This window comes from Sparus aurata, chromosome 18 (assembly GCF_900880675.1).
Source record: "Sparus aurata chromosome 18, fSpaAur1.1, whole genome shotgun sequence".
NCBI classification, from domain to species: domain Eukaryota; kingdom Metazoa; phylum Chordata; class Actinopteri; order Spariformes; family Sparidae; genus Sparus; species Sparus aurata.
In genome coordinates this window covers 4,510,053-4,654,231 of record NC_044204.1, presented here as the reverse complement: position 1 = coordinate 4,654,231, position 144,179 = coordinate 4,510,053, and the positions used below count along the sequence as shown (strand labels likewise).

Genomic DNA, 144,179 nt, shown 5'->3' with positions numbered 1-144,179 from the left:
TTTCAACTGTGAAATAGGTTGGCAAAATAAGTTTTGCGTGGTAAAATCAGAGGTTGCCATGATAGTTTATCTAATTTATTTGTATCTTTATCTCTGAAAACAGGAGAGAAACAAATAGTTTTGCAACCATTTTTTTCATCTGTGACAGCAAGGAAAAAATAGTTTCAGCAGTTTTGGCTGTTGGTTAAAAACAAATCTCATCGAAAAAGGAAAAAAGTTTTTTTTATAATTTCTGTTTCAAATTATTCTCCTCTAAAAGTTGGACAAAAAAAAAATATTGTATTCTATGCTGTTTCCCTTCTGTCTGTTGTTGTTGGTTGTATTGTGTAATTTTTGGATCCTGGGTATTAAAATAATTTCATTTTTCTTATACACTTTTCACATGATACTCTTTTTGTAAGAAAAACTTTGAGCTTCATATGATTTGAATCATTTTTACACTTTATTTTTACATTTTACTACATAAAGATAATAGAAACAATCTGTAATTTGGTTGAGTTGGACGAGAGTTTAACTTCTCATTTTATGTCTTTGAAAACATGCAGTAAATATGTTAATATTTCTTCCGTCGAGTTAATGAGCAGCTGGAGAACAGTTGACTGAGAACTCACTGACTGAGGTTGATCATCTACTACAAAATAAAGAGAACAAAAAACTGTGATGAGGTGCTTCGACGGTCGGCCTTAAGTTGACTTTGAATATATAAAAATACCAGCCTGTCTGTTGGCTCCACTGCCATCAGAAACACACACCGTTATCACACCTAAATTCATCTGAACAAGGGCTGTAACTGCATACAGAAACCTGCATGTGCATATATTTTTTTTTTTTATAGAATGCCAATTAATTCACCTAATAGTCTTTAAGGCCTTTATCTCACCTGGTTTCAGTCCCTCGACCACAATCATTACAGCCAAACACAGATGTAGCCGCAGATGTGACCCATAGGGAGCAGCATTTCTTTCACGTGGCATTTGTGTCCTTCAGCTGTTATTTAAGAGAGAAAATTAAACAAGACAGTTTGAACAACGTATAAATATATTTCCATGTGTTTATTCATTTCTTCACAGCCCTGGAGAAAATCATCAGTAGCCATGGCAAGTGCTCCGTTACAACTAAACAACAAGATAACCCACAATGCCTTTCTGCGCACAAAAAAATTAAAGTCACATTGTATGTATGACTTACGAATTAGGTGGATAAAATAAATTGGTCGTAAATAATATAATATGAGACCATATTCTTCAAACAAATGAGATAATACAACTTAAACTATAAGATGAGAAAAGATAATTTAACACAAGTCCTGCGTGCATTCCTCCAGCAATGCGCAAATGATGAAAAATTGATATTGTTCCTACCCAGGAATCAGTAAAAATGTATCTAATTAATACAAATAGGAAGTCATTTGAGTAATTGAATATACAGCACGTGTGTTGCAGCAGTTTGAGTGCACCCGTGGTTCTCAGTTAAGCGGAAATGTGCAGACGAGGCTGATAATAAATATTTGTAGTCAGACAGTTGTGAGATTGTAGCAGAATGCTCACACATATATATCATTATTAAGCTATGACACACATGGCGGAGAATCACTACATGTTTAAATGTATTTGTGTTTATCACAGAGCGAGACACGTGTCGTTGTTTATCAGCGTGCAGCAGGTTGGCAGATAATCAACTCTGGCCTTTGGAGCGTAGACAAACAACGTCATAAAATGTAATATACAGCCAGAAACCCAGATAAACATGAACAGTAAACATATAAGGTTACTATGAGCCAATGACTGACTATATATTATTCAGGAGTCACAAGAGGACTGCTGTTGCTTAAAAGCCACCGACCGGAGATTTACCAAAGACACCAATTCTACAGTGTTTTGCATTTCTGTGGTACCACTTCTGCTGGCTCAGATTCAGATTAATAATACAAAACATAATCAACAAATTAATTATGTTAGGGGAGGATCAGATTTTATTGATCTCTGTGTGGAAATTCACAAACTATGCACCAGTATATGTAGTCATTCAAGGTCTCATTGCTCAAATATGACTAGAGTTCAAAGGTAGCTCCAAAAGCACAGGGGGCAGCATATCACTAGAGTAGCCAACAACTGCTTTTTTTTGCTAGCTGTCCTTAGCTGTATCTAGCTACCGTTAGCTAATTAGCTAATGGCTCAATTAACCATGGAGCCAGTGACCCTAGAGTTCACCTGGACCACGACCTTGGCTCGCAGGGGAAGTCACCAAAGGCGATGGGGCTCAGCTCAACTGGGTTTAGAGGCCAAGTGAACACCAACTATAGGACTGCAGCCTCTGCCAGTGACAGAGGTCTGTTTGAAGACGGGATAGAGTACAGAGGTGATTTACAGCAGCTCTGACCGGGATTATGACTTCAGGTAAGAGAAGACACGGAACAGGGGGTTAAAGCAAAGAAAAATTCTGAGCCTGAACTTTTAGCATTTGTGTTTGTGTGGCGGAGTGGGGGGATTATTGAACATTTATTATTAAAAATATCTAAAATTATCAATAATTTTTGATCAGACTGGAGGACATTGCAGGACATCCAAAGGTCTCAAACTCACAAAGGTAGCTGTACAAGCACACGCACACACACACACATAAACACACATACTTACTTGACTGTAATCTCGTCTCTAAACAGTCGTGCAGTCTGTCGGGGGGGGGGGGGGGGTGAATCAGTGGTGTAGTGGGGATTATTAAAATTATTTTATTATAAATATCTAAAATTATCAATATTTTTTAGATCATACTGGAAGACATGGACATCTTTCAATTCCCGCACTATAATCACTTTCCTGTGTTAAGTTTTTATCCAACTGAGTGAGTGAGTGAGTGACACTTTCAACACAGTACGTGAACGAGAATCACGTCCTCAGCGACAGTTCTCTGTGTGCAGTAGGTTCGCGAATCATGAACGAATCACAGTGCGAACGTGAATCACAACTGAACTGAGAAAGGAACAGATCAGTTCATGAAGTGATTCCGTTCACTTCGTTCACTCAAAAGATTCGTTTGAACGAATGACACATTCGCGACCACTGATGGGCAGTAACGCATTAGAAGTAACGCGTTACTGCCCACTGCGCAGAGTGACGTCCAAACAACGTCTTTTCCAAGTCATTTTTGCACGTCTAATTTTGGTCACCTCAAGGTGCAGACTGTTACTCCAGACGACGTCTTTTTTTTAACATACACTTAACGTCCATTTATGACATCCACAGTACCTCTGTACAGGAGCTATTTCTAGTCCAAATATGGTCTTTGTGGACGTCATTTCAACGTCAAATTAGAACTCATATTAGACATTGTTTTTATACTGTACTGCTTCTAGTTTCTATGCATAAATGTAGTCCCATTTCAGAAGGTGGCATGCTGTTAAAAATAATAAATCACAATCCAATCTCCAGGATTCAGTTGAGAAATACTAGTTACTAGGCTACTACTTCTTAACAGCAGGCAGCATAACCCTCAATTAAGTTTGAAAAAAACAAAGTGGTAAAATACAATAAATAAAATTACACCTCTTTGGTCTGTACTACAAAAATAGGGTTAATCCTGAGTGACTATGTACAAACACAAGAAAAATTAAAATATAAAACAATTAAACACATATACATATATATATTTTTTTTTTATTTTTTTTTTTTTAAGTGTGAACACTGGGTTAAAAATCAAACTGAACACAAAAAAAATAAAGGGCTTACCAGATTCATCTTGTGAAAATAAACAAAAATCTGGCTTTTTTTTCCCACACAAAAATGGTTAATTTTCAAACACACATTCCCTTTGTCTGTAGCACACTGACTCAGGTCATCTTCAAGGCTGCTGGATCACTTCGGCTTCATCATCATTTGGTTCATATTCAGAGTCAGTGGACAAACAGTCCACATCAGTGTCAAAATCAAAACCATGTGATGTCTCAGGAACGCTGTCACTTGTTAAACTGCGTGGGGTCCCAGGAACACTGCTACAACTACACTGCTACAACTCCCAGCCACAACATCAATATTAATGTCAATGCTCTGATGTCCATCTTCGCTGTCATAACGTAGAAGTTCATCCATGTCTCTTAGGTGTTATCGCCATTCTCTCATTTCCATAGCCATCTGTAGACACAGATGCAGTATAAGTCAGTTTAGTCTTACAATTTATTTGACTGGGAGTGTGCAAAGGAGCATGAGGTCACAATCTGTACCTTGTTTAGGTGGCTTCCAAAGGGCTGGAAACCCCACTCCACTTTCAAAAGAGGACCAAACACCACCTGACAAAAGGATAAGACTGATTTAGAAACACCCACCTAAAGCTTTACAATACTGAATTCAGAACTCCATTGCACTAAATTGTTATGCATTTGGCTGCGAACCCCCACGTGGTTGTGTCTGAAGCTCCCCCTCCTCCCGCCTGTATATTAGTATTTTGCTTTGTTTTGTTTTACTGTGCTGCTAGCCCCATTAGCTGTCCCGGATGTTAGCAAGTGCAGGCAAGAAAAATAACTACAGTTTGAGTGAAGCGCTGGAGCCACGGACCCATACACAGCCGTCACCGACAAAAAAGCCTTGACCGGTAACTTAACAAGTATGATGGCCGTTGTGATGAGGTAGCTTTATGCTAACTTCGACGAGCGGTAGCGGTTAACATCCGCTGCTAATACCCGCTTCCCAGCTCACCACAATGGCCCTCCTGCTCGTTAACACTGGAGGCTCCTGTTGCCGACGATGGTTGGGTAACAGCCCACGGCTCAAGCGTGTCACTCTATGTATTGATTTTTCGCCGGCTTCGTTGTAAACAAAGTTGGTTGTGTTCAAAAGCTAACGTTAGCAGATGTAATGCTAATTATAGCAACAACAGATTTGAAGTAGATTAACACAACAAAGCTAAAACGGCAAACGCTATAAATGCATAAATGAACCTAAAATTAACTTACGGGTCTATGAGCTGACCGAACTTACCTGCAATTTAGTGGACGCTAATTTTCGGACTGCTGTAAGTTGTTGTATAGGTCAATGGTGCACAGAGCCGAGCGGCCAATTGCTTCAAAGGAAGACAAACACCTTGGCCAATGGGAATGGCTATTAGGATGTACGTTCTAATGACGCACTGCCTCAGCCAATCAAAATGGCGTTGACTGTATGTATATATATATATACATATATATATATATATATATATATATATATATATATATACTTTTGTATTAAACAGAATTACACTGTTTTAGAAAAGAAAAACAGGAAAATGTAAACAAACAAAAACATTACTTTTATTCAAAAATAATGTTTAATCACAAAATAATCATGTCCATAAATAAATGACTTACATCATGTCAATTCCCTGCACCTGTCTTAGACGTCCAAAAAAGTGACCTAGCCCGACGTTCAAATGTTCAACTGCATATTGACGTCCAAGTGGGGTCATGATTAGACGTCCAAATTGTGGACCGAGTTTGCACGTCGTGAAGAGGTCCAGAATTGGTCTTGGACTGACGGACGCAATATAGACATGATCTGCACGTCCATAAGTTGCTAATGTTTAGTGGGTGTAATCTGATTACTTTTTTCAAGTAACGAGTAAAGTAAGGGATTACAATAGCAAAAACAGTAATTAGATTACTGTTACTTTCCCGCAAGCAGGCTGCGTTACTGCGTTACTTAACTGTGATTTTTTTGAGACTGTCTCGTGAGTGACAATGACGTATGCAGGGCTGATTGCAGCGGCTGTCCGTCGCCGGACGCCTCTCGGTCCCCGCCTCCAGCAGCTGGAAGCGCCTCGCCCGCGATCTCGCTTGAGGGTCGGAGGGTGATGCGCCGCGGAAAGACCGTCAGTTATTTCTCTTTATGTCAGACAAAAATGTACCATGCAATCCCAGAAACAATGGCACTTTCTCAGCTTAACTATGGTTGCACTATTTTATAACTTAACACATCGTGTGCCTTTGTTTACATTTCAACTAGAGCTTCCTAGAGGAAAGATTTATAATTTAAGATTACTTTTTTGAATTTGAAAATTACCAACAGGTACTCTAATTAATTATTTGTCTATTACTGCTTATTACTGAATCCATATCGAAGCATTTAAATCAGTATTGAATCGAAACGATATTGAATCGAATTGCAACCTAAAGAATCAAAATCGAATCATGAGGTTCTTAACAACACCCAGCCCTACTAGAAGAGGTGGGTAGTGATGCAAAGCCCTTTGGGAGCTGGTGCTACTGTAATATTGTTTATCTCATGTCTGGCTGTTGTCCATTTATTTCCTGCTGCCACGAAAGGTCTATTGCTTTATAGCGTATTCAGGTTGTGCATCTTGTTTTTGAAAAGTAACTTAGTAAAGTAACTAGTAAAGTAACTAATTACTTTTGAAAATAAGTTATCAGTAAAGTAACTGGATTACTTTCTTGGAGAAGTAATCAGTAATCAGTAACTAATTACTATTTCCAAGTAACTTGACCAACACTGTTCGCGACCAACACAACACTACCTTGCACGAGCTACCAAAAGGCTTACCGTCTTTCCCTATTTTATCTATCCACGCCCAGCGCCATTTATTTGTTAATCAGTTATCAATTAGGTGGGCGTCTCAGCCAGGCTTTCTGAATTTACTCTCCATCCTAATATCCTACGTGACGTCTCTGCATGGGTATCAATTCAGCATGAGACTCAGTTGAAGCACATGTCCAAGACCCGCCCCATTTTACTTCTGATTGGCTAATAATGTTAGTTTGAGAGAGGGAGAGTTGTGTTCCCATCACATCATTGGCAGACGCACTCATGAACTCTCAAGTGATATCAATACTTTAAGCCCTGTACGGCAAATTAGCAAAAATAGCGTGTAGAGCCAGAATATTTTCATATCTTACTCTGTGAAGTGAGGATTTATTTGGACAAAACCAGATGTGATTTTGGAAAGACAAACAGGGTAAATTTGATTTAGTTTATTTCCAGTTTAGTTGATGTTTGTTTGGCAATGAGTTTGAGCTGATCTTAGTTTGATAAAAACATAGAAACTGTAGTTCAGAAGGTGTACGGTTGTATTTTTCTGTTTCGTAAGGAGAATAGAAGGTAAGCTGCGTTCCAGGCAACTTCAGAGGTCAGAATTTCTGACTTCAAAGAGTTTCAGGTGTAAGAGGTCAAAAGTTAATCCAAATCTTGACTGATTGTGACCAAATGACATCCATTTCGCAAGAGTCCACATGAGGAACCCTTGGCAGTGCAACCAAATGAAACAGAGGAGAAAGCAACATGAGGTAACAGACTCCATTATATATTTTATCTTACGGCACTTAAATACTAGGAAACATTTTCAACATTTCATTCACCATTTCATTCATGAGGTACAAAGTGGCGTTAGGAGACAAGTTGGGGCTAGCTGGATAGCATGCTAACTCAGGGCTTAAAGTCCACATGGGATTCATATTTGATGTGGTTTAACCAATCACGTAAGCGAAAGACAGGGTAGTTCTTACCTACCAAGCGTATGAGGCCGAGCAATGTGTGAGCAGAGCGGGTCTTGCCAAGAAACACAGTGTGGTCGCTCTGCAACTCAGCTCACATGGAAGCAACGTTTATTAAACCTGGCAAAGATACAGCCTTACTTGAGAGAGGAGTGAAGAACATAGGGCGCTGGCACGCACTCACTTGTCATGAATTAAATACTAGTCACAAAGCTTCGGTCATACGAGTACGTTACTGGAAACAGTGGCTACATTTGCCACTGCGCCTTCAATGACCAACTGTGTTTGCGACCAAAAAAAACATGTAGGAAGCACTTCATACCTTTCAAATTGTCAACTTGTCACATTAAAGTTACTGCAGTATTATTCATAGCTTCCATTCACATGCATACTGCAAGGCACATACCTCTATAGAGAAATAAATTATGCAAAGCACACACTGAGACATTAAACTGTGCAATTCTTGGTGCCATGCAACGCCGTGCAATTTCTTCACACTCTGTTGATAATGTCTTATCATTGTTTGATTGTTAAAATTCTGGCCTTATCTTACAAATTGCCCTATTAAAAACTGAAATATCTACATGGTGCAGGACAGGTGAGAAAGCAGCGGCCCGTCTTTCAGGAGAACATTCTTCTCAAGTTACTTTCAGACGAACAACCCGGAAAGACTTTAACACGAGAGTCTTTGTGTGAGACTAAACAGAATATTAGATTCATGAGGATGTTTCTAATGCAGTATATTTTAACATAATTATGTTCACGCAAATATTACATAAGTGTGATCTCATTAAACTACAGAGAGAGTCAAGAGGTCAGGACACTGTGGAAAAGATGTCCATCACTATAATTTGGTCTAAAAACACACACGCAATGATCACACTGACAAATGAATGGAATCAGTTGCATACATGGATAAATGATGAGGATGGTCTTTGTCTGCTCTGTGACTTAATGGAAATTGAAAATGAGTCTCATTTCATGTTCTATTGTCCTCTATGTGACGAGCTCAAAGAGGTGCCTCGCACAATAATTGCCTCAATTTCTGCTAATTTCTCCTCAATGGATGATAATGAAAGAGTTCAGAGAGGATTCTGTGGGCTAAATTTGGAATGTCTTGGAAATTATGGCAATGTGCTCGATTCTGCGGACGTGAAAATCTGTGAGTGTATCACAACCACCTTTAGTTTTGGCACAAATATATAGCCCAAAATCAAAAATCAATACATTTCCTCTTAGCTGTAGTGCCACTTATTCATTTAGATTGTTTTGGTGTGAGTTGTCAAAATGTCTGGCGTGTTTCCGATTTAATGCAACTAGGTGGCACTCAGCTTGCTCCGAAAGCACCAAAAAATATTTATATTTGAAAAGGTCGACAACAGTGTATTTTTTCAGAAATCGTGACACAGTTTCTTAAGGTAATCCACAGACCTTGCTGTGAGCAGTTTCATTTGGAAACTACTTCCTTGCTAGCGAACCACACAGAGCAGGAGGAAGTGTGCATCGATGGACAAGGGGCTAGCTAGCAAACAGTGTTGAGGGTCAAAGTAATAATTTGAGTCATAAAACACATTACTAATAAAAGTTATGTCACGTAATATGTTACAATCTGCATTACTGACCAATGTGAAGTGTTCATTGGTGTTTTTTTTAAGAACCCATCCACACCAACATGACCATATTAAAATAGGCTTTCAGTGTTTGATACAGCCGAGCCTATAAGTTTGTATTTCGTAAGTAAGAATTTATTCTCTGTGCGCCTGATTCTCTGTGAGCACTTTAATTTACATTCTTGGATCCTATATGTCCATGCATTCCTTCTGTGGACTAAAATAAACAGAAGAAGAGATGTTAGTCTTGTCATGACATTATAGGCTACATTATAGAAGCTACAGGTCTGAGCCTATGACTCAGAGCCTGTGACTGAGCCTACAATGAAGAATATTTATTCCTATCTCATAATATATCAGACTTTTATCTTTTGTCTACCTGCTCCTGTTTAAAGTAACTAAAAAGTAGTACAAATAGGAATGTATTACTCTGCACCAATAGTAATATTGTAACATTACATATTACTTTATATTGCATTTTGAAATGAACATGCCCAACACTGCTCACTAAGCTAACTAAGTGAGCTACAACCAGGACCATAAATGCATTTATCAAGAGAAACATTGAAACTAAACCATGAAGAAATGTAGAGTAGAAATCAGAACTGGTCATTTGATGTTGACACAGAAAAAGGAATCAGCAGCTCTCTCTGATTTATACCCTTAACCCTTCCCTCACTCTTTGACCTTTGACCTCAGTCTGAGACCCTTTGGGTGACCCAGTTTGGCCCTGCAGCATCCCTTATCCCTCCCTCCCTCATTTGGTTACAGGTCACAGGGGTCACTGCTCTCTTTATAACGGACCATTAGTTCGACTGGTCGGTTGCTTCCTTTTTCAGGGTTGGTTATGCAACTGATCTGATGGTTGGTGACTCAGACAGTTCAGAAACTGAAGCTGCATTCATTGACCTCCAGTGGGGAAGAGAATAGATGTATATGTTGCAGAATTAAAGATGTTTAAACTGGACACAAGTAAAAACTATAAACCTATCAATATTTTAAGATACATTTACCACTTCACAGAAACAGGAGACAGACTCTTTCAAACAAATAACCCAGTTATGGGTGTTTCGGACACAAATACAAAATTACATCCTCTAATAAGCATAGGTTTAATTTAATTCTTTACATTTTATTGGACTGTGAATATTCATGGTCCTCAGAGACTGAATCCTAATATTTTAGCGACCCTCTGGCCTTTCCTTTAGGACAATTATCAGGCCAAAACTTACAATTGTGCGCATGTAATACCCACATTTATTGGATAATAACTGGATTGATTGAATTTTACTGACTATTATCATGCCTCCCAGAAGATGAACTCATTCTCTTTAATTAGCTTTACTCTAGCACCACCCAAACATTGTACAAAAGATATCATAGAACTAAAGAGGTTAGCTTGCCGTTAAACGGCTTTGAATATTCATGGTCACCAGAGGATGATCCATGTTGTTTGGTGACCTTTTCTCTAGTGCCAGCATGAGGCTAAACTTTAAAAAATGTTGCTACAAAAATTGTCAGGGACCACCAATAGCAAACTGGTCAGTGTGTAATGAACCCTGCAGCCTTTAGAGGGCAGAATTACTGAGCTTTTACATTTGATTATGTTGCTAACAGCTGAAGGTTTTTCTTTTCTTTTTCTCTGGCCCATTTGCATTTTTCCACGTCCTCTGTATTCTAAGAAGATTTTACCTCATTTCTATGCAAAAGTCTCACAGCCTTGGCCCTCAAATAAAAAATTTACCCTGTCGCCTCGGGACACCGGCTCATTAAAACATATTTCTATCCTTGTCATGTAGGGGCCTCGCAGCAATGAGCCTGCACCTCATTCTAGTTTCTGTTCTGCAGAGTCGAAGAAACTACATGTTAATAGAATTCATAAAAGGAGCCTTTTCCTGTTTCTGCTGGACGATTAGCCAGACTGGTCTGAGACGTGGGTCCACAGAAGAGTCCGGACTGAATTTATTCAGGATCCATCTGTGAGTAAAATTCAATTTGTTTTTGGACTGTTGCCACACATTTTAACATTTTTGTACAGAGGAAGTGAGTTTGGTATCAGTCTGCATTACAGTCACATCATTTATTTAATTAACATAGGCTCCGTTCCATGAAGAAGCACTGCATTACAATGAACTTCAATACTGCACGTATAGAATATATCAACGGAGTGAAGGACAAGGAATAATTAAGCCTCAAGCCACCCAGGCCCTGTAAGAGTCTGACTTTTCATTTTGAGACCAACCTAACACATCTTCCTACCTAAACTACTGAATAGGTCGATGAGCAGAGACTCCCGCATCATTCAAATCAACATGACTATTGCAGCGTACCACCGCCAGGTGCACCAGAGCTTTATCGGACCATCACAGTTTGGTTATAAAAACATTGTGGTTTTGGGTTAATTACTCGGTTATTTCTGTAACTTCAGGTACAAATGAGTCGACGTTACATATACGTGTACGTGAAAATAACTTTTGGTTTCACACGGGACATGCAAGGCGGCACCCTGGTTGAAAATCCTGAGCAAATTTACCCCAACCGTCCACCCCAACCTCCTCCTTATGAGGACTTTGTCACTGTATATTCTACTTCAACTCACTTCCTCCTTTGCTGCCGTGATAAGTACTACGGCCACTAGAGGCTGCTGCCCATAAGCTGCTTTCACATGTGTTGACCTACACTTTTCTGATGAGGACGTCCTCGATGCTAGTATTGATCAATGAGGTAGAAAAATGTTGCCGATTATCTGTTAGTAAACAGCTTTAAGTGCGGTCTGTACTGCAAGCTGGTGACTTTAAAACATCCCTTTTCACATGAATTGTTTTTTTGTGTTAAAATTTGAGTAATATTTCTCTTAACTATTACAATGTAGAATTTTGTCACTGTTGTTTGCATTCTTGACATCAGTGAATGTTGCCACAGTGTGTTGAAGATGCAAGTACTAGGTGTGTGTTGAGTAAATTTGCAGAGATATCCTGGTTTGAAAACTGACAGTTATCGTCCAGTGTTCTATTGTTTATCTACACAGGATTAAATGCTACCACATTACTGTTACAACAATTTAAGTTCACATCAAGTTTCATGTCTGTCAGGACATAAAGAGGTGTCTGTTCAACCCAAACCCTGTTGTCATTCCTTTAAGGGTTGTTGTAACTTGCACATATATGAAAAATTGTGTAACACCGTAACCTGTGATACAGTGAAACCGTCATATTTTTTTAGATGGTTATCGTATGGTAAAAATTTCATCTTGTTCTAACCCTAGTGCTGAGTTGAGGAGGACGATAACCAGGAAGTAAACCTGGAAGTTTCAACAGACACCATTTGTTCTTGTTTTTCTTATAAATCTATGGACAATTTCCAGGCAGGCAGGTGAAAGCAGCCAGATTCTAAGTATTTGTAGAACAGGGAGCATTTATTGGTTCCCGAAAAAGTTATTTTTGTTCATTTGAGAACACATTTGTAGTAAGATCAGTCTGAGTTGATTAAGATGCTTCACATTGTTCTAAACAAAGACTCCACTGAGCTCACAATGCCATCAAAAATACTTATTAATTTACAAGTGCCTCTTCTTCATTACATAAACATCTGTACTTTTTCCCATATCAGCTAATATACAGTGGATGAATATAAACATCACCCCCGACTTCAATTTGTTTTTCATCCATTTCCTTCCCATAATCCCTTGTGATTTTGGCTTGTTTCCTGTTGGTGGAGGGATTACATTCTCACTCCTAATTACCCTCAACACAGTTTTCTTGTTAATGGGGTTGCAACACACTTTTTGTGAAAGCACCTTAACATGAAGTGTAGCGGCGACTCAAATCAAAACAAACTTGACTTGCGGACACGTGGTTTGAATCCTGTTTGTTTGGGGTTTCTGAGAACAAGATAATGAATCCCACTGATCCTGAAACATTCACTACTGTACTGTACACAGTGCTGTTATTCCGCATGCCCCAGCGTCCAGTCAGAAAAACCTTACTTTAAAAAGATCTAACTGTTTCTTAATATACAGAACAAAATGTTCTATTAATTTATTTAAAGTTGATACTCAATACATTCCTTTTATTTAATTCTGTATACATATGTGAATGCAATACAATACATATTCTACACTGGACTAGTTTTCAGGCAGTATGAATGAAGCTTCAACCACAGAGGCAGCCGAGACCTTTGAATCCATCGAGCCCGTTTTTCCGGTACTCCAGCTTCAGCGTATTGTTTCATGGCGTGTATCTGGACTGAGGTCAGATATATTTACTGGACTGCTTTTGGAATTCCATCAGAATCACATGTTCCGTGACATGAATGCTGCAACGTGAGGCGAAAAGGTCGTCCGTAATTGAAACTATGACATTGAAAAGGCAGCACAGAGGCTGAATTAATGGTCCCATCCCAATGTTCAAACATTAACTTGTTCTGCCCCCTAGTGTCTGAAGACGAGTCATGTTCTGGGTGTTTTCTTGTTTGTTTGTTTTTTATTCAATCCCTTGCTATTGATTGCTTTATTCTTCATTTACAATAAAGATATTAAAACATCCTCTCACTTGCACAGGGATAACCTTTGCAGTCTTTACCCCCCCCCCCCCCCCCACTGTAATTTTTCAAGACCCAGGAATAACAGATTGTGGTATAACTGTATGTAATATAGGCTGCCCTGGAGAAGACCATCTATTGGCGGTTTCTATATTGCTATTTGAAAAACACAAGCTGTAGATTTCCCACGGCAGCAAAAGCCAAATGACCTAAATAGTTAGTTTTATGACCAGAAGAGGTTTATTGTCAGGTCATCACTGCAGTGTCAGCGGCGGGATGTTTCACCACTCAGTTATAGTTTTTAAAGAAAAGCTCATTTTAAGCATCAGTGAATAAGTTCTCTGAAATCTTTGTCATCAAAAAGTTTCAAAAGTGCAATGTAGCATTTTCACTTTGAACATTTTCAGACTCACTTTTTATTCCATACATTCTTCCTCCCTCCATCCATCTTTGAAAACAAAATGCAAATCAAATTTTTGGTCACTTTTACCAGCCATGTTAAGCAGTAATGTATGTCAGTAACTGCAATACCTCCGGACTCCCTTAGCAAATCACGTGATTTTAGAAATTGTTGAGTGAGGAGAAACAGACTTACTGAAAGGGCTACGACAAATTCTAAATCATTGGTGCCTTCTTGTTAATTAGGCTTTAAAACAAAACATTCTGTTTTTTGTCTCCTTGTAAAAAGTGTCAGTTTGTGGCAGCATGTCTCTACCAGCCTGTCTGCTTCTGTGTCTAAAGTGCTAAAGTCTTGCCTGCCAACATTTAGCAGCTGTTTGAACACACTGTTCACACTGAATTCACCATTTACACTCCATTTATGATAGAAGACAACATTTTATTCACGCTCGACGTGTCAAATTTCACAAAGACACCAAACAGTAACTAGTAGGCTATTCCTTGAAAAAGTTCCCACACTCCATTTAAAAAACAGGTCATTTTAGTGAGTTGCTGAGTTTGGAGAAAATCTATAAAAATTGTGAAATGCTGTCTCTGAGAAATTCTACATTAGTTGGGCTGCCTTTAAATTTGGAAAATGTTATTCAGGAAGTTATTCATCTGTCGTGTAGAAAACTTTGTCTCCGTTTGTCCTAGAGAAGTGCATGTTTATCCTGAAGTTGTGGGGAAGTTAGATCTGATCACAAGGGGTCCCTTTAGACACATGTTGATGCCAGATCTGAAGTGAAAGACTTAGAGCTGTCCACTTATGAGGTGTGAACAAGCTCTCAGAGATTCGTCAGCAGCTAATGTAGCCTGCTGGGGAGATGAGGAGCAGCGACAGAGGTCTGCTCAGCTCACTTCGTGTTTCATTTTCAAAGTTGAATCATAAAAGCAAAAGTTTAGTCTTATCATTATGAATGACCAACTTAAATGTGCCATTACATAATGTAAAATGTTTTGACCGGAACCCAACTTAGTGGTCATGTGCAAATACAGACGGTCGATGATCCTTCACAAACAGATCCATTTGTACTCATCAGAGGTCACAGTACTTTGCACAGGCCAAGAAAAACATTACAAATGTGCTGTTGCTGGACATGACATCAAATCAGAACAAATTTTAAAAGCAGACTTTAAGTTGGCTCAGTATCAAAGGTCAAACTTCTCTCAGCTGTGGCAAGTAACAGGGCAACGCTAGATAACACAGAATATTGAAAATATCAAATCTAAACGGACAGATGTCCTACAGGTAGGACAAGCAGGCAGGAGAAAATCATTAAAAGTCAAGCGTTTCAGTGTCTATAATCAATGTGCCCGTGAGCAAAGCACTGACACCAAGGTTTCTATTGATGGTATTTGTATTGAGCAGCTCCTGTAAACAATGTGTGTTTATTTACATGAGAGATGGTTTAGAAGCACAGCATTTTACATTCAGAGAACTGTTATTACATATTCATCTCAGTGATTGTTTTTAAAGCAGCTACAAGGAGCTTTAGCTTTCTGTTGATTCTGGCGCCCCCTGTGGACAAAAGCCATGTGAGCACAACCACTTCCTGTTGAACTTGATCTGTTAGCACAAGCATTTGTTAAAACAGCTATGTGTAGTTGTGACGTAATGTATGTATTTGTGGCTATGTAAGATACATAACAGTGACATGTTAGTATACATACTATGGATGTGGCTGCTCTGTAATATTAGTTTTGCTGAGAAAGCTAAAGTTAAGAGAATCCGACCTGATGACAGGCATTAAGAACTTTAAAGAAATAGCCAATCGTTCTCGTTTACGCTCTTCTTTGTTTATGTAGGTCACATAGAGGCAGAGGGGTTAAATTCAGACTGTTAGTAGAATTCGTCCTCATGTGTCTTTCTTTCTGCTGTGACTTTCCATGTCCTGCCTTTGTCTCTTCCCTGCCTTTTTTTCTGTGTACACATGTGTTTAATTTATTAATCAGTCCCTGTGTATTTGAGCCTGTGTTTTTCCCTTCTTCTTTGTCAGTTCATCTGTTTCCCCACATGAGTCCTGTTTCTCCTGTTTTCTCTGTTCTCCTGTTCTCTTCCATGTGTTCCCACCTGTGTTCCCGGGGCGTCTTTGGTTTACTTTTAGTTTTAGTATTTTTGTTCCCTTGCCTTCTAATTTGAATTTGTGCCATTTGCTGAGTCTCTCATGGAGGTTTATTGAGGTCTGCTCCATTTTTGAAAGAATTGCTCTCTGTGATCAGAGGCTCTCTGGACTGCAAGTGCAGGCTGTTCGTTTATAATCTCATGGAAAAGACTGAAAATATAACATGACCTTCTTAACTTACTTTCACATTTGTCCTTTTTTCGACATTATTCATTGTATTTTATCACAGTCGTAATTCTCATCTTTCATGATTTGTTGCAGCAAAAATAAAGTTTGTTGTGTTTGTTACCTGTGGAGTGCAGCTGTGTGCAGACATCACGAGTGTTTTCGTTCTCTTAAAGTATGACGTTGTTCTGCCTTTGTACATGAAAACACACAGGCCGCTGTTTGTCACTTTGTTTCTTCAGTGAGAGCACCATCAGTGTCAGCCACACCTGTCCTCACTGACCAATCACAGGCCAGAATGAAGATCCACCACAGACAGACAGAGTTCAAGGAGACACACAGAACATACGCGGTTGTTTTACAGAGAGTGTGACCTCGTCTGTGTTTACATGTACGTCTGTGTTTACATGTACGTCAGTGCTCATGTTCGTAGTAACATGTGGACTTCATGCACAGCTGAGAAAAACTGGGTGTCACATTTTATAAATTATTATTTGTATGACAAAAAAATGGAAAATAAATGGTTTCAATACAATCAGAACACTTAAGTGCAGTAGATTTCTATATCTGTCTTGTGTCAGAGGGCACAGCATGTAATTCTATAATAAAAAAGTGATCCTTGAGGATCAAATTCAGAAGGATTCTCTGACTCACTTAATTGAACAGCAAAGTTAAAGGTGTTTGAGATTCATAGAAAACTTGTTGCCAGACATATAAATGGGCCCCTGTTCTTTAAGCAGAAAACACAAGCAAATTTAAAGCAGTTTTCATTGTTAATAAATGAATTAAACTGAGTGACTCTCTGTTCTTTGTTTTACTTTCACTTTAACTGAGCAGAGAGTTAAAAACATTAGCTTCACGTTCGTTCTCTTCTAGTCGGCTGAACCTTGAAAACACATGTCACTGAGCATTTTCATACCTGACCTCAAATCTTTAGATTCAGCTCTGAGCTCAGCTGTGTTACTCTGACTGATCCGAGTGAGGGCGACAGCAGGTGCCCTCAGTAACTGAAGTCAGCAGTCTGGGTGAAGTGCTGCAGTCTCTGAAATGTGATACAGATGCATATGAGATCAGCAGCAAAGGCACCCAGTGATTCACAACATCTACATTTAGATGTGTGCGTTATCTGTCAGTGCTTTTTATTTTGTAATAAACACTTTTGTCACATTTTTTTCTCTCAAATTGGTAAAACGGGTCGTGAGTCACTGCCATCAAACACAAACAAGCACTCCAGTAGTTTGGATGGAAGGATATCAGGTTTGTCAGTGAGTTTGAGTCCAGGTTGTGTTTAGCCTACATAAGCACACAGACCGGAAACTGTTGGCCTAATATCCATCAAAGTGAACCCTCCTAACCCTTCTAATTTTACACCTTTTTTAATGACTGTGTAGAAATAAAATGTAACAAGTAATCACCATAGTTCAATCCTAACCCACAGTATCTCTGCACTGCTAACAAAGAGACAAGAGGAGATCCCAAAATGTTGGGCAGATGATTTTCCATCACAATAAGGTCACACACACTCAAGGTCTTTCAGTTTCTCCCAAATTATTCACTTGTTTTTGTCATTTTTGCTTTTCTCAAGCTCTCAGTGCCTTTTTTAAAAATGTTTTCCTGTCTTATCACTTTGAGGAGAAGGATTACCTTTTTTTTGGTATAACCGTGTCATCATGTCAGGGGAGAGCCTGACATTTCTGTGTGAAGCAAGCCTGACCAGCTGTAGTGTAGATATCCTCTTCAGGATAAGGAAACCCCATTAAACGTGTGGTTTGAGATTTCAGAATATTTATGGTTGTGTGACAGCTTCCCCAAAGGAACTACAAATACTAACCTCTAAGCCTACAATTAACCATTTAACAGCCACCAACCTGGAGGCAAATTTCTGAGGTTTACTTAGAATAACGTATATATTTTTTCTTCTTTTTTTTTTTTTGTGACCACAAAGAGAGAAGATATAAAAGTTTAATCTAAGAGCAAACAATGTTGGAGAAAATAGCCGCTTGTTGAAACTAAAATGAGACAAACAGTCATCTCGTATACTTTTAGTCAAACTTCATATTTTTGATGACAAAGTACACAGAAAGTATTTATTCTATAAATCTTTTTTAAAAAAATAAAATAAAATGATCTTAAATTCTGTTTTAAAAGGGTCCAGAAAGCTCTTTCCAGACCAAAAAAAAGACAGAAGAGGAACTGAACAACGTATGTTGCAGAAGCACAGACAGAATGACAGAGAAGTGACGAGGATAGAAGAAGGATGTGCCCACGGTTTTTTTTGTTTTTTTTTATCTTGCTGCCTGCTGCAGATCAAATTCAGCCCACTTCTCTGTGTCATTACTCTGGTAATTTTCCACAAAGTGTGAAAAAATGATGTTGCGTCTGTTATCAGAGTCTTATCACAGGGTGGAGCTGGGTTTCTCTGGAGTTGGAGGAGTGGGAGGCATCTGTGAAGCATTAACTTCTAGCATTTTATAGAGGCTATAGCATTTGCTTATAGACAATAAACCCTTTTATTTCCCTTTGTGTCACCTTCAGTTTGCAAAATCATCTATATTCTACATGATCTGACTGTATACTCTCTGTATGAACTTTCTTTCTACATTGAGGCTACAGTATAGAAGGTTTACACTGAGTGGAATTTTTGAAAGAATATTCTGGAACTTTATGATCTCTACTAAAACTGAAAGTAAAGTTTAGATTGCACAGCATGAGTTTGATGTTTAAGAGGTTAGTAGACAATATCCATTTTATAAGGTAACATTTACAAGTTTCTGAATTTATTTTTACATGTCATATCATGTAGCATTTAGCTGATACTCCACAGTGCTGCACAGAGGTGCGACCTAAAGTAATTTCTTGGCTTTTTTCATCTGTTAATTTTAAGAAAAATGCATGTCTCTACAACACTTCCCTATCCAGAGAGAGACATGTTTCAATTCTCGTCATACTGTTGCAATTCAAAAAGCGATCAGACAATATATCTGACATCAAGGCAGACAAATCCAGTTTTAAAAAGGTGCAGAACTGTCTCCAAAGTAAGTCAGTAAAAAAAAACACAGGTGACCTCTTTAGTTACTTTGTAGATTAAGAGATTCAATATTCCTTCCTTTGCTTTGCTTTCATTGTAACTCTACTCTCAGCACCTGCTCTCCTCCTGTTTTTGCTCATTTCTCTCAGGGTTTCTGGTTTAGGTATTAGATGTTAAATATTATGTGATCTATCAGGAATCCTCGAGTCTGCGTCCTTGACCACATCGCTGACTTCAGAAGTCGAGTTAGTTACTCCGTCTGATCTGAAGTCAAATCAGAGGAAACAATGTTCATTGTGTGCTTTGGAGAAAACATTAAACTCTTTTTAGTAGCCGGTCTGGACTTTTTAGTAGCTGGTCTGGACTTTTAATTATCACATAATCTTCCTCAGTTTAACCAGCTCGCAGGAGATTGCAGATGCTCAAATTCAACACGTCTTCATACCTAAATGTCGTATAGCTTGATTGCCAGTGACTCCTAAAACAATCAATCAGTCAGTGGGGGGAGACCAGGTCAGTTGTCTCGGCTCTGGGTGATGAGAGAGACAAAAATGTCCCAAAAAGTCACTTTAACCTTTAAAATAAGAAGGTGGTGGACTGTTGACAGCCCTGAAGAAAACTACTTGGTTAGGTTTAGGAGATCATTGTGGTTTAGGTTAAAATAACTTCCCTCTTTTGCTGCTGTAATAATTACCCCAAACAATAAACATGAATATGGGTCATAATGAGCTGCTTTCACAGTCAGCCTGTATGGTAGTTTTTTCAAATTTCCATTTTTGCGTTTGTGTGATGGATTAATTGTTTTTTCTATAAAATATCGAGCAACTGCAGAGCCCCCCTCATCATAATAAAAAAAAAAGTGACATCTTTGAATTCTTTCTCCTGTCCAACTAACGTTGCCAAAACCAGAAAGACTCGAGGAAAAGCAGCATAATCTCACATTTAAGAAGCTGAAAGCGGCAAATGTCTGACATTTTTGCTTCAACCAATTATAATAAATTGTTAAATGGTCGCAGCGCCACTGTTCTTCGGCCCTGTGTCTCATACTGTCTTACAGTTTAATGACCTTGCTAATATTTACACTCTGCTGCACCCAACTCCCCTCAGGATAAATAAAGTTTTATCTTATCTAAAATACTTTTAATCACCTCAACACCATTATGGAAATGAATGTCAACAACAAGGGAGCTTGGGCAGTTGATTTAGCTGCAGGTTTAGGGAATGAGCGGTGGGAAAAGGTTTTAAGTAGAGATTTAACTTTATTTGAACATTTTTAAGCAGAGTCCAGTCGTCCTCCTCACAGTCTCATCAGCTAATGTTTTAGATTTGTGCTCGGAAAAACTTCAGTTTTAGTTTACATGTTGTTTACATTGCACTCCTGCAACACATTATCTCTGGATAAATACAGCACTATGTACGATCTTATCTAAAACATGCTTTTAATCACACTTTATATTTGTGACATGTTTGTGTTGTGCTTTGACAAATGAAATAAGTTAAATTGTTTGGTTTAAGATAGAAATGTTATTAATGTTATTTATTTATTATTGTTTTAAAATGGAATGTTTTTATTGTGAAACTATCTTTTTTTTAATTAAATATTAAAAAGTGAATTCAGCTGCATTAGATATGTGTACCATGAGAGCTCACTGTGATATTTATACCATTAAACTACAATATTGTTAAAGCTGCGTCAGCGTGCTCAGCGTCAGTGTGTTTACTGTGTACTGTACACTCTGTATTGAATTCCTCCTCATGGCTCATTTCCATGACACTGTCTCTATAGGCTGTCTGGCTTTGGAGACCTCGCCTCTGATTGGCCACGAGGTCTGTCCCGCACATTCAAGCGTTCCTCTGATTGGCCGCCTGTCCCAACCTGCTGCGAGGCTTCTCTTATCTCAGCACACACTCTATAAGATCTCTTTTCTTTTCTCAGAAACGCATAGGAGCGCTACTTTATCAATAAAAACCGAAGCCCGGCTGTTTTTTTCTCATCGCTGCCACTGAGGATAATCACAGAGCTTTTATTGGCTGACGGATGAGAGGCCGGAAACTCAGGCTTGGACGCACACTAACAGCGGCAGCAGCAGCACTGAGGTGAAGATGCAGAAGGCACAAAGTTTTCAGTTGGATGATTTCCTCGCAGGATGGATCGGCGGTGAGTGACCGAGTGAGAGGGGGCTTCCTGTTACTGAGTGGGGTCAGTATGGGGGTTGGGTGGTGGGTTTATGGGGGGAGGTGTTTCATGCACTCAGTGCCTTCTTATAGCTGCATGTTTGTGTGTGTGAAAACAGCTCTGCGTGGAGTCAGAAACACACTCAGGCGTGTGTTTTCAGACGCTTTGATGGGAATGTGCTGCAGCCTCCCCAAGCATCAACATCCAGTGCAAACAATGGAGGGTCTGCAGAGCCCCCCCCCCCCTCCTCCTCCTCTGTATCCCACACAAACTCTCAACCCTCCTGTGTTTTATCTTTAACTTTAAAGCCAGTAGTAGGATGTGTTATCACTTCCAGTCATGCTGTATTCATTGTTGAATGAGTCTGTGGAAAACTGTAATTCTACTTTCAAAAGGGATTTTGAAGTGCTCCCTGTGACCGCTAGGGGCGCTGCTGCTGCATCATGTTTACCAGCACAAACAAGAAAGTAGGCCTCTGACTCCCTGACACTGAGAATATGCTGCTGCTCTGTTTTTTTTCTGTTTTTTTTGTATTTCACACAAGGTGCTTCTGAGACATCTGCAGCTCTTTAAAAACGTCATGTCCACACTTAAAAAGGATATATGGGTAGAAAAATACACACATGTGAAGTGTAGCATGTTGAAATCGAACAAAGAAAGGATTGGTTAAAAGTTGAGAATGTGTACATTAAATTTGAGGTCCCAATTTAAGAAAAATTCGAAAAGTAAATAGAAAATTGTTGTTGAAAGACAGAAGCTGCTGCTGATTGTCGTCGATGAATGTTTTAAACTTTAGGACACAAAGAAAGAAATGGAAAGGAAAAGTAAAACAGAAAGCACTGAATCCATGTAGCTAAACTGACAGAAAACCTGGACCCTGGTCAAAAAATAATTGTACTCTACTTGAGTATTTCCATTTTCTTTCTGTTGTAAGTACAGTTTTTACTGTGAAAAAAATAAGGCTCGAACTTAAAACAGCTGTTTTTAGAATGGAGTTTGGTTTACCAGTCCGCCCACTCTACAGGATGCCAGGAGAGGAGGCTGTTCTAATGTATATATTACACATAAACTGAGCTGACCTGCCTTCTAATAATAAACCTTGTAAACATGCTGTTTAGAAATATATTTTCTCACTGTCGTTTAATGCTAGAGATTAAAATAACTATGGTATAGTAGAGCTTAACAATATACAAAAAAAAAAAAAAAAAAAAAAATCATATTGTGATGTTGGGATTGCGATACCAGTCAGGATTTTAGTACTAATCATAATTTTTGCATTTCACTTTACTTAGAACTTATAGGGACGCTACGTAGTTTGGGGGACGAAATTACATTTTTTTCATGTTTACATAATAATGAGGTCATAACGTGTCAGTAATCTGTGTCTTTCCCAAAAGTGTATAAACAAGCTGTTTTCAGAGGAAATTAAGGGCCACGAGCACTGTTTGATGCTAGAAAGGTGGCAGGGTCCGCCACATAAGATAAGATAAGATGTTCCTTTATTGATCCCGACATGGGAGAAATTCACAGGAAACACAGCAGTACAAAGAGTAAGTCTCAAAAAATAGAGACCGTAATAAGGAGATATTGGAAACAATTAAAGTATAAACAAAGTAAAACAGTATAAAATGTGTTTTCCTTTAAGGTCAGTTTGTTTGTTCAGTGCTTTCAGCCATGATAACAAAGAGAGTTTGTTTATTTAGTTTGTTCAGCCAATGAAGATCTTCCTCTTCTGATTCACATTCCCTCCCCAAAACTACAGAGTGCCCCTTTAATGAACTTGGACTTGGGCTGTCCTGGTTGTTAACTGGGTTTCTAGGCAAGAGGGCTGTGTTGCCATGCGATAACATGTGTTGTGTTCTGTGTGTACTGTGATGGTTATGTGCGGTGAGCAACACGCAGACAATGGACGGACAGCAGAGGGAACATGGGGTTAACAAGGGCACCGTGGGGCCTCATGGTGGAAGCCCAGTTTGACCAGTCGCTCTGCTTCATCCATCGTCCCCTGACAGACCGTCTGCTCTGTCTCAACAGGGACATAAGAACACATGTTGAATGTTATTCTGCCTTTAACATTTGTCTTTTTAAATTTGCTGTTGGATGTTGCAGTACCCTTTCCCCACACACAAACCAAAAGCCCATGGCCTTTTACTTCTGATGTCACTCACTCTAAGTTAGCGGTGCAATCTGATCTACAGTGTTTGGGTGTATTCACTTTTAGCATAGTACTGTTATCTGTAAAATGAATGAGTAATTCTGCTCAGTTTACAGGAAATACTGTAATTTCCTCTGCCAACAGTTTGATGGTGACATCTCTTCTTTTTTCCTCTTCTTCTGTGTTCCCCTCTGGCTGCAGGAGCATGCAGTGTCGTCGTGGGTCACCCGCTAGACACAGTGAAGGTACTTGAAACCCACGTCATGATGTTACCACGCCGTCCCTAAACTTTTATCACTGTCTTGTCCTGTTTATAGTTGTTATATAATAGAACAGTCATCTGCATTTTTATTGTGTTGCATTCTCTTTTATTTCTTGTTATGCAAGAATAATTACACTTAATGTGCAATGGTAAACCCATTCTCCTACTAAACTATACAGGCTGGGCAGATGTTGCCTCAGACTAAACGGCACCTTGTCTCCAGATGTGAGAATTCTGATCCACATGTGGGAAAAACAAAGCAAATTGTGCAAAAAACATGTGTATATCACATGTCAAAAAGCCAGTCACTTGTGAAAAAGGATCAGCTCACATGGTCACATTACACATTATTTTCTATTTTCTTTGTTAATGATGCAGTCTGATGCGAAAGACGCCAGTGATTTTCGTGAGGTGTGATGTGCAGCCACATGGTTCTCCATGGGAAACTGCATGTCTTTGAAACAGAACAGAAGACAAAGTCCACATTAGTTACCATGAATATGTTGGCTGAATCAGTTTAAGCTGTATTTGGTCGTTTTGTGCAGAATTAGAATTTTTATTTAAAAACATCTTCTATTCCTTTCTGAGGCCCAACTTTGCTTCTGCACTGCCAGCTGAGATCTCAGTGTAATTTCTTGACTTTGTAGCCCAAAGCTGACAGAATAAAAAATATTTTTTAAGCTACGTGGACAATTTTTTTTTACTGTCCAGTACAATGGTATATGTGGTAGCTGTTTGGACAGGAATGTTTCAGTCTTTTGCTCTTGTAGAAAACTCCAATCTCTAATGTATGAGAAAATACTTTCTGTCTGTCTGATTATAACAGAACAGGGGCAGCCAAACAAGATACTTTGTTTTTTCTTATTCTCCATTTTACGGTATTATAATTACTGTTCACTGTCTATTCCAGACGCGGCTCCAGGCGGGGAAAGGCTACAAGAACACTCTTCACTGTGTTCTTACCATCTACAGGAAGGAAACGGTAAACAGACAAACATACTGAATTCCTTTAAGAAGTCACCGCTACCCCTTCTGTTGTACCGTACTGGTCTAGATTTGTTGGTAACTTGAACCGGCGAAATATTTGGAACCTTCTACACAAATATCTCCTTACTAATGAAGGAAGGGAGTTTGTTTCTAAATCATACGTAGACATTATCCTGCTAGCCTTCTTAAGTTTCAGACAGATATCTGTGTTGAGCTTTTGTCAATAAACAATGGGAAACCAACATTCTACTCTGCTGTATGATTCCAAAGACAGAAAGATAAGAAATAAAAGGTTAAAAGAACTGCTATGCTATCAAGAGTTATGTATAATGAGTGTGTTGATGATTTTAGGCTAGTACCATGTCCATAAAGACAAATTTAGCCACTCTAAACCTCCATTTGCTACGAACAATGATAGCAGCAACAACATCAGCACGTTAAACAACTTTCATCGGTTGTAAAGTCAGAGTTAGAATAGTTTGTAACTAAAGTGCGCCTGACAAGACAGATTAGTGAGTAGACGAGTCTCCATGTTTGCTGCGATGCCGTTTAACGTCCCCGACAACCTCTGTGGTCACATTTGGACACTTTAGGAACTCTATAATTGACAAGTAGGCTGGTGACTTATCACAGCGTGGAGCAAACATCTGAAGCTTGTGTTGAAGTCAGGATGATGTGTGACTGCCAGCAACAAATACTGTAAGATTAAAGAGGCATCACGTAAAATAAACTGTTGACCAGTCTGTGTCAGAGTTCTGAGAGCAGTTTGAGGATTCATGCGTGTACTAAACACGTCCAGCTTCCACAAATACAAGCGGTAGGTGTGAAGTGGTCAGTCCCAGAGAACAACCGCGCCTTTTCAGCTGCAGGCAGGCAGGCACAGATGGACAGACGGTGTTTCACACGGCAGTGAAAACTTCTTCACACAAATTACACACACATTAAGTTTTAATCACTGACACATCCCTGGGCTGAAGCAAACATAAAGACCTGCATTCTGTTCTTAAAAGAATGAAAAATGGCACGTACACAAGTTAGACATTTTAGTCACAGACACAAAACATTACTGATAGCTATCGTCATTCATTGTGTAAAAGTCCCAGTAATCTTATTTAAAGCTGCTGTCTTTTCAGATTTCCCTTTGTTGAAGTCAACAAGGTTACTGTCAGTTTGCGCTCATTTCTGTGCTTAACTCATACTGCATCTATTCTACTTTCTGTTTTGTTACTCCAGTGACCTACTTTCTCACAGGGCTGACTGTTGTTTTTTCTTCCTTGTGGTTATTCTACAGAAGAATGTGGTCACATGCATTTTATTCACTGCTGCTCCCAACATATCTTTCAGCCGTACGGTCTGTCAGAAACCTCAGTGGTCAGATGAGCTGTCCCAGCAGTGGACAGCTGTGCTTAAGTTTCAACATGTGTCTACCAGACACCGGCCTCCTACTGATAGGAAGGAAATCTCCCCACGGAGAAAAGATTCAAAATATTTGGCAGCGACGTCCACCTCATTTTTCATCCTGTTCACTGTTGGCAATGGGTTTATTCTTGAGTTTAAATCTGCACTATAGGTTTTACTTCCTTTTACTACTAATAGATGTGTTATTTGTGTTTTTGAATCATTAATCATTTACAGTATCTCCCTGTCTGTTTTCTCAGGCCATGGGCTTCTTTAAAGGCATGTCTTTCCCACTGGCCAGCATCACCGTCTACAACTCAGTTGTGTTTGGCTTCTTCAGTAACACACAGAGACTTATAAGCAAGTATCGCTATGGCGATGGGCGCCATCCCTGCGGCATGCTGGACCTGACCGTGGCCAGCATGTTGACTGGACTGATGTCGGTGAGCCTGGGAGCTCCGGTGGATCTAGTCAAGATCCGACTGCAAATGCAGACGCAGACGGTTCTAGCAGGTAAATCAAGTTTAATGTTTGACTTGGGATTTTTGTTTTCCCTGTGGGCAGAAGAAAGAACAAGAATTTACGGCTTGTTGTTGTTGTTTTTGAACTTTTTCTCTGGTTTTCTGGCACATAGTCAACATAGTCGCAGTGCCAGCCTGTCCCATTCTGCCGCAGATGGTTTTATTCAGTCCACTTTTGTTTTCTAAAACTAAGCAGAAGTCGGTCTAAAAGAGAAAGAAGTACAAACATCATACATCACCGACTGTCAAAGACTGTTCCAGTAAGTGATCTGGAGACAATTTAAACTTCATTTAGTTAGTAGCAGACCTGAAAGCAATGCTCCATTCAAAATAAAAGTAGTATCAAAGACTCCCCCCCCCTCCTGTCTCTAAATGTAGCTGTTAAAGGTTAGCACCATCCTCCTGTTGGGATACATGTCAGCGGTGACCATTGTTCAGTACTGAGAAAGGCTTGCAAAAGAAAGTATCAAACCTTCCACAGAAATGTATCAGATCACTGCTGCGAGAATACATGTGAGAAACAGTAAAAGAAAACGCGAACATGCACTTTATTTTGATGCATTTGAGAATGAAACATCTCAAATTACTTAAATGTCTTACAGGGTCTCTGAGGCGTTCATTTGTATTTATTTGTGTTTTGCGGATCTCTGCTGCAGTCAGGTTGATTAACAGGAGTGTAATCCCATTATTTAAAAGATTAATCTCTCCTTCCTGTGGTCAAGCGCTCATGATCAGAGCAGGAATCCAGGATTAGTCTACCTCAAATTACTTTAGTTCTTTATTGATCCAACTGAGCGTATAGAAAGACATTTGTGAAGTGAACGCTGCGGATTGGTTTGATAACTTCTCCAGACACCTTCCCAACCTACAGCACAAGGGTTTATGATGCTAGAGGGTGAAGTTGCTGTCTGGGTCATATCTCTCTGTTACACATTAAACCAATAAAAATGAGGTCAGAGGAGTTTAATTATAAGTTGGCACGTGAAACTTTTATGGCCTTTTATTTACTTACAGTGTCTGTGGGTCTCACCCCCTTCACACCTGTCGTCATGCAATGACTCATTTGTTTTATTGACTTCCTCAAAGACACGTCTTAAGATTGAGCAAAGTCTCAATGTGTGATGTGCTAAACCTGATACGCACATGATTGCGTACAGAGAGATATGCCTCAATGGCAGCAATATATATGAAGGCCCTGAAGGGCAAGTGAAGACTTTATTTCTTGTGTTACATTTTCTGTAAAGGATCCATATGTAAAAAAAAAAACATGTGTTTTTTAGGAGAATTTCATTCATTCATTCATTCATTCATTCATTTATTTATTTATTTATTTATTTTCACTACCTAATGTTCAAAATAGAGCTAAAAGCATTATTTTTTTTCCTCCAGGAGAGATTTAATAAGGAACTCAGAAGGATCATCTGGCCAAACTTGTTTCTTCACCAGTTCTCAACTGTCAACCCAGCAGAGAAAACAAAAATGTGAAATGGGTCACTAGAGAAAAACATTCTTAATTTGCCCCCCAAGGCTTTCATACATCCCGGTACCCGGTGCCTTTGTTGCTGCACCACGTCTGTAACTTATCTGTGTTTGGCCTCAGAAGCTTTATACACTCAGCAGGCTAGCTAAGAACGGTATCAGTGAACTGCAGAAAAGAAACATGGCTGCCACATTAACAAGTGATTTGGGTTCACCTAGCTGAGCCGGTTATACTTTACCGCTTGGCAGAGGCGAACAGTTGCAAGCTGATAATTCTGGTTTGTCACAACAATAAAACCTAATTTAACTATAACTGCCAACCACAGCGGAGCTGTCCTGATAATGCCCAGAATTATCAACAATGTCCTGTCTTTGTTACTTAGTAAAGTTTTGCATGAACACAGACAGGGTTGGTGGTTCCACTTGCAGGTCAACAGATACAGAAATGATGTTAAGGGTCAGACGTGGTCACAATGTTACAGACACAAACTTAGAAAACAGTGGTGAAGTTTTCTTTTGCGCATTGGAAAAAGTATCATCTAAGTACCAAACCTAGTTGCTCAAATCAACACAGACAGAGCTGTTCCAAGTTCACCTTAATGCATGTTCCTTTAAGGGTTTGATGACAGAATATGTTTCAGCATTTTACAACAAAAGAACTGAAAATCTAAGCAATTCTTCCAGAAATCTACAGGCAGAAATCCATGAGCGAAGAGGAAACAGACCAGTTTCTACACCAACAGTTGTTTATTGTGACACTTAAACACAGTGTTTAATTCTTTCCCTACAGAGAACCTGCAGCTCGCTGGTAACGTATCAAACGGCACCAGAATCCCTCTGCGCTCTGTCAACATCCCCGGCCAGAGGCTGTACCGAGGGCCCATCCACTGCGTCAGCAGCATCCTGCAGACCGAGGGCCTGCAGGGCCTCTACAGGGGGGCCGGTGCCATGATCCTGAGGGACGTTCCTGGATACGTGCTCTACTTCATCCCTTACACCATGTTCTGCAACCTGCTGAAGCCCGACGCCAAGTCGAGCCCTCATCCATGTTCCATCTGGCTGGCTGGAGGACTGGCAGGTAGATGTCACACACTATGTCCAGTATTACATTTGATTGTTTTATGTGTGATTAGTTCAGGTTCAGTTTTCTAAAATGGTCCAGTGACTGATGTTGGACAGATCCTTAATGGAGGCTAGTAGCCACGGAATAGTGAAGCTAAACATTCAGGATCAATAACATCTGTGAGAGTTAAGCAGTTACTGGGGACTAAAGCTTATATCTCATTGTGTCAGCCGACAGGTCATGCAGAGTTGAACGTTGAGTTCAGTCCTCACTGTTTGCCAGGAGGCTGAAAAGTTGCGTTGCTTGCTTTGGGTTGGAACTGAAGCCATATGCAGTTTTAGCTGAGTCCTATTTAATGATTTTGCAACAGAGGTTTTGGCTTTGACATCACTTAAAAAAAACACCTACTGCAGCATGTTTGAAAGGTTGAACTCACAAAGAGTGAGTCAGTGATGATACGCATTCGAATGTGTTGGAGGAGTTTCTGTGTGTTTGTGATGCAATTATATCAGTGATCAGACTACACAACACCACCACCACAGCGCCCAGCACCTCCTCTCTCCTCTGCTAAAGCACTCAACCATACACTTCACTGTCACTCAAAGACTGTTACTTCTATGCTAATGAATCATCCAAAAGTCATTTTAGCATAAATACAGAGTACGTTTGGAGCTAAGTCAGTCACATATCAGTGATATTATCTGTTGTGTTTTGTCACATGCAGATGGAGAAGCCATCAGACTAGAAGAATGAATGTGAATGTTGAGGGTTTATAAGAAAATATCTGTACTGAGAGCTCTCATACAGGGTCTCTGTTCTTTGTTCAAGATAATTCCCTCTTTAGAACATTGCAAGTGACCGTTAGTAGGTCCCCACAGGAAGCAGCACAGCTGTAGATTCTATAGTAACTGAAGCCAGCAGCGCTCTCTAAACGACATTGAACTTGGCATGAACTCAACTCAAACTGCTTCTGGATGAACACCAAAGATAAGAGCAGGGCTGCAACTCACAAGTCTTTCTGTTTTTAATTAATGGTAGAAGTTTTTTTAACTTTTGCGGCAAAATAAAAAATGACGCAAAAATTCTCATCACAATTTCCCAGAGCTGAAAGTAACACGTATATGCCTCTTTTGTCCAACAACAGTCCAAAAACCCAAAACCCAGCCAATATTTAACATTTTGGCTAGAAAATTTTTCTAAATCGCTGCCAGTTATTCACTTCATATTGACAGATTTTTGCAGTGAAGGTCCTCTCTACTATAAAATGTATCAGCTGAGGTACAACTTGAATGATACTGCTGGAGAGGCTTCCTCTTACTTCCGCTCTACAGCTGGTACTTTTCCCATTAGTCACCGGACGAATGGATTTATGACCTAACAGGTTTTCTGAGAAGCACTTGAACGCTTCATTGCATCATGTCTGTTACAGTTCTTAATGTTGCTGAATAATGGCCATGAGTAGCTGGAAGTTTCACAGGTCCACTTCCTACACATGCCGACAGCAGGAACTGAAGTTTGTTCTGCTCTCCTTCAGGGTCTATTTCCTGGGTCACGGCCACGCCGGCCGATGTGGTGAAGAGCCGAATGCAGGCGGACGCTCAGCTGCAGAGGAAGTACAGGGGGATCTTACACTGCATCATCCACAGCTACAAGACGGAGGGAGCGCAGGTGAGCGTTTACTTCGTCCTGAAACATTGATATTAGCCAAACATGTTAATTACAAACACAGGGATGGAAGGCATTTTCAAAAAGTGAAACTTTAACCAAATAAAACATTCGTCTTTCAGGAAAAATGAGCAAAGGCGGCATTTAACACAGGGAATGCAATTTTTAATATGTGTGCCTTACAGAACATTTGACAGGAATTCATTATTGCATTCGGTAAATAACAGAACTAATACAAACCATGACAAGACTCATGTCCTCATGTGTCCTCAGGTGTTTTCATACTGCTAAGTTGCAGTTTGATAAATTGGCTATAAAACCTACTCCAAATAACAATTTCTCTAAAAATCAACAATTAACCAAGTTTATGTCTCTTAGAGACCTTAACACAAATTAAACACATTTAAAATAAATAAAACACACGCTTACTGTCCCAGCTGCTGTAAATGAAACAGATGGTTTAATTGCTCAGAGGTGAAACATTAGAAGATGACCGCCATGCTTGCTGCGCAGAACTCGAGTCCCCTCAAGTGTGCCAGGCCACATGGTTCTGTCGATGAATGAAAGCTCAGCGATCAGACGCGCCTCTTCCGGTCAATATCACGTTACATTAGCTTTCAGGGAATCACATCTACACATGCAGGATGAAAACACGTGTCCAAGTACCAATAGTGAGAGTAACTGACGGTCAGATTGTGGGGTCACGTTAGGTGAGCGGTTGCAACATGGCCATGTGACGGCAGGAGCAGCGTCCAGGTTTCCTAATGTTCTGAACATCATAGACAAACTGAAGACTGCCAACATGGACGCGCTTCATTAACTCTTGATTTTGCAAACAGTCGTGTGATTATTTAATAACTGAAGGTCACTTGTGTTGTACAAAGTCAACTGACTGGTCACAGATCAATGAGTCGGGTTACTACAGGACACTGCCAGCCCTGTGCTCTGTGGATTCGGTCTGTTTCTAGCAGTGAGGGTGTTCTATGTCAGTGCTCTCTGCTCAGTGTGGTCATTCAGACCTGGAGCAAAGATAACATTCTAACAATGGAAGAACTGCTGAAGGTGAAATTCAAAAACATACAACCAGTGAACAAAACAATCAAGATAATGAACATAACACACTGAAGTAACAAGACGAGGCTGCTGAACATTGAAGAGCAACAGCAAGATAAGCAGAAAATCTCTAAATTGATATTGGTCAGGTAGCCAAATATTGAATTACTATATAATGTGATAAGATACTGTTTTTAGATTGCTCAGAATGCTGTCATGTTCCAACCTGTCATCCGAACTCTGGGTTATTTTTTACTTGTGAAAAACCGAGGTTGAAGATGTCTGTCACTAAAGCCGTTTGTTCTTGTGCGCAGGTTTTCTTCCGGGGAGCGTCTGTCAACGCCATCCGAGGCTTCCCGATGAGCGCCACCATGTTCCTGACGTATGAGCTCTCCCTGCAGTTCTTCAGGAATCTGTAGGACAAAGGACACATGGATGTCAACATGTCAGGGGTTAAAGGAAGAACACTCAGTTTCTTGGCAAATGGGCACAGTTTGTTTGAGTAGCAGTTTATAATAAGGCAGCTGCGTTTGAGCTAAAGCAAACTTGCACTTAACACACGCCAGAGCCTTTTAACACTTTCAATCAGGCCTGAGGTAGAAAGATCAACAATGTTTTTAACTGGTTCTTTTTTTTTTTCGGGGTTGTCCCGTCATAAGAAGAACTCGGACACTGAAGTCACCCATGTGTTCCAGTGCTTATATAACATACGGAGCCAACAGGCTACATGCTAAAACTTTAGCTAGCTGACAGCAGAAACACCAGAACATATGATGACGCCATGAGTCCATGATAATGAAGAATATAAAACAAATGCATCGGTATTCATGCAGATATAATGGCAGTAATGCAATTACTGTATATTTGTACAACAAAGCTAACGGGACACGTGGATAACTTTAGTGTCACCATTCTCATTTTTTAGTCAATGAGATGGGTAATTTAATGCTATTTTACCAAAGAACTCTGTGTGTCCCTCGTACACTAATAATGAATCCAAAAAAATGAAAATTCAGTCATCATCTCCTCCCCCCATGCTGATGGAAAGTCAGGTGAAGTTTCATAGTCCACAAAACATTTCTGGAACTTCTGGAGCAAAATCACGTTGCAGCATTTTTTTCAACAACTGACGTATCAGAGGATTTGTTTTAAAACATTAGAAAACAACCAGAAAAAGAATGTTGAAATCCCGAGACCCCAGATTGATTTTCAGAAATGTTCACACCCTTTTTAAGCCGAAATCCGCTCTGTGGGTTCACAAGCTTCGCCACACATGAAGGCTGTAAAAAACTTTTAAAATCAATTTGGTTTCTGGGACACTTGACAGAGCTGTAGGGGGACATTTTATGTTTTTAATTATTTTAGGTTTAGGAAAAGAAAGAGACTTGAGTAAATCATGACTGAATTTTCATCCTCCTTTCAGGTAGTTTTGAGGAAATGAGAAGATGTTGTCAGTGTGGGATCGGTCCGCCCTGTTACAGAACTTTGCGAGCAGAGTTTTGTTGTCAACGCACATTTATCTGAGCAAGATGAAGACGTATGAATTCACGCTGAGAACAGATTTCATGAAGGAGGCGTTACTTTCAACACCGCTGTGAGGCTACTTTTAACATGTGTGTTGCTTTTTTGCAGTCTCCGTTTCAGTTAGCATTTAGTCTTGATTTGTTTCATTAACTTAGTCCAGTTTTTGTTTGTTTGCACATGATATAAAAAATATATAACTTTCATTATTCCACATATTTAATCAGTGACATTTAATCTCAGTTTTAGAACTTCTTTAAAAACTTTGAATCAAATTCAAATATAAGTTAGTTTGCACTTAATTAAATGAGCTCTGCTGTCTGCTGAAAGCGTTGTAGAGGCTTGAAATGACTTGTTGCCTTCCAGTGCACATGGACTGTTACCGTCCATTGTACATATTATCTCTGTGTGTTTCTTATATTAAGAAAAGTCAGTTTTACAGTTACTTCTTTGCTTTAAACATGAAGTCTGTAGCACGAATGTAGAGTCACTAACATATCAACAGTTACGTAGCATTTGCAGTTAACAACGCACACAAGAAGGTCCATTCTAAAATGAGATACTCGCCATTTTGTGTTTCGACAAGGTCATGTGGAGACTTTCCTTCACCAGGAGATCATTGGTTCTAGAGTTAGTCATTGACATGAACATAACATTTTCTTCACAAAATGACTATGTCTCACTTTGGAGTGAATTCCTTCATCTGCCTAACAGTTTTATTTTAGGTATCTTTTATTCTCTTGTAAATAATTGTAAATATGTTGGCTGCCACTCCAGGTGATGGAGAGCCAGACCTGCCTTATTGTAAATAAACACATATTTTAAACACATCAGTGGGTCCTGCTTCTTCTTCTCTGAATCGGCTCTTCTAAGAATAATGTGCAACTCATGTGACGGCTCGTCATTACTGTGTAAAGATAAACACTTGACACATGTTAAAGTTGTTTTCATGTTGTAACCGAGCCTGGTGTGCAGCCCAGGCATCAGGCAGACGTTGGCCCTCTGCCTGCAGACGGCTGATAAGAGTCTCTGAGGTCACTGTCACGACTACAGTGCACTGTCTGCTCTCTGTTACCTCTCTACTTTCACCTGAAGCTGCATGTGATGTTACACAATGTCCACTAGATGGCAGCATTTCACAATGCACAGTCAAGAGGCAGCCTTCCTTACGGCGCGGGTGGTCCAATGAGATCCGTCTCCGAGGAAATCTGCAATTAAACATCAATAATAATATCAGTAATGTGATTTTTTTTTATAATGTACTGTGTAAAAAGAAGTCACTTAGTTTCATATATGAATTTTCACTGTAAATAGCAAGTGAAGATTGTTTTTTCTGGGGTTTCTTTTTGGAGTTTGATTGTTTTCTCACCTGTGTTGTCATGACTACTGGAAGAACAAGTTCCTTAAATTTTGTTTCCATCCATTAAAAACATGTGTATTACATTTTTATGGAAGGCTCATATTTCAGGTGAGAGGTGAATAAAACCAATTTTTGTGTGAAACATAAAGAAACAAAAATCGTGAGAATTGTATTTTTCCATGTGTGAAAAGAAGCGCGAAACTGATTATTTTCTTTTCTTGTCCTGTCGTCTTATGAAAGTGATTTTTTTTCATGTGACAGCAAACAATTGCGAGAAACAAAATGGAAACAAAAGCAAGTCATTTTTTTGTAAGGTTCATTTTTCAGGAGACAAAGAAAAAAACAAATCAACATGTGAAACTGAGTGAAAAGAAAGAGCGGCAGCTGCAGTTCAGCCACTTTAACAGCCAACTTCAATACAGTTGTCCATCTCCGTCTTCTTCTGTCTCATCTTTGGGCCGTTTCCTTTTTTCTTTGCAAAGCAGCTCTTTGAAGACATTTGTTTTCCACTAAACTCAGCTAGCTTGATTTTTTTAGGGTATACCGGTCCGTGACTGAAACAGGTACGTGTCAAGCGCGCCAAGAGGAAGAGACGGATGTTGTTAAAAGAGAATCCGTTTTTCAAAATAAAACAACTTTCCGAGTATGATCGTCAATATAACGGAAATAAAATAACGTATTTATTCTTTCTCTGCGGCCCGGTACCAAACGACCCACGGACCGGTACCGGTCCGCGGCCCGGTGTTTGGGGACCACTGCTTTATATGACCCCATTTAAAAAAACACGAACTATCCCTTTAAGGTGAATTTTCTTTTTCATGTGTGAAACTAATTTTTTGTACTCAGGAGAGAAAAAACTTCTTGAGTGTGAAACTGGGTGACATTCTTTTTATGTGACAAAATAAAACTTTAAAAAATGTGTGAGACAGAGTGGGAAAAAGACGTTTTAATAAGATTTTTTTCTCAGGAAACAAACTAACAACACGTGAAACCAAGTGAAAAAAAATCTGAAGATTCAAAGAAAAGAAAAATCTGCATAATTTTCCACATTCTAAGAAAAGTTCAGAAGATTAGAAATTTAGAAATATTATCCTGTCAAAACCTTTTGTCCCCATTTGTACCCAAGTCATAAAGACAGGAGAGAAAACAATTTAGACTCGGAAAAAGAAGAAACAATCCTTCACTTGACCCTTGGGGCTTCCATACTGAACCCATACTTGAATAATTTTGAGAATAAATCGTAATATTGATTCCAAGCTCCTAAATGTTAATACTTTCTGGTAAACTGAACATCTCTGGGCTAAGGACAAAATAAGATATTTGAGGACATCATGTTGAGCTCTGGTTATCAACATCTTCCACCATTTTCAGACACTTCATAGACCAACTAATCAAATAATTGAGAAAATAAACAACATACTAATCAAGAATGAAAATAATTGTTGTTTACAGTCATTGGTATTACCTCTCTCCTGGCCCCAACGCCATAAAAAGAGTGACCGAGCTGCAACAGCTCCTCACATACAGTAGGTGGCACAGATGTAGTAACATTGAAATATTTGAAAAACACTAATTTTAGTTATGGTAGAATAGTGTTGTCCCACCACAATCTAAATTCTATCATATCACTTGACTCTAAAAGTCTCATTAAGTGACATCGTATCACCTTTTTTTTCAGAACAAATACATTCTTTAATGCCTAAAAGAATCAAATTATCTTTTTTTATGATTTCAGCCTCAAGCTTCTGACATAATACAGTGTGAAGAGGGTGTTTTTTTAAGATTCATAGGCATTAGGTTGAGGAGGAAGTAAATAACTGGTCCTTTCTGCTTCCCGTAGCTAATATACCAGGTGAGGAAATGAGACATGTCCTCTGTCCTCATGCATCTCGCAGCTGTAATTTCCATGTCAAACCCTCGCCTTGACTTGCCTTCCCTCCTCTGTCATCAGTCAATGTCCACTGTTCCCCCTCTGTCACCCTGCTCCATCCACTTCAGTTTCTCTCCTCCCTTTCCTTCTTTCTGCCTTCATTTTGGTTCAAATGTCTATGATTTTCCCTCCTGGCTGTGCCCCAGTGCAGCTGAAGGTCCCACCCCTGCACGCAAAAAAACACAGGGACCCACACAGAAACACACACAGTCAGACCCAAAGCCACATCTGCCTTCATCCCACACAACAACGGCTCCACGTGATGACTGATGGCTTTGGTTCAATGAACTGTTGGATGAACTGTTAGGAAGACTTATGTTTGTCTAAGTATGATGATGATGAAATCCACACACTACATTTGATCCCAGAGGATGAACCTTTTCCATTTTGGACACTCCGTAGCCTTTGTATTCTTTGCTTCCAACCACAATCCATCTAAAACTAGGGCACTGATGTCCATGATGAGCTGTGGATATTCATGGTCACAAGAGGATATATCTCACCCGTTGATATTTAATTTTGCATCAATCCAACTGTACTACTAGAAAACTACAATGCACAAACAACTGCGAAACTACCTGAACACATTCATGATCCTCAGAGGATCATCATATGATAAGTCTGTTGACATCACCCTCCCTCCAGTGCCACCATCTGGACAAAAGATCAATCCTGAAAATAAGTCACAGTATTTCATCATCTAACAGACGGGTTTCAATGACATTTAAACAGACATTCATGCTCCCAGAGGATGTCCTCTTTCAATTTTAAAAACCTCATAGCTTTTTGCCCAAAATCTGGGTCTGCGAAAAAGGTCTCTGTTACGTCTTTGAATCAACCACATTTTTCCTCACTCTTGTCTCTGTCTCAAAGATAATTCTTGATTTTATTTAGACTTTAGACTTTTATTTTATTCACCCCACATCATGGAAATTCACTTGTTACAGTAGCAGTTGGACAAACGTACAATAAGTACAAGACTTGAAAAATACTAAAAAAAAAAGATTTAGATAGGAGAGAAAGATGAATATAGAAAGGACTATATACTATGTGCATTATATACAGGAGGCAATGTGCATTATATATAGGAGGTTAGTGTGCATTGTATAAACTAGTGCAGTGCCCGTAAGAAAAGTGTATTCCTATAAAAAAGTGGGAGGTTAATGAGCTTTTTCATGGATGGCCAAATGAGGCTGTGTTTGAAGGTGGGACGTCAGGGATATTTGGGTTTGTTGTGAAATCCGATTTTCCAGGGTATAATTGGCTGTTTTTGACTATTTTTGATTTTGCCATTATATTTCATCTTAAAAGCTATTTACCTGGTGTAATTATTTTCGGCACAACCTCACATGTGTGACTGTACAGTTATTTTTTTTATTTTGACATACTGTATTAACACAATGGACCTAAAATCACAAAAAAACATAAAATTCGAGTAGAAAAAGTTAGATTTTTTTACTGTGAAAACCACAAATATGTTTAACAAACCATTTTTTTTGTTTGTTTTTTTTACATATAATGCAAATATAAATTGTTGTTTATCTAAATTTGTGCATACATTTAAAACATTTACAAAGTTATATGTAACTATTTACATTTAAATGCAGGCAATGCTCAGGTCTGCCTGTGCTCCTTCCAGCTGAATAAATAGCTGGACTGCCTGCTCCACATTCAGCTTCTCCTCATTATTCTGACTCATTAAACAAAAAAAACGACTCCACTTCACACTAAACACACTACACCAAACACTACATAACACACTAACTACACACTCCAAACACGCTAAATGTCACAAATCTCTCAACTCTCACACACACCGACCGTCGTTGCATGTCAATCATCCGCCTAGGTCCCCCCCCCCACAACTTCCTGTTCCTCAACAACCAAACTTGCTGCTTGGACACTTTCGTGACAAAAGCCCGTTTATACCGTTTCTTCCAGCACCAGACACAAAGCAAACATGATGGCAATGTTCGCGAAAAAGAGTGGCGGACATTATTTACCCTAAGTCCGGTTTTGGACGTGCCGATGCTTCCGGTCCGTCGCCTCGGGAGGTGGGCCGTGCAGCTAGCGGCTAGCGGCTAGCTGCTAGCTAGCGACTAGCTACACACCACCATCCACAGATTCCGATTCCACTTTGTTGTCCGCGCCTCTCCGGATCTCCTCAGACCCGAACAGACTCGGTCCGGACTCGTTTAATCTCATGAATCCACAGTTTAGATGCACAGAACAGAACAGAACGGGACCGAACCACCGGCAAAATCCCGGTCCAGCTCGCGCCGCTGCAGGTCTAAATCTGCGTGTTTCTTAAGGTGGGGGGTCGCGGTGGGCTCTGCAGGGATTGGCTCTGGTGCGCGCGTGATGAAGGCTGGATGCATAAATAAATAAATACAGTGTTTGAAATAAACAGACTCAGTGAAGAATATGAATATGTAAGAAAAAAAAAATAACATAAAAAACAGTTTTATTGCACAGGATAATTGCAAGAGATTGCGGAGGTAGAAGTGTAAGTAGTGCAAGATAAGTAGGTGCTTATGGTGCTACATTCAGGGTTATTGGTGTTGGTTTCGAGACCAGTCAAGACCATGATTGCAGGGATTCCACTGAACTGTTGATTCACACTTAAAATTCACCTCTGCAATGCTGCTGTGTGTCATGGTGTACTTACACTTACGCCTAAGTGAGAGGTGAATGAAGGAGAAATGTCATTCGTCTTTTGTGGATCTTTGTGATCTATTTGACTGTGGTTTGGATGTGTCACAGTAACTGTTAGTGTGTCATGGAGTGTTGGACTTACATTGGTCTCTGTCATGACTCGGTTAAGGTGGACTCAACTACAACACTAGATTTTAAGCTCTCAATAACAGAGAGGAAATATTTTCCACACCACCAGGTGGAAGTGGTCTAATTTGTCTTTCAAAAAGAGAAGCCAGAAGTTTGAGGATTGCTGGCAATAATATACAGTCTGCCATTTTCTTTCTACTACCGACCTTCTCAATGAAAATTTCTGTTCCACATTTCAGATGAAATGTATTCATTCACATTGTTGTTGTCTTGTTGATAAAAGGCAGTGTTTGGCCTGATGTGAGAATGAGCCCAGTGAGTACATAAATTTTGCTGTGACAGCTACTGATGCCTTCAGTTTCAAGTTGGTCCATTTAAATACACGAGCTTTCAAGGAAACCTTAAATGTTGCTGTGCACAGGCTCAGCTGCATGTCCAATGAGAAACAATTTCAGTTCACACTTCACAATTTCAGTCTGTGCTAAGCCATGTAGTGACCGCAGGAACAGCTTCTTATTCAGCTTACCTTGCATTTTACATTTTATAGAAAAAAAAAAGATGATTCTCTCTCATCACTGTTTGTTTTGTTACGTTGTGCAGAAACAGTGGAAACACACACAAACACACTATTACACAACCTCTGTTCTTGGCATTTCCAGCGTCCCCATTAAATGTGAGCGTTAGCTGAAATAAACAGCTAATCTCTCTCCCTCTCTCTAAATGTAAATGCCTCGTGTTGACTTTTCCTCAGGAGACAGAAATACACTAAACCACTTCTCTGCCGCCTGTCATTCAAAGCCCCTTAACGAGAAAAGTCTATTGGTCTCCGGAAAATTACAAACAGCCCACACGCACTAATCTGTCTTTCATTCAGGATTAAAAAGACTGTAAAAGAGCAAATCACCGGCGGTAATTCATCAGTTACAGTACACTGAGTAAGGCTGCGACGGCCGGGAGAAGCAGGGTGGAAATTCTGGATGAAAGGACGCGACTGTTTTTACTGGACGGTGTCAATGTGTCCAAATGTAGTGAGTGTGAAGCAGGATGTCACAAAAGACAAACCAGGGCTCATCTGAAAAATTTGCTTGTCTTCTTCTATCAGATATTACTGCACACAGGCTCTGTCAAACTGAATTTCTTTGTCTGTATTTTAGGGCTGCAACTAATGATTCTTCTCATTGTCAGTTAATGTTAATTGTTCTCTACATTTATTGATTAGTTGCTTGTCGATCAGTGTTGCGAAAAGAACAATATTTGCAAAAAATATTCACGCTTGGCCCGCAGACTCTGGGGCCTTGTGAGGGGATTTTGTCAGAATTCACTGATATTACAAAAATAAATCAAATGATTAACAAATTAAACAACAATTGGCGATTCATCTACAGTAAAATACTGAAACTGTTAGTTGCAGCACTGCTGGGAAGGGTGAAGCATCTTTGTGATGTATTCTGGATACTTCATGTTAATGCTAACAGGGGAAACCTTGTTGAAGTTGGTAAATTCTTGTGTAGTACTTAAATATCATTTAAAACCACGTATTAATTTTTGTCCATATCTGCACAATATGATCTGCCAAACTGTTCAAGTGGATATTTCTTTCTTTCAGTGTGTCAGGGAAATATAGTGAACAAATAAAACAAAATGTTAATATTAGCTTGTATTATGAATGAAGATATGGCAGCTATAGTTGTAAATAATCTTGTTTGTCTGTGAATATACTGTGTACTGATGATATGTCTTATTCTGTTCGGTATTATAAAAGCTAGATTGGCCATGGTTGAGCCTCTTCACACTCTGAATGGACACTGTTCCGCTTGTCTCCATGCACTGAGATCAACAGAAGCTCATTAATTATCACACTTTGTTTGTTCTGGGCAGTAGCTGATTCAAATGAACAACAGGTTTCCGCAACAACACTGCAATCACAATCACAGTGAAGAAGAAGAAGTAAACAGTTACAGATTTCAGTTTCAAACAATACAAGCCTCCCTCCTGCAGACTTTTAGCAGGGAAACTTGCATTATTTGTATTCTGTTCAAAGTGGATTTTTTTAGCAGTAAAAATAGTGTATGCTTGTGAAGTGATTATGCCACTAAATGTCTAAAATGTGATCATAATATCAGTTTGTGTCAAATGTCTGTTTGTATTTTTTTAAATGACAAATTACGTGTATCTTAATTAAACACATTATCCCATACTACTTTGTATTGTTTTATTGGGATGTACTTGAAAAGCCAGTTTCTGTAATCTGATGTATTTGTGCCCGTCTCTGATTCATTAATAACACCCAAAACTTAAATCATGGGTTTTTGGTGAAATATTTCTTTTTAGTGAGTGCTCACACTGGTACAGAGCAGTGAGTAGAGACAAAACAACAACTACACGCAACTTTAAATTGTATTGTTAATTTGAGTATTGTAATTACAAAGTGATTATACACTATCAACTGCAAACATATGGACACTCTTTTTTGAGGGATTAGTAAACGTTTGTTGCTGAAGCCTTTGGCTTTACTAATAACCTAAATCATGCAGTAAACTAATTATGGAGTTAGAGCTCTTCAATTAAAAAAGGTCACTCACTGAGAGAGTTTCCATTTTCCTTGGCCATATTCAAGAATCAGTTGTATTTAAGTAATTTTCCACAATAAACTAAGGTACACTTTTATATACTGTCATCTTGTGGAGATGACTGGATTATTGATGTAAACATTGGCTATTAACACATTGATATGCAAACTAAAGGAGTTATTGCAACATTTGTTTAAAATGACATATGAATATTTCCATTTTACTGAGATGTTTTCCTGTGCAGTATAGAAAACGTTTGTTAAAATACCTCTTAAGTAATGGCAAGCCACACAACAAAAGCACAGGAAGCTTTTTATAAACTTTTTTTATTAGTGTTATGCATTTAGTTTCCAAAAAGAATGATTCAATTCCATCGATGAGACAGTTTTACAGTGATTGGGCTTCACACAGGGTATATGACATGCAATCAAGGAAAAATAGCATAAGAACTCATATTTTACATTCTTAACCTCTGAACCCTGAAATTATTTTCACCCTGAATTAAAAAGAAAGACCCTCTGGATTGAATTGTAGGAATCCATTCCCTTTGTTTTTTTTCCCTTTTTAATCCTTTTTGTCTGTAATTATGTCCCCTTTTTCATCCATACTTAGTTGTCACCAATCTTGGCTGCTTCCCATGTCAATTCAAGCCACTTCCACATGGGGGTCTCCAGCTGCCTCATGGGACAGAGAAGAGAGCTAGTGCAAGACAAGGTCACATCATCAGCAAACCTGTGAACATTGCCAAATTTGTTGGTTGGCCAAAATAACCGTACTAAAGGGATTGCTGCCAGGTATTGAACTTCAGTGACTATGGAGGCAGTTACATATTTTACCTTTCCACTTTACCGTTTAGAGGACAGAAAGAAAAAAAAATACAGGTAGTTACGAGAGTTGATTCTTAAAGATGCCATAACCGTTGTTAGTGTAACATTTCGACGTATTCTAGTGCAAATGCCAAAAAGACTGGAATGTTTTCAGAGAGTTTTTCTTCACAGTAACTTGTGCTCACAACTAACGAGAGCTCACCAAAACTTGGACCTCCACTGGAGAGAAAGTAAACATGATAAGACGAGCTTTTCTGTAAGATTCACCCAGCGAATCACCAGAATAAATGTTGGTAATGCACATTTCTGCAAACCACAGATATGTTGCAACTTTACATTTCTTCAGGTTAATCTTTTTAATTTTTATGTTGACAAAACTATGCTTATGGTCTGGTTAGGTTTAGGCACAAGAAAAGACTTGGTTAGAGTTAGGAAAAGATCATGATTTGGTTTGAAGTACCTTTTTTTTGTCACCACAAATGCATCTGGAAATTGTTAGAGATCGCCCTAAAAGCACACAGTGATCTCTTACAACTATTGAAACATCGATGCCAATCTCCAACATCATTCAGGTCATAAACATGTAATGTGACTATGATATGACACATTTTGTTGAAATGGCAATATGGTAGCCTACATATAATTCATGGAAATGTGAACTTATCCTTGGTGAGCTGACAACATTTAATTCTGGCAACTGGGGTGAGCAAGACACTTTCTCCTCTTGATTTATTGGCAGGGATCAGCAGGGCAGTTACAATAATATTTGTAAGTGTACGTAAAAATGTTACAAAAAAAGTTATGACATCATTATAGTGTTCAGAAAAGTCCAGCCTTGTTTGGAGCTGAACGATAAAGTTTAAAGGAAAGTTTTTAAATCTCCATTTCAGTCTCTCTTTGCATTTCTAACAGTTATATTCAAGAAGTAAACATTGATGGCACGTCTTTTGACACTGCCAGTATAAATGAGAAATATCACCAAACCTAATGGAGAATCTTTGCTATTTTAGGCGGAAGGTGTACTGTGGTTTTGAATGGCAGCTCCAAGCAAAGCCTGTTTAAAGAGTGTTTCTGGGCTCCTGACAACAGAAGATGCTTTGATAATCCAGGTTTTCAGTTGCTGTCTCTTCAGACTCTGTCTCCCCTAAAACCATCTCATTAATGGTAACATTAAGATGTTTTAGAGTAACACCAGCCAGGATTTGATGTAGTTGTTTAATGTCTTTGAGGCTTTTCATGTCAAAATCTACACTTCATCTCTCTCATTCACCCACATCTTATTCTGTGTTGGCAAAATATACAGTTTATTCATTACATCTAATATAATATTCATTGTTTATAACCCCTGCTTTTACACTATTGTCTATCAACTCAAGGATTTATCTCAACTGTAAAGCCACAGTGGCTTCACAAACACAATTTTCCACACTGAACTATGTCATGCAACCAGAATGAATTAAAACAACCACACTTCACAGATGCGACAGATGAGTTAGCACTAACCTCACATATAGATGACATGGTAATAGCCCTTTTGAAAGGCAGTTCACATGCTGTGACGCCTCGAGACGAGTCCCGCTGAGAGACTATTTTACATACAGAGGATGTATGGCTGTAGTTTCCATGAAGGGCCCGTGAATAAAGCCTAGTCCAGGATTTATGTCCCACCTCTTCCTATCCGCTCTGGATATCAAGAATGAATAAACTTAATCCACGCGCTGTAGGTGAAACTGGCCTGGCACCAAGCAGGAGGAACTGTGGAAATCCCTGTGTTAAAGTCATCAATAAAATAAATCAAGGTGATTCTTTTTAGACAACTCAAACAAAGCACACTGCACCAAAATCTGTCTGAATTTCTTCACATCAACAATTGCAATCTATGTGGCTGACACTCATGCATTATTCTAACATGGGTGGTTAGTTTATGATAATGAGAGAAGTGACAGCATTAAAATAAATCTCTCTGTAGGTTGGTCTCTCATATAGAGACAATTTACATGACGTATTTTACATTGAAATGAAAAATGTGTGTTTAGTACTACACATAGTTTAGCAAAAGCTAATAATTAGTTACAGTATCTATACCTTTGTTTTTCTCAAATTGCACGTTCCCCTTTTCTTTTCCAAAGCCTTCCATGATTCTCAGAGTTGATGTCTTAAGGCCATGATCACTTCAAGCCAAATCATGTGTTTTAATCAAATTAATTAGAACCAACATGTGAATGGCAAAGTCTCCTGCATTTTTCAGTCATTAAGTGCACCACTGTGAAAGCAGCTTATAACGATCTATATTTATGGTCCTTGTTTGGCAGAGACCTCTCGGGGTTGTGGTAGTTATTACAGCAGGAACGGAAGAAGTCAGGTGAAGTAGATGAACAGGACTCACATCCACGAGACCATAAAACCAAAAGTCAAGTCACGACTGAAGTTATTGAAGATAGTTATTTAACGCAAACCTAACCAAGTAGTTTTCTTGCCTGAACCTAACCAAGCATATGATGAAGCCTGTCTCTGGTATGCTGCAACAGTCATGTTGTTTTGGGAATGTGTCAGGAATGTGACTCAAGCAATCCAGTGTAGATAGACCAACTGGCAGCACTTGCGAGGCTTATGAAGTGATACCCAGCTGGGCTAACTAATGACAATAACTGCAGTAGTATCCCCTCGATAAAGTCACCTAGGTAGATTTTCCAGTAAAGAATAATGCGCCGCATCACTCGCTCTAAAAATAAGTATAAGCGTACTGTTACTGTAGCGAATTCTGGTTCCAGTTAAGTGAAACGATATGCTACTAGTCACACTCATAATTCGCACACGGTATCATAATAGCTAGGAACAAGGTGGATAATGTAGAACGGAGACACAGCTTAGGTTTTTTTTGTGTCCAAGCTGAATAACACTGTGATCACAGCCTTAAGCTTCACCAAACCTCAGACAACAAAAAACATCGAACACTCAACAACTCCATCGCCCAGCCGATCTTTCTGGATCCAATGCACGTATTCTGTTGCCTGGAGACTCCTACAGAAACAGGAAATTGTCTATTTTTTTGTCTTTTGACATTTGGTGTATTCTCATCTCTACCAAACATTTGCATGCTCAACATTTGAAAGGAATGTGTTAAGTATTTTTTTTTTTAGACATGGCACAACTGGGGAGCTGCCCCAGCTTCTGCCTGTGCACAAAATAGTTCAAAGACACATTTACATAGTATAAACCAAGACTATATGAATCAACGGCGACATGGTCCCACATCACAGACATAGACACACACATATAAACACACACACTCACAGTACACATGTAGTACACGGAGACAGAACAATGGCTTTTTTTTTTCTACATTTGTGTATACATTAGTATACAACTTTAAAGATACAAGAATGGTGAGGATTTACAAACAGATATGCAAATATCTTTTTCTAATTTTACAGAAAACAAACAACAGAAAACTTGACTTTCAATGCTGAATTATTCTCTTTTTATCATTTTTAGTAATTATTGCAATCTAAACAATATGGCTTTGTCTAGTGAAAAGTCCTATCTGAGCTAGAAAAGGAAAAAATAAAAATAACAATGCTTTTATAGTGCTTATGACAACTTCATCATTATTAATCCGAAATGTTATGTTAAGTTACAAACTCATGGAACAATGTATTCACTGTACATCGTCGCATAACTAACCACTGAAAAGCCACCGGCTCATTTAGGAACATGCTTTGTTTTACCAATAAATGTCCATATATTTAAGGTAGTTTCACTAAATATAGATTGTGTCCATTTACACTACATCTACTTAAAGTCTATATGACAAATCACTATGATATTTCATTGGATTAAGAGATGCAGGATGCAGATTATACTCGGCTCTAAGGGAGCTCTTCAGGCAGTGAGATGCAACGACTCACACCAGTTTTCTCAGGCTCAGTCTACAGTTTAATTATCTAGTTTTATTAGTCATGGAATACTTTTGGAAAACAGGGGGATATAGGAGGGTATCGATTTAGTGGTGGTCTTTGGGATGCATGCACACGCTGAACAGGCTGCTGTGTTTCTCCTGCAGGCTTACAGGTTTGGCATGCAAGTCTTCGTCTCGGTGGTGACAAAAGAAATAGTAAGGTCTCGCCAGTATTTCTTTGGTCTCAATGTGGATGAACTTCGATCAAGGTGAACATATGCATTCAAAGATGAGATGCAAAAGGTTAACTCAGCTGGAATGTGAATTAAATCACTATTTCAGTTGCATTAAAATAAACTGGCAGCACATTCACGAAAAGTAATAATTCAATTAAGTATACAAGAAAACAGCCAGACATTGCCTGGCATTTGCATTCATGTGTGAAGAAGAAAAAAAGAAAAGAACATTTAAATAAATAAGTTTAAATAACACATAATAGCAATCAAGAACCCACTTTTAACCAATCATAGATGGTATGACAGGAAATGACAACGTGTACAGTACCGGCTACTCCCACTGATCCAAGTCGTCAATGTTTTGATTGTCTATGGGGACCACACTACTTTTTTTAAAATCTGGACAAAACAGCAGTGATAGAAACAAGATCAAATTAGTCTTGTTTGCTTGCCTGGATGATACCTTGAGCTAATAAAATCTGTTCCAATATCCTTGACATTGAAAATTCCGTATTGACATGAATTTGTGACACGTTCAAAGCCTAAAATTTTACTTTTCCAGCATGATGGCAGTCTAACTAGCTATCAAGCTTAGAATGACTTTAGCTTTTGTAAAGGTAACACTGGATTAAGTTTTTTAATAGATTTGTGGACTGTGAAGGCTCTTGGTCTTGGATTCTAGAAGTACTTAGTTTGATCTGTTGTTTCTGGAAAGCCCCAAATATCCCAACTAACCAATTTATATCAAATGCATTATTCCAAAAGCATCCAGTGTTGTACCCTGGAACCCGTGCCAACATACTACCAACAACTCTGCACCTATTCGACTGAAAATGAAACCCTCATTTACAATTCCTCTGCTGGAGGAGATGATATGAAGGCACATGTCCTAAAAACTCAAACTCTGATTTTTTTTGATTTTTTTTAATATAAAGACCTACACCAGGTTCATAAAAGTAGAAAACACCCACTTAAGTAAACACAACATGCTCCATCTACTGGAAAACATGGTGGCAGTGCCATTTGAAAAACCACAGAAGCGAGAGGACAGAAGCGTCCGCTGCCCTTCTTTAAGGGAATACTGGTCTCCGTTGCTCATCATTGCGTGGCAACAGATGATGGCCAACCCATCAAAATGTCTGACCTCAGTCTGTGTAAAAATAACAACAGGAAAAGGACAAAAAACATACGAATTGTAAGAAATGTGCTAAGTGGCAGTTGAAAGGTTGTACAGCAACTGTGGCAAATAAAAAGGGAAAGAATGACGCAATCGTCGAGTAGTAGAAAAGAACAAAGTAAAATATTTCTAGAAAGGCAGTGTGTAGCCTCTAACAGTTTGGCAAGAACCCCCCTCCCCAATCCACCTGATCTACACTCACACCTGTAAAACATACCCGAACCAAACCCCCCCCCCATTCACTCATTTCCCCAAACCTGCAACATTTTACTTCACCCAAAGTCCCCGACGCAAAGATCCCCGCCTCCCTTTGCCCCACAGCCTGGCTCAGGCCAGACTGGACCCTGAAATTAGGGTTCGTTTGATTTGTTTTGTTTGTTTTTTACTTCTTGAACATGTCCTGTAGAGGTCCGGGCAGAAATTTGAGGACAGTGTCAAGGATGCTCTCCTCATCCTCCTCATCATCGTCTCCACAGCCCCGCGGAATTGCCTTCTTCGGGCGTGTCAGCGACCCCTCACAGGCCTGCTCCATGGCCGCTTTCTCCTCCGCCTCTTTCTCCTCCTTCTTCTTCAGCCCGTACTGAACAGAGACAGGACAGGAGGTGATATGCGGAGAAAGAAAATCAGGGTGAATGACATGTTAAAGAAAACTATGAAGTGTCAGTCGACAGCGGTAAAAACTGTGCACATACGTTCTCAATCCAGACTCAACAGCTGGTCAGTGGCCTTAAGCTTCAAACCATGATGCTCTACTTTAAGAGCTCCACTGTCAAGTGGACTGTTATTAACATTGTGACACAGTCATGGTTTGGTTAGGTTTAGGAAATGTGGTCATGTCACTTACACAACTCGTGTTAAGGTCCTAGGAAACTCCAGGGTACAGTTGTTTCCACACTGGAAAATTGTTCATTGAGCATTAGTTAACTGAAAGACAGTCTCTACCTTGTCCCTGATGGTCTGCCGTACTTTTTCCCTCTCTGCCTCCATGCGGGCATGTTTGGCCTTCCTCTCCTCCTCTTGCTGCCTCAGGGCCTCCTGCCGCTCTTCCTCCTTCTTGGCTGCATCCGGGTCCTTCTCCTCCTCCCCACCCAGCATCTTACCCATGTCTTTGGTGGCCCCTGGACAGAAAAGAGACGCAGAAATCGGAGGTAAACACAGGAAAAAAGTAAATATCTGTACATTTAAAAACAGACAGTTGCATTTGTGGAAGAGAAACGAGATGAAAAAAAGAGCATTTTTTAACCTCGGCAGTGCCGGTCTTTGGCAATGTCTAGACAATATGTTGCATACGGTGTCACCAACGTCCGTCTGTCATATTCAACTTAAAAACTATATGTTAGCAGTTCTGAGGATTATGTGCCGACGGGGTTCCCTGTCGCTCCTTGAGGCATCTTGGAAAACAAGACAGAAGGCGAAGAGCCAGCTGGAAACGCTTCAAAGACCAACAGAGACAGAGGAAGACATTTTCTTCCCTCTGCTGCCGGCCATCTGTCAGCACTACCTGTGCCTCCTCATCCTCCCAGGTAGACACCCTTTGTGTGGATGTATCTGTTGCATTTCTATATGCAGTAGAAACTGCACTGAGTTTAACATTATGAGGATACGATGTGGATTTGAAAGAAAATCTCTTTACGTCACCTAAAAGACAGAGGGCGCTGTTGTTCGACAAACAATGAGGTTAGGCTGTCAGAGTTTCTGGTGGATTCATGAAAACACGGAAGGAAAAGTCATTTCAGCAAGAAGTAAATGAGGAGAGCACTATCACAATACTGGGGTGCAGATTTGAAATGTGTAGAGATTCTACAAGTATTAAGATTCAATCAGGTCACAAAGCTGATTTCCTTCCAATATATTTTTCACCCCTCTGGTTATGTGGACGAGTGTTGAAATAATTAGACAATTGATTGTTTGGTTGATTGACTGAAAATTTACCACTAGCAATTTTTGTAAGCCATAAACACAAATAACACATAACACACACACACACACGCACACACACACACATTTAACTGATTACATTGGTTTTGGTCTTAATGACATTCTCTGCTATTTTCTGACATTTTGTTTTTAATTGATCAACAGATATGTGACAAAACAATCGAGTTGCCACCTAAATCATTCACGGTTTTGTGTCATAAATTATAGGAAAGGAAAAAAAAACATTTTCCTATGCCCTCTTTCAAAAGATACATTATGTGTATCTGCTTGGGTTGAGATCATGTACTTATCATCCGAGTACTCCAGTGTGTCAATAATCGTGCTTGTGATGAAGGAAAATCATTGACTCTGATCAACCCATATCCATTACAGGCTCAAATTAACAACTTCCAGTTAAACCTCACTTCCCATTAGCATGGTACAGATACAGATAATGGTGCACTACTCATCCCTTGTATTTACTATGTGTATCATGATGAAAGTAATAAACAGAGCAGGCCCACCAGATGTTACAATGCCTTGCACAAAGGTACCTCCAGTTCCCTCTGCACTTTCTCTGCCTCTGCTCCTAAAACGTCTCACCTCTTTATCTATGACGGAAGCTGCTCTCTAGATGTGAAAGCGACTCCCTCAGGCCTATCGATACTGCTGCTGTTACCTCTGTCTGATCGATAGTAAATACAGGACCACCTTAGCGTGTATGAATTATGGATTCTCCAGCAGAGAGAAAACTTCATCTGAGTATTGATCTGCCTCTGAGGCACTGGTGATAGGAGCACCTGGATGACGGTATGGTTTACCATCCAGCATCTTTCTTTAGCCAGAGCCAGAATAATGGCTAAATATGTTTCACCCTGGAGGAAATTTTATGAGGAAAGACGACAGTATGAACAATGGAGAGCTTTGGCCATTCAGAACTGGATCCAAAATAAATACATCTTGGAAAATATAATTATGTCTTTGCTTGTGTAGTTACTTGACAGCATTTACATTCTTTGTCATCAGTGATTCAATGGCTCACTGAATGTGACTGACTGCAAACAAGCTTGAGTCTATAAGCTAAATCAATGAGAGGCTAAAGGCAGACTTATCAAAGCAAATTCCACTGTTTTAAGTGCTTCACCTATTCCACAAAGTGTGGACAGTTCTGTTGTTCATTCTTTATTGATCACATTTAGTGCCAACAGAGATTTTATCAAAATGTCTTTATAGACTGCTGCAGCGATGACAAATGTCATTGCTGCAGTATGGGCAGTGGTTTTGTATTGGCTAACTGGGAAGTTAGCATCATCCTGGTAATATTTAGGGCCCGAGCAGGTCTCGACCTGCAAGGTCCCTATTGTTTTTGTAGCGACAATTGTTGTCCCAAATGAACACATTTTTCACTGCTGAAACATACCCCAAAACTAACCAAACTTGGAATATAAATCACACCTGCCGAAAAATTTCATAATCTATTATCGTCCTCGATTTCCACCACTAGGTGGCGCTATAATCCAGGAAAGTGCGTTTTGTCTTATAACTCACATATACTTTGTCGCACATTCAAAAACCTTATATCCACGCATTCACTGATCACTGATATAGGCCACGCCCATTTCGCCCTTTTCCGCAAATTCGCGAAATGTCGCAAACCTAAATTTAAATTGAAGTATTTTATATCTCCACATCGGTTGGCCGGATTATGACGAAATGTGGTAGAATTATGGTCAGTGCCCTCCTGAGGATATCTGACGAAGGACTTACCGATCCACCACTAGGTGGCACTCTGGTGGCTGTCTAATTTTATATTTTCCACTGTGCTCACACCATAACACCTATGGAAATGAAATTCATAGGGGTGCTATAGAATGGCTCCTGTAGCTCACACACCAAAAATAACCAGCAGTTAGCACTATTTTCGATGCAAAAGCGTATTTGGCCGTTTTCAAACCTTATATCTATGTGTTCCCTGAATTCACCTGAATTGTGTGATGTAGGCCAGGCCCACTTTTGCGGCAACTTTCCATTCGCAAAATCGTGAACAATGGAAAACCTACTTTTACGAACTCCTCCTTGGCGAATGGACCGAAATTTGGTGCAAATTGGCTTACAGATGGATTGCTAAATGACAAAGGAACAGCTAGAATGTGTTCACTTTTGAGTGGACAGGCTTTCTCCACCAGAGGGCAGTGCTGCCTTGCTGAGGGATACAAACCTCTGTTTAGGAGTCTGTAGGGTCACACAGTGTACTCCTCTCATTATTTGTTATTTATGTAGATTGCAGGGAGTTCTCCTGACTTCAGCGTACATTATTTAATACCAGCGGGAGCAGGCCACCAAATTACCGTATTGACCCGAATATAGGACGAGGTTTTTTCCGATGAAAATTATGTGAAAAAGTGGGGTCGTCTTATAATTGGGGTCTAACCGTTGACACATGCTGATAGTTGTCTGGGTTGCTACACGACCGCAACGGCAGAGGGCGCCAGCTTATTGTAGAGACGTCACTGACACTGTGTGCTGGAGTTATCTGTCAATCACAGCGGAGAAGAAGTGAAGTGGAGAGCTTCAAAATGGAGAGACGCGGTGATTTTACGGAGCAAAGTGGATCAAAAGTGGGGCAATTTAACAGACATCTGAGGCGGAGCTATGATGCTATGGAGTTACAGAGTGTAATGTCCGAAGATGGCGGGTCCAAAAAGACCGTCTGAAAACCCTAACAGTAAGAGAAAAGCTTATCGTGGTCCTCTAAGCATCCGCTTCCAAGAGATTGACAGAAGGGTATGTGAGTTTGTTATTGAGAAACGAATTTTGGTCATCAGAGTCTTTTTCTTAAGATTAGTCTTGAAAAGAGGGGTCGTCTTATAATCAGGGTCGTCCTATATTCAGGTCAATATGGTATAAAGGAACGACTTCCTCAATGGAAGGTGTTGCATGAACAAGTCCCGACGTGCTTGGATTGCGAGGGCCCATTCATTGCTGCTTGCAGCTTTAATTTCATTTGGATTTTGGATTATTGTCCCACTGTAGAAACAGACTAGTGAGTAGATGAGTCTTCTTAATGTTCCCCATTACCTCTGTTTAGATAATTTAGCCACTTGTTAGAAAACACCTTTTTTAGACACATAAACATTTAAAATTCAATTTAGGTACGTTATGTTGTAACAGAAAACGTAGCTTCACAGCTTCTTGCATTAACCACATACCTTAAATTTAACCAAAAGCCTATCAAAAAAAAGAAAGAAAAGAAAACAATTGACTTTGATACAAGGGAACCAGGTTTTGGGGCTCATTCAAGCGGCACTATGTGTTTTTATCTTGCAAAAATTAAGATCTTTTTAGCCAAGCCGTAAGCGATGAAAATGTCTGTTGTTACCTTGCTGCTTTTGGGTAAATTACAATAAATAAATGAATCCATTACCAGGTAGAAGGTTCTCCTTGCATTCTACAATGTTTTATTTAACAAGACACCCCTAAAACTCAAATTGATGCCTTTCATTGGAGCATACAAGCTTTAGCAGTTCAATGTTGATTTTTTAGTCTAGCCAGAAAAGCCTCACTAAGATTAAAGACATACAAGCATTTACCACTAAGGTTCCAAATGTTTGTATACACGTTACTTTGCTGATGTTGATGTGATGTCCATCACATCAGTAAGACAACTATTTACAGAACAACTTTTTTTTACCAAATGAGGATTTTCCTCGATCACGAGTATGTATTTTGACACATTTGATTTAGATGATACTCATGTTCGTAAAAAGTACATTTACCCACTCAACCCCTAATCAAATTAGTGTTGAGTGTTGTTTTCAAGCTACTTCAGCCTGGAGGTTTTAGTTTGTGAACATTACAGGACTGAAAGTAACTTTTGGAAGCCAGAATGGTCATTAAACATTAATGGTTGAAACATTACTGCTGATTACCAACCCTATCAACCCTCTCAGATATATTGTGGTCGTTTAGTGTTATGTGGCAATAAAAACCTGAATTACTGCCTCTTCAAGGAGCCAAAAGAGAACATTTCTGAAGGACTGAAGTCAATTACTCAGAAGAAATGTGGCTCTAAGGACCGTGTGGTCCCCCCTGGTGTTTGTGAACCCAGGGGTGGCGGGTCCTGTTGCTCTGCAGCAGGCTCATACTGTGGTCCTAATTGCCCTACGGCGCTGTGTGGTGGCAGCAAACCTCAGGATGACAAATTAGCACTCAGCTGGTGGGTGGAGGAGGGCGGTGAAATGTTCCCCATGACTCGCCAGGGAGCCGGGTTAAGGTCAGCGTCATTGTGTTAAAACGCTCCAACACACACCATATGTACCAAGCTGCTGTGGTGTATGTGTACACATACATATAGAGTATGTGTTATCATACACAATCAATAATCCATCATAAATCATCAATAATAAATAATGATAATCCATCACTGGGTTATTTTTCAGGAAGTCCATGAACCTGAGATCTAGTCCACATCCTTAAATTTCCTCTTCTTGACAGCTTAAAAGAAAATGATAGGATGTTACATGGATAATATAAAATATTGTGAGGTTACCAAGGAAGAGCGGTTTGGGGAAAAAAATATATAACATATGTAGGGTCTGTATCCAGAGGGGCTCAACTGATTTTGGTACCGGGCACTTTTCTCCTTTTATTTTTCCACCGTGGTATAAATGGTGGATTGAACTCCTACCTAAAGCGACAGAGTTTAAGTATGTCAGGGTTTTGTTCACGAGTGACAGGAAGATGGATCAAGAGGAGCCAGCTGAAATGGGTCAGGCCTCACTATTGCCCTTTATGATTCTTTGCTGATTATGCTGTGTCATCATCCTGCTTGCTGACAGACAGTTAATAAACTCTGACTTTTGGACTGTTGCTAATGTTGTGGAAATGTTGCGGTTTGGTTAGGCTTAGTAAAAGTTTGTACCTTGGACTAAAATAACTACATTCAGACACATTTATGCACAATAACTAATTTATGTAACATAATCAAAGTTTACGTAACTCTTGGTCACACTCCGGATGCAAACTCAGTCTCTGGAGGGAAAGTCCTGTGTATGAACCATCCAACCAGCCTGACTCAAACTTTTCTCACTCTTTATACTCCTGCACTGGAGGGGTGCTTCAAGATGTGATGCTTGGGCGCGCAGGTGGTCGAGTGGTTAGAGCGCCGGCCGGAGATCCTTTGCTGCATGTCACATCCCCCTCTCTCTCCCATATTTCCAATCTGTCTACTGCTTAATAAAGGTGTCTATGCCGAAAAAAATCTTAAAAAAAAGAAGTGATGCTGAAGGGTTAACTGTAACTACAGCGCCAACTTCAGAAGTGCAGGGCCACTAAAGTGACCATGCTAAACCAGAGGATGAAATGAAAAAAACATTTTCTCTTTGTCCCATCAGAGTCTTTACCCTTCACATGTTCTCTTCATCCCACTCCTTTGTCCCTCTCATATTTCCCCTACTGCCCCCCCCCCCAGTCTGTTTTTATTTCAGTTTTCATCCAGTAAAATTAGATTTCTAGACAAAATCAGATTTTTTGTTGATCCACTCTTCTTCTTTTCATGCAGATTTTCTTTCCAGAATTTCATTCTGTCACAGCACAACCATCACTTTACAAGCATTACTGTAGTTATGACCCGTCGACCCTTCCTGTCCATCTCCACCTCCACCTCCTCCGCCAGTCCATTAGAGGCCAGCTCACAGATTTCCACTGCAGATAAAGATGGGCAATTCAAGGCAAAGTGCTCAAACGGCCTCAGTGCTCTTATCGTGCATCCAGACACGTATTACTTCACTCAGTTGTGCTACGGGGGTTTTGATGCACAAAGGCTTTAAATTTAAAGCACTGGAGATACAACACAGCTCTTTGGACGCTTTAACAGGCACCCAAACAAACAGTCGAACAGTGATCAGAGCAGAAACTACAAGTACAGTGACATTTAGATGTTCTGTATTTGTGTTCTGTCTTTTATATTTTACATTCTCTCATCGTATGATGTAGGTTTCAGTGACGGACTGTAGGAAAGGAGAAGGAGGATATTCGTGAGCGGGTCATGTCAGCCTGGCTGGAACACAGAGTGCACAGACAGCGAATCCACCTCCGCTTCCAAAGGGTTAAATAAACTGCATCATCTCGAGCTGAGGCCACAGAGTGCAGATGGCGTCTCCCTCAACCCAAAGATGTCCTATCATATTCATCTGAAAGTGAAAACTGGGCTCCCTGCTGGAGGGCTGATTTCTACTGTCTGGTGAGCCGGAAGGGCAGTGAGGGTGAGGAAGTAAGAGCAAGAATATACAGGATGAAATACAAGAAAAGGATTGGCGATGAGAATTATGATGGATTACAAAAGGCAAACTACATATTTGCAAATTGCAAAACAAATTTAGCTTGAGGACAAGTTTCAGGCTGAAGGAAACCCAGAGAGAAATTGTGACAGAAACTAATTTGTCAAATACATGAAATTATGCCGTGACATTTGCAGCTGGAGACAATCTGTCGTCCACAGCCTCCAAGATATGTCTCCATGTGTAAGATGCTGCCTCACAAAAAAGCCATATTCTCCTTCTTCTGATAAATTATGTCAGACGTGGTTAGGCCTCACTCTTAGAAGAACTTTTCAAAATTACAGAGTTTGATATGGCTGACTTCATTGTTCGGTTCAAACAATCACCTTACTTCACACTTCACATTTCCACATTAAAACATGTAAAAATGGTCAAATCTGTAAGTTTGCTGAAGAGGCAGTGTTTTTCATTTGCTCACCTCCTCTTGGGAAACATTAGAGAAAGGAAGTCAGCAAACGTGACCAAACGGAGTAAAACATAAAACATTCCCTCATCTATCAACATTTCTGCATGACTCTCATCAATTAGATGACCATCAGCAGTACGTATTGGTGCTTTGGTTTGTGTATGATTGGTTGTCAGTGTTCAGCTCAAACAGCTCGCATACTGACAACCAATCACTGAGTCTCATTCCCAGGTTGTCAAATATTTGACAAAAACAAAAGCCAGCTTTCGTTCTTGGGTTGTTTCCTCAGTTTCTGGATGAGCACAGCACTGTCAAAACTTCAACTTATCACTGAGTTTGTGTTATACGTTCATGTTAGACACTATACGTCATGACATTATCACCAACATTCAATAATCGTCCTCACTGGTGTATACCACTTTATTACCATAACACCCGAGAGTGGCGGGGACAAAAGTCTGGTCTTTCCAATTCTGGCATCCATGATTCATATTTTACTTTTCTGCAGTATTCATTAAAATCTTTATAAAGTGTCTACAAAGAGTGAGTGTGAAGAAGGGAAGAAGGAATAGAAAAATGACAGAGAACATGAGGATGGTTAGTAGGAGAACACAAGACTGAGGAAATCAGAGAGACAAAGCATGGATCATTGACTACCCCTCCAGCTGGTCAGATGGATGGCGGTGCTGCTGGGTAATTTGTTTGGGGTGGAGGGGTTTGAAAAATGGAGCTCATTTAAATAATGGACGACCTCCATCGCCAAATTACGCCCTCATAAGTCACATGGGTGCCTGGACTGGTGGAACAATCGGCAACATCGATCAGGTGTTTGGGAGGCATTTCGGGGCGGATTACATCACCAGATTTTAATTTGTTCAAGCCCCAAATCATGTACCAACATGTTCTGCCGAAGTACTCTTGAGCACTTTAAAGTGTTTCTCTGTCGAGTCTTTGGTGCACTAATCAACCCGCCCGTGGCTTCCTGTTTATACACCATCCTTGTCTGCACGTTATCAACCCGCCTGCACAGGAAATGAAAAGGTCCCTGGTCAGCGTCAGTTCATGCTGATCTTTCAGAGATCATCTGAACATTATCTTTTATATGAGCTGCTTTATGAGAAAAGTTTCACGTGTTTGATATCCTGGTGAAGGCAGGACAGACAGGAAGTACATATTGGGACCAAATTAAATGTTTTGATGGCACCTGTGTGGAGACAAGCTGTAGACAGAGTCAATATCTCCATGACAAACATATTTCACCTTATATTAGCTCACTCAGATACGGTGCGGGAGGCTTGCGATGGACTAAATTAATTATCTCTGGAAGGTCCCAGAGTCTCAGTTCAAATTAACTTTGATCTTTGCTCATTTAAGATGTAGCTTTGTGCAAGAGTACACATGAGAGACAATATCTTCGAATATATTTAACATGTAAAGAGTCTCCAGACAGTGGCTCAATGGTCTCCTCATTTTGTCTGCTAGAATGTCTGTCCTGCTCTTTATGATTATTTTGTCTGAACAACAGGTTGGTCATGGTGAGAAAGATGTCGTTAAAACTGGTGGCACTGAGTATAGATACAAAAAATGTAGATATAACTGATCCGTTTTTCACAAGCTTACACAGTCGAATTACCTTCCAAGTGTTTGATTTTCTTAGTGATTTAGATACATCTGGTGTTAGTCTGCTTCACGATAGCTTTGGCCGGTCAAAGGAACATTGGACTAATCAAAGCTTGTGAGCAGACTGGAGAATGGGTCATTTTCTTGAATAGCTAGCTCATTACATTTGCAAAAATTGTGTTGCTTAAGATGCGCACAGCTGCACAGGTTGTTTTAAGTAAACTTGCATAACAACTTGTCATTTTACCGTTCATATCAAATATTTGGAATAATATAGATAGATATGTACATAGAAACATGTCTGTAACATGGACACACATCGGTAACCTTGGAAACATGTCGGTAACCATGGAAATGTGTATGTAGCTATGGAAACACAAAGGCAACCATGGAAAGTTCAATAACCATGGAAACACTTCTGTAACCATGGAAATGTTGGTTACCATGGAAATGTGTCTGTAAACATGGAAACATGCCTGTATCCAGGCTATGTTTGCTAGCTAAAATTGAATTAATCAAGTAATCATTACAGATCTGGAGGAATGTCAGGGCCTGACGTGTTTAACAAATAACCATGAATGTTTGCACTGAATTCTCTGACAATCCATGTTATAGCTTTTAGTTATTTGACACAAGTGTTGGACTGACAAATACAGAAACATTCCTGAAGTTACTATAATTATATATGGCTCATTTTAGTTGATTGTAAAGTGACTTTTTGAACTAAAGTTGTTTTCTACGGAGTGAGGTTGACAGTCTGCTCCATGGATCCAGCTTGCTGTCCTGGACTGATTAATCCAACGTAACGTGGAAACTCTAATTAATCCGATTGCTAATTAAACAACCAGTAACTACAATCTGTGGCCCGCAGCTGAAATCCATACCTCAGTCTGGACCAATGAAATGTTCAAGAGGTGTCTGACATCTAATGACATTACTGAGGCCTCGCCTGTGTGTGTGTGTGTGTGTGTGTGTGTGTGTGTGTGTGTCTGTTTGTGTGAGGCTAAATTAGATAAAACTCTGTGCAGCTAAATTGGACAGAGTGGATGGGTGTGTGTGTGCTTGTGTGCGATTCATCCTGATATACCAGAATGTGTTGTGTTCCTGTTTGTTTGCTTGTGTTCAGGTAAGATTATGTGTATGTTCTGATAAAAAAAAAAAACACGACTTATTATTTTCAAAGGTGCAGTTTTTTGTCAAGTCTCTGTTCCAGGTTGTCAAATACAGAAGCTTGGGTTGGTATTTGGCCTGAGACTCCAGGACAGTGTGTGACACAAAGTGCTATTTTATGACTTGTGAATGAGACTCAACAATCTGCTTATCTTTCTCTATAATTGTCTCAGTCACATACCAAATACTACAAGATATCTCAAACAAACAACACCAGTAAATTCTAGTTTATTTAGCGAAAGTTCCCATTTCCTCTTTAATTTAAATTACAGACCAGCAAAATTATTTTTAGCTAGGACAAAATCAAACTGGTCGGTCCACACAAGTCATGTCTATGCATGAGGAACACTGCAGGGTTGTTGATTGATTGATGTCCTGACACACCCACCTAAACCCAGCCCTCCCATTGGCCGGAGTACACTTCATCTCGAAAATGGCCTTGTGCCCCCCGGGACTAAAAACACAAGTGAAACCTCATCTGTGTGTGTGCATGTGTGTATTCATTGACGTCCAGCTGCGCCTCAATGAAATAAATGCCAGCCTGCTCCAGGAGAAAAGGTCACGGCACTAGACAGCACCACTACAGGAGGTAAATTACAACACTTGGATCTGGGATGGATAGAGAGAGGTTGGATGAAGAGGTGAACTGCTATACGGCCTACAAGATGCAGAGGAGGGGGCAGGGTGGAGGAGAAAGAGGGGAAGGAAAAGGTAGTTTGTTTGGCTGAAAATGAATGGAAGTGAATGAAGAATAAACAGATACTTGTGTGTTAAGAGAAGAAGAATGCAAACGACCTAATCTGCACGGCTCACAGCAGGAAGGACAAAAGGATAGATGAGAGGAGTGGGAATTGAATGGAGACATAGAGGAGAGTAAATTGCAAAAAGCCTGTGGGAGAGAATGGACGAGTGAATTGGAAAAGAAAGAAGGATCAAGCAATGGGGAGCAGGGAAATTGTTCCTTCGCAGGCCGACAGAGAGCTCAGAGGAAGGGAAAGATGAATGGATGGATGGGTGAAGACACGGATGGAGGAAGCGATGGAGCCTAATAATGTTCAGATTGAATGTGATACAAATTTCAGGTCCTTTATTTGTCTAAATTTAAAGGCTTACGTCCAGGTCAGAATTCAGATAGGGGTCTCTTGCAGGTTTGGACGTGAGATTTTTCAAATGTAATTTATTAGAAAATGTCTCCCTCTCTGTGGGCCATCATCGGCATCCATGTGCGATAGGGGTTGCAAGTGGATAAAAATGCCCCGCGGCAAAAGAGATACACCATAGCCAATGTGGATAGCAAGGTAGCGATCAACAAAGGATGAAATAAAGCAAAACTGTTGCTTCTTGGTTCAGGCTTGAGTCTCAAAGCTGAAAGGACCAGTTAGTTTTATTAATATTGAGTTTTAAAGATGCATGTACTAAACTAGTTTTAGTAATGTGCAGAACTCCGTGTTAATATAAGATAAGAGCAACGTCATTGTCCATCACAATATTTTGCGGTGGACATGCCAACTCAGTAGACGTTGGCCCAACCCTGCTTTGCTGCTCTTTATACTTCTTGAGCTGACTTTCTCCTTTGCTTCCATACTAAATACTTCGGCCACTAGAGGTCACCGCCTAACAACAAACGAGGAGGACAGGCTGAAAATGTAGTTTATCAGTTCAGGCCTGAGTCTTATTGTTGGTAGTACTAGTTAGTTTTATTCATACTGGGTTTATAAGTAATATAATAATATCAATAATAATGGACCTTTCAAAAGTTACTAGAACAGTAGCATTATTTTTTTCTTGCCCTTCCTAATTTCCTCCCATTGTTGTACATTCACAGTCCAATTGTGAAGACAGTTTTCACCTATTTTTACTGCACTGATAGCCCCTTTCCACCACCGATGAGCCAAATCCTGATTTCTAATCTTACATAGCATTTCAACCAAAACTAAATTTGTCCAGAACATGAAAAGTCTGTTCCCTGCTGGAACCAAAATTGAGCAGGTTTTCTTTGACTTCAAGTGCCAACCGAAGTGGGTGTGTCATATTTTCAAGGTGTTTGTGCATTGTAAACTCTCTATTGATGATGAATTATTGACATTAATGGTTCTGCTCAAAACTGGTTTGATCGTGGACTGGTTCCATTGATAGCTCTAAGGTTCCAAGAATATTGAATGGAACCGGTTCAAGAAGACCCAGAGGGTATCTAATCATGTCTGTTTGAGCCACTGTACTTTGATATGTGAATAAAGAAGCAGCACCCCCTAGTGGCTAGATAGTAACCTCAACCACAAATCCCTAAAATACAGGATGTAGATTCTTTGTAGAGATTTTAATGTGTTAAAAGAGGCATACAGTAAATTGAATTGAAAATAAAAGATCAGATCCAAAGGGACCAAAGGATAGTCAAAATCCAGGACCAATTAATCTGAATATAATTTGGCCCAACTTGGGTTTTTTTTTCACATTATAGTACCACAGTTCCAAAAGGAAAGTGATTGAGAAGTAATAATAGCATGCTGTCTTGAAGGAAAAGACGAAGAAATGAGGTAGGGTGGAAGGAGATTTAAGAGAGAGAGATTTAGGTGAGTAAAGAGAGCAAGGGAATAAAGCATGTAGGAATCGATGGAATAAAAACTGAGCAGAAGAAATGAGAAAGGGGAGATGTGAGAAGACCGAAGGGACGGGAGGAGACGAAATAAAAGAGTGATGGGGATGAGGGAGAGAGAGCAGGCTGAGCTATAGAGGAATAAATCTCATTTCATCAGGCTGGTGTTCACCGAGCTGATGAAGCTAGATGAGAGGGTTGATTTAAGGAGACAGTGACCTCTGGCCCCTGGGGGCCCCTCACTTACAAGAACATTCACATAGCCTTTTTAATGTTATGTTATCTTACTGAATGAGCAGGCACCTGGGGTGGAAATGAAAGCCAGGGGCAATGCTACAAACTTATAAGAAATACAATTGTGTTAAGTCACGACTGATACAATTTTTTTCCCTTCATTGCATTTTTTACCCAGTTTGAAAGAAAAGTTCTTCTTTCAGCTGCTCCCCATTAGGGATTTCCACAGCGGATCATCTGTTGGATGCCACTGGATGGCCTTCCTGACGTAACGCTTCTATTTCAGAAGGGTTGCATCAGGACAGGCATCTATCCTGCTGAACAAGCCAGTTGAGCCACAACCCACATACTGTACCTCTGCCGAGGCAGAAAGAGCTTTTAAATGAGGTATTTCTGCATCGAAATGATTTAATGAAAACATGACATTATAGATCTTGACTATAGACCATCCGGGATAGCCCTTAAAACCAGATGTCTCAAACATCTGTTTACAGTGAGTGTTGGAGTCCTAAATCAACATGTAAACTTTTGCTGTTCTTTGTTCTTTATTTTGCACTTAAAGTAAGGGGTTTGAAGTGCACCCAGCCCTATATCAGAACATTACAAAATCATTCACAAAATTTCTGAATCCACACGAAATTCTAATCACTTCTTTCCAGGCCCAGGGGTCATTCCACCAAATTAGATCTCAGTCTTAAATCTAGTTTTTGAGATATCTTGTCATCAGCAAATCTACTCCAGAGAGGTTTTGTGTTTGGGATCTGGACTTGTTTAGCACTTGGGGAGGCAAGCTCTGGTAAGGTATATGATCAAAAACCAAAGCTTTGACCCGATTGTGGGGAGGGATGAAAAATCAGAGGATCACAAAAAGTTATAACAATCCACGGGATATCTGGACCAAATTTCATCCATTCAAGTGTGGCTGAGACATGTTATCTAAAACCACAAATGTGACCAACATGGTGGTGCTGCAGGAAAAGTCAGAAGATCTTCAAGTCATCAGGAGTCTTTCCGTGCGGACCATCAATGTCTCCAAGAAATATGTTGCTGAAATGTTGATTTTTCAGGCTCAACTGCCAACACTTAACTTGACAAAAATTTCAAATGATCCCAGATGAAAATTTTACTGCTCAAAGCTTGCTCCCTTATGGCTATGGAGCCGTAAAGGAGATCAATGAGAGTTCTCATTTCAGTCTCGTTTTAGTCTTTTTTGGTCTCAAACATTTCTCAAAATTCCTTAGGAGCAATAGGTGAGACTTGAGACTTTACCGCTTAAACCTCGCTCCTTTCCAGCACTGGGGAGACATTCTGAAACTTCATTGAGAGCTTGATGAGATCTCCTTTGAAACTTGCAGGGAGCCCAAGTTGAGATTTTCTGCACCTGTTTCTCAGGAGAAACAATTGAGAAACAGGAGAAATCAGCCACAGCTTCACTTTGGTCTCACAGAGATCTCATAGTTGTCTAGGAAAAATGAATGAGACACTACTGAGATCTCTTTTCCATTTTTCATTTCCTCTGGGATGCTTCATATCTGCTGCTGATTTTTCCCAACAGAAGGACACAGCGTTCCTCGGCTCTCAGCCAACTTGTCAATAACTACATCTCGTTCTCACATCACAGGGCAACAGGAAACAGCTGTACTTACCACCTAAAGCTTGTTTCATTACAAAATCCATGATTCCTGCTGATTCGTATAGATGTTTGTCTCAAAACCAAAGAGAACTGAGCATGTAGCCACCAAGAGATCTCTGGGTGTCTTGATCCTTCTCGATTTCCCCTTCAGTCTTCAGTGACTCTCTTATGGACCTTGGAGAGAAGAAACGAGAAACGATTAAGAAGCAACCCGTGGAAAACCCATATTAAGACATATTCATGCAGATTAAGTAAGAACACTACACTTCCATCCCGATTATGTCAATAGAGACACTAAATGCAACAACGGATCTCCAATAAAGCTGGTATTGAGACAGCCGATCAACGTAATGTTAAAACAGCAGATAATCAGATCTTCTTAACACTCTCCAGCTCTGTGACAGGAATCCCATTCTGGGAAGCACTTCAATCAATACTGAGGCCATTTGCTCCAAATCACTCATCCGTCTGTAACTCAGTACCAACGGATCAGTCGTCTTCTATCAGTGACTGGTCATAAATATTTCACAGTAAATGAAACGATGTGGTTGTGTTCTGCTTAAATCCATCACTCTTATCTGACCACATCCAACATACATGCAGGAGGTTAAGGCAATCAGCTTATATCCAGACACAAAAAACACACACCTGTACTGTATGTAAAGGAAAAAACAACATATAATCACAGCTATTTTTTTCTCATTAAAATTAATGAAATTGTTTCAAACCACTGTCTCAGTTTCAGAAGCTACTGCGCTGTGAATGTCATTCTGTTGGCCCGAAGATAAAACACTGAATTTGAAATGTATCAGTGGTATGTAGAGTCTTCTAGCAACCTTTGAGAAATTAAATCTAATTTAAAAACCCATGGTATTCGAGGTCAGTGAGGTTGCCTGTCCGTCCTAAGCCATATTATCAACACCAACACAGACCACAAAAAAAATCAAATAATTTTTTTTTTAATGTTGTTTATCTGGTTATGTTGCATCCCATGTGAAAAGACCATCTTTCCAATGGTAAAATACTCCATCATTAAAAAGCTTGAAGAACTATTTCACCAAAGGAACAATGGTCTTTTTCTAACATTTGGACGAAGGCAGCATGGAGGGAAATTAACCACCGTTCACTTCCATTCATTTCGCTACCCATGTTTGTCATGATTCAAATAGGGTTAAAAACTGACAAAGACTTCCTTTATTGTCTCTGAATTTTAGGTTTGGGCTTTTCATACAGTTAGGGGAATTGCAGCTGCCTTCATCATTTTGCCGTGGTTGAGCCTCGCTGCTCATTGGCTCATGTTGAATATGATTGTCCCTGTTTTGTGTCCCTGTATATATTTGATAAACTGCTCTCCTGCGCCAGTGTCAACCGAGATGAAATCCTCCACATTTATTGCACCTGGCGAACCAGAACACCATTTCCATTTTGAAGCAGATCCCTCCTGCTCCCCTCGCCCAGCGCCCGGTGTCATTTCGCTACGCCAATATTTGCTGGAGCTGAATAGAGCCGGGATGAGATGGGATGGGACGGCAGATTGAGCTGCACAGCTTATTCTGGGAGGCGGCGGGGGAGACTAGGCCGAGCGGGACGACAATCCATTTGTAACTGTGACCGAGCGCTTCAGGGGGTGAAGAGCCTCATTTCCATACACACACACAAACACACACACACACACACACATACTCACAAGATTTCATTAACAGAAATGCAAATGTACTCAATACAAAAGAAAACTAAAATGCAAGGAGAGGAGAGTAAGCTGTGTCAGCATATGTTAATTGACACAAAGTGTTTGTGTGTATGCATATAAAAAATAGGTGTATATCTAAATGTGTGTGTCGGTATGAGTGCACACAGGTGCTCCTAATCTGTGTTTATGTACAGTATTGCATTTTAAAGATTAAATTATTAATGTTAATATTAACAAAGCCGTATACACACACTCAGGTCTGTTGAAGAGCCTTGGGTAAAACGTCTTTGCTGAAGCATCAATACTGTATGAAAGAATGAAGGGAATAACTTTAGAAATTGAATCATTAATAACAAAACAAGAACAGCAGAAAATGAACAGATGAAAGATGAAATATGTTGTACATGTCTGTCAATCCATTTAGACGTAACTGCAGCTTCTGCTGGGTGGGGAAATCTTTGCAGCCAGCAGTCAGCTGGTCGAACCTTAAAACTTCAAGAGTGAAGAGAACACAAATCATCCCATTTTTCTGCTGGGAAAAATTGGATGTTTGCCAATGAATTCGACAGATACATTACCAGAAGTTCTTTCATGTTGGTCAAAATGAGCAGATCAATGAATGGGCACATTAGCTTTCCTAACTTATTTTTCAGATTATTGGTTGTCTTAGTTTTTTAACGAATGTGATGTGCAAACAACATGTTTAAAGGCCCCAGATTGGACGCGAATATACATACGTCTCATTCCCAGGGAGTCGAATGAAGGGGAAAGACTGTGGCTTTTTTACCTTTTAAGTTGGAAAAAAAGAAGACAAAACTGAAAGAAATACAAAAAGAGGAGTGTGCTAATTAAACTCAACTTCTTTCTTGTCATCATGTGGCTTTTGATTTTGTTCTGTCTTACATCAATACATCACTGTACAGTAGAACGAAGGGAAGCATTTATTATACTGTGTGTGTGTGTGTGTGTGTGTGTGTGTGTGTGGCCTCTGGTCTTTGCGGTCTGGCAGCAGAGCATTTCTCTTATCATTACAGAAACAGACTCAAGGACACACTAATGGAATAAAGGAAAGATGCTGCTGTCAGACAAGGACATCCGGAAGAAAAGGACACACACACACATACTCGTGTATGGAGGGCATTCACTTTGTAACCTTGACATAAAAGTCATAATACGTAAAAATAAATGATCTTCAATCAGTGTGTCCCGGCAGTGATGCAGCCTCTATGGAGGCCCTCTGCTGCTGTAAATCTTCATTTTGTGTTTTCTGAAGTGACGTCTTTTATGTTTAGACAAAATAAAAAAGGTCACTCGTTTTTGCTGTTTTTTCCACCATCTGTTCACTTTGCTCTCACCCTGATTTCTACCTTTCTGCCTCACTTCTCTTTATCACTGGTTACTTTCTCTGTGTTATCTCTCGATCCTCTCTCTGTCACTAATTGCCTTGTTTGTCCTCTTCCTTTCTCATTTATTGCTCATTTCTCTGCCTCTTTGTTGCCTTTCCTCTCTCCAATTCCAACAATGTACACACCAAACATCCATCCACATCTGCATCTCTTTATGACTTCACTGATGCCTTTATTTCTGTTGCACACGCGCACCATAAACTACACACCCATGGATGCACAGACAATTAAAGATGTTATGGGGTAAATAAAGTTAAACTGTCAAATTGAATACACTGCCAGTGTTGACCCTAGTTTCCGGTCACATTTCCATTAGCCAGACGGACCTCCCAACACGTTCTCACTCCCAGCTGGTCAAATACGGCAGCTTGGTCCGTGGCCTTAAGTTTCAAACTTCAATGGTCGACCCACCCCTCTAAAGTGACATTTTAACCAGTTGACATCACAGATTTTGTTTACAAGGGAGACCTAACAAAGAAAGGTGACAACACAGAGATAGAACAGTAAATTAACAGAAAAAAAACACTAAAATAATCAGATAAAACACTCGTCCTCAATAACTGCCTGGACTCAAAGGATTTCCCTATAGCTTTAAAGCTGTTCAGTGGCATGGTATTCTAGTTCAGGCTGTAGATTGTTGCAGCAGGCGCCAACAACCTAAAAGCTTTCTTTACCAATTCAGTTTCGACTTTAGGAAAAGCAAATATCAATAAACAAAGACTGTGATTTATATATTTTTAGTTTTAAAGAGAAAATAAGTAAATAGGGAGTCTGAAGAATGACTGAGGAATCGTGCACCTAAAGTGACAGTTACCGCCAGATACGTACGTCACTCTTGATCACATTTTGGGACATGAACCCCCGGTCTCCAGGACCAAAGTCTGTGTATGACCTATCTAACCACCCTGAGGGGCACTTCAAGAAATGCTGTTACTATGAGTTACTTCAGTATCAAACTAAAAGTATAGGAGATGCAATTTAATTTTTTTCTGTTATGTTTTGTGTTTAACTCGGTGGGGGCCGGGGTGCACTACATTTTAAAGCATTAGCGGGTGCTGTTGCCCTGTAGGGAAACTGGAGAGAGGCAAGGCACAAAACCAGTCCTTTAAAATCAGTCAACAGGTTGTCAGAGGCAAAAGAGAAACTGTACATTGGCAATGCAAAGTGATTAATACAGGTGAACTGATTCACATAACACCTTTATCATTATTATTATTATTATTATTTATCTTTATGACTTTATTGCTATTTATTTATTGTATTAAGCACATTTTAAAAATGCAAAATACCAGTTACAAATTGGAAACTACTTCTGAACTAACATATGCACCGGAAACATATTTGAAATAACTTCAAGGGACTCGCAAGTCAGCAGCTCTTCTGTATTTCCTCCTCCACATCTCCTACGAGAAGAGTTCTTTAAGCTAACATAAAGCTGCTTATTGAATGAATTGTCAGTTTTTGATTCATAGTTCACTGTGAGCTACCAGGGACATTTCCGCTTTCTGCTGTGATACTTTCTGTTTTTTCGACAGCCTCATAAGAAGTGCGTGTGACATATTTAAATTGGTGCATTATAATAATCTCTCTGCTCTTTTTGTGTTTTTCCATCAGCCTCTACCTACAAACCTCTCCAACACGATAGAAGCAGGATGACACAATCTTAGAAAATCCCTCATCAGAGACAGACTGGAACAATTCATCACGGTGTTATCGTGTGGAACGGAGAAGCGTCACTCTACCTGCCTCCATTTACATCCTCATCAGAAACCAGAGGCCTGAGCGCTGCCTCATTATGTAAGAGCTTATCAGTGGGCGGTTAGCGTTGGACTGGAAGCTGAAGCAGCTCTCCAGCATACTGAACTTCTCCATTCTGGTGATAGTGGAGCGGCTTTAAAACCTTACATAACCCTCCCTTTCACACAGGGCCAAATATACCATACAATCACTGAAGACAGCACCCAAGGGCATCCCCACCACCTCCTCCACTCATCTACCATCCCCCAGCACCCAACCATTTTCTTTCCATCCTCCACCACCCTTTATTCTTCTTCTGGCCCCTTTTTTTTAATTTCATAATCCAGGCGCTGGCAGCGTTGCGTGACGTGGGATAATGTTATCAGGGCCGGGCAGGATGGCGCGCTGATCCTATCCAGTTAATTGGAAGTTGTTTCCGAGTTTCACGGCCGGAGAAGGAGATGGGAGCGGCTCAGGGAAGACGAACATGAGTCTGACGACGTAACATGTTTATGACAGGCGAAAGGAAATGTGTTGGCGGGAGAGAAAAATGGAAGGAATGAGCGCAAGGCTTTAAATGTGTGTGATTTCAGTTCAAAGATGACAGCTCCATTATAGGAGTTACAACCAGCATGGAGACACACACACACACACACACACACACACACACTGGATCCCTTTGTATTTATTTAAACAATGGAAAAAAAAAAACAAAAAAACATATTGCTGTCATGCAAAAGCTCATTGCTCCAGTTTTGCTGAATTTCATTTCAAGATATAAAGGAAAAGGCTGACCATTTTCAATATATCTTATTGTTAATTACTCAAAATAATTAATTACTCAAAATACTCAAAAGAGGTATACTGTATTTGTGTGAGACTATTGTCTATAGTGGATTATCAAATACAGTAAACAGCAACCAATTTCTTCACCTGTGGAAAAGTACCCCAGACTCCCTTTGAAAATCGGCCGATTTTCAGAGTTATTGAGTATAAAAAATGTATGAACTTTGATAAATGCCGTCTGTGACAAATTCGTAATACTTTGGGCCTTCTTATGAATTTGGCTATATTTTAAGTTGTAAGATATTTATTTCATTGTGTAAAAGAATGCAATTGTCTCTGCGTGTTGGCTGCTACTGTTAGGCGGATGGTTGAAAAAACACATTTCTGACAGACTAAAGGCTCATTTATGCTCCCTTTTCATACAAAAGTCGATATGTCTCGCAAGGACCTCCACTTTTCCTCCGACACTATCCAATCACCTCCCAGATGTTTTGTGGCACCTGTTTGTGTATGTGCCGGGGCAAAATAAGATCATTCAGATATGTTAAACTTCTCACCAACTCACATAACCTCTCCTCAAAAACGTATTGGTGATTTTAAAACTTCTTCATCTTGTCCTGTGGTCGTGGCTTGAATCAGCTACCCTGCTACCAGAGGTACTGCTCCACTGGTCCATCTTAAAAAGCTCTTAGAAAAACATGCAGAAATAGGGACAAAATCAACACAGAAGGCTCCCTCCATATCTAGCTTTGAGCATAATGGGCCTTTAGCTGTAAATCTGTAATAATAATATTACTAATAATAATAATATTTTGTTCTCTAGGAATCTAAAACTGCCCAGTGTATATCAAAAGATGATCAGGTTCGACAGGGTTGGACAGCAAAATGTACACTGTATTTCCTTTATGCGACACAAGAACTATTTGCCATGCTGGAGTATTGAGGATGAAAAGCTACTCTGTAGTTTGGCGGCAGGGTGGACAGACTGTCTGGGATGGGTGTTGTCTTTTAGTATGAAGATGTCCTCTTCAACTTAACAAACTGTTTCATGAGCTCATAACTGCAGACGTCATTAACCATAAAGATTTAATCCGTCATGTCCCAAACCCCTCAAAGTGTTTGTTCATGTTGCATTAACAGCCGTGGTGGTTGCATCAGTGCCACATACTCACTGCATTAGTGGTGTAATGCAATGTTCTCATAATTGTTTAACAACCACCCACAGTGTTCAGCAATGATCTGACACAAATTACAGTCAACATGTTAGTCTGAGTTCTCCAGACTGACATAAAGATTTTACCTCCATGTAGGACAGCCCCTCAGAAACCTGGTCCAGGATTTGGTTCCTGCCCCCCGACAGAGATCATCATGAATGTTTGCAAACAGAAACCCAATCTAACGAGCTCTTCGAGGGAGGATTCATGGAGAATAAGTAAGACAAAAAAAATCACAGGTCTAACCCTGCTGTCCCCTATAACCAGTTTCAAGGACAGATGTTTAAAAGCCAAAAGTTATTTATAGTGGTCTCACACACACACACACACACACACACACACACACACACACCGGCCCTCAGCTAGCCTTTCAACCTGTGTTTGATGAGTTGAGCCTAGGGACACTCGACTGGACCTGAATGGGAAAATCAATAGGGAGATCTGGATGAATGGGCTGAGATGGATCCCTGACAGGAGCTGCTCTCACACAAGGTTAACACGACTCCACCAGGACGCTGTGTCTTCATCTGTCAGCAGACACTCTTCTGTGGTTCACAGGATTATACAGGACTACACACATTACAAGATCCTTGCCCAACTAATGACTAGATGCTGAATGAACAACAAAGGCAACCAATCAGAGGTAGAAAGCACAACAAAAAGTGTGAGAAATAAAAAATAAAAAACATCTAAAGAACAGAGAACTAAAGACATGTCCAGCCTACAAATGAGTACGTTAGTGATTTAACTGAAGTATGAACAGCTGTTCAGACTCATATTCAGGACCCGAAGCAGAAATAGAACCGCGCCTGAAGATATGACGTAATATGTAATCTGTCATTATGTCAAACTCGCAGAAAATGTGAGCTATAATAAACCATGTTAAGTATTATTAAAATATAAAATATGCAAGTTAGAATTAGTTTCATCAGTGTAACCTAATTTCACATCCGAGGCGGTTTGGTCACTTTTAAAGAAGAAAGATTAAATGTAGTCATGTATCCCTCCTCTGCCTTGCAGTCTGTGCTGAGGGAATAATTTATCACCACGAAGTCACATGAATAAATAATGAGGGTTGGGCGGTGAAGTCGCCGCCTGGCAGGTCTGAGGGCGAGGGCGACACCGTTAGCATTTCATCATTAATTCATGTCTCAACGTCTCGAGAAATGTGATTTCTGCCTTTTTGCAACATTTTGTGCCTTGGACAGCGTTCAGAAAACAGAAGTTGATGAACAAAGTGAAAAATGTTTGTCCACCTTGTTTGCTGTGAGAGTAAGAGTTTACTGACCCGGAGAAAGAAAAAAAAAAGTAACGATGACGGAGTTCTGCTGGACTTCATCTGCTTTACACTGTACAAGATAAGAACAAAATAAATGTCACAGCTTGTTCACTTGTCCAATTTTTTTTTTTTTTACAGATTTTGATTTAAAAGTAGTTTTCATGGGGATACATATCTAATCACATACATCTCAGTCAAATTACTCCCACTGTATGACTGGCTGGTTTTGTAGAGGAATTGTTACTTATATACACTGAAATAAAGTCAAATGTTTAAAGTCTTCTTTAAAAAGATGTGTTGTATAAGATGTGGTGTATTTTACAACAACAGCTTGACTTTATCCAACTGGCTTCTTGCAGGTTTGGGTTAGACAAGTTCAAATAAGTGTCTCTGGACAGATAAGAACAGACTGGGAAAAATCCTGCTTTTCATTTCGATGATCGAAATTAAAATCTTATTTAATACAGGTTTGAGTTAAAATCGGGACACCTCTAATGTCAATGTAATCTTATCTTGTCTATATGGTCATGCTTTTACATGGCCGCAGTATTAAGCATGCATTCAGGCTGTCTCCAGATCAGCAACACCCTCAGTCGGTCGCTCTTCCTTCAGTACAAAACTATACAAGCAGAGCACATACGGCTAACAGCTGAGCAGCCTTGTCTTCACAGCAGCGATCAGATCAGGATTGTTTCTGTGGTTTTCGCTGTCTCTTAATAAGCCTTTAATGATAAAGTAATGTGCTATGAATCCCAGCTGAGAAGACAACAGCTGTCTTAGTGAAAGTTGAGGAGATTTAGTCAATGATAGCGTCGATTATCCAGCATAGACAGTTCAGTTTGAAGACATTTGTATATGGTTGTTAACAACAACAGCGAACACAGTATTGGAGTACTGAAACTATTTCAAATATTCAATATTGATGTACCAACATTTTGATACTTTTGACAGCAGTTAAGCTCAAGGTAGTTCAGTAAAAGAGAGAAACTTGGATTCAGACAGTGTATGGTTGTATTTTCCTGTGCCATAAGGAATAAAGGTTTTAAACATATTACCTGGGTTGAGTCTTGAGTCTCTTGATTTTATTTGTATCACTTCACTTGAAAATGCCGCGATTAATTTCCACAGTAAAGGCAGGAAATAAAAGCCTCTCTATAGTCATAATGTCAAAGCACGAAACTGTCATGAAACATGAAATGCCTTGAATGTAGCGTAGGGTTGGACTGGAAACTCTCTCTGGCGTGTAATAACGCCTGAGACGAGATCGCCAACATGTCAGTCGACATTAAATCTTAACGGACCACCTCAGCCTCTGTCCTGTTGCCACCCAGTCAATAATAATAATGATGATGACGTAAATCTACCAGGTGTGAAGAAGAATTTCCCCTTTGGCTGCAGGTTTGATTATTGACCTGTCTCTGCAGCATTGTACTGCAGGGCGAATGTTGATTCACTGTTGTATTCCTCTCTGCATCTGTTTCCATCCCTCTTCCTCCGCTTTGTTTCACGCTGACAACATCTTCTTCCTCTTCTATTGTTTTACTCTCACAATGTCCTTTCAGTCAATCATCCTTCTCTTTCCTTCAGCTTTGTTTCCTATAGAAAAAAACATTCTCTCGTTTTTGCTAGAATGAGGTTGAAATGACTTGTATTTAGAAAAGAATACTTTCAGGACTCAATAACGAACAAAGTGAAGTTGATTTGATGGCAGATGATGATTCTGGAGGAGGTAGGGTGAATCATACAAAGGGAGAACATGAGGCAGGTTTTCTGTTTGCAGCTGAAGCTGACTGGAAGCAGCGTGTTGGATATTATGTAATTAATGGAGCAATTAGCTGCTACAGTACAGCGCGCTCGCTCAGCCATCTGTTCAGATGACAAACAACGAAATCGATACGGCGCCGAGTCCCCGACACACAGCCGCTGTTCTGCCTGTCAACCATTAAACAAACCATTCAGAGTCAATCTGAGGAGGTCCAGGAAAATAACCGAGCGGTTCATTTACACAAGCCAAACCTTTTTTTGGTTTTTATCAGGTGTTTTCTCCTGATCGCTTTCATTTGATCCTGTGTGCTGATTGTTGGATTATAACCGTTTTAGTTTAACAAGTTTAATCTGGCTGTTAAAGTCAAGTTAAGGCTCATGTCGGCGTAAACAGAATCTGATGAACAGAGCTGACTATTTGTCTTATAAAATACCGGGACTTTAATCTGATTTTCCTGGTCAGACTCTGAGCTGCAAAAAGGTCACAGACTGTAGTTAAGTGCTGATTTAATAAGTAAACAGGTCTGCAGCATATTTTTAGGGCAGAGCACCTCATGTAACATTTAAAATTGCAACTAACAGAAGTGAATGTCTTATTTCCTGGCAGCAACGCTGTTTCTGTTCGACAAAAACACGACAAACTTACCGACAAATCATCCAGAGTTAATAGAAATGGAATCACTTCATGTGAACCTGATTAAGGTCATTGCTGGACTGAGCAAAATGCATAAATATTTCAATTTCCGTCACATTATTGGAGGCTGTCTTAGTGTGTCATTTAGTGAGATTTATCTGTATCTGCTCCTGTATAGCTAGGAAAAGAGAAATCTCGAAGCATGTGAAAAACATCTCAAGTTATTTGTTCAAATGCTAAAAAGGACATGTTCACATGTACTTCATAGGTGACAGCTTGTGGCTGTGTTCAAGGAATCTGTCTGCTTCCACTGAAGCAATATGCTGCGTGACATTCTTAGACGGACTTTAAAGCTCCCGTGACTTACAGTAGCTCCTTTAGTGATATTCTCTACGTCACAGTTACCGTATTTTCCGGAATATAAGTCGCACTTTTTTTCATAGTTTGGCTGGTCCTGCGACTTATAGTCAGGTGCGACTTATAAAATATATATAATTCAACATTTTTTTTAAATGTGAATTCATACTGACTGACATGAACCACGGAGTAAACATTACCGTCGACAGCCACGAGAGGAGAGGGCGCTCTAGGCTTGTGACAACTATATGCTGCTGCTCCTGTATCACTGAAAAAATTAATTGAAACATTAACTTAACACCAACACCAACAAAATGCCCCTAAAAAGAAAATCCTATTCTGCAGATTACTGCGCTTCATCTTCCTCGGGAGCTGGCGGAGTTGTTCAGAAGCGACACCGCGGATGAAGAATTCAATGGATTCAGTGATGTGGACAGAGATCGAGAGCTTGGTGAACTTGCTTACTGGTAACTTGCTCGTTGGACTCGCTTGTTATGTTAATTTAGCCTATTCAGCCTCCCAGGTATGTTCTTTATGCGATTGTGTAGCTGGATAACTGTTAATGTGTACTGGACACCTATTAAGCCTGTTGTTCCGTGTGTTACAGAACCCCCCCAAAAAACTCTGATATGATCTGGAAAAGAGGGCAGCATCGTCATAACAAAGACAAAACAGGTAACTTCCAAGACTTGTATAACCCTGTCTCTGAGTATTACAAACTGTTGTGCAGTGACCCATTACTGAAACTGGACTTCCTGGATCATATTTCATGTCTCACTATTTGTACTTGAGGCAACTCAACCCGACAAACAGCCGCCCAACACGGCTGTTTTCTGTATGAATGCCCTCACATACTACACAACCTCCGAGGCATGATGGCTGGGCAAACACAGCCGCCGCTTCGACACTGGAGACGGCAGTTTACACTGGTTTAATGTAACTTTGAACATAATCGTTCTTAACTTAAATTGTTTCTGTTACACTGCGATCATTTGACAAGGAGGAGGAGCCACGATGGCACCATGGAGCCAGCATGATAGGAAGATGATGTGGTTGACATTTTTGTAGTGTAATGTGGAGGACGGCGCCTGTAGTCATCAATCAGGGTATAATCTCTTCAGCATTCAGCAGCAATATAAATCAGATGTTTCCATGATATACAATCAGTGTTATCAGCTTCAAATTCATCATGCTTTAAACACAATTCTTAATGATGTCGGTACTTTGCACCACGTGTATGTTTCATGTTATAATGGTAGCAGCAAAGTAAAACCATCAATCTAAACAACAGGTTTTGGTCTCAAAATGTAAAAGTCAGCTGTCTTTTTCCTTTGTACAAAGAAACCACAGCTGGCAGGAACACGCTGAAGCACATTCTTCCTCGAAAGGCAGTTTTGGAAAATATAAGAATATCGCTGACTGAAGTTAAGATGACGGAGCTCATACAGAGAGAGTAAAACAAACACCAACACTCCATCCCAAAATGACTGACGTGGTGTTTGGAGTGTGATTTGCATGAAACATGTAAAAGCAAAAGAGACGAACAAACAATAAAAAACAAACAGACGTGGAGCGAACAAAAACAAGGCAGAGAAAAGGCGACCGGTGATGAAGTGGAATCAAACAGCTGCTGACATTTTGAGAATGAACTCATTCAGCCCGAAGACAAAAGAATCAAAAAGACAAAAGATCCTCTGACGCCGTCGACACGTTCACCTCTGACAAGACGAACGCAGATGCCGCTCGTTTGTTGACGTTTAATTTATCTGCTGATATTTCACTACTCGCATCAATCCAGAATGTCATTCATCCATCTCTCCATCCATCAGTCTGCTCATCCATGTGTTCACTCGCAGATCACTGGTGATTTATTTTGCCCTTTTCTGCACACTTCATCCACCACTCCATCAACTTTATGAATCCATCCATCCTTCCAGTGGTGGAGGAAGTTTTCAGACCCTTTACTTAAGTAAAACTACTAATACCACACTGTAAAAATACTCCTATAGAGGTAGGAGTGCTGCTTTAAAAATGTTAAATGTAAAAATGTTACTTCAGTAAAAATAAGTACAAGTACAATTAGGAAAATTGACTTGAAGTATTAAAATGACGATCTATCCATCAACCCACGTTTCCTCCCATTTAGTTTCCCTCTCCATTCATTAATTCTTCATTCATTAGGTCTCTCCATCATTTATCCACTTCTCCTCGTCCATCCATCTATGTTTGCCTCTGATGTGTTGGCCAGTTCTCCACCTACTCCTTCATCTTCAAAACCCTGCCAATGAATCAGCCCATTCACTTTAACTACTATTTGTTGTAAATCAGTGCTGAGTTTATGCTATTTTAAGCTATCAGTCATTGCTGGCTCAACATAGTTTTGGCATCAGTTATTTACACAGTGTGTTTGAATCTGTCCGTGAGGATGCATTCGCTCTGTAGAAACGCTTCAACAGATTTTCAATTAAAGCTACAGTTGATCACTTATTCTAGGATTATTTCTGTCATATTAGTAGAAATCTCATACTGACAGCAATCAAGCAATAAAATGCTAATAAAAGACTAAATTAAATCCTGTAGCAGGCCTGTAATAAGCCCATCCAGTTGTTTGATTCGGCCTGACTCCGAGTCTTCTGCAGGACGAAGCAGATGTACTGCTAAAGCTATTAGCGAGTTGTGACACTAGAATGGCAGAGAAAAAGCAAAATTTCCTACTACTAACATGTTAGCGTGACAGCGGTGGGTACTTACTAGAGATGCACCGATCAGGATTTTTGGGGCCGATCACCGATCACCAAAAGCAGTATCTGCCGATCCCGATATTGCCGATCACCGATCACAGCGTCAAATCCATAAATTCTTCTATATTGTTGTCTTGTGTAACTTTCATATATTTAATTAATGATTCTTCTTACACAACATTGACATTGTATTATTAAGTATAAAATGAGGAGATGAGAAAGTATCATGAATTGACCACCGTTTTATTGCAGGCTGAGGCAATGTGCAATATTTCACACTCTAGAGACTCTCTTAGAGACAACTTGGACTCAGCTTACATAGAGTAACTGTAGATTACTAGTGGGAATGCATGCAGTCAGGGTGGGAATTTCATCATTTTAGGGGCAAGTCCATTTGGCCTTCACTTTTTTTTTAGGGGCACCAAGGCCACACGACAGGGCACAAAGGCCACTGAGTAAAATGTGTTGATTTACCTTTCAGACTGATACCATAACATCCTAATTCATAATAAGACATGGATTGTGTATTAAAACATTTTTTAATACCAAAATCAAGTTTAAGTTACATTAGAAAGTCGTTTAGGGTTAGGGAGAGGTGAGTTTTGTGACACCACACTGAATATTAGTGTTATTAAATATTTCTCCCCATAGAAATTCCCCAAAATTATGGCAAAGCACATTTTTTCCAAACTAAAAAATTGTAGAATAACCAGCAGGAGACCACTGATGTGTGGAGTGATTTTGGTGGCACTACACTCTGAATAATAGTGAAGTTATTGAATTTTTTTTGTAGTTTCTCTTTTCGGTGTCGCACTTTGTAGACGGTCCCTGCGCCCTCGTCTCACAGACGGCTGACCATACAGACCAGAGTTAATGTCCAGACCGCTGGTTTTGATTATCAATACGGTTGTAGCTCGTTGTCTTCCTTACTACGGTAGGAAAGACCCGTCGTTTGTGTTTTAACAAGGTTTCACTTATGAGTTGTTGATCCGGGAAGTTCGAATCTGTGAATATATTTCCAACTTTACCGGACTGAATCCTACCACATAAGTCAGTTACGTATCATATCAAAACCGTAAGTTTCATTCTTCTGCTTTGAGACGCTGCTGCTGTTTGAGAGGCTTTCACGTGAGATCATCGTGATGATGAGACTCCACCTGCGCGAACCGCGGACTCACTGAAGTTACTGTGAGTGACTACTGTGCACTCAGGTGGCTGTAATTCAAGGCAAGCTCGCTACACTGACCGGGCCAGGGGCACAGAGGCCACTGTGGCCGGTACGATGAGGTTTTTTTTCCACGCTGCATCAAGGCCAAAGTGGGGGTCAAAAATTCCCACCCTGCATGCAGTCAGTGCACTGTCTCTACATTGAAACATCATCTAATCGGCCTGATGTGATCTATTTTGAGAACTCCGATCAAAACCGATAGGGGCATTATCGGCCGATTGTGATCGGTTGCAGATCGATCGGTGCATCTCTAGTACTTACAAAAGCCATGCTGGCTGTTTAAAAACTGATGACACTTGTTATTTTCATTCAACAGTCATCCAAAAAAATTACAGGTTTGTCTTTGCTTCCTTCGGTGTAAAATCACAGATCCATTATAATAACTCGGAATTAAATCTCTGAATCACTAAGAATTTGGAGTGATGTAATAAATGATTTATTGGAAGATAGTAAATCCAGAGAAAACAGCAACAAAAGCAGAATCTGTTGTCAATGAAAATCACATCACTGATATACGGAAACGGAGCAAATGATGCCACACAACGATACTCCATTGACTCTGGCTACTTTTCCGGCATTATGTATGTGGCTCCATACCTCCCCCCTCCTCCTCCCCTCAGGCTGTGGAGGATGGAGGGGGAGGAAGAAGGCTATATATCACCAACGAGGCATCCGTCCATTTGTCTTGCGGTTGGGTGGCTGAAGAGAAAGAGGAAAAGAATGAAAAGAAGGGAGGGGGTGGATATAAAGAGGGAGAGAGGAAGGATAACGAAGAGAAATGAGGACAGAGGAAGGGAGCGGGAAGGGGGGAAGGTAGGAAGAAAGGATGGAGGGGGAGAGGAGGAAGATGATTGGGCTGAGAAAGATGAAGGGCAAAAACACTGAGGGCTGCAGTGAATGTAGAGAGGAGAAGATGTTGAAGAAAGGGGACGAAGGTGTTGGAGAAAAAGGGAAGCAGTGAGCAAATGGGTGACAAAAGTAGGTGAGGGAAACATAAGGAGACAATGACAGATTGATTGAGAGAGAGTGACAAAGGAAGGAAAAGGAGGACTGAGGGAGGCTTCAGGTGGACGACACAAAGGAGATGATGAAGGTGGAAAAGAGACAAAGTTGAGAGGAAAAATAAGGGCGACTGAGGGGGAGAAAGGGTGGCGAATAAAGGAAGTGGAATGGGTCAGCAGCAGAGGGTGACACAAGTAAAAAGAGAGAAGAATGAGCATCATGCCAAGACATGCTCTGCTGCGATTGAAGAAAAATCGGCTAAACCTGAATAACAAATGTGGTGTAACACTGACACATTCTTTTCAAATTTGGAGAAAGGTAAGTGATGTCACGCCATATGTCACATCATACAAGTGACAATATTTACACTTGTTACCTTACTTTCATACCATAACTTAAAAAATAACCACTCTTGAATCAGACCTTACTTGCTCTTTCTATTGCACTTGACATAACCCCTCTACCACTGACTACATCGTCAAAACGTACCATCACGGACCAGCCTGCGGTGGAGATGGATCTTTTCAAAATTTGGATGAACTAACCCTTTAATTAACCGACTGTAGTTTGTAATTCTGCCGTGGAGCACATATATCTCTCTGACAGAGTCGACACGAGGGATGTCGGACCACGTGGCAAACAGCCGATGTGTTTTTCCTGCTACACTCTGGAGACTCGTTCGAGGGCATTTTGACAGTTCGACGGTGCCGCAGGTGCTCGTTCTAGCTGTAGCCACAAGTCACCTGCTAACAGCTGCAAAAAGCACCTCCACCCCTCTGGTCAGCGTGTAAAAAAAAAAAAACCTGAGGCCAAACATCTGTTCTCAGCTGCACAGATTGCCTCTGGAGGATGGTGGAGTTCAGGCTGTAATGCTCAACGAATGGAAAACTGATTTATATGTCACAGCTGAAGTATTAGTAAAGGTGGCGCTCTGAAAGCTACTCCTGTCAATATCACATGTTAACATGGACTCAGGAGACTGTAATCTCAAACATGCAGCTCTGCTGAGCATGTCGGCCTCCTTTGGCTCATAGTTTTGGTTTGAACGAATGTCTATTAATTCAGCTTCAGTATCATCAAACAGAGAACAGTGAAGGTACGAATCTTCAGTAAGTGAAGACATGTGACATTTACCTTTACTGCCTCTTCTCTGAACAAAATGTAAGTTCTGTGATTGTTTGTGCTATCGTTCCTAACGATAAAGTCTGCACAAGGATGAAAGCACAGGACTTTCATCTGGGAGATCGCTATTTGTGCCCCATGTCAAACCAGAAGTCAACTGTAAGTTACTTTGATTTACTAACGTACTTAAGTAAATACAAAATAAAAGCAGAACAGAAGGCTCTGTCCTTATCCCCATGCATATCTGACGTCAGGCATAAATGAGTCTTTCAGCTGATAAACTGACAGAGGCTAATTCAAAAATACCTTAAACATTTCCTTAGACCAAGTTGTCACATATTCACATGTTATTCTTTTTGCCGGAGAAAATCTGGTTTAAATTAAAATGTATATATATATCTGAATATAAGATCTACAGCAGTGAAGAGAACAAGGTGAGCAGGACAATAAAATTCAGATAAAGCAAACACAGATGCAGTATACAGAACTGGGCACAGGAGACGAAGAGTCAGTTGTGGAGGTTGGACTGCTTGAGGACAAAAAACCAACTATGAACTCTTATTCTGCCAATTTCCACCTCTGAGAATCAGTTTTGTTCTTTATATAAATGTTAAGAGTCACAGTGCCAGATTTTTCGCAACATGGAAATGAAAATTGTGTTTTTTTCACAATAAAATACAAATCAACTCTAACCTTTACACCGTGTACAGTGTTTTGGATAAACGTGTCCACCGACTGAAGGAGAAACAAGACGAAACACTGAATTAGTAATGCCAAGCTGTGTAGCTCAGTGTTTGCATCTGACAGAAGTCCACAGAGACACAAACGCTACATAATGCATTGAGAGCTGAGTGGTTTGTCCTCAGCTGGGCTAAAACTTCATGGAGTCACAACCGACATGTTGGGCTCCTGCAGCACCGACGAGGTCAGGTCACCTTCAGTCCACACAGGTCAGACATGATGAATATTAAGATGACTCTAATCCATCCACCATCTATACGTCATACACGTTGATATTTTGCTTCTGTTTTGTTGGTCAGTTATTCACCTAATCATTTCATCTATCATCCACTCCTCCTTTTCATTCGTTCGCAGCTGTTTTGTTAGCGAACTTAATCATCCGATCCCTCCATCTATCATCTACTGTTCGGCACACGTATCTATCGACCAGCTCATCAATCTAGTTCACGGTTTTTCAGCACATTTCTCCAACCAACACTAGTTATATTCATCAATCATCTATCACTTTACATGCCTACCTAACCCTTTATCGGACTATCTATGAGAACCTAGTCCGTGAACATCTGACCCAAATTGGTCAGTAATCCGTAGAATGGCTGTCAAGATATTTACTCTGAATCACAATTGGCTCTCGAAAGTTAGATCGTCACCAAAGTCAGGGGTACCAACGTACTAGACTAATCCACAATGAGAGAGACTCACATCATGTCCTAAAGCCTGAACGTAACTAAGCATTTACCCACTTCCTTTTCCCTCGTCTTGAAGTCAGTGGGTTTTTTGAATGGTCTGTGCCTAACAAAGCTTTAGAGAGTGTCCTGTTCTGTTCTAATACATAAATAACATAACATTAATGCCCTACCTTTGAATTTTAGTGTGTTTGCGTGCCTTTAAAAAGGTGATTGCTAGCAAGTGTCTGAATTAAACTACTTAGGATGTCTGGGAAATTAAACATGATCACGTCGAACACGGACTCAACTACTCACTATTTCGTCTTTACAGGCAGACTTTAGTTCTTTTTCAGCTTGTAGTTAATCAATCTGCTGTAAAGTCTGTAAAGTTGAGTGTAGTTGGAATTGTATACATTGTTACATCTAAGTCATGTGACTGCATGTTCTAATAATTACAGTCAAGCTTCAAAAATCAAGTGGTGGTGTTCATCTGTGAAGATTATCTTGCTGAACAAAACGTGTAAATCTCATAAACTCAATTAAACTTGTGCTGACCTAGGTTACCAGGTTAACCTACAAAAACACATCAGCCCCCGCAGCAGTCTGTTAACACCCGTGGAGCCATACAGTTAGCATCGCACAAAAACTATTCAACACATGTCCTGAGATAATTTGTAATGTTCAGGAAAACTGCAAAATAAAAGACATTAAAAGCAAGGATGAATGCAAAATCATTTTCAAATCCATTGGTTTGTTCCTACTTAATAAATGTTTTTCCTGACACTGGATGCAAGAAGGTACTTTAATTTTCATACGCAACAAATTCCTGACGTATCACTTGTGTGGTTGTCAGTTTTACATAAGAATAAGTGTTGCTACTTCCTTTGTATATTCATCTTTGATTTTTCAGTTGATTCCAACTGCAACAAACAAAACTCTGCAATAAAACCCTGTGAGTAAAAAAACAGAACAGATTAAGGCAGCGGTCCAAGAACAAAACATGGCCGCCTGTGTCGGTTTCCCTCCTGCTGACAGCTTGTGATGATGTGTACGAGACGTGTTGTTTTATACCTCTAAACATCAGCGGCTGCACCTGTCTTTACTCACAGCAGTGCCGAAAACACTCAGTGTCAGCAGTGTAAAAAACAAACATTAAAAAAATATCATCCAGCTTTCGCGCATGCAGAAATGACCCTGTTTTGAGATCAGGAGTCTCTTATTTAAAAGAACGTAATAATCCAGAGACACAGAGCAGTAACATTCACTGCTATGTAAATTGGTGAATATAAAAAGCTGTTTGTCTCTTCCTTCAGCTATTTTTTTCTGTGGATACTCGCTCGCTGAGCCACACCCCTTCACTCCATCAGGGTTAAGAGGGCTGTGGTAAGTGGCCAGCAGCATGCTGTGAGGGTGGGCGGCGATGCTGTGTGGGCGGGAGGTTTGCTACGCCTGCCAACTGCTCGAGTACAGTGATGAATGTTGCTGGGAGATGGAGAGCTGCACCGCAAAAAAAACCAAAAAACACTGCAAACACAAACATAACAGCTCGGACAAAAGAGGAGAGAGCTCTCATTGTCAACTGCATCTATTGATTGTTTTTACTGCCATCCTATCCATCTGAAATATCTGAGCAACCCCTGCATGGATTGCAATGAGATTCAGTAGAAAAAATGGTGTTGAGTGATCCAATACCATTGAACTGCCGCAGAATTTGGTAAACGCAATCCTTAAGATTAAATGTAATGTGATCCTTTTTTTTTGTTTGAACAGTGCAATTGCTGTAGAAAAAATACAACACCCACATATAGATTAGTTCCCTATAAACCTCACTTTCACTATGTTATTCAGTCTGCCACTGTTGAAGAGGCACTGTTTTCCCCGGTCACTATCCCGAGGTAACGGTGAAACAACTGGAATAACTGTGGAAACTCTCTGCTGTAAAAGAAAAAAAGAAGCCCGCTGATGGAGGAGGCAAAGAAGGTGAAGAGGGAAAGGGATAGAAAACAAGGTGAAACAAGAGTGAACAAATTGAGGCTTGGAAAATTCTTTAATTAAGTAAGTGTCAAAATTATTATTTATTTACTCTTGTCTTAGAATAAAAGTCAGATTTCTTCTTTCAGACTGTGATTAAAAAACCTCAAACTTTGACCTTCTCTACTCGTAGTTGCTTTTAATGTTTGACTGGAGCTGAAACCAATGTAACTTGTGTGCAACATTTAAGATGGGAGCATTATCTGAATACTGAACATCTACTTGTGTTGGGGTGTGTGGGCCTCAGGGTGGAGAAGCAGTGGGGTTTTCCATTGGTGGGGCGACTATATAATCAAGTTAGGCTCAATATAGCTCTTCTTCCTTGTGGACAAAGTGGATGTGACAGCAGGAACAATGGATGATTAGCATTAAACACAGAGCTGTGGCGCTCACAGTTGGTCGCTAACTGAGAGGTTAAAAATATTGAGAGGAGCCCACATACAACCACTTTATCCAAAAAGAGGATATTAGCCAATTGTACACTGCTGAAATACTGAGAAGATGTAGTGGATCTGATTCTGAAGTAGTTTATGTTTTTTTATTTTCTGTTTATTTGCACAAAGGCGGCACTAGGTTTTTATACCTGCTATGTTTAGTCAGACAATATGTTCATATCTACATCCACAGAATTATATAGAAAATATAGCACACAGGTACTCATATAAGTCATGAATACATAAAGTGACAAAGCCAGCTGGGAAATGTCCGAAGTCGCTTTAAAAATATGTTTTTGTTGCCTTGAACACAGTTGGAAATGTTCCGTTTCGTTAAAACCACTCTTCTTAAACTGTTGGACCTGAAGTGGTATGCTGAGGAATCCTAAAAAATGCTTGCTAATAATAAGTACATTTAAAAACATAGAAACTGCAGAATTTTTTTTCTCACACTGCTATGTAGTCACATTCTTGCATGTCGCGTGTGCACTCATCATCCATTATTAAATACAAGCAAAACTCAAATTGTAACATAGTAAATCGAGGTAAAATAAGAAGTTCCAAAACATTATGTGTCTCCAAATGGGAACTATCGGAAAGAGAATTGTGGAGCAGGAGGACAGTATTTCAAGCAGCAAACAGCACCAAAACAGTGAGCTGAATACAGCAGGCCCGCACAATGGTATTTCAGCATCAGTCATAACAGTGGTACTTAAAGAGCCTAATATTAAATGAGATACTGAGAGACACTATACAGTAGGAAAGTTTGGCCACGCCTGGTCTTATGAGTAGAGGAAGAACTACAGCGAATGTTGACATTTTCATGTCACACACTTTTTGATAGTTCTATGACTGACTTTACAGACCCTCCAACACGTGGCAGCAGCAGTACAGCTTTCAGTAAAAATGGGGATTCTTCCATTGTCTGCTCCATATATAGCTTCTATCTAATACTAATTCATGACCTGCTTCTGTTTTCAGCCTCGTACAGTGAAATGAGACACTGCTGTCGCACTGCCAACATTGTGCTGAACAGTGTTTCAGGGCCAAGGTTTGCTCCATTTCCTGTCACTGACTGACAGTGTGAGGAGCTCCATGATAAACGCAGCGACAGCGGCGTGTTAAACAGGACATCGGAGGCCTCGCTCCACTGGCAGCTCGCCAAACCAGCGCAATGCACAAACACACGACGACTCACGTCCCCATGCAACATACAGAAAGAGCTGCAAGCCTCAAAGTGTTGACGATTTAAAACTGTGAATGGAAAACTCAGCACACCATACCAGCTGTAAGTCTCTTTCTTCTGAATACATTGAAGTTGTTTAGTTTGATTTAAGTGAATTGGCTCTGCTTCGAGGCGGCCACTGTGTGGGCCAGCCATAAGTTATTGAACTTAGCGGAGGAACCTGCTGTGCAGTTAATTAGCTGGGGATTCTGGATGGTGGGATTCATTTCATGGCTGATTGAGCAATAAATCTGCGTGTTTTCTGAAGGGTGACGAGAGGGGCTCAGTGAAGCTAAGGTCAAAGCTCAGAGACAGAGCTTTGTCCGAGGAGACCTGGAGACTAAAAAACTATGGTCAGATGGTAGCGTCTCCACACTCGTCTGTCTCTGTCCACTATAGGTAACACTTAATTGCACTTATTATTCATTTTCAAGCCTGTTTAATGTCACAATTATGCAGAAAAATAATTTATTTTAAATTGTAGTCTATATTTTTATTTTTTTTCAAAAAGGAATCTGCTTGTATACCTCCACCAAAGCCCAACACTCCACTTTTAACTATTTTGAATATGTATTGAAAATGCATCCAACTGTATTAATGCATAGATACCAGCCACCTAAAAACATCTGCTGTTTTTTATCATTAAAAATAAAATATCTGTTTGTTTTCTCTCTGCTCTGTTCATTCATTTCTATGTAAACCTGCTGACAGACCAACAAACAAATGGACGGGTGGGGGGACACTTAATCCTAGAAGCACTGTGATTCTATCTTGAAATATAAAGTCACAATGCGGAAAAAAAACATCAATAAGCAAAGATTTAAAACCCAATTTTTCAACATTACCACCACCTGTAACAATTTTGTGGGATCAGGCTTTATGTTTCTTAGAGCTGAACTAATTGGATGGTTGAATGTAAACGTGTGAGTCGTGTTTACATCCTAAGCTAGACTTGAGTTTGGAAAAGTTTTATCATTTTATAATCAAATCGTTGTACTCTGAATCAAATTGTGGGATGTGGAGAGATTCCTACCCATAATGTAAATCATATCATAAAACTAACCAACTCCAGACTTTATCAACATGATATTTCATAAAGACGAATTAATTATTAACGACTGAAACAATTTCATGATTCAATAATGCCTTTTGGGTTAGCATAATCACATGCAGCTAGACCCTCTCTTGTAAAGATAATACTACCTATATAGTAATAGGCTACATTGTATTTACCATGGACAGACAGGTATGTTTTAACATCACGCCACACACCATTGTATGCTTTTGACTGGACTGCACTACAGATTAGTGTTGCACGGTAAACCGATACTAGATACTAACCGATACCGCGGTACCCAGTCGTTGAGAACAATACTTTTTCACGTTTTATTAGTATCGGTACTTTATGAACTGTCTGGGCAGCGTGTCTGTGAGCAGCTTCTCTCTGCTTCCTCACTGCCTGCAGACAGAGTGGGCGGGGTTTCTCGGTGACAGACAGTCACAGAGCAGAGAGAGACAGACGTGTTGTCTCTCTTGGTCATTACGGATTTCAAGCATTGTTTACAGACGGGCGTTGTGATGTCCGTGGGCTTGCCCTCACTGTCAGCAACGTTAGCGAGATATTTCCATATTTCGCTCAGTGCGTCTGCTTTTTCAACAAGCCTAGGACAGTCAGCAGGAGCACTCATGCCACTTTCAGCTGACAGACATGCGGACTTGTTCAAAGAGTTCAAAGAGATGCAGGTTAGCGATAGATAACGTTAAATCTCTCCCGGATGTAAGTCAAGCGAACTGTTTTCACCATCAGATTTGCAGGAGGCAGTCAGGGGTAAAGCTAGCTGTTTAACAGTCCGATGTGGTTCCACACATCTCTGTATGTAAACACAACATTCACACTGGTAACATGAACTTAACCAGAACATGCGCTGGTGTTCACAAGTATGCTGATCAACAACACCACTTAAATTATCTGTTTTAAGTCAATCAGTACTAGTAATATAATCATAGCATGTACATTTTTGTCAATTATTTATAATATATATAGTAATTTATATACTATATACTAGTGCAGTGCCCGTAGGAAATATGTATTCCTATAGAAAAGTGGGAGGTTAAGTAGATTTTTCATGGATGGCCAAATGAGGCTGTGTTTGAAGGTGGGACGTCAGGGATATTTAGGTTTGTATTGTAGGTTTGGTTTCCGATATTACAGGGTATAATTGGCCGTTTTTTACTATTTTTGATTTTGCCATTATATTTCACTATTTACTTGGTGTCATTATTTTCAGCACAACCTCACATGTGTGACTGTACAGTTATTTTTTTATTTTGACATACTGTATTAACAAAATGGACCTAAAATCACAAAAAAAACATAAAATCCAAGTAGAAATAGTTAGACTTTTTTACTGTGAAAACCACAAATATGTTTAACAAAACCATTTTTTATTACTTATAATGCAAATATAAATTGTTGTTTGCTAAATATGTGCATACATTTTAAAAATTTACAAAGTTATGTGTAACTATTTACATTTAAATGCAGGCAATGCTCAGGTCTGCCTGTGCTCCTTCCAGCTGAATGAAGAGCTGCACTGCCTGCTCCACATTCAGCCGTCTCCTCATTGTTTTGACTCATTAAACAAAAAACCGACTCCACTACACACTAAACACACTACACTAAACACTACATAACACACTAACTACACACTCCAAACACGCTAAATGTCACAAATCTCTCAACTCTCAATATTGCTGTCTATACACTAACCGTCGTTGCCTGTCATTCATACGCCTCCGTCCCTCCCACAACTTCCTGTTCCTCAACAACCAAACTTGCTGCTTGGACACTTTCGTAACAAAAGCCAGTTTTTACCGTGTTTTCCTGCACCAGACACAAAGCAAACATGACGGCAATGTTCGCGAAAAAGCGTGGCGGGCATTATTTACCCTAAGTCCAGTTTTGGACGTGCCGGTGCGTCCGGTCCGTCAACTCGGGAGGTGGGCTAGCGGCTAGCAGCTAGCTACACACGAACATCCACAGATTCCGATTCCACTTTGTTGTCTACGCGTCTCCGGATCTCCTCAGACCCGAACAGACTCGGTCCGGACTCGTTTAGTCTTATTAATCCACAACAGTCAGTTTTGATGCACAGAACAGAACGGGACCGAACCGCCGGCAAAATCCCGGTCCAGCTCACGCCGCTGCAGGTATAAATCCGCTTGTTTCTTAAGGTATGTCGTGGGTTTGAGCTCTGCAGTGATTGGCTATGGTGCGCACGTGACTATGGTGGTTCCGGTGGACAATGCTCACGGAGTTCGTGAAGCATTTATGAAATAATTTATTAGCGGTATCATTGCACTCCAAACAAATGCGACATTGTACACCCTTGAACCACGCAGCAGCCATGTTGAAACACATACACACACACACACACACACACAGAGAGATTAGAAAATGGTCTGATTAGAGTACAGACCTCCACCAGGGGTCCGTTTCACAAAGCAGGTTCAACAAACTCTGAGTCTAACCCTGAACTTTGAGTTGATCTACTCTGAGATAGGAAACTCTGAGTTTTCGGTTCCAGAACAGCTGATTTGAGTTAGTTTGATCAACTCGGAGTAGTTTAACCTGGAGTTAAGCACGTGCACCACAAGTATAAAAAGACAGCATCAATGGAGCCCCGATTCGACGAGTCACCATGGCAACGGGGAAGAGGAGGGCTATGTTTCTCACCCCACTGGAATTGGAAATATTAATGCGCTCATACGGTGAGTTTGAGCACGTTTTTAGAAGGAAGTGTAACACCGCTGCAGCAGCAAAAGAGAGGGAGACGGCGTTGGAGAACATTAGTGCTCGGGTCAATGCGTAAGTTTAAATGTAGTCCTTTGCAATCACAATAATATTACAGGGGGAAACTGCTTGAGTGGTAGCCTATTAATTTATTTCATTTAGGTACAAACCTGAGGGGGAGAAGTGCACTTGGCTGCAGCTTAAGATGAAACATAAAAACATTAGACCTCGGCATAATCTCATGGGGGTACCTCATTTTGATCATATTTTACATTGTAAAGTAAATATTAAGTGGCTGTTTGACTATACAGCTGTTTTATCCCCAACATAATGCTGTTTTCACACACATAAATGTCTTCTGATCTATATCATGTTCTGTTAAAAATTCAAGCCTATTTAAACTAACAGACTTATACTCAGCCAACAGAAAGAAAGCAGATGCCCGTAAAACGGGCGGTGGTCCCGACCAGGTTAGGTTCAGAGAGTATGTTACCATGGTAACTGACCGAGAGCTTAAGTTACCTCTCTCTGTGAAACAGGCTAGAGTTACCCCTCTTTCTCTGGTTTGAGTTACCTCCCTTTGTGAAACAGAAAACTCAGAGTTTCCCTCATTTCAGGGTTAACAGACTCAGAGTTTTCACTAAACCTGCTTTGTGAAACGGACCCCAGGTCTGGGTCATTTGTGTTGTACTTAAGTGCACTAATGTAGTTTGCAGGCTAATAATCCAGGGTTTGAATTTTATCAACATGAAATGCAAATAGCAAAGTTCCCCTTTGTGGGACGAATAAAGTATTGTCTTATTTTATGAATTGCCAGACTTACAATTAATGTCACTTATGTTCATTATTTTTATGCCGAATAAAATTGTAGTTAATATGCTGTTAATTTTTTTCTACTACTGGCACTGAGCTTTTGATGGAAAATCAGGTTATTTAATAATCTCTGAGAGCAAACAAGACAAATGAACAAAACAAGAAGACACTTGTCTTCTTGGATACAGATACAGAAGCTATAAAGCTCAGCAGCTTTTACAAAAATATATATATCATAAAAATAAATAAATTATTTTAAGTTCAACATTCTGTCATCTAAAATGTATGCCATTACTTTTGATGATATTTAGTTTTCCGCCGTGATCTCGTTTCAGTATCGGTATATTATATAGATATTATATAGATAATAGATAGATAATATATATCATTTAGATCCTTTAGGCAGGTATCGTACCGCAGTCATAATTTTGGTATCGTGACAACACTACTACAGATGTTTCCTCACAACTGATTCACACATCACCAACATCTAAACTAGACCTTACTCTTTACTATAATAAAGACCTTTCACAGGTTCTGATGGAGCAACCCAACTTAGTAAATCACTGGTTTGAAACTAGTAGTTACTCAGAACTGAGGAAGAACTGTACGCACAAGCCGAGCAGTTTCTTTGTAAATAGCAGGTGCAGCACAGTCCTGGAGTACATGTCTACGTCTCTGCAACTGGAGGTCAAAATCTGTTTTTTATAGATGTTATTAGTCAGATACAACTGGGATTATTCTATGCATTCATTGTATATGATTCTAACCTATTATTATTATTATTATCATCATTTTTAAACCACAGGAAAAGAAGGCCGAGCTCTCTGAAAGGTTTTCAGGAAAATTTCTCATACAAAACACCAAAACAAGGCCAGAATATCGCCAGCCTATAGTAAGGTAACCCTGCACTCTCACAGCGACAAAAATAAATCAAGCTAAACGTCCCAACACAGAGCCTCTGTCTCTGTGTCCTCCCTGCTGCTGCACAAGCTGCCTTCTCTCCCGGGTCAGCCACAACGTCACTGATTGGCAAGCACTAACACAGTGATCCAGGTGCCAAAGGGTCGCTACTTGGGGAACAGTGGCACTTTGCATCAGCTACAGGACTGCCTCTAAGAGGGGACGAGTTAGCAGAAACGATGAATAAACACTGAGGGGGGATGTAAACCTGATGCTTCAGCTTAAGAATATCAACACTCTCCTCGACATCAATAAGGCCACAATGCTTCTCCAGTGGTTTAGGAGATTGCTGCAACTTTGTTGGACTGTAAACTTTCACTGACTTTCCATCAGCATGAAGGTGAGGTAATGACTGAATGTTTTGGGAACTGTTTAATTGTTGAGCTGAACAGGACTCAGTGTTAATAACTGATTTGTCAGTAAGAAGAAGAAAAGGCAGCAGCACTGTGTTCACATTTATTTTAGCAGGAAGTGAGGGGGTCAAAGTGATGTCCCGTTATTCTGACTTTTAGCTCTCAGAAGTCCATTAAACTTCTGAGTGGTCATTAAAAAGCAATAAATGTCCAAATATTTTACGATGAGTCATCTAATGGGAAACAAAAGTGAAATCTATCACAGATGAGAGACACATAATGAGCTGGAGAGGCGTCTGTGACTCAGACAGTTTTTTAGGATGAGTCATCAGTTCAGAGCTGAAACGGAAACAGGAAGAGACAGACAGGTAGACAGAAGTAATATCAGAGGAAGCAGCAGACAGATAGAGAAAGGTGGATACCAACAAAGGACCAGGACATGGTAGCATCAAATCTTTTTTCCTAGTTTGAGTAGTATTTGGCTTCATATTCTCTGGGTTCAACTTTCATTTAATTTTTTCTGCACCTGTGAGTACCACATCTGTATGTTTCCAGTGTAGTTCGAAGAAGGAAGCAGAGGAATGAAATTATATTTCAATAAGCTGATTTAAAAAAAGAAAATCACAAACAAGACTGCCAAGTTTGCAATGTAAATGGACCGTTTGGGGACAAAAAGGAGAAAAAACACAGAATGTTCTGTTTCTAAGGCAATTCCTCAGTTTCTAGCATCAAGAAAGAATAAATGCTGGGGAGATAGAGTAATTATTTGCAATCTATTTCAATGTAAAGTCAAATAAATTATCTTCTGAAAACATAACCAGGCTGCAGACCCCTGAATCATGACTCAAAGGAAACAAAATGGCCGTTCAGTCTGATTATCAAGCAGCCGAAAAGGTCTCGAGGACAGAAGGTCAGCTCTGATCTGAACTTCTAACCTCGCCTGGATGTACATTTATTCTCCTTTTGTTGACGGATCATGTGACTGCATCCCTGCATGTGACCATGGTCCTCTCCTGGTGGTTCAAGCTTGCTCCAGGCCGAGCTGAGCTGCAGCAGGAAGATAAGGCAGCTGAGCCTCCTCAGAGTGCAGCGTGAAGTTCACACCACTTTATCTGCATAACATTTCAACAAGATTAAACACTCCATCCGGCCACTATCAGCCAGCTATAACCCTCTGACAACACCGTCGCTGGATTAAGTAATAGCCTCAGCAGTCATTCAACAGCTCAGTTAAGGTTTTCGGATCTGTCAGGTTGGGTGTCTGTGTGACCAAGTTAAACTGGGGACCCGTGGTGGTGAAGTCAATGTAAGAGATAAATTAGGTTCATTGAGCTGAAATGGCGGCCAGCAATTGTGAAACTTTGTCAATGACTCACAGGGTTAACCCTTCAAATCTGAGTGGGTGAACACGCTATAAATAAACGATGGACTCCTTTTCATTGCCAGGAGACGAGGTTACATTTCTGTTTTTTATCCCTGTGTGTGATGTTCAATGTCATAAACACGCTAGGAAACAGTTAACTGGTTGGTTACTTTTCTATATCTCCTTACTGTTTCAAACACAAGGCTAACTGAATGATGTCTCGTAGGACTGGAAAGTATTGGCATGCCAACGTCTGGCGCAATGTTCATCAAAGCATCGCACCAGTGAAGGGCTGAAAAAAAAACATCTCCCCCCTAATGTCATGTTGCCATCACAGCCAATTAGAGCTGGAGCTGACAAACACCTGTGACTACTGCAGACTCAGTCGACTCATGAACTAATGCTGATAGAATTCTTTCTCAAAATACGTGTTTTTTGGCCAGTGTTTTAACTTCACTGTCTCTTTTCACAAACTTGGTTGTGGCAACAAAAGCAGGTATTTTTTAAAGAGACGTTGGGACATTTTGCTGCATCATTTATGGTGAAAAAACCAGTATGATCTTTTCGTAATTGTAAACAAGTGTTTTTTGAGCATGCACACAGCACTCTGTAGTGTTTCCCACACATAGACTTTTATTTAGGCACCCATTTTTGCATGTTATACTTTTATAAATGTATCCGGCCAAAAGAACAACGCCATGATCAACTAGTGGAAAACTGCCCTCGCTCTCCTCCTCCTGTCTACTGTCAATCACACATGCTATACATGTAGGTTCACCTGGCTGTTGCAATGCTGTGCGGTGCACATGGTGTTGATCCTCTAGATAATTAACAACAAGCTTCCTCACCTGCTGTTCTGACGACAGAATTGTGGATGATTTTGGACAACTTTATTAAATACACTGCTGACACAGAAAGCAGAAACAAATCAGATCCTTTACATGTGCCTGTGAGTCGAGAGGAATCTCATTGAAGCTTCCGGACAGCTTCATTACCCTCAGTGATCTTCCTCATCGAAGACAAATCAACCAAAAACTTCCAGAGAAACGCTCGGAAGCCTGTCGTCTCTGATTCTAAGACTTATTCTCCCATGAGGCTTTGCATTTCCTGAGCGACTCCCCTCCTCCTGGTTGGTCCTCTTGTCATCGTTTCTTGATAATGAATGAGATTTTGAATTTTTTATATCGTCATGCGCAGACTGAAAGGCGATAAATAATAAAACAGTAAATCTGTCCTCACAGGCAGACACAATCATTTTTACAGACTGAACCTTTACAGTAAGTCACTAAAGTAAATGAGTCAGAGTATAGTGAGCGAGAGATCTCACAGTGTGAAGACTGTGAGATTTGTTGGAGATAAATAGCTCAATCGAAGGTATTTCATTGCACAGCAGGTTATTAATAAACCATCTTTTATGAATTCCCTCTGACGTACAGTCGCTGCTGTAGTGAGGCTCAACATGACGAAATACTCATAACACACAGGCACGTACACACACTTATTACCAGCATGCAAATATTCAACTTCAGAGCGTTGTGGATGTGTTCAGAGTGGAAACATTTTGTATCAGGAATCAGTTTTAGCTCAAAAGACAAAAAAAGAAAAAAAAAAAATACTGTTCATTGTTCAAGTACACCATGAAGCATAGTCTGCTAACTAAATATTTTTTCATGATTCTAATTAGAGTATTTTATTTTTTTTTACATCCAGATACCCTGGAGGCAATAAATAAGATCACTATAGTCCTCTGTTAAGCTTAAATTAGGCAGATTGATGCAGTAAAGTTTGCACAACATATCTGTCATTATATAGGGTTACCATTAGGATTGGGTATTTTCGACATTTGAAATGGTACCCAACAGTTCCTTTTTTTAGAACTGTAGTCTCTATGTAATAAATCAATTTCAGTTGTAAAAAAAAAAAAAAGAATTAAAAGTCACCAAATATGGTGTATTAGTAAGCTGTTTAAAGATCTGGACCAGGATGGAGAATCGTGCACTTCTCTCAACCCGTATACCTGGACTAAAATGTAGTAACTGATGGAATATTAGCACAAAAATGATAAATAACCGTCAAAAGGAGCATTAATTAGAAATAGTAAAGGGCAGCAATTCACCAACCAGCATCAAGTCAGCACTGACCTGATTCCAAGAGGAGGAATCACCGAGATGGCTTTTCAACATTTGTTTGGGCAGCAAAACCTGATCTCCTCCCAATCCTAATCAAGTTGTTTCTGTGCCTAAACCTAACCATACAACAAACACAGCACTGTCACGAACATAATATTGAAAATTGAGCTACGAGAAATTTTCCACATGTCCATGGTTTGCAGAAACTAGAACTGCCAACATTTGTTCTGGTGGCTGGGTTGTAAAATCCAGAATTTATAAGTTATGATAATAATGTAGGAAGACATTTTTATTTTTTGGTTACATTTCAAGGATATTATGAGGAGAAATTGGGCAGTCACATAATGAAAAACCTGCCGTCACTCTCAAACTGATTTATTTATCGATACATCTGATCTGTCAAAACAATAGTCAGAACCAACACTGGCTGGGCCTTTAAGGCTATTTTGGGGTTGCTTCAATTTGATTGACAGGTGTCTGAGCCTATTATATTCAACCACAGTGGTTGCCACTTTCTTATCCTACCTCACCTCTTTCCCCTTTTTAACCAAAGTGGGAATTTCTGACAACGATTTAAAACCACACCTCAGATTTTACTGAGCATTTCAACAGTCTGCCTTCAACACTGAACATGATGACTATTCTGCCCTACTAAGGCAAAGACCTTAACTCTCCAGAGTGTAAAACTGAGAAAAATATCTTTAAAGTTATCTTAATGTCCTGACAGTTGGGTTATAGGTATAATATTGTAATTTTCACAGTTTGTAGTGTATACCTGTATTAATCTATTTACACATTTTTTTTTTACTCAAATTTGACCTTTGACCCTTTTTCGGAAGTTACTGTATTCTGCCTTTGCATTGCCCATAAAATGACAATTGGTTATACCAAGGCAAAAGACCTTAACTTCTATTTTATAGCACAATGTTATGATAACAATGACAACTTTCACTTAAAATGTAAGCAATATTGACCCTATTGAACTCACTATGATAAAATGGCTTTATATGTATCAACATCATATGAAAATGATAGATTAATACGTTTTTTTCTATATTTCATACTCATAGTACCACACAGGCAGTCGCATGATTTTCTGCACACTCTCTCTGACAGACATCAGTATTAACAATGAGAGTGTTTTGATGTTTTAATTCATATAAAACATGTACTTCTATTTGGATATGAGGCACTAATATAGACTCATTGTTTATGTGGATAACCAGCAGCCTAGAACAGCAAAGATATTTCATAATCATCCCATTGTAGCATCTTAATGTTGAAAGCCAGTCTGCTGAAAACATAGTAGGAATTAATATTTCTTGGGATTTTACTTGCAGTATTTGCATTATTATCATAAATACAGGAATAAACTTTGATGATGTGTGTAGGTCTTTTTAAAAATTATGAATAAACACTGTATTGATATATTTTCCTGTCTTTACAACGTGTCACCTGTGACATCAATGAGTCACATGGTGGATTCGTCCAATGATCAATTTTATTTTCTTTCTTGGCAAATCAAGACGTGACATCGAGCTGAGGAAACTGCCTGCTTTGCGACTAGCTTTAATTTCTCCATCAACCCACGGCTACACCAAACTGTAGGATTGCATAGATAGAATTGACAGCCTGTTGCTGACAACCTGGGAGTTTTGACTAGCCAGCAGCAAGTTTAAAAAACTCGTGGTGGATTTAATGGATTTGCTTTTTCGTCGGATGTTTGGCATGGATTTTAACCAGGGTTCAGCAAAAGGTAGGCTGTAAATGACTACATTCCTGCTGCTGGTGTGTGTGTGTGTGCGTGTGTGGAAGTTGTGTCGTTTCAGCTCCAACCAACTCGCGCAGTTTTCAGTCAGTGGACCGTCATTTGCAGGCGAGAGCTAGCCTATGAGAAGCACATTTTATTTCAGTTGTACATGTAGCCTTGTATTAATTACGGGTTGTGAATGAAGATATCCTACAAGCAATGCTCTAAAGCACCGCTTGTTACTGGATAAGTTGTTGATTATGGCTTGCAAAGTGTTTGTGTCTAGTTTGTGAAGTAGGTTAGCCTACTAGTTTGCATCGCTAGCTTAAGGCTACCGCTAACTATTACTGGACTGTAACTTCTTTCATGTGTTCAGGAGCAGCGTGAAACGAAGGCAGAAAGCGGTATCTGACGTTACGATCTTCTACCACAGTTTCTCATTGGCTTTTTGAAGTTATGGCAAAAGTATAATCTTATTTTTCCCCCCAAAACTACTGAATTGAAACTTGATGTTTGTCTACATGATAAAACTTATGTTTATTGTCCCAAAAATTACAATAATTCATTTTCACCCAAAATCGAAGTTACGACCTTTTGTCTTAGTGCGGCAGTATGGGGGGTCACCTGTCAGCATAAACTGTAGTTCATACTGTACAGTGAGTGTGATGGAGCTGATGGTGTATCACTGCAGTGATAGCTCCCATGTATAGAAGTTTGTTTATGGCAGCAGCAGGGTGACAGACAGGCCGAGAAAGCCAACATGCTTGGCAAATCTTTTCTGTGCAGCTGTCACTCAAAGCTCTCACAGCTCAGGAGCACGAAGCCAGAGATCCAACCATTGAGAACAGAGAAATGATGCAGCAACGATAATGGAAACCCCTTACGGTGAGCCTGAAGTCATTGTAGGAACAACAGTAGATAATACTTATAATATGCTGTGGTTGCTGGGATAGTGCAGTGGGATTCCTTATAAAGACACGTGCATTTTGCTGTGTTGCCATGAGAAAGAGAATCAGTAGAACAGCAGTTACACAAAAGCAAAAGGCCGTGACTAAGAGGTTTAGATTAAAGGTCAACAGAAATTACACCTGTACATGCCTCCAGCAGCTGCTGCTCTCTGACTCTTAGGGCTGACTTTGCTGGATGCAAGCCGACATGATGACTTACTGTTCGGATCTTCTACAAAGCACAGGAAACCTTTCCAGAGGGTCAAAAGTTAACAAATTCAAAGCTACAGGGAGGAGAATGGATAAAAAGCAGATAGAGAGATCACAGTGGCTTTGGAGATATAATCAGTGGCTGATCTATGGGTTGTTGTGGCTTCAGAGGAAGACGATAGTTCAATCCCAGGCTCTGCCAATATCCAAAATGCTGACCCCCGATCAGTCCTGATTAGGGATGTATATCGTTAGGATTTTATTGATACCGATACTCCTTATTGGTACCGATACTTATTAATACTCTTATCGATACCTCAACATGTAATTTTGTGTAAAAAAAAAAATACACAAAAATATACTTTACAAGATGTCAAAAGATTCAACCTTTTATTACCACAAGGTAATGATAAAGCTTCAACAGAACAGAAGTTATGCAATAACAAATACTCCGGAACAGATAACCAGGACTTCTATTTCTGGCGGATGCCGGAGCACGACGCAGCAATTCAGCTGAATTTAGCTCCGAGCAGACAGGAAGTCAAGTACCGAAATATCAATATGACATCCGGTTACTTTTCAAAATAAAACAGTCCGTGTTGACACCAGCACACAAATCTAAAAAAAGAGACAAACACAAGCTCTTCTACTAATCCTTCTGTCGGGAACACTTCCTGTTGTTGTTTTTATGACACATACCTATAACTGCGGTCGCGAGTGATTATGTGATTATCGCGGAAACTTCTTGGCCTCGCAACACCAGCTGTCTACCGTACTGATTCCGTGCCTGACTCAAAACACAACCGGGGGGGTTACCAGACGGCAGACGGCGGAGCAAAACCGATCGGAGCCGTAACGCAACCGATAGTATGCAGGGGAAATTCGGGGTAAGCAACATCACCAAACACTTGGAGTATAGTATGAAGCTAAAGGAGTGAGGCATGTTTGATTGCTTTAACAAAGCAAATAAAGTGAGCAGCCCCGCTGGCAGCCTTGGCTAACGCTAAAGACTGCAGCGCCGTGACAGCGGCGCCCGGTTTCGTTTCTGCGACGTCAAGTCACGGAGTTTGTTGTTAAGTTTCTAGTCATTATGGCTGGGTAGACGTTCAGAAACCATCCATGTCAAAAACCGATAAAAAAAATCATCAAAAAAAAGTTGTTGTTTTTTAAAAAAGTACCAATAACAGTACTGTTTGTCCAGAATCTTAATGGTACCCTGGTACCAACCCAATTAGGAGCCAGTACCAAAAAGTACCGATCCACGGAATACATCCCGACTCCTGATGGTGTATATGCATTTTCCGTGGTGGCGAGAAGAGTAAACAGAGTTGACTGACTACATGATGGCAGAGGATTTGTTGTCAAAGTGAAAAGCAACATTGCCTATTTGACAGTATTTTGGATCAAACCACAGCAAACAGAAAACCTGATGATGTTAATGAAGGAAAATTATCAACATCTCAGTTCAACACTGCGGCAACCATAGTAGTGGCTCCATTCCATTTATATAGTTACAATTGGATTGACGCAATGCGGACAAGGGCCACACATGTTGTCGCTGGAGTGGACGTTTTATTACAAGAAGAACACAACACAAGAACAAAAGTCTTATCACAGCTCTCGAAAATCAAAAGAAACATCATTGCTCCCTACGTCTCAGTCGTTCTCACACTCGGCTGTGCATGAAAGAGCTTAAAAATGTTGGTTTCTATTATCGGTTATTTTATCAGTTTCGGCCATTACAGGGAATTATCCGTAAAAAAAATCTTATCGTGCACCCCCAGTTGGCATTTTACATTACTGTAAACCACACATACGTATGTTCAAATTTGTATGTGTACACCCAAAAAAACAGGCCATATTCATTCAGACAACATATGTATGAACTGATATTTCAGGTCGGGAGGCAGAGGAGAGAAGTTGGTGGAGTTAAAGCTGAGTTTCAACATTTGTAAGCAGGAAACCACCGGATCATTTGAAGGAGATCTTGGGACAACAGGTATTTAGAGCCAAAATATGATCTTTTCCTGACCCTGACCAAGTGGTTTAGTGGACCCTGACCAAGTGGTTTTCGTAGCTAAAAAAACAAAGACTAAAGCACAACAGTGTGTACAGTGATATGTAAAGTTGCAGTATATCAGTGGTTTGCAAAAATGTACAATGTAGGTATCTTCTGTTTCTTCTTCTCTCACTTCTAAATAACAGACTTCTCTCAAGTAAGCACTTTGTGTATCAAAGCGATGGAGACGACGGTCTGTGAGAGTTGGCTCGCGTAAGACTGCTGAACCTTTCTCCTGTTTCTGAAACGCTGTCTTCATCAGGCAAGACACGACAGAAGCAGATCACAGTTCTTTAAAATACTCTCCTAACCTACAAATTCAAATAAGGCTTGAGGAAAGAAATCGCTGTTTTTCATGAAAACACGGCTTGCAGAGAAACCTCCACCGCAAAGCTTCCGGTCAGCGCCGTCACTGCTGTGAATAAACGTGAATGAAAGAAAGGAAACGGCGACTGTAGTTGTCCCAACATGCTGTTTAACTCAATGTTGGAAACTCGTTTAGAAATGCTTGGATCTGTACCAAAAGCTCATCGCTTGTGACTTGGCTTGTGCTCTGACTCTCTAGATTTGATCCAAATCCATTACGATTTTTTGAGATGACAAACAAACGAACACAAAGAAAACGACCACCTCCATGTGCTGCATATGATTAACTGAGCACACTGATCACACACTGATTTCCTTCTCTAACAGACTGGAGGAACAACACAGAACACTGTCCTGGACGCTCTCATCATTCTTACTGGTACTGTGATGTGTCTCTGGGTACTGTCCTGATAGTCATACTATATTTGGGGATCACTCACTGTTGTGAGTTTACATGTCTCTGTCTGATGCCGGCAAATTTTGTTTTTTTAACAAGAACTTCTGCTTCTTTGATCACAAGAGACAGACACTAAAGCATGACATTTATCATTAAAGGATATGTTTGCAACTGCAGGCAACAGACAACTGAAGCAGCTGAAGACTTAAAAGAGACGTAAAAAAAAAGAACACAGCTCATCCGATCTATTCAAGCGGCCCAAATTAATTTGAAAAGCACCCTTTGTTACTGCAAAGCTCCAGAAATGTTTTGTGGACGACAAAACTGGAAACCTGAGGTTCCATCAGCTTTAAGGTGAGGCAATGATGATGATGAAGTGATCCTCAAATGTTAAAAAGCGCTAAAACTGAAGCTGCTGGAGATATCTCCACATGATGCCACGTTGAAAAATGCAGCTCCACCAAACTCCATACAAAAAGTATCTGATTTTGGGTGATTTGCCTTTAAACGTGCATGAAAGCCGTTTTATAGGTTACTATGGTTCAGTCTCTGCATGTGGTTGGCTACGAGAAGATGATTGTACCTCTCTCTCTCGCACACACACAACCTCTCAAACACACAAAAGCGTGTGCACAGGACACGCACCTTTTCCTTCCACAACACACAAACACCGCCCTCCACTATGACAGCCCCTGGCTCCCATCAACACCCGGCTGTCCGTGCATTACATAAAGCTAATCAATGCACTGGCAGCTATAAATAATTCAGTCTCTCCACCATCCATCACCAGCCGAGCTGCTCGGGGTTGGTGACGGCACTGCAGAGGACCGGAGCCGGCCAGGCCCTCCTCATTCAGCGTCCCCATCAATGATCTCCAGCTGCAGCCTCCTCCTCCTCCTCCTCCTCCTCCATCTATGTTATCATTCCCACCAACAGTACAGGCGAGATATGGCGGTGAAGGCGCCGAGATGGTGCGCCTTCACCTGGGTGGAAAGGCGGAGCAGGAGGAGAGGAGGAGAGCTATCATCCTCTGAAATATAAACACTGCTTTTTTGCTTTTGTTTCCTGCAGTTTCCGCATGTTGCGTGATAGCCTCCCGCCAGGTGAAGCTGACGGACACCTGCAGCCTGTCCGCTGCCTGCGCGTGTTTTTATCTGCAAACTCACACACACACACACACACACACACACACACACACAAACCACCAGCAGCAGTTCACGCCTTAAACCTAGGTGCGCACCCTCTCACTCCCCCATCTCCATCTTCACACCGAGCAGCAGCACAAACCGCAATTAACAAGAAGCCCAGAAACAACAGTGAGAGATGAGCGAGCCTGCCTGCAGCTGCTCGCCGACACGTTTCTCTCACATCTGGCGCGTTTGGTTTCACTGACCTGATGCGTCTGAAGCGGCGACACGGATCCCGACCAGTCTGCAGCCAAAACACCGCCTGATGCCCGTCCTATATGCAGTCGCTCTCTCTCTCTCTCTCTCTCTCTCGTACTCCCTCCCTCTCTCTCTCTCCCTCCCTCTCTCTCTCCCTCCCTCTCTTTCTCTGTACCACCCCCTCCTGCGCATATTACCTCACAGCCTCCACTCGCCTCCTCTAAGACAGGAGAGCGAGCAGAAAGCATATGGCGACAGGCTCTCAACAGGAAAACAGACACAACAGGTACCAGAGATGAAGCAGAACCAGCATCAGGTCTAATGGCTCTGGTCACATGGACAAACCTTCACAGGAGATAAGCATGTCAGTTTGTCTAATGCTTGAATACTAAAGCCATAGAGCCAGTCTGAGCCTCAGAGGGGCCTGAGGTTAGATTCTCTTCACTTACCAGGACTGCACCTGTGTTTTCTCTTGACATGCTGTGTGTCGACTTAAAGTGACTACAAGGAACTTTATAGACAGTGTTCATGAAACAGTCTCATGTAAATGACAAACGAGACCATCAGCGAACAGACTGCTGTTTTTTTATTTATTAATGCTCGTGCTTGGGTTTGATCACATATATCACACAAAAAAGATCACATATAAACACATTACGTCATCACCATCCATCCTGCGGTCTCCCTGCCACTCACTTCCAAAACAAACGCATGCGCCCCCGCCACGCGCTAGCAAAGATCTTTACAAATGCAAAACAGCTTTGCAGCATTCTGCTAAACAATTGACATAGATGGGGACTTGTTAAATAAATATTCAGCTCTGTTCTAAAAAAAAAAAAAACACTGCAAAAAGCTCCATGAAATGGCCCATTATGGCTGTTACAGCATAATTCAAGTCTGAGATCCCAATTTGGTTTGAAAAGATGTTATTTATACTCTTTTAATAGGAAAATAGGGCATAAATAGGGTATAAATAATGCGTTTCAACAATTCTTACTGAGACATCATGATCGTGGCAACAAAAAGTGAATATTTTGTGTTCACAATTACAAAGCCAGGTGATTTTAGTTAGACGTCAGGACTTTTTCCAGCTGTGTTTGTGCCAGACATTCTTTTTTTTTTAATCTTTTCCTCACCCTAACAAAGTGATTTTTTTGTGTCTTAATGTAACTATATGCACAGCGGTGTCACAACATGAAACTGAAGATGTAACTTACCGAAACGGAAGGTTTCAACATATTGGTGGTTTTGCTTGGCCAGCATGTTAGACGCGACAGATAACCGGTGTTGTTAACAATTAGTAACAGATGCTCATTTTTCAGAAAGCAATATTTAACATTTCAGTGCAAATTATTTCAATATATAATTTCAATGTGTACATCAATAAAATAATAGTAATCAGTAATAACCAAACAGCTCATGAAGATAGAAATATTTATATGATTAGTCGACAAAGAATCATGAAGCAGCTCCCATCAGAAGGAAACAAGATACCTTGTGGTATCAATACTAAGAATAGGATTACTGCTAATAGACAAACATGTGGATCAGCTGGACACACAATACAATCCCCTGAGCCATTGTTAAGACTGTTAAAGCCTTGTGGGAGCTGTAGTCCAGTGCAGCAGCAGAGACCCGTTCAGCTCAGAATATGGACAAAAACCTCATCCATGAACCAAAAAACACTTTAAGAGATAAACAGTTAAGGAGAAAGTTGTTGCCACTGCAGGAACAGACAGTGGTAACAGAGGAGGCGGAGCTTCAGCTCTTTATAAATAAAACAAAGCTACTGCCGCATTCAGGTGTCATCGTCTGCCGGTGCCGGCGCTGCTGCAGGCTGCTGATGTGAAGCCTGCTGTAACACTAATGCACTCATTGTTAAAGTGTCATTACCAGCCTCATTTATCACTGAGCAAACACTAATACTCAGAGACACTAAGCAAACAGACGGGACAGGTGGCGGCTGCTGCCTACCACCATGTCACGCTAACAGCATGGACCAATCAGCTGAATCAAGGCAAACACGGACACAAAGACCTCACGTTGTGCCCCACAGTGAAATCACCTGAAGACAGCAATCGTGAATTATAATGACAGCATGAAGGACACGAGGTACAGTAGAATACACAATTCTGTTGCGTTGTTTTGGTTTGCACTTACCGCATACTCACTGTGAAATGACCAGCCTGTAAAATGAAGTGCCACTCTGCTCTCCCATGCATGTGATTGGCATCTGCAGCCACTGACATCAAATACTGAGCTGTGTTCAGCTTTTCTGCCATACAGTACCCCTGCTCCATCACTGGACTGGCCCCATTCAGATAGCCCCTAAATATTATAATCCATAACTTGGCATTAGTCTCTTTTAAAGTCACAACAAGGTGAACTTTGCCATTGTCACGCACCAACAGCCTCATCATGTACGATTAAATCCAGGTACAGTGATACAGCCTCACGTCGATGTCAAATCCAGCTAATGGTGGTGAAATGGATGTGGTGAACTCTGCGAGAAGGGAACGTGCCACGAAGCTGTTTCTATTTCAAATCCTTTATATCGGCCAAATTCAACGCAGTAACTCATCTCAACTTTTCCTTCAAAGAAAGAAAGGAGGCCACTACCTTCAGGCGAAATCCATGTAGAGATATAAATCACAAAAATGTGCACTGTGCACGAGAGTGATAAAATATTAACTTTTCAATATGCAGAAAATGTAAATTAGTGAGATATGCTTTAAGATGACTCTAGAAAGTGAAAGAGAAAGTGAAGAAGCAGACGGCCGACAGCAGAGCGAGCCGACCCGAAGGCCATCAGCAGCTTCATCATCGCACTTACACTGATCTCACGCAACGGCAACATTAAGCCTTTTAATCCAGCCAATAATCAGACCCACCTGCATATTTCATAAAGGTTGCTCTGCAGTGGAAGTGAGCGTGTCATTCTGTGAGCAACCTCTCGCCGACCCCACAGGATGGATTCTGTGGCGAGGCGAGAGCGGGGACGTGAGCGCCATAACAAAGATTTGTATCCTGAGAGGGAAAAAATGGCTTCCGACCCCTGGAGTATATTACTGATGCTGGGCGGAAATATACAACCCAACGTGGTGTTTGTCTTCTTTATTATTATAAAATATACTTTATACTTTTACTATTTGAGGTTACTGAAGGAATGATTCAACCTAAAGCACTTTAGACAATTTGAGTCTTAGTTTGTGAGCAGCTGCAACAGCATCTACTGGTGATGTTTTCACCAATTCAAAATCTGGTGACGTCTTTTGGAGTAGCTGATATTGTCGTATTGTTCAGACTAAGTTTTGTTCGTCACTTTTTCCTTGATTTTTGTGCTTCTATCATGGGTGAATAGTCCATGTCATTAAATGGTTTTGTTGTTTGTCTGTTAAAGGCATTCTGTTGTTACTATTTTAATGACTTTATATTGCTCCTTCTGACATCCTGCACATATCCTGAGTCTGTGCAGGATGTTTTATTTTGAAAACTGACAAGCTGCTCCATGCCTTTCTTGTGTCTGACCTCCTCTCTTGCAAGTAGAACAGTTTTTACAGCAAATGGAAACTCTGAGACGGAATATAATGACTGATACCAGGAGAGAAAGGAGAAAGTTTGTTGGAGGTTGTGGTTATTTACCGGAAGAAGTAACAGTACAGACCACTTCAGACCTTGTATGTGTTCTCCATGTCTTTAATGGACTTCAGACTGAAAAAAACCCAACACTGAGTAGAATGACAGTCTGAAGAAACGAGCTGTGCCTTGCTTCAGAATATTTAATCAGTAAAAAAATGCAGCGAAACATTAGCTCCACATCATTCAATGAATAATGTTTTGGGTGCAAAAAGGCGATCGCGCCACAGCTGCTGCTGATCCTCGAAGCTGACGAGATCTGTTTGGAGTTTGGAGTGAAAATCAGAACTAACTTTATTGCGCAGTCATGACATTTAAGAATACAAGATACTTCTTTTTTTACATTTTCTGGCCCTGGCAAACCTTTCGATTTGAGTTTGTGTTATTTTCTTTACATATTCCAGCTGTCATAATTGGAGTTTTTATTGTACATTATTAAACACTGAATGTTGGATGAAGATGATCTCATGTTCTCTCATCCGAAACAAGCATTCTGTTTATTCCTATAAGGGAGGAAGCTGCTTCATTTCATCTCCACTCACAAATAATCTGATAAAGTACATCCAAACACACACACACACACACACTGAACCCAGTGGTCTGAGAAACACAGCAGAGGAACAGCAAAGTGAACATTGTACTATATGTTTTGAATTTGACACGCACGAGGCGGCTGTAGGCTGTTCCATGACAAAAACAGGCACGAGGATGTAATTGCATTAAGCCATGTTGCCTTCAAATAGTAATGTCCTGCCAGACAAAATGCTAATTAATGTGATTTGGGTCTGTTAGTGTCCAGAGTGAGCTTGGTCTTCATGTCTGAACAGTCTGCAGGCTGGGCCTTAAGTTAACAAGAGGATGTTGTTCTGTATGTTTTCACTGATTAAAAGAAAAGATTTGTCATTGCTGCTTCTCGGCCAGAATACATCTATAGAGCCAACTTCAAAACACAAGACCAATCAACCTAAAAGAGGAACACATATACACGATATGGTCAAATGAACATTTAAATCTCATTTTAATTGAAATTTGCTGACCACTGTCTGTGATCAATCAGTTTACTGAAGGAAACAGCTTTTCTTTCACATTTCTTTTAAAGGTTGAATTAATTACCAACTCATAAATGTCTTTGTAAAGTTAAAATTGTTTCTAAAATGTTTAGAAATCCGGTCCAGGGTGATGCAGCACTCTGCATATTCGATCAGCTGATGTTATCAGAAATTTGGCTGTTTGTCTACCTGAAGTAGACAGCATACTGTAGTAGACTGTATATTTGAATAAAGCTATTGCTTTAACACAAGTCTAAAGTTTTAAACCAAGAAAATTGCAGATACAACCTTTTTTTTATTCAATGCTCATGCTATAAATAAAATGACTCCTGATGAAAATGTGATCGTGTCTCTGATGGTAACAAAGGTTTTCTCTCCTTCGGCCTGGAGACGATTTTGTCTCACAGAAACACAAACAGCGGCAGCAGCGTGGACCAGATGTCGCTCCAGAACACATCAAGTCGGATCACTGTGAATTATTAATAAACAGATAATACTGCGTGTGTTTTCTGATGTGTTTGTGCTCCAACTGCTCACATGCAGCCCCAAAAGACACTTAATTATCACACTTCTAATTCACAGAGTTTCAGAATGAATGCTTTAAGGTTTGACCTGTGTCGTGATTTTTATGAGACATTGTCCCACTTGCAACAATATGAGGTTTGCCAGAGAAGTCTAAAAAAGAATCTTCTCGCCTTTGTATTTTGACTCTGATTTGTGATAACCCTTATTGGAGTAGGTTTGATTCACTGGGACCATGTTCAGTTTCACTCTGATTGTCAGGGCCTGAGGTGAGCAGGTGAGTCATCACCAGCACCTCGACAATTTAGTCTTTGGCCCTGCCCCTGGGCCACCCCACACACACCTGGCCTGTCCACTGTGCCGAACTAGCCCAGAAACACTGCAGCTACGATGGCTGAAGAGGTTGGTGTGTTTACCAAGAAAACCTCCCTCCCTCTTGTTGTCCAGCGAATAATGTGACTATTGTCTCTAACCTGATTGGATGTATTTGGCATGAAGTTCAAGGACCCGGGATCCATCGTCGGAGGCAGGGCCCCATTCAGTCCTATGAAAGCTGCACAGTGGCTCAAGAAGTCAATAAATTTCAATTTCCCAGATTGTCCACATCATGGGGCCCAAAGAGGGTGTTCACTAGAGACTTCAGCCAACGAAGTTGTCTAACTACCAGTTTACCACCAGGCCAACTTGATTTTGGAATAAAATGATTTAATCATGCATCTCTTGTAGACTTTCCATATGTTATTAGACAAAATGACTCAAAGAAAATGTTCTTTTGCTAAAGAAAATGCATCAACTGTTTTATAGCTGCTTATTTCACAATGTAAGCTTATGGGAAAAACAGTGCTCCATCACTAACCATAATAATCTGTTCAGTGTCAGTAATGAGCCTTTGCGCTTTACTTTTCAAACAGTTAATGCATCTGATAATTGTCCTGAAAAGAGGTGTTTCAGTGGTCGCTTTTACTTTGAATTGCCAACAAATTAAAAGACACCGAGTTGAATAAATCCTTCCTTTGACTTCTTTTTGCTTTCCCCTAATTTTTCTTTCGTCTTTCTCTGCCTTCTTCACGTACATACCTCCCTTGTTGCTTACTGCTATACTCTCTAACCTCCCTGTAATTTCTCCCTTGTCTATCCTTATAACTTTATAACTACTGTTGCTTCCTTCCTACAGCACTGTCCTTTTGTTCACCTTTTACTTTAAACTAACTTCTCCTTCTATCTTTTCTTCCTTCTTTAGTCATCCCATTGATAATTCCTTCTTTTCTCCCCCCCCCCCCTGCTATATTTAATCACAGTCATAAAGCTATGAAAAATTAAACACAGTGAAGATGTCTGATAGATTAAACCTCAGTCCAAGGGCTTTGAAGTAGATCCAGTTTTTCATATTTTAAAAACTGCATTTAGCCACACTTGGCGAGGTGTCACTCGTCTCTCTATTGTTTACACAATGACACTTCCTGAATTCTGGGTAACGTAGAAAATGACTAGCATGGAAGGAAAATTAGCTCACAATACTGTCATTACAACTCTTCATCACAAGCTAATGAAGACATAGAAAGGAAGGACACAGACACAGAATGCATTTAACCTCTGTATATGTATCTGCTCCGGGACAGGTTCACATCATGACCACTACTTGGTCTGTTTCCTCCTCCTCTTCCTCGGCTGTGTGGTGTTACAGCTCCGATTAGTCCATTAGTCACAGAGAGGAATCAGTTTATCATCGTTGAGCAAGCCATTGCTCTCACTTCAATAAACGATCCATCACTGTTGTTAAATGCTTTATTTGTTGGAAATAGTTCAGAGAAGAAGAGATAAGATTAATTGCTGCAACATCTCTTTGTTGTAACAGTGGTAAAAAAAAAACAAAAAAAACAGGAGGACGGCTGTGGTCTCGGGAAACAACGTCTACAAATTGTTGAGTAGGAATAATTACATGAAAGAAAGCCATCAGGTGAAAGTAGGAATTCCTCTTTGACCCATCTTGAATCAAGGAGGGGAGTCTAATTGACGAATTTGATTTAAGTTTTACAATCAAAAAAGAGAAGTGTGCAGTCCACACGCAACAAGAATAACTTCACTACCTGTGATAAGAAGACAACCCCGGTCAATAAGAAAAGCAAGATGTTAGGTTAATTTGATACTCTGCCAACATTTGATGAGATGAAAACTTTTACTGCAAAGTATGGACATGTTAAATTTGTACATTTCATACATTTCATGCCAATATTTCTACAATTATGTGTCACATCATGTGCAGATTCCATGTACACGAGCTGCCTTTCATGTCAGGAGGAGATGGTAGTGGCATCACAGGTAAGTATTTTCAACATTTTTAAATGGGAAAGCTATTTTTCAGCCTCTCCTCATCAGAAATTAACTACCGTATAGATCAACTGTCAAAGCAGCTTATTATGAGCCATACTGTATGCCTTTGTTAGTCCGTGGCCTCCAATGTTCGAAGTAACTATTACAGCAGCAAAGGAGACAGTCAGGTGAAGGAGTGTAAATAGCGACAGTGTATAGGGAGGAGGATGAGGTGGATGGTCATACTTTCATCAAGGGGACAGCAGTTTTTTTTTCCCGCATTTAACCGAAAGTCAACGATGAGTTATTTTAACCTCTGTAAGAGGAAAAGTCACTAGATGATCAAGAATAATCGGGTTCATCTTGTTGCGACTGTTAATATCGGCATAAGTAAATTAGAGTCCATCCGATCTGTCGAGATCTGGACCAAAGTGGGGGACCGATCAGTGTCATTGACATTGTGATTCATCTCGTTTAAAGTGTGAAGCGTGCAAAGTGTTTTTAATCAGTTTGCTGAGAGAAAGAAATAAAAATGGAAAGTCTACTGTCCATAAGATGGATGCTGCTGTCCACACTTTTTTTACCTCTCTCCATTATCCTCCCCTCTTTACTTTCCGCATCTCTCTCCTCTGCTCGAGTGTGTTTGTGTGTGTGTGTGTGTGTGTTCATGTGTGTGTCCTTCTTGTCTTTATCCGGAGTATTCGGCTCAGCCAGTCGAGCGTTGCGGCTGTCAGCAGTTCACTGCCTCTCCAGAAAGAAAAGCCCTGACTCCTGCACTTCCAGTTAAAGCAGTAATCTGCGTCCTTGCTGCTTATTCCCAGAGGTCAAAACCACAAATTAGAAACCTGAATGTCCTCTATTGTTGTCTGTGATAAACTCTCCGAGTCCGGTGGACCTGCAGCTGTTGCCTTTATTTGTTCAGGGAGGGCTTGCTGAGCACACGCGCTGCTACTGACTCAGTTTATACAGCAGGAGAGAAAGATGACACGTGTCAAAAAATGAAATATTTTACTTGTGCCACTTGTGTTATTTATCCATCTATGTTCCTAACTAATGTCTCCAAGAACTGTATATTTTGAGGAAAAACTTTAAGGCATCTTCCTCTCCCTAATAAAGTCTGTAAGCTGCCAAATGTTAGATTTCATATTTCAGTGGGATCCAGATTATTTCTCTGCTGATGTCATTCATTTCATAAAAAGCCAATTTGAAGATTTCTGGTGCTCTTTTTGGCTTCAGATAATACAAGTGCAGCCATTTTAGGTCAGACATTATTCATGTGAATGTTGGAGAGAAGTTAAAGAAAAAAGGTTTTCATCTCCTGGAAAACCTCCTGAAACTCAAACCTCTTGTCTCTGCATGTGTCAGGCCTGGACTAAAAAGAGGACTCCGATGCAGAGTGTGAACAGTGAAGGCAGGCTTTTATTCTGAAAATCACTTATCTTCTCGTAAGATAGAGAAAAAATGACTACCAAACTTAAACTGAGCTTCTAAACAGCTGAAAAATTACAACAAAAAATCACTCTTCTTAAGAGGAAAACAAGGAATCTGAAATACAAATGTGGTGGTACCTGGCGTGAATCAAGGCAAGGACTGTGGTCATAGGCTGGGGTACACGACTGAACGAAATACTCTGGCACAATCTGGAGACAGCAATTAACTCTCCGACCAATAATTGTTTTACGAAACCGCGGGTGTGAAATGTGGACGAGGCCGCCCAGATCCGATTTCAGCTTCATGAGCTCGACATCTTCAGTTGTGAATGAGGTCGATTATCTCAGGAGCTATTTGTTAAGATAAAGAAAATTAAATTTAATAACCAGTTTTTCTTTTTCATATTTGTGTATGATGTCATGCTCCACACAAGCAGACACACAAAAAATATTTTAAAGAGCTCTAAAAATATCTTACAGAGATGATTATTAAGACAGTTCTACTTTACATTTTAGAAAATAGAGGAGCAGTTGCATATTTCAACCCCAAATTCACTCAGTTAGATGTAATACTATCTAGAGGGGAGCGGGAGGGAGGTCATTAGGGAAGCAGCCTATAGAGTTGAAATTTAGAGAGTGGAAGGGATGACAGATTTTTGTGAGGGAAGCCTGGTTCCCTTGAAAAGCTAACGTTGAACCAATGGTAGCCACTTTTATTACAACCAACAAGGCTGCTTAACACTAGAACGGCCAAGACGGTCATTTTGACCGTTTTCAGATTTATATGTGCAATAACTTTGTTGAATGAAGAAATGCAATGTTGCCCTTTCATGACTTTTCCTAAATGTGTCTGAATTTTAATTTTAAATAGTTTTTATATAAATTACACAAAAGACAAAGAAAATATTATAGATTATACCTATTCCGGCCACAAGCGGTCATATTGACCGCTCATCATTTTGCGGGTTTCATTGTTTCATTTTTCGCGCGGTTTGCTGCTCTCTTTTTCTCTCTTGTCTCTGTGTTAGCGTCTCCAGCTGCTCTTCCTTGCGAATTTACTTGTGAGTTAATTATTATATAGCTGCATTTTATAGCCTGGTTGGCACCATGGGCAAACAAAAACGGGAGTTCCCCCCTCCCTGAAACAGCCAGCAGAGCTGTTCGGTGCTGAAGTGATGCGACTCAGACTGTGTACCAGGGATAGCCGAGGAAGACTGTCTGCATCCCGAGGACCGTGCACACTGCAGTGGGCACCTTTAGTGGGGTGAAGGCAAAACCAAAGTCTGTGATGTACCACAACAACACAAAGTACGGCGAGGACCCGGACCAGATGCGAGGGAGTACTCCGTCACAGGCGGTACACGGCCGGTGGCGGTCTTCTATAACATCTTCCTCCTCGACCTGGCTGGGATCAATGCCCGCATCTTATTCAAGGAGCACCAGCAGCAGGAGAGCCCGGAGGTCCTGCAGCAGCTGGCAGAGGAGCTGAGGGCAGAATACATGGAGGGGAAAGCGGCCGCGGCAGTCGGCACAAGGTGGGCAGCAGCGGCAGCAACCACCGCAGCAGCAGCAGACACGGACACGGAGGCAGTGCCGGTCCGAAAGAGCTGCAAACGGAACCAAACGTCGGACAATTGGAATGCCACAAGCCCGTGTGTGCTGACTGTGCGAGGAGAGCGGAGGTAATCTGTGGAGACTGTGACCAGTGATCGGAATGGCTCTTTTTTAGTATTAGAGCAGCTCGTTTCCATCTTTTTCGATTATTATTATTTTGTATTATATATCATTAAGAATTAAAATTAATTCTTTAATAATCAAATAAGTTACTTTTAATTATTATTTTCTTGTTCTGAGATTTCTCTATTAAAATCATGTGTAAATATGCAATAATTACGGTTTATATGTGCGATGATATGAATATTGATAAATGTATAATTAAACTTGTTAAAATTTACATTTTGCTGTTATTTCGTTTTAAGAAAAATATCATGACACAATGAATGCATTCATCACTCAAATGGGTGTTAACATGAGAGATTACAGAGTTTAAAATCTAGCGGTCAAAATGACCGTTGCGGCCGTTCTAGTAGTGTTGGAATTTCGGCCGTTCTAGTGTTAACGACCAACTGCAGTTAAGTCACAGTGCTTGATATTGATTAAAAAGACATGCGGACATCCCCAGCCGTTTTTCTTGCGAAAAACACCCTCACCTGAACCGGGTAGCAGGCAGACCTGCCAAGGTAATGGAATGGATGAGAGGTGATGGTTGCCTCAGTATCAGGCTTAAAATACCTTATCGAGGAGGTGTTGACATTCATGTTTTGGGCGGTTTGCATCGCACCTTTACCTGACACCCCTAACCCTAGGCTGGTGTTAGGGTTGCAAGTTGGCCTGCCAAGTCAATGGGATGGATCAGAGGTGAGGCTTGACTAAGGGTCAGCGTGCCAATGGCTCCTGCAGGTGGAGCTGATGTGCATGTTTCGGGCCCTCTGTCGTGCACCGTTGCTCTAAAGGTAGGAACACACTGGCCCAACCTTTGGACGTCTGAAGCGTTTGGAGAGGCTCGGACGAGGTCGGGAACACATATGTTTGGTGTGTTCAGGTGCGTCGGAAGCTTTCAGAGCCGCGCGCACGTTGTCGGATCCGACTGAGCATGCGAAGTCTGAGGAGGAGGGCCGTCGGACGTCTGAGCCATTGGATTCTCTGATTGGTTGTGTGCCAGCTGAATGGCCGTTCTGATTGGCGGTGTGCTGGCGAATCAGCGCGGTGTGTGGGAGGGACGGAATACTGTGTGCGCTTTGTTTTTCTATGTACTCCGTTCCGTCATTCCCCGTTTTCATGTTTTGCAGTACTGGCACCAGACTAGTTGTTATGTCCGTTCAGGACGAATTAATTCTTGTTCGTCTGGTAATGCTTCGCTGCATGTTTAGTATGCAGCTGTTTTTATCAAAAATAGTTAAGTTTCGTTTTGATCGAAAGTAAAGAGAGTTGCGTGCACAAGCCTCTCGTTTACAACTCACAACACAAGCGCCACCCGCTTATTGCATCTCGCGCAAGCGCAGAACGTACACGCTACTGTGGAGTAGGCAGTACGTCGAAGCGGTGTGTTCAATGCAACTTTTCTGCCGAACGGGTCAGACAAGAGGCAACGGAGTGGTCGGAGAGTGGTCGGATAAGGCAGTTGGACGTCTGGGCGGTGTGTGGGGGCCTTAAGCCTAACCCTAATGCTGGGGTTGGGGTCAGCGTTGGGGTTGCAGGTTGGCCTGCCAAGTCAATGGGATGGATCAGAGGTGAGGCTTGACTAAGGGTCAGCGTGCCAATGGCTCCTGCAGGTGGTGCTGACGTGCATGTTTCGGGCCCTCTGTCGTGCACCGTTGCTTTAAGCCTAACCCTAATGCTGGGGTTGGGGTCAGCATTGGGGTTGCAGTATGGCCTGCCAAGTCAATGGGATGGATCAGAGGTGAGGCTTGACTAAGGGTCAGCGTGCCAATGGCTCCTGCAGGTGGTGCTGACGTGCATGTTTTGTTCTGTTTGTAGTGCACTTTCACCCAAACCAGTTAGAGGCAGGCCTGCCAAGTGAACGGGATGGATGAGAGGTGAGGGTTGACTCACTGGCAGGCTCAAAATTATTGTAAGTCATACCATGATGTTTTCCTAACCATAAACCACTATGTTGATTTTCTATCTAAACCTAACCGGACCATCAGCACAGTGATGTTTAAAGAGTGAAATAGAAAATTCAACCTGAAACAGGGGCTAGCAACCTCCTTTACTGTTAAAAGAGTCATGTTTGCCCCGTCTTCAAAAATCTAAATTAGACTTTCAAGATTGTTAACATGACTAAATGAGCATGAATTTATATTTTCATATCATGTACAGTGGGCCACTTATGCTTACAGTACAAGGTACTTGAACTTTGCATTTCCATTTCCAATAGAGTAGCAATACACTACGTATATATGCAGACCTACTTAAGTCCTCCTTGTGTTTGTGAAAATGTACAAAATAAAAAAAGTTGCCTCAATTTATTATAAATAAAACTTATTGCAGCAAGCTAGATTTAAAAACAGTAAAAATAACAAAAAAACCCAAAAACAGTACAGTTTAAATTTTATTTTAGTCCATTTAAGTGTGACTTAATCCTCCATTTTTTAATTCTAAGCCAGATATCAACCCTCAGGCTTGAGCATAAAACACAATGACATCAACTCAGGATCATTTAATTAATCACAACTTGAAAGAACGGATACAATTCTGTGTGTAGGCTGCACATGTTTACTGTCGGAGAATGTAAGAATCACAGTAGGCCTAAAACAGTGATGATGATAACAACAATATATATCATTAATTTTCATGTAAAATGGCAAAGCCACACAGTGAGCCACTGTGGATGAGCAAAAGAGCTGCAGGTTGCAGACCCCTGACCTAAAACAAACAAAGTTATGACTTCCGGTGATGCAAGCACCTGAGTAGCCACGTTTTGTCGGAGCTCTGGCACACATCCTGCAATATTGATATTTTTTATTCCTGGTGGCGTTAAATCCCATGAAAAAAACGGAGCGACTACTCCGGGTGATGTCGCTGGAACGATTTTTGAGCAAACCTGCAGGTAAAATACCTACTAAATAACTTACGAAGAAGAAAGATACGTCTGTGGCCTCCCCCCAAGATGACGATGCTATGCTAGCGGCTAATACTAGCCTGGCACCTGACCCGGGTCTGACCCAAGCTCTTGAAGCGATAACAGCGAATGTTGCCACTATGATGGACAAAAAATTAGAAAAGATGCTGCACGATTTCACCACAAATATCTCTCTGAGTTTGAAAGAAGTCACTGACCGTGTCGGTGAGGCGGAACAGAGAATTTTAGTGTTGGAAAATGCGTCTACTGATGCTGACCAGCACTTGCTAGCTCTGGAAAAAACAGCGAGGGAGCTGACAGAGCGGCTTCACGATTATGAGAATAGAGGCTGACGCAAAAACCTGAGGATTATTGGCCTGCAAGAGAAGCTGGAGGGAACTAACCCAACAATGTTTATGGAGTCTTGGATTCCCCAGCTCCTAGAGCTAAATACCAAAGCGACTCGAGTCAAGTTGGAAAGGGCGCACAGGCTTCAAGATTTCCACGCGCAATGACCGGCAAAGGGTGATGGATGCGGCTAGACGACTCAAAGATATCCAAGAGGACGGAGCGAGGATTCACTTCTTCCCGGACTTTGCTGCTGCTACACAGAAAAGACGACGTGAATATGACCAGGTACGGAAGAAGCTCCAGAACATCGAGGGAGCTCGTTATGCCATGATCTACCCCGCTTCCCTCAGGATTACAGTGAAGGATACGATTAAAACCTTTCACTCTCCAGAAGAGGCCTAAGCATTTGTTGACTCTCTGTAGCTGTCCAATGATGCGCAAGTGAGGTTGTAACAATCCCCTTCGATTATTCATTTCAAAAGGGAAAGTACGAACGGAAATTTAAGGCAACGGGCGGACTTGATGAATGCCGCGAATGGACACTGCCGGCTGACTGAAAACGCTTTAATCACACAAAAATAACCAGCAGATCACTATCTTACTCATATGATAATGTCGGCACACATTGCAAAGAAACGAATACACACAGAGGATTGTCCTTATCGTTATGTATTAACAGCCAGCCGCCGTAAGTCTCAATAAAAAAAAGAAACAAAAGCAGCGAACCCCCACAACTCTCACCCAGCCCGTTTGGCATCTGGATCGCGGGCACGCAGTAGTCCGGTTACCTTTTAATCCGTTTTAGTTTCTGTTAGATTCCTCCTGCGGAAATACACAGAATAATCCTGCTGGCTGCGTCCTCCAAACTCTGGCGGGTTCCACCTGCCTCGCGCGTTGCCTCTCACGATCTTTCCCCTCTCCCCATTTATCACATTTTGCCCCAAAATACACAGAATACAATACATAATAATACCTGTCCGTATTGGGCGGCTGTAGCTCAGTGGGTAGAGCTGGTGGACCAGTGATCGGAAGGTTGCTGGTTGAATCCCCGGCTCCCCTGGGGTGGGACTACATGCCGAAGTATCCTTGAGCAAGATACTGAACCCCAGAATTGCTCCTGATGTGCAGTTGGCACCCTGTGGGGCAGCCTCTGCCATCAGTAAGGGCCCTGCAATGAGCTGCACTCGTTCAGGGTGTACCAAACTGGATTTGGCCCCAGTAAGCCCCACAACCCCTCAGGGGGATAAAAAGCGGCGACATCCCGCAACCCTCACGGAAAAAGCGGAAAAGGAAAGGAAACCTGTCCGTATTAATAACCGGTGTTCTTACACTTGGCTCCTGTTAAGTTTGAACCCCTCATGGCAATTACAATAATGGCAAAAGACCAAACAAGAAACGTGTTAATCACCACAGTTGCCATACATCAAGGTAGACTTGGGCAACCCTTACAAGGTGAGCCACTTTCTTGTGTTAATTGCCGGGCGCTTCACATGGAGGTTTCAGAGACCATCTTTTGCTGTAACTTCCTAATATGTTCCCCCATGGAAAGACTCCTGACTCAGACCGGGATATATCTTTCAGGAAGAAAGAAAGAAATCTCAGTGGGTGTTATTTTGTATAGTCACCTAGAAATATACGAGCGGTATTAACTCAAGCCGCACCCGTTAATTACCTCCCATGTAAATTACGTGATGCTTCGCGGTGTATGTTTATGTTTACTTTTATGGAAGCATGATGCTCACGAGATACTCTTAAAGATACGAGACTTGTGAGGCAGGGCTGAACGTTTTGTTTTTTTTGTTTTGTGGGTTTTACTTTATTTCTATTTTTTTTTATATTATGATCACTCTCACTGCTATCAGGACTAGTGCCCTGCCAGTTGTGTTTTTTCTTTCTATTTTATTTTTCTTTTAATATTGGATTTAGATGATGGTTATTGTCATTATTACTTTTGAACAGTGTTGGGAATAACGGCGTTACAATAAACAGCGTTACTAACAGCGTTACTTTTTTTCAGTAACGGGTAATCTAACTATTACTATTTCCACCGTTACAACGCCGTTACCGTTACCGACTATTAAGTGTGGCGCGTTACGAAGCTGATCATTGAAGCTGTTGTCATCTGACTCGGCTCTGAGCCACCGGAGCTGCAGAGCTGTTTTACTTTATTATTTTTTTTAGCTTGGCAAGGGAGGAGGGAGGGGCGGGACAACCGCATAAGTGATGGTGATTGGCTCTCTAAGGTAGAGTGAGAGTTCGTAAGTCAGAGGCAGTGTTCAGTTTACACACAAACCACACACACACACACACACACTAGCAGAGGTGAGCAGCAGCACTGGCGAGTCCGGAGGAAAAGTTAACGTTTTCAAAGTGGAAGTAGAGACACTACTTTATTCTCTTTTGTCTACGTCCGTTGTAAGCAACTCTGATCTAATGAATCATCTCTCAACGGAACACGCTTCTACAAAACTAGTGGCCAAAGAATGAATGGTAGGGATAGTGTCTGTCTCTATTTTCAGCCACCACTACTGCAACCTACTGTGCCAGACAAGTAGGGAGTGTGCTTGCATTTAGCGTTAGGCAGGGGGTCCTCCACCTGAAAGGAGAGTTTGAACTTGCTCTCTGTGGTGCGATCTCAAGTTTGGAGGTTCTAGAATGGTTTGTGAAGGACCTAGTGTTAGTCTTTGTAAATAGTTTTGTTCCAGGAATGGCCACTGTTTTGCTACATGTTATCAGCACACTCAGTCCTGTTGATATACTATTTATGCTGCCCATAGACATGCTGGATGTGGGCTATGGATAATTTTAAATGTGTGACAGTAATGAGTAGCAACATTTTAAGATATGCTATGTACTTAATTTAACTATGAATATGCCTAGTATTAAACTCTGTACTTGGAATGTATGGGGCATTCATCATCCAGTGAAGAGAAAGAAGATTCTCACCTCTCTTAAAAAGGAGGGAAGTGGAAATTGCCCTCCTACACCCATTTGAAGGATCCAGAACATCTTAAACTTAAGCGGGACTGGGTTGGTCAGACTTTTTTCTCATCCTATACTTCAAAGAGCAGAGGGGTATGTATCATGACAAATAAGAAATTGCCCTTTAAACTTGAATCTTGTGTCAAAGACAGTAGTGGACGATACATATAGGCGGAAATTATTCAAGGGGGGGGACAGGTTTGCTGGAGGGGCGGACATGTCCCCCCTGTCCCCCCCCCCCTTGAATAATTTGAGACACAATTAATAATTTTTTAACAATGCAGTAGCATTTATTGAAAGCACAATGTAAGCGATGCTCATTATAATCGCGCAATAATGTGCTACTTACATCTTTAAAGATTATGTCCCCCCCCCTCCCATTCTTACAAATGGTTGAGTCCACCCCACACTCTTTCCAACTGGCAGAGCTAGCAGCTGCAGCAGCGTGTGGACGGAGCCTGCTACTCACACCATGCTTCGGGGGGTAAGAGGTCTATACCACACAGACATAGTTACATAAGTTAAAACAACACACATCCCATTTACTAAAAGCGCCAGGTCCAGGCTGTCTGCAACATTTATCCTGCATTGTTCAAAAGCCTACTTAATTACGAGTGCTGTTAAGCTAAGTTAAAAGCTACAGATAGTGATAGACACAGACAGAGAGGAGAGGAGAGGGAAAGGACAGGACAGGACAAGAGCACTAACTCTCTAACTGTACAACTGAATGTATTCTAACTCTCTATCTGTGAAACTGTTTTACAGAGTTAAAATACATACAGTTTTGTGGCATAGTTGTCAGATGTTTGTTGACAACACAATAAATATATATTTTTGAGAAATAGTTTATTTAGTTTTGGGATTGTTTGGAGCTTTTACCTCCTGTAAAGATATTTAATGGACTGTGGTCGAAGTTAGGTAAAAAATGCTGTATAAAAAACAGGTTACAACTTTTATTCCTCGTCCCCCCCTGGAATTATTCTCTAAAATTTTACTGTTTATTGTCCCCCCCAACTATGAAATGGGATTTTCGCCCCTGACGATACATTAAGGGTCTGCTGTACGGGAAATACATTTCAATTCTTAATGTTTATGCGCCTCCAAATCACCCTACTGATTTTATCACAAAGGCATTCTTGGAATTTGCTGAACTGAATGTTGTATTGTGGATGGGGATTTTAACTGCCACCTGAACCCGCTTATTGACAGAATGCCTGCAGATCCTAGGGTCCCATCAATAAGAGCCAGGGCATTAAGAGACACATGTGAGGAGATTGGGTTTATTGACGTATGGAGAACTGTACATCCTACTTCTAAAGAGTTCACTTTTTCCAATGCTTATAAGAGTAGTCCTAGAATAGATTATTTTTTCATCCCTAAGTTAATGCTTCTGTCTGTTGTGTCTTACGGTATAGGAACTATTTCTATCTCTGATCACAGCCCAATATTTTTACAATTGCTCTTTACCGAAAAACAGTGCCCTTCTAATTTCTGGAGGTTCAATCCGCACTTACTTAGTGATCCCAAATTCATTTCTTATTTTAAATCAGAATTTAACATATTTTACAAAATAAATAAAACCCCAGATATAACCCCATCAATATTATGGGAAACCTGTAAGGTTTATGCTAAATGCCTTATTATTTCCTATGTGAGAAGTAAACAACGTAAATCTTTAGAAGCCCAAAGAAAATTAGAAGGCACATTTGCTGATTTGGAGAAGACATATCGTCACTGTCGGGCGGAATCCTCTTATTAGTCCGTGAGCCAGGGCCCCAAATTTGGGACATCGGTATCAACTGGGGGGACAAAGTCTCATTGTGATTTTTGGCAAGGTATACACCCCTAGTACTAGAAAAATCACGATAGCAGTGCAGGGGTGGTATCACTTTTTTTCAGCTCATGAAGTTACTAACCCCCTAAAATAAATTCCGTTTTTGAAATACTTGAGTATATTTGTGAAGAAGAAACGCTACTTTTACTCCATAAAGTGTCCGACGTTTGGTTCTGTTTGCAGTTCTTTCAGACCAGCACTGCCTCCAGTTCTGTGTCTGCTGCTGCTGTGGTGGTTGCTTCCGCTGCTGCCCACCTTGTGCCAACTGCCGCGGCCTCTTTCCCCTCCATGTATTCTGCCCTCAGCTCCTCTGACAGTTGCTGCAGGACTTTCCTTCGGGCTCTCCTGCTGCTGGTGCTCCTTGAATAAGATGCGGGCATTGATCCCAGCCAGGTCGAGGATGTTATAGAAGACCGCCACTGGCCATCTTCCGTATAGAGTAGTAGAGGGAGTACGCCCTCGCCATCTGGTCCGGGACGTCCACGCCGTACTTTGTGTTGTTGTAGTACATCATGGACTCTGGTTTTGCCTTTGCCCCACTAAAGTTGCCCACACCCGTGTGCACCGTGCTCACTTTCCCTGGTACACAGTCAGAGTCGCATCACTTCAGCACCAAACAGCTCCGCTCGCTGTTTCACGGAGGAGGAACGTTTTTGTTTGCCCATGGTTCCAACCAGGTGATATAATACAACTATATAATAATTAACTTACAAGTTAATTCGCAAAGAAGCACAAACAATGTAACAATGAAACCCCACGAAATGATGTGCGGTCAATATGACCGCTTATGGCCGAAATAGGCAAAGTTATTGCACATATTTGAAAATGGCCAAAATGACCATCTTGGCCGTTCTACTGCTAGCAAGCCCTCACTTGAACTCTTTACTGCTACTAATTATTACTCCGTGCTCCGGTCAGCTGAGCTTGCTACTCTTTTGTCGGAGTTTACAAGAACAGAAGTATATTAAAATGTGGCGTTACATCGTAACGCTTGAACATAGGGAATAATTAAGTACAGTAAATTCTATAGTTGCAAGTAGATATTGCTATATATTACTAACCTCCTAATCACCTAATGATGCAACTTCCACTTCCTTTGTGTGGGTCCAGTGCAGCTGAACATATGAAATAAGTTGAAATTTGAAAATTCCTTTAAGTTACAGGGAAATATTGATATAGATTTCTAACCATCTAACCTTCATTTTGAACCACTTTGTCTATTCAGACTTCATTTCCTGTTATTTCACGGCTTAGTAGATGACCCTTGAATAGTTTCACCCCTGTAATCATTCATTGGTATAACATAATTACTGAATAATCAACTCTGTACTTTAGGAAGTACTATGTGCATGCCATGTACAAGAAAAATATGTTTCTAGGCATTGTACTGTACTCATCAACGCTTGAATATAAAAGTGGCTGGTAAAAATGTTGAGTGGCTGGTAGATTTTAGAATTTACCAGCCACAGTGGCAGGTGGAAAAAGTTAATTTCCATCCCTGGAGGACAGGAAAGTCAGCTTGGTATCCCCTTTCTTGTTAATGTCTGACGATTTTCTACTTGTTTTAAATTTCCTTTGTATTAAGTGTTCTTTACAATATCTTTTCCAAAGGGCTAAAAAGCAAAATGAAAGTGGTCAACAGAGGAGGTGAAAGCAGTTGAAAAGTCTCTGATGGATTTCATTCGTATGGGTAAGACCCCTGGAAAACAAGACTGTGAGAGGTGCATCATTGCTTCTCCTGAAGCCCTTGCTGAGAGGGACTAGAAAGGTATAAAGTTCTACGTTTACAACAGGATCATTTCAGATCAGAGGCTGTGGACATGGACCATGTTTACAAAGGTATGTCTTCCACACCATGACAGGAGGCCTTTTGTTTCCATAGGAACACAATAGACACATCAGCTATATCTACTGTGTGTTAGCTGTACACATAGTGAGGCTGAAACTGTTCGTTTGTTGGAAAAACTAAATAAAGTTACATTGATCATTGTTACAGGGTTTGATTAAAGGACAAGGTTCAAGGGCCTTTCACTTAATGCAATGCAATACAATGCAATAACTTCTGGTTCATCTTTTCTACTGCAGTGTACCATTTGATATGTAGGTGTTCTGTCTGAGAAGGCACGGTTGTGGCTATGACTTGTTGAGCTGTACTTAAGTCACACCTGTTCACTTCTTTATGGTTTTAACCCTCTGAGTCATGAGGATTTTGTTTTTTTAAATGCTGCTTTCAACATTCACCTCAAATGTTTATGGAGCTTGAAGGTCTCATTATTATGATTTCACCAATTTTATGGTTTTCATGAGTCTGTTGGGTTCATTCTCTGGATTTCATTTTAAAATTATTTTATTTTATTTTTTTTTTTATCTCAGTCTCAAACAAGCCATTGGTTAGAATGTGTCCCTGGCTCTATACTGCGCTGTGCACATTTTAGGTTTTGGATAATTACCTTTTTCCTTTGATGACATCATGAGTGGGACCATCAGCTTATTTAATACTCTCCAATTTTTGTATGGTTTTCTGTGAATTTTGCGAACAGTACATTCGAATGATGTCACAGTGTCTATGTCCAGAGAGTGGTAGAATTCTAATAGTTTGATTGTACATTTCTCCCAGGGTTAATCACAGTTTTTCAGACACCATCCTTGGCCTAATGGACACTTTTTGCTGTCTTAGTCAACTTTTGACAAGGCAACAACCACTTTTCCATAACATGAGACCTTAAAGATTGTGTTGTTTTATGAATGTTTGTTGTTTGTTTCTTACACTGCACTTTCATCACTTTTCCTGGCTTTTGAACAATAAGGTTGTATTGGAGCTGTCCCCAAACGAATTGCTGGAGGTGAAGTGGAGAGGAGATGATGGTTGACAGAGGCTGAGGACTGAGTGTAGCTGGCTGGCGAGGTGCAGCGACAGCAGGCAGGTTAAATATAAAACACACAAACAACAGATTCTCAAAAATGACTTTAACTTTTAAGTAGCCTGTGAACCTGAACAATATCTGAGACAGTGATTTGGTGATGAGTGGGAGTCGAGCAGGAGTAGATATGCTGGAGAAGGTGATGAGCTGATGGGAGAGAGGTTGAGCAGGTTGAGCTGGGATCCAGGAGAGAGGAGAGTGAGAGAGGGAGCACCACAACACCATCATGCCCACAAAGACAGGAAGGGCACAGGAGATTCATGGAGAGGGGAAACATGAGGGGGAACCCTGGGCCATGGCTGTGACCATGCTTTATACTGTCCGACAAGGCACATTTCACATTTTTGAAATCGAAAACGAAACGCAGCCATAAAAGGTTTTGAGTAAGTTGACCCTTATATGCATTAAGTAGGACATGCATATAACCCTGGGTTCTGCACAGGCTCACGGTATGGTGTTACCAGACGCATAGGGGCAGCCAGACAGGGGTATCCTCCATCTCCTAAAATGCACTTCCCCTCTGGTGGGTAAAGCTGCCTCACATACACCGGGCTGTTTTTCAGGACACGGGCATCATGCACTGAGCCGGGGAAGCCTACAAAGATGTCCAGGAATCTGCCTCGATGGTCACAGATGGCCTGCAGCTGTATAGATGGAAACAGCTTCCTGTTAAAATAACACTGGGCATTGGCAGCTGGTGGCTTTATTCTTACGTGGCAGCCATCAACTGCTCCAACCACGACACTGAATGGGGGACATCCAGCCAGGTGACTGAATCCAGTCCCCACTTCTTCCAGCTGGTCACCTCTCGGGAAGCGGATTGTTCGCCCCAGGATCCCCATGACTGCCCTGCTTATCCTGTGAACATGTCATGTATTGTGGACCTCGGGATGTCAAAGGCAGTGGAGACAACCCTATACGACGCAGCATGAGCCAACCAGTAGATAAATACAAGCACTTCAATGTCCTTAGCCCAGCCATGGGCTACATCAAAGGGAAGGGCAGCAGTTAAGGCAGCAATTGACAGACGAGACAGATGCAGGTTGGGGGGCAGGTCAACTGTTTCATCCAAATACTGCCATATGATAGGCACCGTTGTGTTGAGCTGGCAGTACATCATGGTGCTCACATTCTAAAACATGAACAAATTAAAGGATTAAAAGAAATTGTGTATGTTTGTCATTCTACATACAAGCCAAATAAAACAAGTTTTTTAATATATCATTTTGTTTATGAGGTACACCTTAACAATCTAATGCAATCCAATACAGCTGCTCTGCTGTAAAGTCTACTTTTATGATGCCTTAATATTCATTGTTTGTTACTTGTCAAAGGTGTTAAATAATATGTTTTAGCATTGAGGTCATAGTTAGTAATGTTGTTGTACTGGACTGCATTATATTAACGTTATATTATTACAGCGGTCCAGTACAACAGCGCCTTTAACTGTGACCTCAGTAATAAACATGTAACTGACAATGTCACCAATACCTGAACATTATAGACCTCGGCAGAACTTATGGCAGAGTTGTTGTATTTAATTGAATTAGATTGTAACGTGTGACAGTTGATTTTACCTAATAAAGTGGCCACTGACTGTATATAACTTACAGTATATATATGTAACGTTAAGTTACAGTACATATTATTACAGTGTCTGTATTTATACACACGCAGTATACTGTATACTGTATATATGTGATAAACTTAACCATTAAATTACACATAAATTTGCTGCTAACAGTTAAGGTTAAAATCCGTTGGAGTAATGTTAACATTAGTTGCTTACCTTTTCCAGAAATTTGACGATTATCTGGCACAAAGATGCCTGCGAGTTACAGAACAAGTTCGCCTGCAGTTCGCAAGTATTATTGTGCAGCTTCTTATCGGATGCATTTCAAGGATGTATTATTAGATTATTATAATTAGATGTATTAATATCGCAGATTGCCGGTAGAGGTGAGGTTGGCACAGGTTACCACGGTTACGTGTCTCAATCCAACCGGCAGGAGTCTCTCAGGAAGTGCGTCACTTCCGCACTAAACAGTGCGTCGGAAAAAATGCATACTACATTTATTCACTCAAGAGTATGTTGAACGATAGTACACATATTGAGTATGTAGTGTGTAGTATGGTATTTCGGACGCAACCTATGTGTGTGTGAGAGAGAGAGGGTGATTGTGTGTGTGATTGTGAAAACAAGTTGCTTGGCAACAGAAAACAGAAGTCATGGTTTACATGAGCTCCTAAATTATTGTACCTGTTTGTTGTTAAAACAGAGTCAAATACGTATATTTTACATTTATATGTGATAAGAAAGGAAGAAGACAAATACAACCTCAAAAGGGAAAAAAAATCATCAGAAACAAAGACAAGGAAGGATTACAGTGGACAATTAATGACCAGAGGAGCAGACACAAGGACAAAACCAGAAGAATGCTAGCTGCTAGCTAACAATCTACAGCCAAGGTACTGAAGAACATTCATCTACAAAGAAATGGAGGAACTGTGTGTGTAACAAAAACGTGAAAAGGAACTGGAAAACCCTGAAAACCTTCACGTATTTTATGATTAATTTGTATGCTCATGCAATGCTTTAACAGTCAGCTAAATTAAGCTAACATTAGCATTGACAGTTAACAGTCGGGATTCCATTCTGTTGTCAATTGGGCCTATTCCATTCAAATAAGGCCCAGTGAGAACCAACTGACATTAGAAGTAATCTGACCAATAAGAATGCTGTATAGCAACAGCCCCACCAACATTAGCAAATCAGAGACACTCCCACAATGCTCAACTCTGACTAACTACCACCCAATCCACTACCCTTCTGAGGTAAAAAATGAAACTCAAAGAAAAGATTTTAAACAGAAGCTACTGGAGGGAACACCTGAGACTCTTTGTTTGCTGACCTTTATAAAAATGGAGATGTCAGCAACATAATATTTAACACTGGACACCCAAGTGCATGGCACAGGGCCATCATTCTCCACCACCCCTCTGCAGAAAGAAAAGGCATTTGTAATGGATGGAAACTACAGCTGAAAGGGAGTGAAGACCCAGATACAGTGATAACAACTATCAACATCTACAAAACTAGGAAAATTATGGGACAAGGAAATTTAAAGAACTTCCAACTGGATTTTCAAACCCTCAAAACACTAGCAGGAGCACAGAGAGAGAAATCTGGCCCTGCTGTCACTCTACCTATGGACCCCCCACAGACAACTTCAGCCCCACCACCCCACAACAGCCTAGCAGAAGAGGAACAGAACGGCATGGAGAGGGAACTGACCAGCAATATACACCCTCTCATAAGTACGACCATGAATGAAATGAGAGATAAGCTTGCACATATGGAAAGTGAACTAGTGCAACTTCAGGAAACATCCCTCCAGACAAACTCCCTGAGAGAATCAAACAAAGCCATCCATCAGCAACTGTCAACAATGAAGACACAGTATTAAGACACCCAGACCCAGCTAAAAGAACTTCAGCATGACAGAAACACATGCAGGAAAGAACTAGCCATACTAACAGAACTGCTAAGAGAAATGCAGCAAGAGAGAACTGACAATAAGAAAGAGATCTCTTCACTGGCCGAGAAGCTGAGAGAGAGAGAGGTGACAATTGACAGTCTAAATGAGCAGCTGCAACTTCCTACAAACCACAAATCCCTACCTGCCTCTCCTGACTTGCAGCAGCCACCAGAAGTGCAGACAAACCTCATTCTTCCCTACAAACACCCAGCAGAGAAATTATTAGCTCCCATCATACAACACACATCGGACATTATCTTTCTAATGGACTCTAATGGGAAATTCTTGGACGAAAAAAGGCTGTTTCCAAACCACAGCATAACCAAAATCCAATGTGCCACTACCAACACAGCCCTTGACCTGCTGTCTGAAGAACATCTTGGCAGCCGGAGTCACATCATAATCCATACAGGCACCAATGATCTGAGAACCCAGCAAGAACGGGTAGCAACATCACTAAGAGCAGTGATCAACAAGGCCAGCAACACTTTTCCCAACACAAAGATAGTCATGTCCACTTTGCTCCCACGAAAAGGCTTCCACCCTAAAACAATTTTAGGAATCAATGCCAGCATGTCAAGAGATTGTGCCCTCAGACCCAATGTATACCTGGCCCATCACCCAACCCTCAACATGGACAACCTCTACGACAACGTACACCTTAAAAAAGAAAACATTTCTACCTTTGCAAGAACACTGAAAGACACTGCACTGGGCCGTATCCCCTCATCGAACCACCAAAACAACAGAGGAGAAGACTGAACACAGGCAGCACCGACCGGGACACAGGGACCAGCACAACGTAGACGTGAAAGGAGAGCTCCACAACACCAATACCCACAGCACCGCCCTTCTCAGCACCCAGGACATGGCACAACTAGAGAGTCCCCAGAGCACCGCCAAGGAACTCCTGAATATCTTCCCCCACTTCATCCCAGACCCTCACCCCCACCCAACCCACGACTACCACCGCCATGCTCACCCCACAATGGACCCCCACGTCCATACCCACCTCACCTTGGCCCCCCACCACCTCCCAGGAGTGCCACCATGAACACAACAGGACCACCACAAACATGGCAGCAAGACCTCCGCTCAGCACCACCATCACAGCTGCACAGGCCGCAGCTACATGACAGAAGGTACACTGAAGCCCTCACTGGAGCTCCAGGCTCACGTGACATGATGGACATCAAACAAATGCTCACCCTCATCTGCACTCGCCTCACCGGCCAGGGGCCCTGGTGAACACGCACGCACGCACACACACACAGAACCCTGAACTGCTGTAAACTATTTGTTTATGAATGCTGTTATCTGATCAATACTCTTTTAACTCATTTATTTATTTATTTTTATCCTTTTATTAATTTTTAAATTTAAGTATAGAATTTCAACCAATTCTATACCTAAAACAATCTCTTTCAATTCTAGGCATATAATCCATAGCTGAAAGAACGCATTTCCACTCTGTATAAAAACAACAACAAGTTCAATAATTATTGAATTTGTAGCATGATATGAATCTTTTATAATCAGCCAATGGAATGTCCAAGGGCTAAGATCGTCAGCCTTTGGACTAAAAAGCAATAACTCTGAGTTTACTGATGAACTCAAAAACTCTGACATCATTATTTTAATGGAGACGTGGGACAGAGGAGACTTGCCCACCGGCTGTCCTCCAGGCTATGGGGAGTTGACAGTCAATTCAAGAAAACTTCCTGGAGTAACACAAGGAAGGAACTCGGGGAATACTTATTTGGTTTAAAGCTGAATACACAAATTACATTGAACTTGTTAGAGAAGGTGAACATTATATATGGCTTAAGTTAAAAAAAGACCTGACCTTCAATACCCAAAACATCTTTCTATGTGCGATCTACATCCCTCCAGCTGAATCTACTTACTTTAAAGACCAAACCTTTGCTGCTCCAGAAGACGATATCAACCATTTTCAAACACAGGGAAATATCTTACTTGTAGGTGATATGAATGCACGCACAGCAGAAGAATCGGACACGACTAACACCAAAGGAGACAAATACATGAATAACAGAACTAACACTTGTCTAACTCTTCCCCCCAGGAATAATTATGACAAAATGACAAACAAACATGGGAAAGAACTACTGCAGCTCGGCCGGGCCCTCAGTCTGTACATAGTCAATGGTCGGATAAGAGGGGACTCTTTTGGCCGTTACACCTACAGCTCTTCTCTTGGCAGTAGCACAGTAGATTACGCATAACATATTTAGACCCTTTCTCTTTCAGAGCATTCACAGTTAAGCAACAAACCCCCTTTTCAGACCATAACCAGATCAATATATACTTAAAAAGAACACACGATAACCAACCTTGCCCCAATCCCAGTAAATTATGTAACATAACTCACTACAAGTGGGAGAAGAACAGATTAGCTGAATATCAGGAGGCAATGAGCATCCATGGAACCCAAGAGCATTTAAATGCTTTCCTGGCCCATACATATCCACACAGTAAAGAAGGAGTAAACGTAGCCACAAAGCACATCAACAATATATTCCATTATGTGGCACAACAATCTAATTTACCCTTCCTAAAACAAAACCCAAAAAAGGGAAAGCAAGAAAAATGGTATGACTCAGAATGCAAAAACACTAGGAAAAAAGCTAAGACAATTATCCAACCAAAAGCACAGGGATCCCAAAAATCAGGACCTACGTATTTATTACAGTGACACACTCAAACAATACAAACAAACACTGAGAACTATAAAAGAAGAGCACCATAAAAACCAGGTGAACATAATTGAAGAATCAATAAACTCGAATAGTTTCTGGAACCACTGGAAGACATTAAATAAAAGTAATAATAATAATAATCTAGTCATTCAAGATGGTGATATCTGGATAAAGCACTTCAAAGACTTATACCAAACAACAAGTAACACGCCCGAACGAGACCAAATACAATAAAAATGTAATCAATTAGAAACAATCATTAAGAACTACCAAAACCCATTAGATTATGAAATTACTGAAAAAGAGTTGGACCAAAAATTGAAAACCCTAAAATGTAGAAAAGCCTGTGGACCTGGCAGCATCCTAAATGAGATGCTTAAACACACAGACTCTAAATTCAAATCAGCCAACCTGAAACGTTTTAATTTAATACTCAGAGTTGGCTATTTTCCTGAGATATGTAACGAAGGACTGATAAGTTCCATATTTAAAAGTGGAGACAAGACATACCCCCAAAATTACAGTGGGATCTGCATAAACTCATGTCTTGGAAAGGTTTTACATGTATTAAGCAGAAGCCAAATTGGATTCCTACCTAAATTTAGAACCACAGACCATATTCTTACACTGCACACTCTAATTGATACATATGTGCAAAAAAATAACACAACAATATATGCTTGCTTTGTGGATTTTCAAAAAGCCTTTGATTCAATCTGGCACAACGGCCTTTTCTTTAAATTAATCGGAAGTGGTATCGGAGGAAAAGTATACGATTTGATCAAATCAATGTATACTAACGGAAAATGCTCAGTTAAGATTGGAACAAAGAAAACAGAGTCTTTCTTCCGGGAACGTGGAGTAAGACAAGGCTGTAACCTGAGCCCCACGTTATTTAATATATATATTAATGAATTGGCAAAACAAATAGAGAATTCCCCTGCACCTGGAATGAAACTACAAGACACTGAAGTAAAATGTCTCCTTTACGCTGATGACCTGGGACTGCATCTCTCCACGCACACCGTGGGATTTATAAAAAGAGAACTTGACGGGAAAATGTGTGGTCCTCCACGCAAACCCTGACCCATGCGTACGCACATAACTGGGGTAAGGAGAAACTGCGCCACTGATGGCAGAAGAAAGAAACAGGAGAAACTGTGAAACAGATAGCCTACTGATAGTGTAAAATAAATAGTAATATTACCTCTCATATATGAACAGTTTATTTGCAAGAAATGTATTTAAAAAAAAAACTATTTCTACAATGAATAAACAAACGTACTCCCTGGAGTGCACATGGGAAACACATGATTTAGGACAAAAGTAAGACAACAGTAGAGCAAATTACGTTTACACTCACTGATTAAAAAGCAGTTTAATATATTAATATCCTATACCATATAGCGCATTTCATTTCATCTCCGTTTTCAATGCGTAACGCATAAAACACTTTGTAACTGTGTTTTGTTGCCAGACAGATAAAGACTATAATTATCTTATTTTGTTAGTCTGAAGGACTGTCAGTCATGGTAATTCTCACACGTGTAGCAGATATTACACAGTGTTTCCCACAGGATTTTGTGAGACTGTGGTGGGTGGCAAACCGGCACCCGGCTGTATCCACCATACTTAAAACCGCATCCGACCCGTTTTCCGACAGTATCACAAATTACATTCCGCACCCGAGCCGACCCGCTATGAATTGACACCGACGCCCGACCCGCACCCGAAGCAAAATAGGACAGACGCAATTTTTAAAAATGAAAGTAAGTAAGTAATGAAAGTGTGTATGAGTGTGCGCGCGCCACGTACAGCAAGGGGGGGCAGAGCCGACTGACCGGGAGTGAGAGATGCTTTGCTGAAGCTGCAGGGCGAAACACAAGTTACAGATTTTTTCAGCTCACTCTGAGACTGTGGCGGGACAAACTAGACTATAGCGGGCCGCCACAGTCTCAGTAATTAATGGGAAACACTGTATTACCTAATAGATGGGCATATAAAGGCATGTGTTTACAATGCGTTATGGCGCACAATGGCTGCTTTGGCACTGTTGGAGGATGTGGCAAACGGAAGGATACAGAGGGAGCGGAACTTCAGTGACCAGCAAGATCCAATGGCCAACAGTGACGAGTGGCTGATGAGCCGTTTCCAACTCCCACGAGCTGTCCTCTTGGATCTATGTGCAGTATTGGGCCCAGCGTTAGAATGGAGGACCCGCAGAAACCACGCCGAGCCGGTCCCGCTTCAAGTGCTCACAACACTCAGGTTTCAACTGGCACATTCCAGAGGGAATTGACCAATTCCCTCCGGTTTAGCAGCAGTACATAAAGTTTCCTTATACTGTGAGTGAACAGGCAAATAAAAATGCGCAATTTCCAGCAATGTCCGGTTTCCCAAATGTAATTGGTACCACTAACTGCACTCAAGTTGCTATAAGAGCACCGAGTGAGAAGGAATTGGGCCGACACCGGTGTCCCCCTCCACCTCCGCCACCACGTCACTCAGGAGGGATTCCCTGATGATCCCCGCTAGTTTTTCATCCAGCGGGGTGAGCTCCGGTTGGCCCGTTCCCCCTCCCGTCACACAGACGCTCTGCCTGTGTGACGCCAGGCGCTTTTTTGCTTCCACTTTTACGTCTGATCACTTTTTTTTAACTTCGGCCACACTCCGACCTTCTGAGGCAACAGCATTTACATTGTCTGCCACATGCTACCACTCTAGAGCCTTTTTGGCATTAGTGACCAGACCCAACACTGTGTCCACCTAATGATACAGCCTTCCTCATCTCCACCTCCCCGACAAGAACTTCCACCTCACACTGGGTGGAACTGCGCTTCTTCGCCTTTCTCTCTGCTTCTGGCATGCTGTCAGTCATGAATGAATATTAGGGGCGTTTCTCTGAATATTTATAGGCAAATATGGGCGTGGTATGACCCGCACACAGGTGCGCCACATTTAGAGTGGAGTGTGATTTATAAAGGGAAATCGGCGTAGGACGTGCATGCGCACTGTTTTATAAATCAGGATATTTTTGTGCGTACACACTTTCTGCGTTTCGTGCGTACGCAACCTTTTGACGTCAATCCTACGCACAGTTTTATAAATGAGGCCCCTGGTCCTGTTGTCCCCCACAAGAGAAGAGTTACAGCAACACTTATCACAACTGGAAAAATACTGTCAGACCTGGGCCCTGACAGTCAACCAACCCAAAACCAAAGTGCTCATCTTTCAGAAAAGGTCCAGCCTACAGAGAAGCAACACCAGTTTCACAGTAGGAAACAACCCTGTCGAACAAACAAATCATTACACAATATTTAGGACTAAAAATCTCAAACACAGAAAATTTTAGCTTGGCTGTGAATGAACTAAAAGACAAAGCAAAAAGGGCTTTCAATACCATTAAGAAATCAATAAACACCAAACTACCAATTAGAACCTGGCTCAAAATATTCAAATCAATCATCGAACCCATTGCATTATATGGCAGCAAGGTGTGGGGTCCACAAATTCAACAAGACTGGACAAAATGGGACAAACATCCCGTTGAGATCCTGCATGCAGAGTTCTGCAAAAGTATCCTCCAGGTACAGAGAAGAACTCCCAACTCTGCACGCAGAGCTGAATTAGGCCAATATCCTCTACTGTTAAATATTCAAAAACGAGCACTACATTTCTGGAATCATATTAAAACAAGTGACCCACTCTCCTTTTCTTACAAAGCCCTACGCTGCCAGGAGTCGAACCTACAAAGGAGTCCCCTCTGCCTGCTGGCCCTGAGGCTGAGCGAACCATCAACCACTCAGATCATTACACCACGACCACCTCAGAACATAAGACCCAACCAAATCATGATGAAAGAAAAAGAAAAATACATAGATTATTGGACAGAACTAATATAATCCCGGAACAAAATGGAAACCTATGTAGCCCTAAACAGACAGTACACTGTGGCAGCCAACCTGACCACAGTGTCTGACACCAAACTGAGGAGAACACTGACTAAGTACATACTGAGTGAGCACAACCTGGCAGTGGAGGTAGGCCGGCACAGACACACCTGGCTGCCCAGAGAAGAGAGGTTGTGTTCTCACTGTGACCAGGGAGCTGTAGAGACAGAGCTGCACTTCCTAACTCACTGCAACAAATATGAAGGTCTCAGAGACCAATATTTTACAAAAATAATCAAAATATTTCCAGATTTCCTCAATCTAAGTGACCCAGAGAGACTTCCGGTCCTACTGGGAGAGAGGGAAGACTGCTGTAGACTGGCAGCGAGATATGTAGCAGCCTGCCAAGAGCTTCGTAACTCTGTGAGGCCCCCGTCACACATGGCTGATTAGCTAATAATCAACCTGTTATATATATTTATGTACAATGTTACTCTTACCTTATTGTTTAATATTGTTTTATTCTTTATTATTTTTTATTTTGTCTATTCATGTTTATTATTACCGTTATAACTTGTATTAAGATGTTTGGCAACATTGTATTGTATACAGTCATGCCAATAAAGCCAATTGAATTTAATTGAACTGAAACTGAGAGAGAGAGAGAGAGAGAGAGAGAGAGAGTGTGTGATTGTGTGTGTGTGACAGAGAGGGAGAGAGAGAGTGTGTGTGTGTGACAGAGAGAGAGAGAGACACACACACACACAGACTGAAACAGGTTCCTAGACTGAAGTACTTTTTCACTTGTATTTCAGGTCCATAAGTGAACTTCTGGGAGGAGAGAAGTTTGTGTCCTGCTCAATGGTGCTGCCAGCATTGTGTCATCTATCACAAGTGATGGAGGTTGCTGAGGATGACCCAACTTACATGGCTAAGTTCAAGGACACCTTCACAAAAGACATGGAGGGACGAAAGAAAAAAACATCACATGGCTGAGGGTTGCCACAGCACTTGACCCTAGGTTCAAGGACCTCAAGTGTCTAAGCAGACCTGACAGGGCTGAGGTGTGGTGCTCTGTCAGTGCCTTGCTCAGGGAGAGGCGGAGGGAGAGGCATGCACATCCGGAGCAACCATCTACCTCTGAGCCACCGAAGAAGAAATTGGCTCTCATGCTTGCCCAAGATTCTTCTTCTGATGAAGAGGAGGACTGTGTTGAAAAATGGGTGGAGCGCTACAGGGCAGAGCCCACTATTGCCATGGAGGCCAACCCTAATCAGTGGTGGTCCACACATGAAGGAGCACACAGTGAGATGGCCAGCCTTGCACGCAAATACTTGGCGACGCCCGCCACATCCGTACCGTGTGAGGGGCTATTCTCACTGTCTGGGCATTTTGTTCAGAAGAAGCGAACTGCCCTGTCATTAGAGAATGTTAACAGGCTTGTCTGTTTGAGCAACTGGCTCAGTGCAAATAAATAGAAGTAATATATAGGAACAGCAGAGACACAGATGTAAGGAAACAGCTCATTTATTGTGTGTCGTATTGTTTTCAGTTCCCGTGTTTGCATTTATAGTGTTTTCATGTTCATTTTCTCAAGAAAATTGTGAGAAGGTGTCTGAGTTCCTCACATTAGTACATTAGACAAGCAAAGAGAGATCTGTTCCAAAGAATCTGAAGTATTAGCTATAATTATAGCCTAACTGCACTCTACAGGTTGAGTGACACTACCTCCTGTGACATGTGCACTTTATTTGTTTGTGATTTATTCTTTGTATCACCATGTTTTGATCCCACTTAGGGTAAGGGGATATTTGCTGAATAAACATTTTCATAAAGCAAGTATATTTGCCCTTTCTTATGTTGTTAAAGGTACTGAGAACATGGAAAAAATACATTAAGGTACATTTAGACGAGAAAAAAAATGTGCCAAAAAATTGCGATTAATTTGCGATTAATTGCAAGTTAACTATGGACAAAATGCGATTAATCGCAATTAAAAAAATTAATCTTTTGACAGCCCTTGTTTAAGGAAATGTTTTCTTGGAATGTTAGAGATCTGACACAACTGATCAAATGCAAGGAAGTTACCATTCATGTAAAGGTTCTCTATTTTACCTACACCTCTATCAGACCAGATTTTAAAACCACCATCCGCTTTTCCTGCCCCATATGGGGGAGAAGCAAGATATGGGAGGAGTGTCTTTAATATACTGATGTGCCTTATACCAGATGTCAATAGTGTTCTTAAGGAAAGGGTTTTCTGTTATGTTTCTGTTTTCTGTTAATATTCACCCAGGATGGAGAAGTCTCTGTTGAAAAGTAAAACATTGCAGAGCGTAATTGAGCAGATACAGTTTCAGATTAGGGAGTCTTACCCCCAGTTTCCACTGGATACGTCTCCGCTGCGTTGCGTCTCCGCCACGCCAGCGGAGCAGATACGTTTCACTTTAGTCTCTCTGTTAATCCCCAGCAGGTCCGCTGTGCTGCGTATCTGCTCCGTCCCAGCTCCGGCAGTCCGGAGCCCTCCGGCACAGATAGGCAGGACTTCTATTTCTGGCGGATGCCGGAGCACGACGCAGCAATTCAGCTGAATTTAGCACGGAGCAGACAGGAAGTCAAGCGCCGAAATAACAAACAGCATCCGGTTACTTTTCAAAATAAAACACTGTGTTGACACCAGCACACAAATCTCAAAAAAAGAGACAAACGCAAGCTCTTCTGCTAATCCTTCGGCCGGAAACACTTCGTGTTGTTGTTTTTAATAACACATACCTACAACTGCGTTCGCAATTGATTATGTGATTATCGCGGGCCCTCCTCGGCCCCGTGATGCCAACTGTCTACCGTACTGCACCGTAGCGGACTCAAACCGCAGGCAGTGGGGATTACCGGACGGTGGAGCAAAACTGGATCGGAGCTGCAATGCAGCGGACCGGAATCCAGTGGAAATTGGGGGTTAGCCCTCCCCTTTCGTAAGGCAGGTATAGTAGCCCAAGTCTAAGTCTAGGTTTTTTATCATTCCAGATAAATTTACTCAAAATAGTATGGAGTTTGTTAAAGACCGTGTAAAGCGGCAACAAATTTGTGTTATGAGTTTGTCACACCATAGAAACATGTATCATTGACCACTGAGCCAAATTTGAAAGATTAAACAAATTTCTAAGTATATAAAATTAGGTCTCAAAATCATGGAAAAACAAGCACTTCTCTCTGCTGTTAAAATGCTAGGCATGTCAGTCAGAGGCGCTGGAACCGCGCCCATGTGTGGGGGGGGCTTCCGTGTTCTGCACAAGGACGCAGCCTACAGCGTGACGGTACACGTCATGTTAATGACGTCGGTGTTCGTCAAACCCGCGGACAGTTTATAATCATATGGATGCTGTTATAATGTGTAGGGATTTAGATCCTGACCCACCAAACATCCTGGAAAGTGACGGAGTGAAGTTTTTTCGCGCTAAATTACATAATTATACATAATCACCATCAGTAAACAGGACGCCGTCTGACTGTCACTCGTGGGGACGGAGGCTGTTTTCTGGGGGAAAGTTCCTGAATTCTCGGTCAGGAGGGCTGACGGTTGCGGTGATTTATTTTCGTCACAAACACTCGGTGAGTTAAAGTTTTTGCTGGTGACAGACGCTGTTTTCTGAGCAGAAATGTGAGGATGAGTCGGGAGGACAGGCGGAGGACGGACAGGAGGACAGACACTTCTCCACGTACAGCTGTGGTATTTGTTTTCCTCATATAAGTTGCCAAAGACAGTTACAGTTACTGCGTTACTTTTGTTCGGTCATGTAACGTTGTTTTGTGGGACATTTCTCTGTATTTAGTTGAGTGAAGGACCTGTGCAGTTATCAGACTGTCAGACCGACACGCCCTCGCTCCGCGCCTCCGGATTATCCGTTCACACTGGGACGGCTCACCAATAATGCGGCCCTGATACTACCTCCACATACCGCCGGTGGGACCGGCCGTCAGCGGGACGGAGAGGGTTGGCTGCGGCGGCCACATGATGCCGGTGGCACCCGCCGTCAGCGGGATGGAGAGGGTCGGCTGCGGCCGCGGTGGCCACATTATGCCGGTGGCACTCACTGTCAGCGGAACGGAGAGGGTCCGCAGCGGCCACATATGGCCGACATTACCTGGTGATAGTTGCGGAAACTATCAGGGGTAAAGTGGACACTGCAGAGACGGGTGTTGATGGTGATGTTTAACTCCCCACAGTAATGTTAGCTCCTCTTGACAAAATCCATCCACCGTTTCCTTATGTTGTCATCCGAAGGAAACTTAAATAAGCTAACAGCGCCATCACCGTGCACACTGTGGCATCCAGGAAAGATGCACGAGCGATGTGGAGGAGAAATGACTGGTTAGCTGACTGGTTGGCTGGTTAGCTAGCTGAAAACTATTGTAAGCAATGCTATCCAAGACTGGAGAGCGAGTGGGAGAACCGCTGAAGCTGACGCGCTGAACGTATTTATACCACTTCCGCAGCAGGGCTGGGTTTATGCAAACGCAGCCATGATTTGCATGATATTGACCCGCCCATTAAATCCCTAACACAGAAATGTTGAAAAACAGTTTGTGAGCCTAGGCTCACAAACTGTTTTTCAACATTTCGACCATTTAGAATTTAATTTTGGAGCTCCAAAATTAAATTCTAAATGGTTGAATGGCTTTTACATGTTTTAAATAAACACATTTATGACCTGTTTAATGTGTTTAGAAGAAAATGGCTGATTTTGCTTTACACAGACTTTCACAAATCTTTCAGAAGTGGGAGAGGAAGTGATTGAAAAAAGAATAACATTTTTGGTAAAATGGTCATTTTAATCATGTTTATCCAGCCAATCATTGATATGGGCAGTTTCATCCATCGATCCAGTGTGTCCTTCACCTCATCTATTAATGGGTCATAGTTTGTTGGGACAATCTTATGAATTTCAGGGGTAATTTTTATGCCAAGGTAAGTGAATCCTTTCTTTGCATTTATAAAGGGGGTATTTATGACTGGTTTCAGTCTTTCTTCCTTGCTCAAAAATAATATTGAGGATTTTGAGTTGTTAATAGCGTAACCAGAGAATCGTCCAAACCTTTCAATCTGTTGAATTAAGTTTGGGATACTGACAGATAGATTTGTTTAAAACATTATTACGTCATCAGCGTATAAAGAAGTTCTTGGAATGTTAGAGATCTGACACAACTGATCAAATGCAAGGAAGTTACCATTCATGTAAAGGTTCTCTATTTTACCTACACCTCTATCAGACCAGATTTTAAAACCACCATCCGCTTTTCCTGCCCCATATGGGGGAGAAGCAAGATATGGGAGGAGTGTCTTTAATATACTGATGTGCCTTATACCAGATGTCAATAGTGTTCTTAAGGAAAGGGTTTTCTGTTATGTTTCTGTTTTCTGTTAATATTCACCCAGGATGGAGAAGTCTCTGTTGAAAAGTAAAACATTGCAGAGCGTAATTGAGCAGATACAGTTTCAGATTAGGGAGTCTTACCCCCAGTTTCCACTGGATACGTCTCCGCTGCGTTGCGTCTCCGCCACGCCAGCGGAGCAGATACGTTTCACTTTAGTCTCTCTGTTAATCCCCAGCAGGTCCGCTGTGCTGCGTATCTGCTCCGTCCCAGCTCCGGCAGTCCGGAGCCCTCCGGCACAGATAGGCAGGACTTCTATTTCTGGCGGATGCCGGAGCACGACGCAGCAATTCAGCTGAATTTAGCACGGAGCAGACAGGAAGTCAAGCGCCGAAATAACAAACAGCATCCGGTTACTTTTCAAAATAAAACACTGTGTTGACACCAGCACACAAATCTCAAAAAAAGAGACAAACGCAAGCTCTTCTGCTAATCCTTCGGCCGGAAACACTTCGTGTTGTTGTTTTTAATAACACATACCTACAACTGCGTTCGCAATTGATTATGTGATTATCGCGGGCCCTCCTCGGCCCCGTGATGCCAACTGTCTACCGTACTGCACCGTAGCGGACTCAAACCGCAGGCAGTGGGGATTACCGGACGGTGGAGCAAAACTGGATCGGAGCTGCAATGCAGCGGACCGGAATCCAGTGGAAATTGGGGGTTAGCCCTCCCCTTTCGTAAGGCAGGTATAGTAGCCCAAGTCTAAGTCTAGGTTTTTTATCATTCCAGATAAATTTACTCAAAATAGTATGGAGTTTGTTAAAGACCGTGTAAAGCGGCAACAAATTTGTGTTATGAGTTTGTCACACCATAGAAACATGTATCATTGACCACTGAGCCAAATTTGAAAGATTAAACAAATTTCTAAGTATATAAAATTAGGTCTCAAAATCATGGAAAAACAAGCACTTCTCTCTGCTGTTAAAATGCTAGGCATGTCAGTCAGAGGCGCTGGAACCGCGCCCATGTGTGGGGGGGGCTTCCGTGTTCTGCACAAGGACGCAGCCTACAGCGTGACGGTACACGTCATGTTAATGACGTCGGTGTTCGTCAAACCCGCGGACAGTTTATAATCATATGGATGCTGTTATAATGTGTAGGGATTTAGATCCTGACCCACCAAACATCCTGGAAAGTGACGGAGTGAAGTTTTTTCGCGCTAAATTACATAATTATACATAATCACCATCAGTAAACAGGACGCCGTCTGACTGTCACTCGTGGGGACGGAGGCTGTTTTCTGGGGGAAAGTTCCCTGAATTCTCGGTCAGGAGGGCTGACGGTTGCGGTGATTTATTTTCTTCACAAACACTCGGTGAGTTAAAGTTTTTGCCGGTGACAGACGCTGTTTTCTGAGCAGAAATGTGAGGATGAGTCGGGAGGACAGGCGGAGGACGGACAGGAGGACAGACGCTTCTCCACGTACAGCTGTGGTATTTGTTTTCCTCATATAAGTTGCCAAAGACAGTTACAGTTACTACGTTACTTTTGTTTGGTCCTGTAACGTTGTTTTGTGGGACATTTCTCTGTATTTAGTTGAGTGAAGGACCTGTGCAGTTATCAGACTGTCAGACTGACACGCCCCCGCTCCGCGCCTCCGGATTATCCGTTCACACTGGGACGGTTCACCAATAATGCGGCCCTGATACTACCTCCACATACCGCCGCATCTTTAGTATCACATTTTTCATAAAGTATGTTGAGAACTCTACGAATATTGTGAAATCCTTGGCGTTGCTTTACAAAACCTTTATGATCATTATGAATTAGTTCCGGAACATGAGGGTCCAATCTCATCGCTAGGGTATTTCATTACTTAAAATATTTCACTTGTGGCTCCGCAGAAATGTACTCAGCTAACATTTATTCTGGAGATTGGGTTGTTTGATTACACCCCTCAAAGTGGCATCTTGATGGAAAACTTTTCTCATTGCCAAACCCAGGACCACAAGCTGAGTGTGTGCAGTTCCTTTGGCATTAAATAGTAGGTTGGTGCTTTTGTGTTGGTTTTCTCCCCTGGAGCTGAACTAAAGCAAATTTAGTCACCTATCAGGAAAACAGAGTGTGAGTGAGCATCAAAGATCCTCATCTCACCGAAACCCCAAAAATCAATGAGGAAGCCTGCGGTCAATGCAGCGCTGCAATTAGGCAGAATGGCCGAAGTGCCCTTTAACAGATCCAGAGACTAATTCATTTTGACTGAAGCAAATGGACGGGTGGGTCTGATTATCACTCTGCACGCAGCTGGCCTTCTTTAACACACACACACACACACACACACACACACACACATACACAGAGGAGTAAATACACACACTTATACCACATCACTGATATACTCATGCAAATGCACTCGCGCAAACAGGCACACACCTGCACACACATCCATGTTGTCTGAAAGCATTAGCATCTGAATGGATTGATCAGCATGCCAGAGCACATCTGAGCTCTGAAACAGAGGACGATCACCTTGGGACAAGCTGGTGCTCAATGAACAGGAGTATTGATCAGTGTGAAACCTGATTTAGGCTGAAAGCCCATATCTGTTTCACTTTACATATGTTTGGAATGTTAAGCACATTAAGGAGAAATTAATATTAAAAAGGCTGTTAGATGGCAGCAGTGTCAGAAGACACCATCAGATACGTCCTGCTAGCTCCTTGTCGTGGACATACTTGACAATATTTTTAAAAAGACAACAGATTTGATGCTTTATTCTGTATTCGCCGACACCACCAGCAGTATGTAATACTTCTGTGTATCCACTGAGCTCTAGAATCACATCAAACTGCAGTGATTTATTGGCTGGCGGTAAGTGGAGTGGTGAGGTTGCTCCATGTAGATCAGACCATTAAAAGTCAAATTAGATAGACCGTCCTGCTTACACAATGAGACGGGCAGATGAAGGAGACCCCGCAGGCATATATATTTGATTTATTCCACCAAGACGCTTGCTGGCAATCACATCCGTGGATATTGACCGACCTCTTCACAATGTCAGCTACAATAAACAACAGCTGGGATCAGACTGATGGGATGACATGCTCAAGGGCCATCCAGCTACATCAGGTCACAATGCTCAATTCAATAGCAGGTGCTTGACTCCACTGATTTGCATGTTGGCTCCAGCAGTGATCCCAAAGCAAACATGGTACCCGCCGCCGAGCTCCCACTGCATCATGTACACGTTTACAAATCAAATGGTGGCAGTTAAAATTTCTGCAAACCACAGATTCATTCTTGCGTGTACGTGTCATACAAAATTATGTGGACATTTTTACAATTAATGTCATATCACTTTTACATGAATCTTTGCGACCTGACAGGAAGTCAGGAGGTGGAGAGGAACCAAGAATGCAGTTTGCTGTCGTGCATTTTAACATTTGTGAGCTTGACACCGGTAGATGTTTTCAGGGAGCCAGTTTTCAGACGTTTTCCAATTGTGTTTGTTGCAAAAAAAATTTGACAGAAAGTCAAGACCCCTTCAGACATATTTTCTAAGATAAAACTGGGTGTTTTCAATTAGAATTCCGGACATTTCCTGCCATGTCTACAGCGACCAAAGCAGGTATTTTAAGCCAAAACATGATCTTTTCTGAAGCCAGACCAAGTTTGTGTCTGTGCCTTAACATAACCAGATTGTAAACACAGTGATTTCATGATATGAAATTGAAAACTGTTTGTTGCAACATCACGTGACTTTGTTTGAATACTTGGAAGACTTTGATATAAGGACCAATAGTCAGCAGAGGGCCTTCGCTCCACAGCAGAGCTTCGGAGCACTTTGTTTTCTTGGCCAGCACAGCTCTCATGCGGGGTGCAACCAAAGTGAAATTAATTAAAGGAGGGACTTGTGACTTCCTTTCGAAGATTACAGGAAACTGTGAGGTGAAACATCCTGCAGCCTGCTGGTCTGAGGCTCAGAGGAAAGGGAGTAACCAGCTGTCACCAGCCCGGGCCGAGGGCCTCCTGTACAGGCTCCCACTGCGATCATCTGTCAC

General features: G+C 40.9%; 2 protein-coding genes across 3 annotated transcripts; one reads left to right on the top strand and one right to left on the bottom strand.

The window, feature by feature from the left end:
• Positions 1-21,257: 21,257 nt before the first annotated feature.
• Positions 21,258-34,490, top strand: slc25a48 (solute carrier family 25 member 48). Of its 2 annotated transcripts, none has more exons than XM_030397309.1 (7): positions 21,258-21,538; positions 23,913-23,956; positions 24,884-24,955; positions 26,619-26,871; positions 29,149-29,436; positions 30,956-31,089; positions 32,454-34,490. In XM_030397309.1, the coding sequence occupies exons 1-7, from the start codon at positions 21,484-21,486 to the stop codon at positions 32,556-32,558; spliced, it is 951 nt and encodes a 316-aa protein (XP_030253169.1). In that variant the 5' UTR covers positions 21,258-21,483; the 3' UTR covers positions 32,559-34,490. The 2 variants fall into 2 exon arrangements, with proteins under 2 accessions (XP_030253169.1, XP_030253170.1); XM_030397310.1 differs by lacking the exon at positions 21,258-21,538 and adding an exon at positions 21,562-21,580.
• Positions 34,491-42,612: 8,122 nt separating this feature from the next.
• On the bottom strand, positions 42,613-103,084 carry LOC115568869 (complexin-2). The gene is made up of 4 exons (XM_030396555.1): positions 102,949-103,084; positions 64,367-64,527; positions 49,385-49,560; positions 42,613-49,022 (listed from the first exon to the last, which is right to left on the bottom strand). Exons 2-4 carry the CDS (start codon positions 64,395-64,397, stop codon positions 48,825-48,827), a joined length of 405 nt encoding a protein of 134 aa, XP_030252415.1. The 5' UTR covers positions 64,398-64,527; positions 102,949-103,084; the 3' UTR covers positions 42,613-48,824.
• Positions 103,085-144,179: the final 41,095 nt, after the last annotated feature.

What these genes read in the sequence shown, in the direction of transcription:
- slc25a48 (XM_030397309.1), top strand. Translation starts at nt 21,484, where the DNA reads ATGCAGAAGGCACAAAGTTTTCAGTTGGATGATTTCCTCGCAGGATGG. An exon ending in ACCCGCTAGACACAGTGAAG is followed by an intron (nt 23,957 to 24,883) that starts GTACTTGAAACC and finishes TGTCTATTCCAG; the next exon opens with ACGCGGCTCCAGGCGGGGAA. An exon ending in ACAAGACGGAGGGAGCGCAG is followed by an intron (nt 31,090 to 32,453) that starts GTGAGCGTTTAC and finishes TCTTGTGCGCAG; the next exon opens with GTTTTCTTCCGGGGAGCGTC.
- LOC115568869 (XM_030396555.1), bottom strand. Translation starts at nt 64,397, where the DNA reads ATGGATTTTGTAATGAAACAAGCTTTAGGTG. An exon ending in AATGAAACAAGCTTTAGGTG is followed by an intron (nt 49,561 to 64,366) that starts GTAAGTACAGCT and finishes TTTTCTGTCCAG; the next exon opens with GGGCCACCAAAGACATGGGT. An exon ending in GGCAGACCATCAGGGACAAG is followed by an intron (nt 49,023 to 49,384) that starts GTAGAGACTGTC and finishes GTCTCTGTTCAG; the next exon opens with TACGGGCTGAAGAAGAAGGA.